This window comes from Sciurus vulgaris, assembly GCF_902686455.1.
Source record: "Sciurus vulgaris genome assembly, chromosome: 13".
Classification (NCBI taxonomy): domain Eukaryota; kingdom Metazoa; phylum Chordata; class Mammalia; order Rodentia; family Sciuridae; genus Sciurus; species Sciurus vulgaris.
This window is the reverse complement of record NC_136474.1, coordinates 75,009,737-75,153,915: the sequence shown is the minus strand read 5'-3', so window position 1 is coordinate 75,153,915 and position 144,179 is coordinate 75,009,737. Positions and strand designations below refer to the sequence as shown.

Sequence of the window (144,179 nt, the reverse complement as noted above, 5' to 3'; positions counted from 1 at the left end):
GCAGGGATCCATCTGTAGTATTTACTAATACATCCCAAATGCCTAGAGTACTCTTGACATATAAGAGACTCTCAATAAATATCTGTGGAGTGAATGAAGACAGTGTTTTGTACTTCTATCTATAAAATTTAGAACTAGGAATAGAGTTGACTGAATACTATTACATTTGGGCAAAAATACTCTATACTTTTAATATTAACAGCATATCAAAATTTTTAATATTTTATACAGTTTAAGTCAGTTAGGAATTTTTATATTAATTATACAACCAAGATGGATTTTTAAACTTAAGAGACTCCATTTTTTTAAAAAAAATTTATAGAGAAATATGATAGACGGATCAATAAAAGACTTTCCAGCCTAAAATATTATACTAAAATACTCAGGGACAAGTGTAATGGAAATATAAGATAAGGACAAAACAGTGATATGAAATTTAAAGAACAGCTTGTTCATGTATTTTTTTTTTAATGGATGATAGATGCACTATGATATTTAGATTCCCTTGGATACACTTAAAGAATGATGTAACAATCTTATTTTTAAATGCCAATACTTAGAATAAGACAGAAATAACAATAGCTTGCCATTATTTAAACTTATGATGAAACATTTTAGATATGACCTTTAAAGGTCCAAGAAGATACACAGTTTTTCACATTTCTTTTTGGAGGAAAGCAAGAAAGAAATGTTGCAGACCACAACCTAAAGCACTGCGAGGGAGCCTCAAACTACCGTCTGTGCTGGGGCTTCTCCAGAGGGAACATCTGGATTCCCATGTGCATCTCTGACCTGGGCAGGCAGAGGTTCAAAGGTTTTATTTTCCTTTGTTTTCCTTAGAGGCTCCACCTCCCAGGAGCAGGAGATTTCCCAGGGTGGGGGTGAATGCCTGGATTTAACCTTTTCATCCCAAGGGTTGAAGAGTTCCCACCTCCAGCACTGCCCAGCTAAGCAGGACTAAAATGAAATATTCTGTGGAAATGGCCTAGCGATTAACAGCTTCAGGCACTCATGATATTTTAGGGTAACACATAATACCGATTAACCTAAACACTTCAAGTTTTTCCCACAGCCCAAAAACAATGTAATAAACTCACCTTCTTTGGCTTGACATGTAGTAGTGATGTTTGAAGGTAACTTTGATGTGCATTTGACCATGGAGCTATTTGTTCTTTTAACTTTAGAGGCCACAGATTTGATGAAGAGAGAACATGGGTGGAGCTAAGTCTCCATTTTAATTTTTATTTCTTTCTGAAAAGCTATACGAGCTGCTGTCCATTGCCAGATCCAGCAGGGGCTGCAACGTCAGCTGTGGACAGAATCCCAAGGGGGAAAAGGGGTGGACCAGGAAGGAAGGAATTAGGTGGGTGGGGAGGGAAAATCCCAGCCCACCTTTGTCCTGCAGCAATCCTCAGTATTCACAGAGGCTGAGAGGCCAGGGACAGTGAGGGATGCTGCAGCTCAACACCCCTGGGTGGACTCAGTGTCTCCATCATGCAATAACAGTGCCTACCGGGTGCCAAGTACTGAGGGATTCAGAGAAAAATCTACTGCAGCATGTGTCCTTAAGCAGCTCCCAGTCTAGTTGGGGAAGAGAGGGATGTTAACAAACATTTCTGGAGCTGGGGCTGGGGCTCAGTGGTAGAGTGCCTGTGTGAGGCGCTGGGTTCAATTCTCAGTAGTACCACGTAAACATAAATGAATAAAATAAATGTCTGTCAACATCTAAAAATAAATTTAAAAAACATTTCTGAAGATGGAGGAGTGGAATACTTCCAGGAAAAAAAAAAAAAAAAAAAAATAGAAGGAATCTGGCCCAAGGTGGTTCGAAAGTCTTCAGAGAAAGTGAAGATCTTGAGGTGAGGTAGGAGTTGGCCAGCAGAAGAGGATGGAGTGGGGACTTTCAAGGCAAAAGGAACAGCCTAGAGATATGAAAGTGGTCGATGTGTTTGAGGGATGATCAAAAAATTTTTTCAACATGTAGCTATGGATGTACTTGCCCTTATATAAAATTAAACTATCTATAAAAAGTTACACATTGTATTATTTGCCAAAACAGATACAGCTCAACTATTTATCAAAAAGGCAACTACTTGAGCCCCCTGTGCACAGTGGCACACACCTGTAATCCTAGCTGCTCAGGAGGCTGAGGCAGGAGGATCTTGAGTTCAAAGCCAGCCTCAGCAAAAACGAGGTGCTAAGCAACTCAGTGAGACCCTGTCTCTAAATAAAATATAAAATAGGGCTGGGGATATGGCTCAGTGGTTGAGTACCCCTGAGTTCAATCCCCAGAAACAAAAAAAGAAAAAGAAAATTAAAAGAGGGGAACTATTTGAATAAATTATGACATATCCATAAACAGAACACTATAACTATTAGATAAAGATGCTCTCTGTTCCTATATGGAAAAGTCTTAAAGGATTACTACCAACTGAAAGAGCAGGGTCAAAGGACAATGTGGATATTATGCTATCTTTGAGTTTAAAAGGAGAAAAAATATTTATTTACAACAACTATACTTGTACAAAGTGGGATAGGAACTGGGCAGATGGGGATAGGATAGGAAGAAATTTTTCACTGTATTGTTTCTTTTTAAGCCATGTAAATGTATTACCTTTTTAAAAAATTGATGGAAACTTGTTCAAACTTGAAATTCAAAGTTCCAATCTGGAACCTAGGCTGTCTGCAATACATATTCTTTTTTTTTTTTTTTTTTTTTTTTTTTTTGGTACTGGGGCTTGAACTCAGGTGCACTTGAACACTGAGCCACATCCCCAGTCCTATTATGTATTTTATTGAGAGATAGAGTCTCACTGAGTTGCTTAGTGCCTCACTGAGCCACACCCTCAGCCCTTTTTATGTTTTATTTTGAGGTCAGGTCTCACTAAGTTGCTTAAGGCCTCACGCAACGCATATTCTTATCCCTCTTTGTTAAGACTCAGAAAGCCTCAGGATTGGCCGATGTTTGAGAGCTGGCTACCTTTCCTCTTGCTCCAGACTCTGGCTCCCTGATGACAGAAGTTCTCCTCCTCCTTCCCCAGGTCCTAACACCAGCCTTGTGTGCATGTCAGACAATGTTTAGCGAATGAATGTGTGGAGCAGAAAGGTGGGAGATGAGGTTAGGAAGTCAGCTTTGGGGGAAGACATGCTGATGAATTGAACTCCACTTGGGCCAGATATGTTTATTTTTAGTTTTACTGAGATGTATTTTACATATTAAAAACTATTTTCAGTATTTTAATGCATTTCAATAAATGAATATGTCATGCAACCACCACCACAATCAAGATTCAGAGCACTTCATCCCCCCAAAATGTCTCTTGTGTCTCTTTGCAGTCAGTGCCAACCCTATCCTCTGATCTTGCTCCCTGTTCCTAAGGTTTGAGTTTTTCTAGGATTTCACAAAAATGGAATCTTACAGTATGCAGTCTCTTGTATCTGGATTCTTTAACTCAACATGTTTTGAGATCCAGAATGTTGTGTATATCAGTAGTTTGTTCCCGCCCCCCATCCTTTTTTTTTTTTTTTGCAGTGCTGGAGATTTGAACCCAGGGCTTTGTGCATGTGAGGCAAGCACTCTACCAACTGAGATATATCCCCAACCCAGTTTGTTCCTTTTTATTGCTCAATAGTACTCCTCTGTATGTGTATACAAACCATAGAAACAGATTCATAGATTGGTGGTTGTCAGGGAATGGGAGTAGAGAAGTGGTCTCTCTCTCTCTCTCTCTCTCTCTCTCTCTCTCTTTCTCCCTCTTCCTTTTCTCTCTCTGTGCTGGGGATTGACCCCAGTGCCTCATACATACTAGACAATTGCTCTGTTACTGATCCACACCACCAGCCCTATGGTCTCTTTTTGGGGTGATGGAAATGTTCTGAAATTAAATAATTCTGAAGGTTATGCAACATTATGAATATACAAAGACACTGACATATATTTTGAAATGGCTAAAATGGTGAATTCTATGATATATAGACTTTATCTTTAAAAATTACTGCATGGTTACTGAGCAAATAATCTTTGGAGGCAGACCAACTTGGTTGGGACCCATATTTCATAAGAACCTGGACAAATAATTCTAAATCTCAGTTTCTTCATCTAGGAAAAGTGATGGTAAAAATAGAGCCCATCTCACAGAGCTGTGGTGAGAACTGAATGAGGGGACGGATGCATGTTACTCATTCCACATGGTACTGACAAGTGCCTAATCGGTGGCAGCTACTCCTTAAAGCCACCTACACCTGCCATATGTCAGGCCCGTCACATGTCTTATTTGATTCAACACGAGGCAGGGACTATTCTCAATCGACAGGTGGTGAAACTGAACCATTAAGAGATTCAAAAGCAACTTGTTTCACATGGGGGGACATTCTATCACTGGCCTATAATTTTCAAAAATGCCGATGCTGTAAAAGACAAAGGCAGACTAAGAAACTGTTCCAGAGTAAAGGAGATTAAATAGATATGACAATTAAACGCCATGTATGATCCTACACTGGGTCTGAGGGAAAACTTTGTTTTTTTTTTTTTTTTTTTTTTTTCTATAAAGAACATTATTGCGACAATTGACAAAACTGAAACATGGACTATAGGTTAAATTATAGCACTGAATGAATTTGATAACTGTGGCATGCAGTGCCAGGGCTGTAGTGAGGCAAGAAAGGTTCCTTGGGTACAGAATCGAAGCACCCCCTAGAGACCTTCCCTGCCTCCTCTGGTTCTGGCCTGGTGGTGTGGTTGTCACAGAATGTCCTGTTCTTAGGAAGTACACACTGAGATTTTGAGTGTAAAGTCATAGCAGTGTATGCCACTAGCTCTCCAATAGTCCGATAATAATATTGATGGAGGTGGAGAGAGAAAATGTTAAGGCATACATGGTGAAATGTTCATCAATGACGAAGCAGGGGAAAGGGTATGCAGAAGCTATTTATATTTTTTTTTTTTTTTTTTTTTCCAGTGCTGGTGATTGAACCAGGGCCTTGTGCTTGCAAGGCAAGCACTCTACCAACTGAGCTATATCCCCAGTACTATTTGTACTATTCTTGCAAGCTTTCTTTAGGCTTCAACTTTTTAAAAAATTTTAGGTCACTTTTTATGGTAATCAAAGCAAGGCCTCCTGCTCAACCCACACTCCGACACTCAGCTACACCCCCAGCCCCAGAGCTGGAATTGAACCCTGCACAGCCCCAGCCTTCTCCACGGTGTGTGTTGTGGTTTTCCCCTGCACCCCAAATAACTATAGCCTGAAGTCAGGGCCCCAGAGGGCCTCCTGACAGGTGCCCCAGAACAGCGTTTCTCCAATTTTAACGTGCACACAAATCACCTGGGAATCTTGTTAAAAGGAGGATTCTGGGGCTGGGGATATAGCTCCATTGGTAGAATGCTTGCCTTGCAAGCACAAGGCCCTGGGTTCAATCCCCAGCAATGAAAAAAAAAAGGCGGGTTCTGATTCAGTGGCTGCGAGGTCATTAAGACTGGAGAGTCTACATTCCTAACAAGCTCCTTGAATGAGGACAATGTTGCTGGTCCCTGGACCGTGTGATTCCAGAGCCAAGGCCCTATAGCTAGACTCGATGGCCTAGGCCTGAGGGGCTTAAAATACAAAATGTATTGGGGAGGGAAATGATGAAAAGAAAAACTGAATGATACAGAGACAGTTCACGCAAGATGCTTTTCCATGATAAGTTGAGCTTTCTTTGTTCTTTGATGTGCTGTGTCATTCAGTAATCATGCAGAGTGAGCCTACCGGGTGCATAATTTAGAATCAGAACCCAATGGTGACAAACATTAGTTGAACCAGCTATTAATTCAGCCAGTCTTTCCCTTCCCCCAGGAGACTCCAAATCAGCCTTCAGGCAGTTTTTAGTCCAACAAGTGAACCTGGCAACTAGCAATCTCAGTGTCACAGGCACAGAGGGAACATTACACGCAGGTAGCGCTGAAATGACAAGTTCATCATAGAAACAACAACACAAAATTTAAAGTTGACAATTGTGCAGCAGAATCACCTTATAATTAAAAGACTCTTCCAATGGGTATTTGTGTTGTATCTGTCGTTTTCAACTTTCAGGGGAAAATATCCTGCCTAAACACTGCAAAATTCTTTTTTTTTCCCCTTTGGCAGCTCTGGGTATTGAACCGAGGGCTGCTCTATCCCTGAGCTAAATCCCTAGCTCCTTTTTAAAAATCATATTTTAAGACAGGTTCTTGCTAAGTTGCTGAGGCTGACCTCTTTCCTTAGCCTCCCAAGAGGCTGGAAATACAGGTATAGGCCACCCCACTAGGCTCTTTTCATATTTTTAAAACATTATTCTTGGAAATCAACCTTGAGAAAAATAATTAACTTTACTTAGGACCAAAATCACAATCACGTTTTCTTAAAGATCTAGGGTTAATCCAGGGTCACACTTCAGGGCAGAAATTGGGCCCAGCAGACAGGCACTAAAGGGAGAAGGACGATGCTGAGCACATCTGAGCAGACTTGTACCTCTCACCTCCTCAGAAGGCACTGTGGGAAGGGTAGGAAGGGTGGTGGGCAGTTCTAAGAGTCCTCTAAGAAACGGAGGCTTACAGAACCCGCCCCCAGGGCACTGACCCCTCTGAGATCGTTCTGTCCCTGTCTCCCCGCAGCTGCTGCCTCTCTGCTTCTGCTTCTTCCCCTTCCACTCCGTGGCTGACTTTCACTTCCCAGGCACTTCTGACCAGCTTCACCCAGCTGCTGCCTTTGAACTAGTCCCCACACTTCCTCCCGTCTGTGCTGCCATCGCCTGCACCATCCAAGGGAGCCAGGTCCGGAGAAGCACTAGGGCATAGGAAAGAAATGAGAACAAAACACCCTCAGCCCCCACACCTCTCCAAGGCCACCAACTGCGGGTGTTTTCCTCTCTTTTTCAGGGAGGCTGATTCCCAGGTCGCCTCCCACCAGGTTCAACAATAACACTGAACCTCTTTAAGAGAGATGCCCTGGTCAAAAGATCCTCTAGGGCCTGGGATGCCTTTCCCAGCACACAGATAATTGGCATCACCAAGGAGTTGTGAAATTGGTCTGACTTAAGAGAGGCTGTATCAGTTAAAATGCAGGGTTGGACTCCAATCTGAACCACAGTCCACAGAGGCTCCTTGGAAAATATTCTTTGTTGGAGGGTTTAACACAAAGATCCGGGAATGTGGACTTAGGAGTCATGCCCCTACAGCCTACTCTCCATCCTCACTGCTCTCTTGAGGGGAAAATCCAGATGGGAATCTTCAGCCAAGGCCAAAATCACAGAGGACAATCACAGGTCCAGGCCAGGGGGGAGGGGAGGATTGCCCTTCCACCCTCCTCCCTCCTCCATCTTTCTGAGTCTCATTCATCCATGAGGCCCAGCTCTCCTCCTACGGATGGCTCCTTCCACTGATCTCATCCCAACCCCCACAAGCCTCCTCTGGCCCTTGATTCTGCACTGCCTTGTCTGTTTGCACTCTACTTCATTAGAAGACAGCAGTGCAGAGGCTATGGTTGTGGATAGGCCTTGACAAAGATTCAAATCCTGGCTCCATTGCTGTGTGCTCCTCGGCAAGTTACCGAACCTCTCTCCGATTCAGTGACTTCATCTATATAAGTGGGTGTCACAACATGAGTTTAGTTTATTTTCCCCAAGAGTTAAATGACATTCCCTACCAAAATGTATTGTGTCTACTGTTTTCCAGGCACTGACTAGATGGGGACAGTGCATATGAGGCAATTGCCTTGCCAGTAAAGAGCTTCCGTTCTAGTGGGCGATACATATGGGAAGCATGTAGCCAAATGAATAATATAAATCAATAGCTATTATTGCCATTTTGAGACCATAGAGTGATTATTATATTTGGAGAAAGAGTGCTATTTAACATAGGACAATCAGGGGAGGTTTTCTGAGGTGATATTTGAGCAAGCACCTGGATAATGTAAAGGAGTGAGCTATGCACAAATCTGGGAAGAGCAGATGGAAAGATCCTGAAGTACAAATAAGCTCACTGTATTCACAAACCAGGAAAAAAGACAACACAGGGCAGGTTGAGAGGGAAGGAGTCGGGGAGGAGTGAGAGCAAAATAGACCTTGAGGTAGAAAACATCATAAGGGAACAAAGAAAACTTTATATACAGTACAGATTATAAACTATATCCATCTAATAACAGAGTTTCAAAGCATATAAAGCACTGATAGAAGAATCTACAAGTGTAATTGTAGAAATTAATAAACTTTAGAAACTAACATCAGTTTTTTTAAAAGTTAAGATAAAATGTTTTTAAAAAAATTTTTTTAGATGTTGATGAACCTTTATTTTATTCATTTATTTATATGCAGTGCTGAGAATTGAACCCAGTGCCTCGCACAGGATAGGAAAGTGCTTTACCACTAAGCCACAACCCCAGCCCACAATAAAATGGTTTTGAATGACTCTTTTTGTAAGTTCAGTCTAATAGTGAGCTTTTGAGGTTTTTTTGTTTTTTTATTTTTTCATCTTGAGAAAATGTAATTTTTTCATTTAAAATACCTATGATTGTTTATTCTTATTAACTATACATAACAGTAGAATGTATTTTGACATAGTATACACATATGGAGTATAACTTCCCATTCTTCTGGTTGTACATGATGTGGAATTACATCGGTCATGTATTCATACATGAAGATAGGAAAGTAATGTCCAATTCATTCTATCGTCTTTCCTATTTCCATTCCCCCACCTTTCCCTTTATTCCCTTTTGTCTAATCCAAAGTACCTCTCTTCTTCCCTATCCCCTTGCCCTTATTATGAGTTAGCATCGCCATATCAGAGAGAACATTTGGCCTTCGGTGTTTTTGGATTGACTCATTTCAGTTACCATGATAGTCTCCAGTTCCACTCACTTACTGGCAAACGTTGTAATTTCATTTCTCTATATGGCTGAGTAATATTCCATTGTGCATATGTACCTCAGTTTCTCTATCCATTCATCTGTTGAAGGGCACCTAGGTTGGTTCCATAGTTTAGCTCTTGTGATTTGAGCTGCTATGAACATAGATGTGGCTGCATCACTGTAGTTGCTGATTTTAAGTCCTTCAAGTGTAAACCGAGTGGGATAGCTGGGTCAAATGGTGGTTCCATTTCAAGTTTTCTGAGGAATCTCCATGCTGCTTTCCACACTAGTTTAAATAAAGAATATTCTTTTCAAGAACGTATGGAATAATCACAAAGATCGGTCATATTTCAGTCATTTACCTCAAAAAAAATCCCAAAGTCTTAATATCATTCAGCCCATATTTTTTTACCACAATGCAATAAATTGGAAAACCGATAGAAAAAAAATACTTTGAATATTTCCCCCTTTTGTTTTGTTTTGAAAAACAATAAACAGGCAACTGTAAAAAGCTTTATTAAAAAATAGCTTAAAATTCAGAAAAGTCTGGAAATGTAAAAAGTATCATTTAATACTGAAATAAGGAAATTGTAATAAATACATTCTTACATTCTTTTTTATTGTATTTTTATTGTAAACAAATGGGATACATCTTGTTTCTCTGTACATGAAGTAGAGGTATACCATTTGTGTAATCATACATTTATGTAGAGTAAAGGTGTTTGATTCATTCTGTCACTCTTACATTCTTACAATGAAATCTTCGTGTGTCAAAGTATGTTTAAGGTTGTATGTAAAGGAGATTTATACATTGCATATGTTTATTTATCAAATAAAAATTTTTCAAGTCAAATGAACCAAGTGTTCAGTACAAAAATCCCAAAGAAGTAAAGAGGAAGTAAATAATAAAGATGGAGGTAAAAATCAATGATATGAGGTAGTGGGGCAGGGGAAAGAAAAGCAATAGAGAAGTACAGCAGGCATGGTAACACAGCCCTGTAATCCCAGCTACTCAGGAGATTGAGGCAGGAAGACCTTGAGTTTGAGCCCACCTGGCAACATAGTGAGACCTCCATCTCCCCCATCTCAAAAATAAATAAATAAAAAGGAATAAGAAAACCAGAAGATGGTTTGTTGAAAGACAACTAAAACTGGCAAGCCTCTCACAAGACAGTTCAAGAAAAAGTAAAAAGATATACAAGTAAACACTGCAAAATAAGGAGGAAACAATTTACAGACAAAATTGTCATTTAAAAAATGTTACAAACTATGCATGCCTGTGTTTTCAAAAACCCAGATGATGGGGATGCATAGCTGAAAAAATAAAAAAAAATACCTAAATGGTATAAGTAGAAACAAATATAGAAGAAAATACTAACCATTAAGTAACTTGAAATGGTACATTAAAAAATAATGGGGCTGGGTTGTGGTTCAGTGGTAGAGCATTTGCCTAGCACGTGTGATGCACTGGGTTCGATCCTCAGCACCACATAAAAATAAATAAATAAAATAAAGATATTGTGTCCATCTACAACTAAAAACATTCTTTAAAAAATGGGAGCTTAAACCATAATTATTTTTTCGATTCTTGTGGAAAGGAATGGGAGAAGAAACTACGGGTCTCTGAATATACCTTGTTTTATAGATTTTACTTTAGAACCATGTAAATATTTTACATACTGATAAATTGAAATTAAATTGTAATTGAAAAGCAATCCCTAAAAAGTGAAAATTATGCATGAGACCTTGAGTTCAATCCCCAGTATAAAAAATAAATAACTAAATAGTGAGAACAAAATGAAGTAAGTGAAAATTCCATATCACATTGGTGATACATAGAGAGGAGTTTTTCCAAATGACTTTAAAAGAAATAATTTGACTCTACATTTCTAGTGAGACATACATATACAGGTGTGTCTCTCATATATGTGTGTGTGTGCATGTACACGTACATATACATATATTTATAAAAAACTATTTTTGATAATATCTTGGTGGAGTATTGTTATTCTAAAACTGTGAGCATGCAGAGAAAGCAATAAATAATTTTATTGGCATTATTGAGAACAATTGGCAGTATATCATATACTTGCTTACGTTAAGACCTCACCCCCAGAAATATGGAGGCAGATGCTTTGACTAAGTTGTATGCCCTGGCAGAGTACCTAGACCTATGGGTATATAGAAAAAGTAAACATAAAAGTGCTAAAGTAGGATGGAACATAGCTTAGGGGACAGGAATGCCTCAAAAACCTCGTGACTTGGTTGGTGACATATGTGTGTTGAATCTTCCAGAGTGATTGTATTGATTATATTGACACTTTGCCAAACAGTAAAGAACATCAGTATGCTTTAACTTTTGTAGGCACAGTTCCTGGCCTTATGCAAGACTTTCCTAGCAAGAGACTAACCAAACTGCTACTATCAAAGGTTTTGAGAAGCTGGGTGTAATGGCGTATGCCTGTCATCCCTGCTACTCAGAAGAGGAAGGCAAGAGGATCACAAGTTTGAGTCCAGCCTGGACAATTTAACCAACGGTTCAATAATCAATGGGGACCAAATTGGGAGGGTCACATCTGTGACCCTGAGTGGGCTAAAGAAAATACCTCAGGCCATTACAGCCAGCCTCTTGGTCTGTCATGCCATTCCATGACAATTTTAGAAATCACTTGTGGATGTGGGCCAGGTCATTGGACAACATGTAAGGCATGCCCCACCACATCAGCCCCCAGCTGCTGCCACTGCGTGGTCATACAGAGATGATGCCACCAGGATTTATCTTGCTGGATGGTGCAGATTGACCTTTACGAGTCCCTACTAAACATTTATTATTTTGTCCCTAGCTGTGACCTTTTGCTATTTTTGACATTTTCTCTGAATACGGTGCTTTAATCAAAACTGAATGTTGTATCCATATCCTTGAGGTCAATGCTAACATCTGCTCTTATGTCACATATAAAAACTCAGAGTAATGTTTATCTGATCTTGCTCCTTCTATAGGTAACATAAGAGGCCTCTTTAATTCCTGGGATTCCTGATGGGAAAAACGGATTGCTATTTTCATTTGTGTAGCCGTTCTTTCTTTTCCTTTTGGTGCCTTTATTGCTGCTGTACTGTGGACTCTACAAACCAGACAAATGGCCTTATGCTGAAACTCCTTGCAGGCTCACGGCACATCACAAAAGAGGAAGCGCATGAGATTGTAAGAGTCAGATACAAGGGAAGGAACATAGGGGTTCAACTTGACCAGCTGCAGCCATCTTGATGCCTAACTGCCATGATGGCCTCTGTGTAACTTTAGTCTGTTTCCCCACAGTTTCCCAGCACACTATAAATAACATACCATTAGAGTGGCATGTGGAGCTTTACAACTGGACCTTGGTACTACCAGGCCAGGAATGTGTCTGACATCTTTGATATGAGCTTGAAATAAACCAAGAACATTCTGACTTGAATGTGCTTTTATCCTGATGACTTCAGAATCCCCTTCTTTTATTTATTTATTTATTTACTTTTTATTTATTTTTATTTTTTATTTTTTCTATGCAGTACTGGAGACTGAAACTAGGGATGCTTTGCTATTGAACTACATACCCAGTTTCTTTTTTTTTTTTTTTTTTTTCCAATAGGGTCTCACTGAGTGCCCAGGCTGGCCTCAAACTTGTGATCCTCCTGCCTCAGTCTCCTGAGTTGCTGGGATTAGAGATGCGTGCCACCACACCCACCCCCTAGAAGCTCCCTCCTTTTAACCTAAGGCATTGGTATTAACTGATCTGGCTGCCACTCAAGACCACACTTCTGTCAGTAAGTCCTCAATAAATTGCACTATGTACAATTCTGGATGTCTGCCTCTCTCTTTGATCTCAGTACCTGGCAACCAGTTCTCATATGCTGGGACTGGGCAGCCCTAAAGCACTTCTTATAAAAAGGACACAGGATGAGTCAGAGTCAGAGAAGGACATGATGTGGTGATGGAAGCAGAAATTGATGTGATGTACTTCAAAGACGGAGGAAGGGGCCACAAGTCAAGGAATATAGCAGCCACTGGAGGCTGAAAAAGACAAAGAAATAAATTCTGCCTCCAAAGAGGAAAGCAACCCTGTTAGAACCTTGACTTTAGCCCTGTGAAACTACTTTTGGATTTCTAACCTCCAGAACAATAAGATAATAAACTCATGTTTTTTAAGTCATGAAGTCTGTTGTAATTTGTGATGATAGCAATAGAAAACTAATATATCTGAGGTTCATTATTACATATAAGCATTTCCATCCCCCTCCCCTATAAATTCTGATTCCATAGGTCTGGGTTGGGAGTCCAGTCATCTGTTTTTTAACCCCAAATTTGCACCACTGTTTTTCTGATAACAGACTCCATCTGCTTTGGCTATAAGTGTGGAACTGTAACCAAGGATTGGCCACCCAGGCACTCCATTGCCCTAGAGCTTGAACCTGGTCAACATATGGACCTATGGCTCACATTGGCTAATCACAAGACTTCTCTGGGAATTTATATCTGGAAGGCAGAAGAGAGGAGTGTTGTTGCTTTGGGCTGGAATTTGGTTGAAGATTCAAAGATGCCACACTAGGACAGAGCATCTGCCTGCTATGCCTGACAGTGATCTTCTCTGACTAGATGGAGGAAGCACATCTGCAGTGGGAAAGAAGATAATAAGCAGAGGGAAGCAGAGTCAAATGTTATAGAGAGAGGGAGAGAAAACCCTAGTCTTTTGAGCCTCTGGATCTGGTTGTAATTGTTACTGATACCATCCCTATTCTTTTGACTTTTAAGAAAATAAGAAACCATGTTATCATTCATATTCATTGAACTGGTTTTCAATTCCTTGAAATATAAAGATTTGGGGCTGGAATGTAGCTCAGTGGCAAAGCATTTACCTTGCATTCCCAAAGTTCTGGGTTTGACCCCCTGTTCAAAAAAAAAAAAAAACTTCTGTGTCCAACATCAATCACTTCATCCTTGACTGTGTCAGTGTACCCGAGTCTTATCAGAATTTATACACTAATTGTGTAGAGAATTTAGTCTTTGGTGTATGCCACTCATTCAACGCCTTTACAGAACAATCTTCCGCCTCCATCACAGAGTTGCCAGCAACTGTATGCTCAGGTTGACTTCTCCTTCACTACCTCCTTCTCCTCCTCCTTTTGTATCACTGAGGATCAAAAGGAGGGCCTTGTGCAAGCTACATCCCCAGTCCCTCTTTCTCCTTATTCCTACTCCCTCCCATCTATTTGATGACAATAAATTCTGGGATGGTGACTCCCAACAAAGACAGATGCTGCAAAACCCATATAATTGCTTTTGTTCGAAGTACTGTTCTACAAAATACCTTCTGTTTTTATATTTTGTGGGGGTTTACAGGCATATTTAGCCTGAAGTGAGTAGTAAAGAGAGGTTGAGTATTAATTAGAAGATTCTGCCTCATTATTCCAGTTACCTCATTGATGATTCTTGTCTGTCTTTCATTTCTAAAGTTTCTCAGCTCTTGAAGATGTAGATAAACACTATTATCTAAAAGATTTGCCTGGTGTGAATTCCCATTTCCAGGAAGATGGGCCTGTAGTAAGTACAAGGTGGGATTTACCACAGACTTTGCTAAAGGTGGTCTTTGCTAAGACCATCATTGGATAGTACTATCAAGTTCTTTCTAGAGTAAAACTTGGTGGAAGCAAATGGTAATTCCTATTATTTCCTTCCACAGATGAAGTGGAAAGGGCACTTGGCTACCAGTCAGGAAATCTGAATATATCAGATTTATCATGATTTATCACAATTTAGTAAATGTAGGCAAGTCAGTTAACACCTCTTGGTTCTAATTTCTTCATCTTTAAAATGGAATTTGTGATATTCCCCTGCCTATTTAACTGACTGACTGGTTGTAAAAATTAAACAAAGTATATAAATGCAAGACATTATTATGTCCTATACAAATGTAAGGTAATATTATAATGCCCTAGCCTTAGATATCTTCTTTTAAGCCTGGGACTGTGGGGTTGTGACTTTTCTACTTTCCAAGATTGAAAAAGTAGAGCCAGGCATGGAGGCACACACCTATAATCCCAACAACTTGGGAGGCTGAGGCAGGAGGATGGCAAGTTCAAAGTCAACCTGAACAAACTTAGTGAGACCCTATCTTAAAATAAAATTTAAAACTGACTGAGGATGTGGCTCAGTAATAAAGTGTCCCTGAATTCAATCCCCTTTAAAAGAAAGAAAGAAAGAGAGAAAGAAAGAAAGAAAGAAAGAAAGAAAGACAGACAGACAGAAAAGACTTTTTATAAACCAGTTAATCAATATCCATACATTATGAGTTAGGAATTGTGCAAGCCTACATATAGAGCAACAGCAAATTTGGAGCATTACTTAAGATACTACTATATGCAAATGGTTGAAGAGTCAAAGTATGGAAGCACATAACAATCTAAATAGATGCTACAAATTTCTGCAAAACATAACTAAAAATGGTCTTCAGCAGATGCTTCAAAACTCTCTCTGAATTACAGCTTTTGAACAAAAGATATATTAAAAAAAACAATGGATTTGAACCACAGATCTCTAAAATTCCCTCCACCCCCACAACTATCTTTACTTATAAATTTAGAGCAGATGGAGAAACCAGCAAACAAGACAATACCTACATCTGCTAATAAATTAATACTGCTGAGCCAAGCAAGTAGAAAAATCTCAAGGGGTCTGAACATGTTAGCACAGCTACATTCCTGCTTTTGAGGAATGTATAATGTGTATAATTTAGACATAATAATGTTTGCTAATACTTATTGAGGTCTTTGCTAATACTTATTGAGGACTTATCAATCCATTTAATCTTCCCAACAACCTGTAAAATAGTAACATTATTCAGTTTATACAGAAAATATTTTCAAAGACATTAAGTGACTTTGTCTTCCGATCATGGCTCATAACAGAGTTGGGATTTCAAAGCCCATGCTCCTAATCATAATGCTACAAAGAAAGAAACAGAGAGATAGGAAGGAACGCAATGTCCTGTGACTTCATTTCCTACTTATTATGTATTCCTTATTGTTTTTTAGAAGTGTAACATACCCCAGTTATAATGCTCTGCAGGTCTGTATCATAGCACTTACGGTGAGCCTTGCACGTGATAGATGCTCAATATTTATCTATTTGATCATGGAGATATTATATTGCATACTTAGGTTACTTTGAATATAAAAATCACCACAAGAACTTACATAAGATGACCAAAGTCATGAGGGATGCACCAGACCTCTGGATTCTGACAAATCCCATGCCCTTTACATGTGTTCGTACTGTACTGTATCGTCATTTTTCCTTCTTAAGGACAAGGGGAATTTCCAGGCCATCACTGCATCTTCAGTGACCTATGCATCATATTTGTGAGGAGTTTTCATTGTGAGTGACAGGGACCCAGCTGGCATTAGGTAAAGCAGAAGGGAATGGATTGAAGAATGCTGTGGGAGCTTGTGGGTTGAAGGAAGAGCAAGACCTGTGGGGAGCAGTGGTGCTCTGGAAATTGGGTTCCTAGCTATGAGGATTCCCTTTCCTTCAGTCCTTCTCTTTCTCTGCCTGGAAAAACAAGTATGCACGCACGCACACACACACACACACACACACACACACACACACACACACTGAATCCTTAATTCTTGGCCTTCTAACTGAATAATATGACACAAATCAAGTGACCCCTTACCCTCCACCTGAGAATGATCCAAAGGAAGTCATGGAATGGCCAAGGGTAGGTCAACAGCTCATCTCTAGCCAAGCATCTTAACTCCAATTGGCCTTGCTTAGAGTGTGTGCCCATCCCTGGGGGTGGGGAGTCTCCTACCAAGTGGGATTAGGGGAAAGGATGACACAGAATGCCAGGATGCCCAAAACAATAACTACCATGTACCAAGTAGGTTCTCAATAATTGGATAATATGGGCTAGAGATGTGAATTATGTCCTTAAGGATCTAGTCCATATTGAAAAATAATAGGGCTTTCATTTAACACATATTCATTTACTCCTGCATTCAACCAGTAGTTTTTGAGTGTCTATCAGAGACCCGGTAGACTTGGTGGGAATTTTGATTTATAGTGAGTGAGATGCAGTATCATTGGAGGATTTTGAGCAGAGTAGTGACATGATTTGAATTATATTTCTCAAGGACCACTCTGACTTCTGGCCTTGAGACAGACTATCTTAAGTAGCACCGTCCAGTTGAAATATAATGTGAGCCACCCATGTAATTGTCAATTTTCTAGTAGCCATATGAAGAACCATAAAAACAGGTGAAATCAATTTTAATAAGGTATTTTTATTTAACCTAATATGTCCAAACTATAATTTTGATACATAATAAATATTTAAAAGTGATTAAACTATCTTACTGTCTTTGAAATACTGTCTCTTAAATCCAGTGATGATTTTCCACTTACAGCACATCTTGGTTTGGACCAGTCATATTTTAAGTGCTCTTTAACACAGATGAAAAGCAATGTGTCCTAGTCCCACCTCCCAGAGCTAAGGACTCCCTACCCCAACCTGGGCTGGTGGAACATTTTGAGGGCAGTTTCCAAAACTCCATGAATTAAAACTCATCTAAGTGATGAAGGAATACTCCAGGCCCCAATTCAAAACTGAATAATGATAATGTCTGATCTGTATGTAGCACTTAAGTGCTTTGTATATATTAAATCATTTGTCATATAATTTATTCATAAAAACATTATTACTATCCCGATTTTACAGATGAAGAAACAAGTATAAGAGAGAGAAATCAATTTTGCAAGGCCACACGACATTCTTATTTCAATCTGTGTTTTCATCTACTACACTAATGGCCCTCATGCTTTTTGTTCATGTGCCCTCTGAAAGAATTTTTAAAATGTGGACCCCCAAGCCATCTTAAAGGTGATGATCCATACTTTTCACCATTGCAAAATATGCAATTTCCTGAATGTTTATTATTGAGGTATAGGAATAAAATTTTTATCTTATTTTTGCAGTACAGAGATTGAACCCAGGATCTTGTGCATATAAAGCAAGCACTCTACCACTGAGCTACATCCCCAGTCATTTTTAATTTTACTTTGAGAGAGGGTCTCTCTAAGTTGCACAGGCTGGCTTTAAACTTGAAATCCTCCTGCCTCAGCCTCCCAAGTAGCTGGATTACAGGCATATGCCATGGTGTCTGAAAAAATGTACTTTCTTAAATCCTGACAGGTTATCTAATTGTTCTTTTGGATTTTCTATGTACATAATCATATTACCTGCAAATGATGAGTTTTATTTCTTCCCTTCCAATTCCCATACATTCCATTCGTTTTTTTCTTGCTTTGTTGCACTGACTGAAACTTTCAAAGAACTATACTACAGAAGTGGAGCTGAGTTAGCATCCCTATCTTTCCTAGCTTTCAGAGGGAAAGATTTCAACATTACTAAGTATAACATTTACTGTATTTTTGCAGATAAATGTCAGAATAAGGTGAAGAAACCCTCTTACTCTTAAGAGTTCTTATTATAAATGAGATGAGATTTATCAAAAAATGTTCTATATCTGTGGAAACCATTGTTTCACTTTCCCCCCATTTTTTGTTAATGCGGTGAATATTGATTTTCAAATTTTAACCTTGCATTCCTAGGATAAACTACTGGAATAAACTTTTTGAAAATGTCTTATTCTTTTTATATTTATGTCACTGGATTCATTTAGCTAATTATTTTCTTTAGGGATTTATGAAAGATTAGTATGTAATTTTTCTTTTTTTAAAAAAAGCAACTGTGTTGCTGGTTTATGTATTTTTTTCTTTCTTATTTTTTTAGATGTTCATGGACATTTATTTTATTCATTTATTTATATGCAGTGCTGAGAATCAAACCCAGTGCCTCACACATGCTAGGCAAGCCCTCTACCACTGAGCCACAACCCCAACTCCAATTTTTTTTTATTTTAATGTCCTCAACTTTTGTCATCAAGGTTATGATGACCTCATGAGTTGGATCATTTTCCCTTTTTTTTTCTACTTCATGGAAGTATCTGTAAAAGGTGTTTTTTTCCCCTTAATTGAATTGCTTACAATGATTTATTAATTGAGGCATGGGGAATTTATTTATTTATTTATGCATGCAATACATGGAATTGAACCCAGGGGCACTGTATGACTGCGCTGCATCCCCAGCCCTTTTTATTTTTTTTATTTTGAGACACAGTCTAAGTTGCCCAGGCTGACCTTGAATTTGTGATCTTCCTGCCTCAGCCTCCCGAGATGCTGGGATTATAGGTGTGTGGCAATATATCTGGCCTTTTTTTTTTTTTTTTTAAAGAAGGTTATTAATTACAAATTCAGTTATTTAGTGGAACATTTTAATACTATTTTTTCTTCTTGTGTCAGTTCTGGCAAATTGTGTTTTTTAACCCAGGCTGGCTTTGAATTCCTGGACTCAAGAAATCCTTCTGCCTCAGCCACCCAAGCTACTGGTATTATAGTTATGTTATTACTGTGCCTAAGTTTTGCTTTTTTGTTTTTTGGGGGGGCGTTGTTTGTTTTTGGTACTGGGGATTGAACCCAGGGGCCCTTAACCACTGAACCACATCCATAGCCCTTTTTTATATTTTATTTAGAAACAGGGTCTTGCTAAATTGCTTAGGGCCTCACTAAGTTGCTGAGTCTTGCTTTGAACTTGTGATCCTCCTGCCTCACTCTCAAGTTGCTGGGATTACAGGTGTGTGCCATCATGCCCAGCTCTGGTATACATATTTTAAAGAAAATACTTTAATAATCTATCAATGAATAAATTGATGCCAACAGATGAATGGATAAATAAAATATAGTATATCCACACAAAAAAACATTATTTGGTCACAAAAAAAGTACTGATACGACATGCATACATCTTGTAAACATTCTAGTAAGTAAAAGAGACCAGTCACAAAGGACCAGCTTGTATGTTGCTCAATCCCATTTACATGAAATGTCCAGAATAGACAAATCTATGGAGACAAAGAGCAGATTAGTGGTTGCCTTGGGCTAGGGGGAGAATGGAGTGACTGCCAATGAGCATGGGATTCTTTGGGGAATAATAAAAACATTCTAAAATTATTAGTGGTGATAGTTGTACAACTCTATGAATGTACAATAAACCATCGAGTTGTACGGTTATGTGAATTATAGCTGAATAAAGTTATTTAAAAAAAAATCTATCATTACGTATTCAATTCCCAGTACCCTCTCCCCCTGCAAAAAATTTAAAAACATCTATCACTGAACAAATTCTTCTATTTTGTTCAAAACAACAAATCAGAAACTAAGTTGCAAGAGAGTTTGTTACCTAATCATTCCATTTTTTTTTTTTTTCCTACCCTGGAACACTGCCTAATAGTATCAGCAAGACACTGACTACACTAGTTCTCAGGCAGATCAATTTTAGGAGATATTTCATATGATAGTATGTCTGTGCATCCTTAGAAAAGTCTTTGCACATCGCTAGAGGCACAAATATGCAAGTTTGAAGATCACTGCCCGAGGCTGCATTGTCCATCAGGATGGCGTATGGGGAGGAAACAGATCATGTTCTAGGCTGTTTGCTGCTTGACAAAGTCACTTAGCGTCAGCACTCGGGTTGCATCCCCAGACCTGGGTACTCCTACAAGGTCAGCTCCAGTCCAAAATATGTGACAGAGATATGGTCAGACAAGCCTATCATCCTTGGAAGCCACAACAATGTAGAAAACAACCTAGACAAGACAATCTCAGTTTCATTTGGTGACACTGAACTAAATGTTGCTTAGCTCTGCCTGAGCTTGTCTGAATTTTCTGGCAGTTAAAGGGGGATTTATACAGCTGAAAACCTCAATCCCTCGCCTTTCTGCTTTTACTTTTCATGGGCGAATTTAAGCTTTGTACCTGCCATGTCTGCTGAATGTATAATTAGCATCCTGACATCTGAGCAGCAGCGTTTCTCAGTGAGCTTTATTTAGGGGTGGAAATATTTTTTACTTTGGATAAACTTAGTAACCCCTCCCCCAACTTCCTTACTGTCCTGAATACAACAGAATTTTAACCCTTGGAATATGCCAAAGACACAAAAGATCTGTGTCACTTGGAGTTATTTTGTCCTTCAGAATGAACATGAGCTGGGCGAGGTTTAAGACCAGGCTTAGCAACTTAGCAAGGCCCCAAGCAACTTAGTGAGACCCTGTTTCAATATAAAAAAAAAAAAAAAAAAAAAAAGGTTGGGGTTGTAGGTCAGTGATAAAGCACCACTGGATTCAAACCCTACTACCAAAAAAACAAAAATGATGTACATGAATTGGCTCAACTCTACCCCCCTTCATTCCATGGGTGATAGAAAGGTCAATGCCCTCTTACTGATTTCCTGAAAATGTCTGGGTTCCTTGGTCACCTCTAGCTCTGGTTCCTGTGAACTGTATTTCTTTAAGAATTATCAACTCTTCTCTCCTGCTGTCTGTGCCCTCAGATCAACTCAGCCATGGAATTCAGAAGTTATTCTCATTTGGTGATGTTCAGGGTTGGGGAGGGGTCCCAAATCAGGTGCCCAGCAGACTTCAGAGAAAGTATGAGGAATGGGGATTTACTTTCCAGCAACAGGGCCAGCATAAAATTGAATTTGTGCAAAGATTCTCCCACACTTCTACTCACATGAGGCTCCAGATTCCTGTGGCCCAGATCTCTCCTCTCCTTACTTACCTTTGCTTTGATATCCCAATTCATAACAAAAGTCAACATCCAACTTCTTAGGCAGAAAAACATTTTCCCAATCTTTCCCTAGCTCTAGGTTTCTGTCTATATATCTTAGAACATCAAGCTAGAGTTTTAAAAAAACTATAAGGATTTGCTCCATAAAGTCACAGGCAACCATTTTCCTCCTCCTCAGTTTTAGTTCAGAGATTAGGGATGTGGATTTTGTTTGTTTTTAATATTAATCAGGAGAAAACCCTAGGTAGTGCACATTAACAGAATAACAGAATGACAAGGAAATTTGAACCAATCAACACCATTTATTGAGTGCCTAATATGTTCCAGGCACTGAGCTAGGCACAAAAGGAAACACAATCAGACACAGTTCTGCTCTTGTGAGAATTACAAAGCTGGTGAGAAAGAGAAACATCAGTCAAATACTCATTGACGCAGGTGCTGTGAGAGTAATATGCTACCTAGTAGAGGGCCTGGCAAGCTTTCTACAAGGCTATGACACAGACTTTTACCGATCTGAAGGCCAAGTAAAAGTCACCTTAGGAAGAAGGGAAAGAGCATTCTGGCTAAGGAAGTAGGTCATGCAAAAGAAAGCCCTGACAAAAGACTAAAAAGGCTCATATGGCTGGGGCTGCAAACATGGGTAGCACAGTGGAGTAAGTTGTAAAGGTGGGTAAGGCAAGACCATTAACAAGTTTCAAGCAGGGGAAAGTGAGGTGGCTCAAATCTGCATTTTGAAAAAAGTCACTCTGGCTGCAGAATGAATGGATTGGAATGTTACAAATGCTTGAGAGGAACCGTCAACTGCCTGGAGCGCCCATATCGAGACAAGCAATGATTATTGATATGATTATTCAGAGCAGCATCTTACATGTGTGTTTTAATGCAATTTTTACAGTAAATGAATATATACAAATAATTCAAACCATCCAATAGCACTAGTACTATAAGCCTTATAAAAAATAGCAGTCCAGCCCTCCTCAAACCCCTTTCTCCTTCATTTTTTTTAATTTATTTTTTTGGTACAGGGGATTCAACCCAGGGGAAGAGTTAACCAATGAGCCATATCCCCAACCCTTTTTATTTTTTGAGACAGAGTCTTGCTAAGTTGCTTAGAGCCTAAGTTGCTGAGGCTGGCCTTGAACTTGCGATCCTCCTGCCTCAGTCTCCAGAGTCACTGGGATTACATGCACTACTGTGCATGGTCTTTCCTTCCTTTAAAAAGCCCTTCTTCTTAAGGGTTAGGGATTTAGCTCAGTGGAGGAGCACTTGCCTTGCAAGGTCCTGAGTTTGGTCCAGGAAAAAGAAAAAAGCCCTCCTCCACTTTCTCTTAACTAGTCATCTGGTAATCTGGCATTCTCTACCCCTTCTCTTGCCTTTTTTTTTTTTTTTGAAGGAGGAGCAGGGGAAGTGCTGGGAATCAAATCCAGGGTCTTGTACAGCCTAAATACATTGCCAGTCCTTCCCCTTGCTTTTTAGAACATAATATGCTTAAAGTGCTATTTGTTTTTCAGTTTCAGACACTATTACTTCCTATGAGGGAAGAAAAGAATTTCACTCTATTACCCCACCCCACCCCAAATCTATTCTTACCTTGTCAAGAAGTAACATTCAAAGCCATGATCAGCACTTCCTTTTTAGCATGTTCACCTTAATAAAAACACTCATTCATTACCTGAAAAATCCATCAATCAGTAAAGATAGACCCAGTGTATTTCACTATAAATTTATATCTTTGTGAGGACAAAAGTACCATCACTGTACATTTTTCATGAATGTTCCTGCAGCAATAAGGATTTTTATCCTTTTATTAAAGTAAAACTACCAAAATCTTGAATTGGCTTAAGAATATTTAAGAAAATCACAATTGAATTATATGTGCTAGTTAAAAGACATAACAAAGTTATTTGTGCTAGGAGGGCAAAAGTAATCTTTGTGGGATAGTCCACGATAAGCCATGTGATCTATCAACAAAGCAGGGAAAGCAGGTGTGTGAATGAGCACGAAAACAAGCAGGTGATTCTTAGGGCCTAAAAACCTAAGCCAGATGTTTTGAACTCACAGAAATCAATTCCAAGGAAGGAAATACTCAGAAATACAAAGATTTATGCATAAGAACATTCATGGTAGTATTATTTATAATCATGGAAAACAATCTTTATGTACCATAATAGAAAAATAGTTAAATGTTACTAGATCTGTAGAATGTAATTCTATAAAATCATTAAATTCATGCTTTCAGAGAATACTTAATACTATGGGAAAATGCTCATGAGAAAAACAAAAGTCAGCCTACATGTAAAAATATGCATGTATACATGTATATAATATACATACATACGCAAACATATGTATAAGCATAAAATATCTAGACACACTCCAACTTAAGGACATAGAAATAAGACAATTTTTTTTCTCCTAGGCCGGTCCACTACCCACATACTTCAGAATCGCCAGAGGGACTTACTAAAAACAGAAATTCTCAGGTTCCATAGGGAACCTATTGACTTAGGCCTTGGAAGCAGAGCTTAAGGATCTCTGTCTACTTACACACCCAACTCACACCTCAGTTTGAGACCCCTGGACCCAAAGCACTAGCTCTGAGCAATGGAATTATGAATAATTGCCTTCCTTTCTTGAATCTTAATAAACAATTCTTAATGGAGCAAACACTGCTTTTATGATGCAAAGTTTATTCAAAGCACATTAATGAGGCATGAGTATTAGCAACAGTTGATTTAGGTTCCATTTGGACAAGTCTAAACAACTTCTGAGAACTAGAAAGTGCATATTTTTTTAACCTAAAATAGGCAGGTATCTATGAACTCCTGGCAATTGAAAGTCAATTTAGGACAAAGAAAGCAGTATACCAAGTACAGATATGGAAATCATTACTTCCATAAATTAAGCTGGTAAAACTTACATAATCATTTTAGAAGTAATAAGGAATAGTATTTCTCAATAACCCAAGATGTTCCTTGGCTAAAAGAGGGTTCAGTGATCAAATAAACTTGGAGGCACAGTGCACATAATTACCCCTCCCCTTCCCTCTTAGTCATATATCACCAGGAGTAGATTACAGGTTCTGAGAAGTCTAACATAAGCTTCATTCTTAATTCTAGCTCCACAAATTCTTAGAACTCTCCTAGCATTAAAAACAAAATCAAGGCCAAAAGAGGATCTAGAAAGAATTCTCACCATGGGGCTCAGTCCACATATATTTATAAAGCCTGAGTCCGAGAGCATGGCTCAAGTCAGCTACCAAGTAAAGCCCAGAAGCAGCAAAACTAAGCACCAGGCTACAAGATGAGAACATCTGAAGGAACTAGATATTTACTTTTGTTTACTTATCTACACTTAGATTATGAGCTCAGGGCCATAAACGTGTCTCTTTTGTACTCATTTATGTACACCCAACACAATAAAACTTGGCACTTGTTCACTACTCAGTGAAAGGGGCACTGCCTACCAGGCAGTTTAAGTTCCTGACAAGTACAGTAACGAGATGACCTAGGCACATAAGTACATTCTGAAGAGAGCACTCTCGAGACATTTCTGAGTGCTTACTGTGGGTAGGCATTTCTAAGAATGTAGAGGTGACCAGGACATAGTCTCTACCCTTAAGGGCTCCATGCATTGGAGGTACTAGTCACAGCCATTCCCTGTGTACAGGTTTGGGCACACAGTGGGTGTCTAATTCATTCTTGTTTAAAATGAGTTTGGAAACAAAGACATACTTTATCTAATCAAATCTGGGCACTTTGGGGACAAAAAGTCTAGTCAGACAGAATCCAGCCATTCTAGAGATGCCTGAGAATTTAAGCACAGCTCTCTTGATCACCACTACTGTGCCATCTCCACAACCATCCAGGAGTCAAATTTTTGACCAAAGAAACTCCAGAACACAAAGAATTTTAAGAGAACACACTCTGACAATGTTTCTAAGTTTGTGTAGTATACAGCTCTCTAGGTTCTTGTGATGTAATAGACAGCATTGAGAAAGGGGTTCAAAAAGACTTGACAGCCCTCTACTGCAGGACTCAATACCTTTACCCAATATGCTCCTGACCTGCACTGTCTCACTTAATTTTCACAACAATCCTATCAAGCAAGCCCCCACCCCCCATCAGCATTTTGGAGATAAACAAGTTTAAGAAGTTAAGAGACAATAAATAATCTGCTCCAGACTACACAGAGGTACTATATAAAGTACAAAATGGGATTCTGAAATCAGGTCTTTCTGGCACCAAACCTGGTTTATACATTCCAAGCAATTCTGTTTTTAATAGGTTGATGGGCACAAGCCCAGTTCCAGAGGGGACATATAGCATAAAGCATTCCCTAAACTGATTTGATTAGGGAGCCCTTTTGAATGAATCAGCATTCTGTATTAATTTTCCACAGAACATAAGCTCATAAGGAAAAGCTATTCTAAAAGAACATTTATTAAGGTTGTGCTCAAAGAATTATTAATGGGAACATGTAAATTAAACCTCAGTAATAAATATGACTTTTTACCTCCAGATTCATAAGCTTCACTTGATGGCTCAGTTCTTTCAAAAAATTTTTTGATACAGCATTCCAATTCTGACATAATCTTCAATCTTCAGGATCTGTTGTTGGATTCAACTTACATAGTAATTCAACTCAATATGTCACTAATTTTGGTAAAGCATATTCAAATTGGAAGTATAAATTGTAACTTGCTGTATAACTCAACAGGTCTGCAATTTGCATTTTGGGGTGAGTTAATTCTGTATTCTACAGGACTAACCCAAACTCTGCAGACATCTAGCATTCCTGACCCCTACGGATTAAATACCAGTACCACTACCACCCCTCAGTCATTGTGACAAGAAAACATTCCCACAATTTCCAAATTCCTAGGACAGTACTCAGATGAGAATTTTGGGCTAAGAGCAAACCAAAAAGTTCAATAAAACACTAACATAATCACTTAGCCTAGTCCTGAATTCAATATTCCAGTAAATCATTGCATGCTATTGTTAATATTGCATGTACAATGTCTCGTGACTCGCTCTTTCTCTTCTGTTAATAATATGAAAAGATTCAATACAAATTGCCAAAATACCATTTCTAGCCAAGAGGGCTGAGTTCAGTGTACCTTGCCAATAACAGCAAGAAAGCTGGGTAGAAGTTAAGTCCAGGACTGCATGGAGTATGGTTTATATCTGTGACAGTAGCCATAAAATGAGAATACCTGAAAAATCTTTTTGTCAAATATGCATTTTAAGAATGATGCTGGGTGGTTTTTACTTCTTTTAAAAATGATTTATTATCAAAAAGCTTGCTCCCTCTCACTAATGAGTTAGTTCAATGATGCAGCTCCATCCTTTTTAGGATTATCAGGGCCAAAATAATTTCAGACCAAAAACAAAAGAAAAAAAAAAAAATCTGGACTGTAGGTTCAGCAACATTCACAGACATGTCAATATGAACACCTGTTTCATTTCTTGATTGGAATGCCAATCACCATAAAATCTTCTGCTAGAGTCACTTCTTGGAGATCTAATACTGATTCTGCTTGCTTTTTCAGTTCTGCAATGCCATCTGTTTCTCCTTCTCTGGCCAAGGCAACTGGTTTGTACCTCTGACTGAAGTGAGTCAGAACCAGCCTCTTTGCCTGGCACAACTTTGCAAATGTTGCTGCCATCTGAGGTGTGCTGTGGCCGTGCTCCTTTGCTTTGTCCATCTGGGTATCATCAAGAGTTGCCTCGTGGATCAACAGGTCTGCTTCAAAGCACAGTTTCACTCCTCCATCTCCTACAACCCCAGAACAGTCACCCAATATGCATATTTTTCTTCCAACAACAGGCTTTTTTAAGACATCTTGGGGAGAAATTGTAACCCCATTTTCCAAAACAACAGAGATTCCATTTTTCAGCTTCCCATAGGCAGGACCTGGTGGAACACCTAGTGATGAAGGCAGACAATGTTACATCATGGATATGGAATTTTTGACTGTTTAAAAGAGTCTATTTTAATAGCATAGCAAATAGAAGATGGAAAAGGCATCCAATTCTTTTCATAATTATTATAAATGTTTTACTACTTGTGGAAACTAGAATATATGTACATTTTAAAAGTTCAGTGTTGACTACTTACACTTAAAACACTTTCCATGCACATGTATCAGATGACTTTTAAGTTCCTAAGTCCCTCTAAGACCTTATTATAGTCAAGATGACAGTTTTGATTCTCTGCCCTGCATATGAGTAATAGCTTTCGAAGGTATTTTATTTAATAAGTTCATCTTTGGGTAAAATTAAAAGAGTACATCTAAATAATAATATAATCAATGCTAGTCAAGACAGATACCTACAAACTAACATAATAAAAATTTGTTAGATAAGACTGTTTGGATCACAAGATCAATGAGCATTTTAGATAACTGCACAAATCTTCTTCATAGGTTGGGAAGTCCTACATTTACCAACCTGGGCTTAAATCTCACATTAATCTAGAATAACACCTGAACATCATTCTGGACAAGTGCTTACAAACAAGTATCAAGATAGCAATAACTAATTCCAACACAGATCATGTTTAAAATTTCCAAAAGTAACTGTTTCCATAGGTTTTCAGATAATAAAATACCTTTGACCTACGTCATTTTTCTCATTATGTAGCATCTTGTATTGATTGGGGAAGAGACTGTATATGTAAAGAGACAAACATAAAAAATATCACCATGCTTTTTATAGGCATGGTCACATCATGCCAAGAAAGGCAGAAATGGAGGCAGAATGCACTGTGTCTCTGCTCTATAAGCGGTACTAAGGATCCCTTCCTGCATGAGGGCTAGCATGGAGGAGGTGTGAAGCCTTCAATGGGCCCTAAGACCATCTTGGTGTGCTTCCTTCCCACTGCGACAAACCCTGGCATGTAAAACTGGTTGAGATGCAATGTGCTAAACACCAAATTAATCAAGGTTGAATGAGCAGACAGAGTAGATTGAGCAGGAAGCCCTGGCAGTACTTTGTTGTAATTTAGGTTGTAAGCTTAAGACCCTAGGAAAAAAATTCTCAGATCAAAGATGTCACTGAAAACAGACTTCAAAAGGAAGCCAGGAGGGTTCGGAGTATAACTCAGTGGTACAGTGCACAGCATTTGCCTACCATATGGGAGGCCCCCAGTGCTACCCTCCCTTCACAAAAAAAAAGCAAAACTGAAGACAAGAGACCTAAAACCATCACCATCACCACCACCACCATGCCACCTAAGACAGTACAAGACAGATGAAGAATGTGGATCCAGTCAGGCATGGTAGGGTATCCCTATAATCCCAGCAACTCAGGAGGCTAAGGCAAGGGGACCACAAGTTGGAACTTAGCAGACCCTGACTCAAAATAAAAAATAAAAGGGACTGGGGATATAGTTCAGTGGTAAAGCAACTCTGGGTTCAATCTTCAGTACCAAAATAAAACAAAAAAACAAAGGAATGTGGATCCAGGAAGTTGAAGAGAGGATTCAAATATACTATATATTTGACTTTTGTTCTGAATAAAATCTTATGGCCCCAAGGATTTTCCTTAATAAATAAACTTTGGGCAAAGGAATTGAATACAGAAAATGTCAAGTTTCAAGTCTTAGATACAGGAAAGAAAGGTAATATGATACTTCTAATGGCTTCAGTTAAAACAGTTCAATTGATAAAGAAAGGGGAAAAAAAAAAAAGCAAAACAAACCACTTACCAAGGTCTTTCAATTTCTGTGCATTGAGTTTACCTGGACGTTTCTTTTCTACAACTGAAAATCCAAAGGAGGGAATTCTGTGAAAGAGGCGAAATGCTTTTACAACAAACTGTTCATCATCAACAAGAAGGTATGAGTTTTCTTCTGAGTCTAATAGGATAGTTCTTCCTTGTCCCTCTTTGAGAGAGGTGGAGCTCTCTGTTGCTTTATCCATATGTGGAGATTCTTTCAGTACTTCTGTAGGACACTGGTCTTCTGTGGGCACCAACTCATGGACCACATAAGGGAACACCAACTCTGTGTGAGAGAGCTCCATGGTTCGCCAGATAAAGTCCCGAAGTCCTACAGGGCCATAGATTTCAATTGGCTGTTTGGTGACCACAGAGCCACTCTGCAGGCTGATTGTGCAGAGGAGCCCGGGAAGGCCAAAGAAATGGTCTCCATGAAGATGTGTGATGAAGATCTTGGTAATTCTCCCTTTTGATTGAGACAAAGAAATATATTTGGAAATAAGACCTGAGACAAAGCTATATGAAACAAACTTACATAAAATCAGGAAGTTAAATTTAGAAGTTTTATTTACCATCATATGCTTATTCCTTTACATCTTGCAACATGATTCCAGAAGTAAGAAAGTCTTTATTTCACTGGATGATTTTTAAGTAAGATAGAACTTGTTTTTCATGAAACATTTTCAAATGACATAAGTTTTACAGTATTTTCCTCTATATAATTTCTCATTTTAGAAAAAATGAAATGTAAATGTGTATCAAAATAATTCACTTAACTAGATGGGTCTAAGTGTCAAAAGCATTTGGCAGTCACATTGCCCCCTACTGCCCCCTCTGGGAACAGAGAATGTGTATTTCCAACAAAACAAAATGTTCCACTGACTCCGAATGGTTGGGCCAGCGCCTGAACCCAAAACTGCCTTTTAAGGACTCTACACTGGACAGGGATTAGCCAACCAAGTCAGAGCCTGCCTATTCGGGTGAGGTTGTAGGCGAAGGAGAAAAGGGACAGGGAGTGAGGAAGCAGGGAGAAGACGGGAGGGGGGGAAAGAAGAAGAGGAACTGGGTGAGAAACAGAGGAAGGAGGTGGGCAACAGATGCCACAATGCAGACTGGAGAACAGATCCCCTGGACCCATATCTTGTACCCATCTCTTGTTTTTTGAGCTAATACATTAGCTTTTTCAGTGAACTACTGGTTAGGTTATAACTTGATTTAGCCAATGGTAAACTGAATTTACTGCTGGTATGTGGCAAGATGCCACATCAGCATTTTCTGAGGTGCACCACAGGCATTTTGAAAGTAAAAATCACAACTAGCACATTTCCAGTATAACAGGCTTTTGGGCCTACCTCAAGACCCACCTATTTTAAACATTTGATACCATAAAAGTACAGGATCTTTTTATTGATACCATAAAAGAACAGGAACTGTTTATTGCAATGTGATTTGTGCTACGACAGCAAATGTTTTCCAAGCCAGTCTTCCCAGAGTGACACCTCCCAACCCAGGCTGCAGTGGCAGAGAACAATGGATTGGGCAGAGGTTGATTTTGGACCCTGAGAATCCCCTGGAGGCACTCTCTCACTAGAGATTTCAATATGCTCTTTTCTCTTTTCTCTTTTTAGTCCTTGTTTTCACTGTTTCTGACTTCAAGAATCCTTTCATTTCCGTCAACGACCTATCTAGGCTGCCAAGCCACCTCCAAGAGTGACCTGAAGATTATACAGACACATGGACGACAGGCAGCTAAACCCAGATCACTCGCTGGCCTCAAAACTGTCAACATCAGATATTCTGGGTCCTCTCCTGATCTACTCCAAAACAAAGCCAGAGTAGAATGCCAAAACAGTCCATAACCCAAAGCAAGCAAGGCAAATTGAGTAAGTGGAAAATTGGTTCCCACGGTTATCACGATTTCAGGGAAGACAAACATTTCATTTTTCAAGAAACTTGATTTTAGAAGGAAAAATAACATCAACCACAATTATCAAAGGTATGAGGAAACTATCAAATGAAGAACACATGCATTCCCTTTCATTTGAGAACAAGGAAGTGATGGAGAAACACTGCCCAGAGAGGGGTGGAATACAGAGCATCCTCAGAAAATAATGATACTAAGCATCCTCTGAAATAATGATTCTTAGGGCAATTAAAGTCACTCATTTTCATAGGAAAAGGTCTGCAACACATTGTACCTGTTGCTCAGCTAAAAAAAAAAAAAAAAAACAGGTTATGCAAAGTACAGTGTGATTCCACTCATGCAAAACTACACACACATATACACAAATATACCCATACCATTACAATATCTCTCTGTATAGAAAATTTATCTATGGGAAAGGGGCTTGGGTTTCTCTTCTTTACACTTTGTTTTATTTAAACTTCTACAATGAGCATATTTATACACTTATAATTGTTTTTAAATGATTTACATAAATCATTTTATTTATTTACTTTCTGGTGCTGGGCATTGAACCCAGGGCCTCACACATGCTAAGCACATATTCCACCATTGAGCTATATCCCCAACCCCTTTTATATTTTTATAATCATGTTAAAAACATGGTTTTGTAATCCTTTTATCCCCCAGTACTGAGGAATTATCTTAGGGGTGCCCTACCACTGAGCTTCAATCCCAACCCTTTTTCCTTCTTTTTTTTTTTTTTTTTTGTGGTGCTGGAGATTGAACCCAGGGCCTTGTGCATGCAAAGCAAGCACTCTACCAACTGAGCCATATCCCCAGTCAAGTTCTTATTTCTTCTTTTGAAACCCAGTCTTGCTAAATTTCTAAGATTGGTCTCAAACTTACAATACTTCTGCCTCAGTCTCTCAAGTTGCTGAGATTATAGGCATGCACCTGTGTGCCCAGCTGTAATACTTTGAATAATAATTTTATGATCATTTTATTTTATTGTTGGTTTTTTGTGCTAGGAATTGAACTAAGAGCCTCCTACATGCTAAGCATGTGCTCTTCCACATTTAGTACCCCCAAAAGTATTTGGACAATACCTCCATTATTCTACTTATTATAATTACATGGTTGATGACTGTATGTCCATTTCTGTCACTAGGCCAAAAGATCCTGGGTCACTAGAAGGCTCTTTCCTTTTGTCATCAAGTACCACGCCTTGTATGAGTTGTGGGAATTACTGCAGTAGCTATTTATCAAGACCTAAAAAATGAGAAGCAGGGTGCTGAATGTCTTACACATTCACAAACTGAACAGATATTTATTGGGCATCTACTAGGTATATAAGTGATTAGTGAACTTAGTTTATCATACAGGGATATAAAGAACACAGAAAAAAACTATTTAAATAACTTAATTCCAGATACTGATGATGCTAAGAAGATAATTAAAAGAGGATGAAATAACAGAATGTGGTGAGGGAGGGACTACTTAACCCAGGAGAATCAGAAAGCCTCTGAGAGCATCTTCCTCCTCTGAACACCTACTGCCCTTTGCATTCTCTCGTGACAACTATCTCCTGGTGGAGACGTATGTCCACTGTTCCCTGCTAGGGCAGTGCCCACCCAATGTCTCATGTAGCCCTCTCATCTTGCACCTCCCAAGCCTACAAAATTCTTGCTCTTGACATTTATACAGTGAATGAAAGGCAAATAAACAAGTTCAAGAAATTCAGTGGGAATGGCAGGGTGCCTGGGGGCCTCCCAAGTCTTGCCAGAGTTCCAGCACTGAAGTAGGACTGCAACCATCAGGGCTGTTTCTGAACAACAGGCCCAATGAGAACTAAAATAATGAAGCAGAACAAAAAATAATCTTAATGAGATACTGACTGCATACTAACCTGCCTTCAGTTGGCTTTTCATAAGCTGTGTCTGTGTCCCCTCTCCACAGTCAAAGAGCCAGCATTCACCCTCACACCGAAAGACCACAGCAGAGGCACCCCGAGTAGGGGATGGATATGCTGCACCGGTCCCAAGAAACGTCACATCCATAGACATCTTCCACCCTGCAACAGAAAAATCACCTTATTATTTCAAACCACTGTACCGAAAATGTATTACTGTGTGATTTACTGTTATTTATTTATTTTGGGTGCTGGGGATTGAATCCAGGGCCTTGCACTTGGTAATGGTGCTCTCTAAGCTACATGCTCAACCCCTATTTGTTTTTTGGTTATAACACTCCCCCGACTCCCCATTCCACTAGTAGTACTGGGGATAGAACCCAGAGCCTCATGCATGCTTGGCAAGCACTCTTATCATTGAGCTACATCCCAAGCCCTGGTTATAAGTCTTAAATGACTAAAATGACAAGTTACCAAACCTTATATTGACTGTCTACATAGCATACATACAAAAATAAACCCAGCTAGACCCAATCAATTAGAAACTATAACTGAGGGACTGGACGTGTAGCCTAGTAGTAGAGTGCTTGCATGCATGAGGCCCTGGGTTCAATCCCCAGCACTGAAAACAATCAAACACCACAGATGAATTTCAACAACATGGCATTTTCAAAGAAAAACTATGCAGACAGTAAAAAGATCAGTGAGCACAGGGGATTTTTAGGACAACAAAACTATCAAAATGTAGTCTGTAAAAATAAAAGATTTTAATAAAAAATAAACAAAAACAAAAAGCTATTTTTGAATGCTACATTACGGACAGACACATTGGTCACTTGTACAAAGAACGTACAACACAGTGAAAAATCAACTTTAGTTAATCATAGAGTGGCAATACTGGCATCAAAGGTAACAAATATGCCATAGTAAAGCAAGGTATTAATACAGGAGAAACTAAGAGGTGAGGTGTGAGGGGGCACACGGGAATTCTGTAATTTCCATTCTTTTTTTTTTTTTTTTTTAAAGTTCTAATAAACGCTAAACAGTAACAAACCAGTTGAGGTTCTGGGTAAGAGATTATATTTAATTATGCTCACAAGCAGTGCCTCTGGTGCCCATGATGATCAGCCCTTCCTCTGAACTATCATGAACAGTAATGTTCTATATTACTCTACAGTAATGCTAATATTTCATTGTAATGCTGAGCAAATGTCTCACTTCCCTAAGTGACTGGTTATGGGTCTCTGATCTTTTAAGTGACTGATAACCTGTTGAATATTTAGATTTCTACCAACTCCTGGCACTATTCCTTTCACTATTTCTGGGCACAACTGCCATCTCAGATATGTTTCTATGATGGGAGATGTGTGTCAAATAGAATAAATAAGTATCAACAGGAACTTTTACATAGCCAATTATAGATTTTGCACATTACTCCATGTTGGTGGTTGGAGAAGAAAACAATATTAAGAAAAATTACTATAATAAGAAAATATGATCAAAAGTATTAATAGCTTTTCTTGGTCCTAGGATTAACCAGATAAAAACAGAAATGGGGGAGGGGGAAATCCTGGTCTTATGTAAACAAAAAACCAAATCATAAAATCATCAGAAATAAAATTAGCAGGAACAGGACCTAAATGATTCAAATAAATGGAGATACACACTATGTAACTGGCTAGGAAGACTTGATATTATGTAAATATTCATCTTTTCAAAATTAATATGGATGTATTTAGTGTGACTTCTATCAGCTTTCCAGTGAGAAGTGCCTTGGGACAAAACAATCCTAAGATCACATGAAAAAGAATAAATCTCTGAGAATGGGCAAGAAAATTGCAAAAAGTAGTGAGTAGTGACTTGCCTTTTCATATAATTACATTTATTATATTAATCAGATACAGTAAGCAGAATACTGTCATATAAATACAGGTGAAAGGAAAGGGAAGTCCAGAAATAAACCAAATAAGTACCAAATTGTCTTTCTGATGTTAACTTATACTAGTGATCGTTGCTAGGATCTATTATTTCATTAGGAGTTGCCAAAAGGTGTTACTCTCTTATTTCCTCTGCAGTCATTAGCTGGTATCCTTCTATAATTCCCTGGTCAATTAACTAGTTATTCGGTAGTGCAATTTGTACACAAAAGGTCTACAAAGAGACAAGATCTTATCTAACTCCTGATGATGCAATATGAAGTATAGTCAGCAACCTCCATAAGGTTTTCTTGCCAAAAAAATAGAACCAAAACCTGAAAAAGCCTGTAGGTCTAAATACGTTTATTAAAGGAACTCACAGGATTGGAAAAGGAACGTGCAGGCTGTTAAGAAACATCACTGGGGGACAAATGACTTGATTTTTTCAACAAGTGAAATACAAGGAAAAAAATAATGAGATTTTAGAGACACCAACCAAACGTAAAGTGTGTAGCTTGTTTGGATCCTGATTTGGACAGATTGGTAAGGGGAGAGGCAGGGAAGATATAATTGGGGAAATGTAAACACTGACTGGATAGTTGATAATATGAAATGCTAATATGACGGATAATGGTTTTATGTTCAGAAATAGTTATCGTGTTTTATAAAAATAGACAAGTATTTAATCAATTAAATAATACATTTCAGATTTGCTTTAAGTAACACAGTGGGGGTAACAGATGAAACGAGATTGATCATGAGTTGGGAATTCAACATAGTATTCTATTTTCATATATGTTTGAAAATTTCCAAAATAAAGTTTAAAAACAAACTAAATAATTGAAACCCTCCCACTAGGTCAGAAAGTAATTAGAAATTCATGTAATCAATGATGCATATTTTGTGACATGCGCCACTCCGGGTACCAGGAATTAAAAAGGAATTAAAAAGCGGCCAAACCAGATTTGGTCCCTGTCTTCTTAGGCCAAAAAAAAAAAAAAAACCAAAAAAAAAAAAACCAGATGTTGGCCTTCTCACGACTGTGATCCACCTTCGACTAAATGTACATTCTGGCGGTGATCACAGTTGTCATTTGGCACTCCGGGCCGCGGTTCCCGGTCCCGGCTGCAGATCACAATCACGGGAGACGATGGGGCCTCACACTGGGAAGGCTTCCCAAGTGAGTCCACTGGCTGCCCAGTTGAGAAACGGCACTCCTCCGTTTCCAGGCGGTCAGTGTCACCCCAGCAATCACCCAGTGGCGTAGGTAGGGCAGACACTGCCGTCCTCCATCTTAAAGCTGAAAGAACCGTGGTTCGGAGGGAGAGTGAGTGGCCAAGCAGAGCCCAGCCAGAGGCCAGGCCTCCGGCCACCAGCGAGCTCAGGCTCCCCTACAAGACCGCGTCAGTTTCGCAAAAGGCGGGCCGGGCGGCGGCAGCAGCGCCAGGCAGCCGAGGCTCTGGCGGGGACAGCGACGAGGTGCGTCCTCGCTCCCGGGGCCCGGCTCCCCGGCACCAGGCTGGGTCGGGCCGAGCCGAGCCGAGCCCGCGAGTCCCGAGGAAGCGCGCCCGCCCTGCTTCTGCGCACCCTGCCCCACTCACCCTCTCCCCGAGGCCCGCGCAGGAGCCGAGGGAGGCGCAGGCCCGTTCCGAGGCCCAGCAATCCGCGGGGCAGCGACGCGTGCGGGCGGAAGTGCGCCGCCGGCAGGGTCCCACGCTGCCGCTCTAGGGCGCGCCGGAGGTCTGCACTCGGTGGCGCCCACCTGGGGCCAGGCTCCTAGAGCTTCCTAGCGCTCCAGGGGTCCGCCGGGAAAATGCCAGCAGGTGCCCGCCTTCTTTCAAGGTCGCTATAAAATGGTGGCCGTGACGCATGATGGCCAGAGCGACTGCACCAAAAATGAAAATGTTTATTCTGGTTTTTGCTTTCTTTTGTTTCCCGTGTCGTGTTTTTCATACAAGAATGTGCTTCCTGATGTTTTGCCCAAGCAAAAATGTGTGTAATTTTGTCTTTGGTTGGGATGAATCTTTTAGCCACTAGGCCTGAAAGCTTAAGCTTGGAAAGCCTTAAGAAAACTCAAGGGCCTTTGAACTAGTTCATTATCAGAATGACCATGTAGTTATTCCAACGTTAATCTAAGCTTAGCATTTGCTTAGAGTCTGAAGCTAGTTGTGGGTCTTTGCCCCAAGCCTTGCAGACATTTCTCTCGGGTAACATGCCAGGTGTGCAATGTATAGAATGGTCACGTAGTGATTACAAGAGAAGACAGTGATAGGCATGAGGTTTTAAAAAGTTGTAGGGCTTTTAAACTACCAGAAGAGAGAGATCAAGAACCCCCATTTCGGGCTGGGGATATAGTTCAGTTGGTAGAGTGCTTGCGAGGCAATTTAGCGAGGCCCTCAGCAACTCAGTGAGACCTTGTCTCTAAATAAAATACAAAAAAAAAAAAAAAAAAAAGGGGGCTGGGGATGTGGCTCAGTGGTTGAGTGCTCCTGGGTTCAATTCCCTTTACCAGTCTACTTTTTGGACTTTTCAAAGACTTATTTATTCACGTATTAATGGAGTTTCAAATCTGTGGTTTGTGTAATTTTTGGTGCTGAGGGAATTTTTAAAATGTCATGGCAACCAACTAACAATATGAGGAACAAATGAAAAGGCAAAGGAGTGGTTAAGATTATAGGAAAGGAAGCATGTGGCAATCCCAGAGACTAGGGAGGCTGAGGCAGGAGGATGGCAAGTTAGAGGCCAGCTACAGCAAGTTAGTGAGATCCTGTCTCAAAGTGTAAAATATAAAAGGCTGGGGATGGAGCTAGGGTTAAATCACCAGAACAGAAGAAAGAAGAAAAGAAGGAGCGAGGGAGGGAGGGAGGGAGAAAAAAGAAAGAAAAGGAAAGGAAAAGAGAAAGAAAGAAAGAAAGAAAGAGAAAGAAAAGAAAGAAAGAAAGAAAGAAAGAAAGAAAGAAAGAAAGAAAGAAAGAAAGAAAGAAAGAAAGAAAGAAAGAGAAAGAAAGAAAGAAAGAAAGAAAGAAAGAAGAGGGAGGGAGGGAAGGAAGAAAGAGAGAGAGGCTATGGGAATGGACTGGGATGTAACTCAGTGGTAGAATACTTGCCTAGTATGTGAGAGATCCTGGATTAAACCCTCATCACCCCCTGAAAAAAAAAAAAAAAAAAAAAAAAAAAAAAAAGGAAGAAAGAAAGAAAAAGAAAAAGGAGATCACTAGCCAGGAAGAGGTGGGACTTGAACTGGGTAGAATAGGAAGAGACAAAGAACCTGGCACACTGGCACACCCCTATAATTCCACCGGCTCAGGAGACTGAGGCAGGTGAATCTCAAGTTCAAGGACAGCCTCAGCAACTTAGAGAGGCCCTAAGCAACTTGGCCAGACCTTCTAAATAAAAATATGGAAAAAAATGACGGGGTGTGGCTTAGTGGTTCAGTGTCCCTGGGTTCAATCCCTGTACCAAGAGGATAAACAAACACAAAAAAGAGAGTACTGACAGTGGTATATTAGGAGGATCAGAAGTAGAGGGAGAAAGGAACATAGGAAAACATATTAAAAAGAAATAATGACTAAAAGGCTTCCCATATTCATTGAAAAGCAATAATTTCTACATTCTTCAGAAGCTCAACAAATTCCAAACAGAATAAACCCAAAGAGACACATAGATATACCATAGTAAAAATACTGAACGTCAAAGACAAGGAGAAAACCTGAAAAGCAGCAAGTGGAAAACCACTCACCACCTAGAGGAGAACCCAAAGACCAACATATTGATGCTCATCAGTGGGAACCAGGAGGCAGGGAGATGACACATTCCAAGTGCCCAAAGGAAAACACCTGTCAATGAGTGGCCTATATCAAGTAAAGCTACCTTTCAAAAATGAAGGCAAAATACTCTCCCAGCCAAGTAAAAACGGAGGAAATCTATTGCTATCAGACCAACTTTACAAGAAATACTAAAGGAAGTTCTTCAACCTAAAAGTGAGCAACCGCAGATGGTAATTAAAACCCACAGTAAAAGAAAACAAACAAACAAACAAAAAACAATAAAGATATATTCGTTGCAGCAATTCTTTTTGGAAGGAAGTTCCAAACAGCACACAACTTTGGCTGGCACAATCCAGTATGAGAAACAAAGGTCTTCCTCATTCCTTATTATAGCTATCTAGTACTTTCTGTGTGGTTGTAAATCATAATTTAGTCAATCAGTCCTTTGAGTTGTTTCCAGTTTCATTTTACTGTCACAGTGGGGTGACAAATGGCCTTGTGCATAAATTATGTTTCTGCAAGTATATCTTTGGCATCATTTCCCAACAATTAGGAATGATGGCTGAAGGGGTAAACACACACACGCACACTCACTCACACATTCACACTCACAGTCAATTCTACCAGGCGTTATTAAAATTCTCTCCATAGGGGCTGTACCATTTTTTTTTTGGTAGTGGAGATTGAACCTAGGGGCACTGTATCACTGAACTACATTCCAGCCCCCCACTTTAATTGGAGATATGGCCTTTACAGAAGTAATTAAGATTATTAAGTCAGGTTACAAGCACAGGGCTCCGATCCTGGATTAATATCCTCACGTGGAGAGGAAGAGAGACCAGAGTATGCTTGCTTTTGTGTACCTGTCCCATTCTCCTCTCCATACATACACATCAAGAGAAGGTCACGTGAGCACACAGTGAGCACACAGCAGACCTCTTATCCAAGGCCTCACTTTCTGTAGTTTTACTTACTCATAGCCAACTGTGATCTGGAAATATGAAATAGAAAATTCCAGAAATAAGCAATTCATAAGTTTTAAACTGCAAGCAATTCTGAGTAGCACAATGAAATCTCACACTGTCTCACTCCATTCCACCTGAGATGTGAATCATCTCTTTGTTCAATGTATCTGTGCTGAATTTGCTGCCTGCCTGTTAGTCACTCAGTTATCAGATTAACTCTCATGATACCTCAGTGCTTGTATTCAAGTAACCCTTACTTTGCTCAGTGATGGCCCCAGAGCACAAGAGAGTGATGTGAAGGAGGCATCAGAGCAAAAACCATGAAAAGACAGAATAGCTCTGGTACCATGGGACAGTACTGAAGGGCATACTGGGGGGAAATATATACATATGTAGATAGATGGTACTATCTGCAGTTTCAGGCATCTGCTGGGGGTCTTGAAATGTATCTTCCAAAGATAAGGGGAGACTATTTTACAAACCAGGAGAACCCTCAGTAGAAGTTTGCTGGCACCTTGATCTCACAGTACTAGCTTCCAGAATGTGAGAAAATAAATTCCTGTGTTTAAACCACCCAGTCTTGGGTAACAGACTAAGACAGTAGCATAGTACGAATGGTTTTGTGTCTACTTGGGTAACAGATTAAGACAATAGTAGCATAGTATGAATGGTTTTGTGTCTATTTGCTTACTGAATGTTTTGCATATATGGCAGAATTTTGTTTGAGCCTTGTTTTCATTAAAACCTAGTAATAAGGTTGTAGGGAGTAGCTAATTCTTGCCTACCTCAAATCTCTTTGGCACTGTCAGTGAGCAGAAAGTACCTATTGTGGGGATATGTGTCCAAATTAGCTTAGATTAATTCACAACATGACCTGGAGTTGGGATGTTACAGGGTGCAACTTAAGAACAGACCGATCACCACTGAGAAGTCCAAATTTGAGTCTTTATTAAGCTGGCTGACTGTCTCACACAGTGGCCCCAAAAATGGCTATTGGGGGCTGCGGAGATAGCTCAGTTGGTAGAGAGCTCGCCTCATGAGCACAAAGCCCTGGGTTCATTCCCCAGCACCACAAAAAAAAAAAAAAAAAAAAAAAAAGGCTATTGGAAGAACAGCCCCGACCACAGGGTTGTAAGGATTCTTATATCAAAAATCATATCAATCATAAGTGTCTGTTGCTATGATTTGAAATTACAAACTAACATCATGAGATCATCAACAGAGGGAGAAGTGGGTCAAAATGACCCTTACCTAGGAACAAACTAAAGAATGGTTACCAACATCCACACAATCACTGTTCACATGGTACGTTGTTTAGGAGCAATAGGAATCAAAAGAGAGCAATTTTTCTTTACATAGGAATTGTCATTTTGTATTGTTAAACATGTCACACTAAGTAACTGATGATGGGCACAGAAGTGGGGTATTCCCATGGGAGAAGCTTATTTCCTATATAACATAGAGTCTCAGAGCAAAATGGAGTCTGTTTAGTCATTTCCCTTAGAGTCTGGCCTAGAACATTCTCATGGAGTCAGATCTGTCAGCCCATCACAGGGACAGTACATCGAGAAAAACAAAACAAAAAAACAGTATCAGGGAATCCAGACAGTCTAATTACCTCACCAACAGCTCTGATAATTTCAGCGTTTCTACTTTGCAGGCTTACATCCTGAATAACCTGCTGTGCTAGTCTGGGTCTCCCCAGAAGCAGACAACAAGGTAAGATTAAACATGCAAATAATTTGTTAGAGGAAATGACTGTGAGAGTCAGGAGGCAACCAGGAAGCTGTGAGAGCCTCAGAAGGTGATGGGGTTGGATTCAGAGTGAAGGAGAGAGGGAAGGAAGACACGTCGGGTAAAAATGCACCTTGGATTGAAGTACAGTTCTGAGTCACAAGGCCAGAGGGAGGCCTTGAGCTAGTATGACCCTGCAGAAGAATCCCCTGGATTCCAGGAATGGGCCTGTGACACTATGCCTGCTGCCCTACTTGTTGGCTGGGTCACAGCAGACATGGCTTCCATGTGAATGCGATGATGGATTTCAGAGCACAGTACTTGGGGCTGGTAGTAAGTTACACTCCTAAGAGTCAGAGATCAGAGAGGTGTACTCATGGATGCGTACTTCGCAGTGCCCGAAGTGTTATTTTAACTGTGTGTGTGTGTTGCTGAGGATTGAAGCCAGGGGCATTGTATCACTGAACTACAATTCCAGCCCTTTTTATTTTTTTAAGACAGGGTCTCACTAAGTTGCTGAAGCCTGGAACTTATGATACTCCCGCCTCAGTCTTCTGAGTCTTTGGGACTACAGGAATGTGCCACCACATCTGGTCTTTACGTATAATTTTTAGACCAGCTTGAGAAAGACATTTATTTGTGTTGAAAGTTGCCTTTCATTCAGTTTAGACCTAGAGCAGATGGTACTTAAGATTCACATTGCTTAGTGCTCATGAACGGAGCCACCACTCTTACTGATGTTTCTGAGTGTTAGTACTTTGGCAGGCAATGAAGACTTTTATTGGTTTGTCTACCTATTTCAGCACTGATGAACATTGGGATCTGTATTTCATTCACCGTGCCAATCCTTCTAATGGAGAATTGCAATGGACCTTAAAAATGATGTTGTTTAGTTGTTCATAACCTATCTTGGGCAATTAAAGAGCCCTTAGAAAATTTGAAAAGATCATTGAGCCTCACCCTACAAAAGGCACAATCACAGTATCATGTATTATTTCAGGAATTTCATGAATTCAGGTTCATAAATTTCTGGATGAACAATGTGTTCTTTCAACAGATAATGAGCTGAGCATTATTGTAGGTGCTGGGGATACAAAAATAAAGTGGGTATGATATTGTGAAATATGTATTTGAACTTCTTCCCCACTTCCGGGCAAATAGCTCCTAAAATCCTTGGCATCTTCAAAGTGATGCATCTTTTTGTACACTAATGAGTTAACTGATGCTATAACCCCAAGGTATCTTAAGGATGGAGGCTGCTCACAGGAAACACCAAGGCAGGATTAGAGGGTTAGGACATTGAGTTCACCCCTCAAGCATTGGAGATGGGAGAGCTGAAGGCTGAGTTTATCACCACAATGGGTATCTATTACTTATTGCAGTAGAGGAGGATACAGGCCATGGGGAAAATGTAGGGCATCTTTGTAAGTGGGTATTAAGAAAATATCTTTTGTAAGATTTGGGTTTGTTTGGTTCAGTGATTTTGCAGAGGGGCTGTGGAAGTTGGTGTGTACTTTGGAATGGGCTAGTGGGTGAGCAGAGACAATTCTATGATTGATAATCTCAATAAATGATAGGGAGTACAAACCAGAGTGAGGCTAGAACTATAATTGGAAAAATCAGTAGTCAATCACACTAGTCATACTAGTCAGGATTTGGGGGAGGTTGTTCACTTTTGTGGTTTGGATAACGTTCATATTTTATCTATGTACAGACATGGTTACAGAGTGGCCGTTTTTATCTGGTCAGAATGGCCTGTCTGATGTTGGTGTTCTGAGATAGTTCACTTTCAGCAGGACACCCAGGCCCAGCTAAGGTCCAAGCTGGCTCTTACCACCAGCTCAGCTAGCAGGTGCTGTCTGGGGTTGCAGCCTTTCACTCTCTCCAAGCACCTGGGCTGCTGGCGGGTAGGAGAACCTGGGTTCTCTTCTGATGACTCTATTTTTCTCAGAAATTGGAAACAAGGCATCTGCTGAGCTTGAGGTTGCAGGAAATTTGACAGTAAAGGTTTCAAAGATTCACCTGAGAGGGAAATGCCAGGAAACAAATAGAGTAGGAAGTTGAACATAAAGAAATATAGAGAAAAGATAAGAAGCACAAGTAATATTTCATGTCTGCATTTAAGTCTAATAATAAACTCCCAGGGGGTCAAGTATTATGGAGTATGTGAATTTGATCTAAGGGGATAATGCCAAGTTTTTAAAAAAGTCCTTTACATAGCAGCCTTTAAAAAACAAGATCATCAAGCATTTTTTATGCATAGGAAAATTTTACTAAGAAAATATAAGAGCATATATCTCATTACAAGTAATATATCACAAAAAGAGAAAAATAATCCACATAACTATGAGGTTTTTAAGACTTGATTCTTGGAACCATCTGTAAGAAAATCTGGTATAATGTGCCTACATGAGGCAGTCCCTTAAAGTACTATTCCCTTAAACAATTACCACAAGACTGGTTGTTACAGCATTTTATCTTAAACACAAAAGTAAGAAAGGCTAAGCAATGAGTTGCAAAGTGTGGCTTCCTTGAAGTCAATGATTAATGCTTGCAATGTTATTTTAATATGGTTTTAATTTCAGTTAATTTTAAAGTTTATTGAAGACAATAAAATATTGGGTAGAAATTTTGTCAAATATTTAGCTAAAATAGGTTGTTAGAAGTTCCTTATTCCACACACATATTTACTATTAGTACTTTCTAACTGTTCTCACCTTTTTAACGGAAATTGTATATGCGTATAGCACAACAGATATCATTTAGAATACATCTTACAATACAAATGCACATCGATGTGTAGATTAACAAACTGAATAGTACAATATGTAAGTGCATTTCAAATTGATTTGCACAGAAGTTATAGCAGCTGGTAGTTCTATGAATATTACTAAATCAAAAGGTGTTAGTGAACTACTAAAATCTTTAGGGATATTTATCACATTCAAAACCAAATCCTTATACATCCAATACTTAAAGATTAACAAATAAGTAGTTTACATTGTATTTGAATTATAAATGGGAACAAAGAAAAATCAAGTGAAGTGGTAAAATGCACTTGAGGACTTAATAATTTTTACCTGAAACTTTTTTTTTCTTCCCCCTTTTTGGTACCAGAGATTGAACCCAGGGGCATTTAACCTCTAAGACACATCCCCAGCTCTTCTTATTTTTTATTTTAAGACAGGGTCTCACTAAGTTGCTGAGGGCCTCTCCAAGGTGCTGAGACTGGTCTTGATTTCCCAATCCTCCTGCGCCGCTGGGATCCTAGGAGTGAACCACCACATCTGGCTAAACTGAAACAATTCTTGAAAATTGAGATAAAATCACCACTATAGGCCTTTCTTCCCTGAGGTGGGTATGAGCTAAGAGTCCCAGCTCCGCCACTCACCCTGATATATTTTGCAAGTCATTTAACCTCTCTGTGCCTCTGTCCTTGTCTATAAAAAAGGGACAGGTTTATTGTGGATTAAATATGCAAGATGCTTGGAACACCTGAACTCCTGAACAATGTAGCCACTACTTATACAATCTAGTTTGTTATTACTTGGCAATTATGTATGTCAAATCTGTTGGTGATAATTCAACAACTATGTAGGAATCAATGATTTGCTAGAACATATACTTCACAGTAGAAAAGGGAAAATAATTTTTCTAGACCATAAAAGGAAATTCTGAAAACTGAGGAATATATAACCACAGATTTTCCTTACTCGTTTGATACTGGGGATTGAACCCAGGGGCACTTTAACTGAGCTACATCCCCAGCTCTTTTTGAGCCAGGGTCTTGCTAAATCACAGAGGGTCTCACCACGTTGTTGAGGCTGGCCTCAAACTCATCATCCTGCCTCAGCTTTCCAAGTTGTTGGTAGCAGGTGTGTGCCACCATGCCTGGTTTTCTTCCTTAGTCTTAAAACTTACAGTACACTGAACGTAGGAATAAATTCCCAAGTAGCAAAGTCATAAAATTTTACTTGGGAAAAAAAAAAAAAAACAAGACTTTTAACAGTCATCATGTGAAAATGCTGTTTACTCAAAGACACAATACATTCAAGTCATTTGCGTGTATTTTATGTAACTGAACTATGAATGCATTTCCATATTTACTTTTCTCTTTGAGGGGCACAATTTTCCTTATTTAAGAAAGAAAAATAATTAGTGTTTCAAAATCTAGCACTACTTTTAAGTAACTCTTAAGAGTCATGTCCTATTTTAACCTGCCGGAATTTGCTGAATTTGAAAATAAAGGATTGGGTTTTTTCTTTTCTGCTTACATTAAAAAACAAAAACAAAAACAAAACAAAAAAACCCCCAAAACTCTTGATTTCAGATGAGGAAGTTTTCTATAGCTAAAACTATCCTGAATATTTAAAATATTAAATCTTACTTTAATTCATCTGCAACTTCACATTTACATGCACAAACTGTAAATCACAAATCAACAGAATCAAATACCACAAAGCTGCCACGTTCTATAATGAGCAACATGCCTGCAGCTGTACCCACATGGCCTTGTCTTGGAAATATGGTATTGGGGCTATTTCATTCTTTAGGACTTCCTTTAAATGGAATCCCAGTAGAGAGTTTTGAGACTTGTATTAATGCTCAAGTATTATATATACCCAATAAAGCTGATTTCATTTTGGTGAATTCAATAGAACATTGAAGTATTTGTGAAAAAGTTAGCCTTGGGAGACTGAATGGGCTGGAGGAAAAAAATCTTACATGTGTTTGACATAGTGGCACATGCCTACAATTTCAGCTGCCTTGGGAGGCAGAGGCAGGAGAATCACAAGTTCAAGGCCAGCTTGGGCAACTGAACTTAGTAAGACCCTGTCTGAAAATAAAAGGGCTGGGAATGTTGCTCAGTGGTAGAGAGTTTGCCTAATATGTGCAAGGCCCTGTATTTAATCTCCACTACTGGGGAAAAAAAAGAGCTACGGGAGAACTTGGATGCCACCCCTGTCCTTGGCCCCACCGTTTGGGCCTTCTGTTATTTGGGAACAATGACTAATGCTTCATGCTTTTATCATTGTATTTCAGTCTTAATTCATTCATCACTTTTGTAAAAAGTGGAAATACTATTTCTCTATAGGCTGATAATTTATAGGAAAAGTATAAGGTAAAGTCTGTCCTTAGAGAATGAATATCAAATTTAAAAATCTCACATGTCCATTTGCTAGCTAATCTTTTACAAATGAAATCTGGAGGCTAAGTTTCTCTTAAGTATACTATAAATCTAGAATTTAGAATCAAACAGTATTCTAGTTTTTTAATGTATTCTCAGGAAAAAAAATGTTTAAAAAGTTCTACATTAATTTTTCTTATAAAAACTCCAAAAACTAACAAAACTAGATGAAAGTTACTCTAAGAGTCCCAGTTGATCTCTTTCATATAAACAGAAGCACATAGTATATAAGCACTAGACTGAAACAGCACACCACATGTAGTATTCTGGAGCAACACCTCTGAGCGTGTTTGCTGTATCAGCAACACAGCTAGAAGCTCATCAGAAATACAGACTCTCAGGCCCCAACCAGAGCACTGCATCAGCATCAGCATCAGCATCAGCATCAGCATCAGCACTGGTCAGCTCTCCAGATGACTCTGTAGTCTGCCTTAAGGCAGTGATTGTGAGGGCAAGTACATGTGTGTGTCAGAACCACTCAAGAACCTGCTCAAACTACAGTCACCAGGGATCTGCCCCTAATGGTCTGGGGCAGAGGGCAGGATTGGAGGGAGGCGGAGCAGAAGCTTCTCTAATTTTATTGTTTAGCACTGTGGACTGAAGCCAGAAGCAGTCTACCACTGAGCTACACCCCGAGGTCCCCCTCTTTTTTCTAATTGTATGAGACAAGGTTACTATTCTAGAATGAGCATTTCGAAGTTTTGTTTCTTGCAGCACACAAGGCATACCTCAAGATGCCATACCTCAAGATGCTTCTGGATCTTCATTTAAAATCTTTAATATGCAAGAAACTGGTTGCGTTAGTCAATTATTATCCATTTTACTGGGATTAAAATTGGCATCTCCTGGTCTGAACACCTACCTTATTCATCCCTACTTAGCTCTAAAAAGTATTGAATTCACCTTTAATAGAGAAAGAGTTGTCACTACTAACAATGTTCAAAGGAATGCATTATAGGAGAATCCCGAAACTATTTCAAGTAATAAAGAGCCTCAGTTGGAAGAGGGTATAGTTTCTCCAGTTAAATACAACTCATTCAGATGTGATCCACAACTGATTTATTTTCAAAAGTTACATGAGGTTAGTTGTAATGTATGCTTTAGGCATCTTATACCCGCTCAATAGAAATTAAAAAAATGAAACAGTGTGTTTTCATAGTAAGCAAACCTACATTTCTAGCTGGGCAATAAGGTAGTATAACTGAAGCAATTAAATTTAAGACATTACTTTATTAAATAAAAGTGATTTTAATACACTGTTGCAAAAGACTGCTTTGTCTAAAGGCAGGAGTAGTTTCCATAATTCTCTCCTAAAGTTATAATTAAGCCTTGATTAGTTCCAGAAAATAAGAAAAAGGGACTTTTTTTTTTCCATATTTCTTTTGGTCTGTCTAGTATAAAAGAATTTCAGAGCATGAAGGTAAAATGGAGCAGATAAAGTTTTAGATACTGACAATTTTTCATTGAAATTTGTTTAATATTGGGCTGCTTCTCAAAATTTGGTATTCATATCCACAGATAAAACTTTCTATTTTTGTAGAATTAAAGAACTGGATGATGTTAGATTGCTACCTATAACAGTAAATAACAAATACCTTGGCAAGCAGGACCAAAAGTACAAGACACCCACAAACACATTTTAAACATCTCTTGAGTGTGGTATGGCTACAAATGAGGACGTTAAGCATTATGGTTGATTGCAGGGTATTGGTGGGCCTTAATACAGTTAACACATTCACCCCCAACAGACATGGAGATACATGGGATAAGTCAAGTAAAGTAGTCGGGGAAGAAAAAAAAAAAAAAAAACAAAACCAGAAACACCATAAATCTGATAACATCTCTTTCTGTCTCAAAAAAGGGGTCCCTGAAGCATGGGAAATATTTATTGGTGTGAGTGCTTCTATTCTGTTATCTGGGGAGGTCTTGACGCAGATTCTGGCCACTCATACATATCTGGCAGCAAGGAATCATATTCACTTCGCCATATTCTTTCTTTAATATACTTGGTCTTGTCTTCAGGTTCTGGGTATCGGAAAGCCATTTTATTAGCATATAGGTACTCTGTAACCTGAAAAATAAATAAGATTATTGTGTAGGCTCTCAGAGAAAATATTACAACATGGTAAATGAATTTAGAAGAATGGTATTTTTCTCTTTAAAAATAAAAAATTAACATTACTTTGACTTACTTCAAAATGTTCAGAAACTATTCAAATTTTGGGGGGGGGCACCAGGGATTGAACTCAGGGGTACTCAACCACTGAGTCACATTTCCAGCCCCATTTTGTATTTTATTTAGAGACAGGGTCTCACTGAGTTGCTTAGGACCTCGCCATTGCCAAGGCTGGCTTTGAACTCTTGATCCTTCTGCCTCAGCCTCCAGAACTGCTGGGATTACAGCGTGCACCACTGCCCTGGGCTCAAAGTTTAAAAGATAAAATAAATCAGGTGTGGTGGTGCACTTATAATTCCAGCAATTCTAGAGTCTGGACAGGAGGATCATAAGTTCAAGTCCAGCCCCAGCAACTTAACACTAACCAACTTAGTGAGACCCTTTCTCAAAGTAAAAAAATTAAAAGGGCTGGGGGTGTGGTGCAGTGGTAAAGTGTCCCTGGGTTCAATCCTCAGTGCCAAAATAAATGAATTAATAAGTAAAATAAAAAAAAAAGGCTTTTCACCTTATAATATATTTAATGTATTTTAGTCACTACCACTGACCAAGAATTATTAGCACTTCCCTAATAGTTCAGTCCAAAAATAAAAAATAAATAAACTTTAAGTTCTACCAACTATCAGTTCAGTAGACACACCTGAGTGATCTGCCCAGCTTGTCAATCCCTGTGGCCCTGCTATAAGCTGAGTTGACAGGGGTACAGTGGTGAAAACCCAACACAAAGTGAGCCAGATGGCTTTGTTTTAGAATATGAATTGAGTCACAGAAATTATTATAACTCAGGTGTCCAACACCAGAAATACAAGTGCAGTGAATGCATTTCTGATCTCTGAAACCAAGCCATGTGCCATAAGTGGTAAGGATAAACCCTCTGAGCCTTCATCTGATATAAAATGAGGAATATAAAAAGCTTCCTCACAGGGAGCTTGCCATCCAGCTAAATTCTCAAGTTAATGGTTTTCCTTCAAATTTTAAAAAGCATTGTGACACATGATAAAATAAGTCCAAACAGTTTTAACTTCCTTCTCCTCCTCTAATTCCCATTCCAAATTATGACCACTATTCACATTTCTTATATCAGTTTTTCTAAAAGAAAGATTTAAGAAAATGGTCAATAAAAAATAATCTATGGAGTCAGGTATGATGGTGCACACCTATAATTCCAGCAACCCAGGAGGCTGAAACAGAAAAATCTTGAGTTTGAGGCTAGACTTAGTAAGACCCTGTCTCAAAATAAAAAATAAAATAATGAAAGAATTGGTAATATAGTGCAGTAGTAAAGTGCCTGTGGGTTCAACCCCCAATACAAAGAAAAAAAAAAAATCTTTTGGTTACAAGAGTTCAATCTCTAATGTTATATATTATGTAATGGAAAATGTGTTGTGTCTGTTGCCCAAATTGCCCTCAGTTTTTGTAAAAACAGGAAAAAAGTGTTCTTCTAGGAGGAGAAAACAAACATGCCTTTCCCCTATTCCTTCCACAAAGTACAACCAAGAATGCTGGACACTGTACATGAAACAACCATAAGACAACTCTAAAAGGAGAAGAGAAAAGGCAGGCCAGCAAGGAGCCTAGAGACATGAAGAACAACATGGTAGTCAATTCTTTGGGGTTTCTTTTGGATTCCTGTACCTCAGATTTGGAGATGAAAAAGCTAGCAACCCTCATAAACCAAGAGATGCAGACAAAAGCCTCAACAAATGACTGCTTTCTCTAGCTAAAGCACAGGAAGGCCAGTGTAACAAGACAGAAAACTTTCAGTCAATAATTATTCACAACCACAGAAAAAACTGTGGTCCACCCTACCTCTGCTAACAAAAGCTGAGTGAGGAGCTCAGATTTCATCAAAGCTATAATGAGAAACCACAGTAGACCTACCAGGGTAGTGTCGGAGAAGGCCAAGTAGGGATCCAGGACTTTCATCCCTACTGGTCAGCAAGTAGGGAACCTTGTCTCCCCGCCACCCAGCTGCCCACACCCAGCTGCCCACAAGGACCATGTGGGAAACAAAGACTTCCATCCTTAACCAGTCACCCCTCCAGTGCCAGGGCACTGGATGGTATCAGAGAAGGACGACAGAACACTTGGGACCTTGTACGGAAAGCCATCCACGACTGGTATGAGAGCCGGGGAAGTTCAAGCCATTAACCAGGAACGCCTGGTCTCAGGAACTCACAGTTAGGTATCCACTGTTCGAGAACGCCTGAGTCATGTGGTATCCTGCATTAGTTCACCACTCAGGTTCGAGTACAAGCACTGGAGATGGGAGTGATCCACTAGAGTCAAATGGCCTGCTTACCCCCACCGCTATCTTGCTTTTCTTCAAGAGGCTTCTACAGGTCTGTACCGATAAAAATAAAGTAAGCAGGGGCTTCTTCCTTTGTTAGAGCCAGACCCTTCTGGAAGACTCAACCAGTCATGCCTCTTCTCCTAAGATATTCTTGCCTTTTGTCTTTAATTCTGATATATAAATTTCATAGCTTTTACTTGGCAGCTAGCCCATCCCTCTGATAAGAACCCTTTTTCCCTGGTCAATGTGAGCACGAACCTTGCTCACTGTCCTGCTGTAATGAGGCCACCAAAGTGCAGTGTCAGGACAGAGTAATATTGATGTGGAGGCTCCCTTCTCAGGTGTCAACAGAGAAGTAGGAAACCCGCAGTGACAAGGCAGCATATACCCACTCCCCTTGCCAAAGCAGTTTCAGAGAAAGTCATTTAAAAAGATCTAATTAAGATTTAGAATCTCTAGGTCTCAATTAAAAGAAAATAAAAACTAAAAACTACTTATCATACCAAGAATCAGGAACATATAAAGCTGTAGGAAAAAGATTCAGTAGATGTTAAAACCAGGATGGCAGAGATGTTAAAATCATCTGACAAAGATTTTAAAGTGGCTATGATAAAAATGCCTCAAAAAGCAATTATATACATGCTTGATACAAATGAAATTAGACAGCTCAGCAAGCAAAATAGAAACTTGCAGTAAATTAAAAAGAGATACAAGGAGTCATATGGAAATTTTAGTTGCAAAAAAATGTGAATAATTGAAATAGAAAACTTGATGGATTAGATTCACAGGTGAATGGGGGAACAGAGGAAAGAATCAGTGAACTAGAAGACAGAAAACCAGAAATAACTCAATCTGAAAAACGGGGAAAACAAACTTGGAAAAAAAGAAACCCCAAAAAGCAAAAGAGCATGTCACAGACCGATGTAACAAAAGATCTAATATTCATTATCATCACAGTTCGGGAGGAAAGAGAGGAGGGGAAGGGCACTGCTGTAAGTATTCAAGTAATTACTGAAACCTCCCAAATTTGGCAAAAAGTTTAACTACAAATTCAAAAAGCAAACTCCGAATAAGATATACCAAAGGAATCCACACTAAGAAACATCATGATTGAACCAGGGACTGAATCTGGGGGCACTTAACAACTGAGCTGCACCCCTAGTCCTTTACATTTTGAGACAGGTGCTCACCAAGTTGCTTAAGACCTCATTCGATTGCTGAGCCTGGCTGACAAAAATTCTTGAAGGCAATGATACCTTACCTAGAGAAAAAAAATTAGAATGACAGTGGGTTTCTCAACAGAGACCATAATGGCAGAGGGAAGTAGTGAATTTTTCAAGTGCTAAAATAAAAGAACTGTCAATCCAAATCCTAAACCTAGCAAAAAGACCTTCTAGGAATGACAGGGAAATCAAGACATTCTCAGAAGGAGGAAAACTAAGTGTTTACCCTAAGTGTTTACTAAGCAGGTTTACCCTAAAAAACGACTAAAAGAATTTCTCTAGTTAGGTGTGGTGGTGCACACCTATAATCCCAGTGGCTTGGAAGGCTGAGGCAGAGGGATTGCAAGTTCAAAGCCAACCTTAGCACTCTGGGTTGCAGATGTGACTCAATAGTTTAAGAGCTCAATGGGTTCCAAAACAGAATTTCTCTAAACACAAAGGGCATGATGGGAGAAGGAACACTTTGAAACACCAAGAAGAAACCATGGTGAACAAAAATAAGGGTAAATTCAGCCTGGTAAAATGACAATAACAGTAGATTGTAATTGTGTATATGTAATACCTGGAGTAACCACCATGAAGCTATACAAAGAGATAGGCTAAAAAAATTCTATAGTGGGTTTGGGGATGGTGCTCAGTGGTACAGCATTTCCTTAGCATGTGTGATGCTTTGGGTATGATCCCTAGCATCAAAAGGGGGAAGAAAAAAAGATAATAGTAACGCTAAGTGTGTATGCACTCAGTAAGAGTTGCACAATATGTGAAACAGGAAGGAAAAAAAAAATAGAACTAGAGAAATAAACCCACAACTATAATTGGGAGCAAAACATCTCTCTTTCAATGATTTTTAGAACCACTAAAGAGAAAATCAAAGATACAGAAGAACTCAATATCATCATCAACAAGTAAGGTCTAACTGAAATTTGTAGGCTATGCCATCCAATAATAGTAAAATACATATATACCAATCTTAGATGTGTAGGCACTAAACAAAAAAATACTAGAACCAAAGAAGAAATACACCAATCCAGAACTATAGCTAGTCAGAGCCATGCTATCTTAAAATATGTTGTCTGACCACCCTTAAGTGGCTTCCCACAGCCCTCAGAATGAATTGCAGCTTTCTTGATATGATTACCAAGATTTCCACCAACCTTGCCTCCTCTTTTTCATTTCAAACCTCCCTCCTTTTTTGTGTCCATTTTCTAGACACATAATGCTTTCTCCTGGATCACATAATTACCACATTCTTTTTTTGCCTTTGAATCTTTGTACATACAAGTCCCTCTTCTTGAAGCCTCTTGTTTCCTAATCTAGGTAATTCCTCAGTTCTATGATATATGAGACACTAATGGCAATCAGTTTGTTAGCTCCCAGTTAACTCAAAGTAGAATAAAGATCTCCATGGCATTGGTTCCTGGACCAGAAGCATCAGCATTACCAAGAAACTTGCTGGAAATGCAAATTCTTAGACTCCATCCCAGACCTATGGCACCTCTGTATCCCAGACCTTTCAAAGTCTGTTACTACCAGAAACTGATATTAAGGTCCTGGACTCTGAGCAAGTTCTCCAAAGTCAGGCACAGTAGTGTATGCCTGCAATCTCAGCTACTGGGGAGGCTGAGGCAGGAGGATTCTGAGTTGGAGGCAGCCTTGGCAATTTAGCAAGACCCTGTCTCAATAAAAAATAAAAAGGGCTGGGGATGTAGCTCAGTGGTAGAGTCCCTATGGGTCCAATCCCCAGTGTTTCTCATACTGGGGGTGGGGGGGAGTTTTCTAGGTAATTCTGACATTTTCCAGTTTGAGAAACATTATTCCATGTGACAAACTCTGTTCTCCTGCATGCCAATCACCTATTCTACTCTTTTAGTGCCATTCACTTAAATACAAAGGGACAGCAGTTTTCACTTCCATTTAAAACATGGAATCTGCAAAGAACATCAATATCATTAAAACAAGAACTGAATAATCTAACAACTCTTTTTAAAAAAATTTTTATAGTTATAGATGGACTGCATGCCTTAATTTTGTTTTTATTTTTTTAAAGGATTGAACCAAGTGCGTCACATGTGCTAGGTGAGTGCTCTGCCACTAAGCTACAGTCCCAGTCCCCTAACAACTTTTAAATTTTCTTACACTCAGAGAGCTAAGAATGCAAGATAATCAGTGACTTTAATACCAAAAAGAGACAAGACTCTCCAAGGAAAAGTGGAATATACAAACTGTTGCCTCTGGCAGAATATAAGAGGGAGGATGAAGCACTGGCCGTCATAAATGTAGGTAAGTAGTTAACAATTTTAAGAGTAAATGTGAACAGTATTTTTATTTAAAATAGCCAAGAGCTCCAGACACGAGAAGGACTGTTTGTACCCCTTGATAATCTTTCCCACAGGCCTCCAGAGGTACCCACAAAAAGGGTTAAGGGCAAGGCATGAGCTCAAAGAGAACATCATGAAAGCTTGCAGGAGGTAACTAGTAGCTATAGGAGGAGCACACAAAAAGCCTTGTTGCTAAGGCTAAACTCTCCTGCCCATAGGGCTAAAAGGAGGTGATGGTTACTGCAGTTCAGAGTGGGGACAGATGCAAAGCCCGGTGTATTCTCCTGACCCCCCTTTGTTCCTAAAAAGGAAAGTCAATGCCACTGAAGAAGCAGCAAACTTTCTACTCAGCCCCCCAGGGAAGAGGGAGGTGACAATCCTGTATCTATAATACTATTCTAATTCCAAACAGGTAACTTTCTATAACCTCATGTATTATCTTTCATTTGGACATATCGCTAATTGCTTAACTGACTGATAAACTTCCAAAATCTGCTCCATCTGTAATATCATTCTATAAATTCTAAATTTGAACTCTTATCATACTAATTCTGGGCTCTAAGATCTTCAAGTGTTTTTCAGCAGTCAGGTTCTTAGACTCCTTATTCTGTCTTTTGTGCATATGTCTTTTGTGTATATGTATAAGCTGATTTTAATTATTTTATTTTTTGGTACTAAAGGATTTAACCCGGGGGGTGCTTTACCACTGAGCTATATTCCCAGCCCTTTTTATTTTGAGACACAGTCTCACAAATTTGCCCAGGCTGGCCTCAAACTTGTGATCCACTTGCCTCAGGCTCCAGAAGTCGCTCAGATTACAGGTGTGTGTCACCACACCTGGCTACAAGTTGACTTTAAACTTTCAGATCTTCTCTTACACCATTTTCCTACCTGTACCTTAGACACCAGCTCAACAGCACTGGCTATTATTTCCTAAAAATAACATCCATTACCAATTCCCAGTCTGTGCTAAGGCCACGAGAATCAAAATAGTGCAACAATAATATTGAAAATCAAAAGGGTATAAACTTATGATTGTCTATTGCAATCTGAATATGTGGCTGGAAAATTCCTCATCTAATCTTGATGTTTAAGAAAATTTTAGTAAACTAGAAGAGAAACCTACTTCTTTGGCTATGCATATTAAAAAATAAAAATATACTTGAAGATGACTTAAAACTCAGAAGTTTCAAAAGAACCGAGAAATAATTAAAATAAAAAATTAAAATAATTAAAGTAATTAAGGTTGTTCAAACCTTAATTATTCAATGTTCAAACTGGTTATCAAGCAAATCCAAGTATTAATTCTTTTTCTCTACAGAAGAAATGATCAGTGAGAAAAATACGTATGAAAAAAATTTTATATAGAATAATATTTAGGAAAAGAATAATATGCAGATGAAGAAAATATACTGAAAAGTTTTTAAAAAAGAACTTAAGTAGAGATTGATTGAGAATGATTTAATAATGAAAGACTCAGTGTCAGCAATCTAATTTATAAATGTAATAGTTTCCTACCAATTACAGGCAGATTTTTTAAAAAAATTTTTTTAGTTGTAAATGGACACAATAACTTTATTTATTTATTTTTATGTGGTGCTTAGGATCAAACCCAGTGCCTCACACGTACTAACTAGGCGAGCATTCTACCACTGAGCCACAACCCCAGCCCTAGGCATTTTTTAAAAATTAGAAAAGGGATACAAATATTTGTCCCAAAGTATGAACAGTTTAGAACATAAAAGAAAATAACTAAAGGAGGGAAACAGCACCAAATGTTGATATATATCATATACACTATAATAATTAAAATATTGCCAAATAACAAATAAAAATGGTTATGACAGATTATCTCAATAACGGAATCAATTCCCAATCAACTGGAAGCAACAGGTACATTAGTTAATAAATGTTTCTGGGGCAACTGACTGACTACTCAGGAAAAAAATGTTCTGGTTTCACATCATACATTAAAATATTTTTTTAAAATGTAAGTATGGCCAGGCATGGTGGTGCACACCTATAATCCTAGCTATTCCAGAGGTTGAGCTAGGAGGATCACAAGTTTGAGGCTAGCATGGGCAACTTTGTGAAGACTGTCTCATATAAAAAGGGTGGGGATGTAGCTCACTGATACAGTACCCTGGGTTGAATTCTCAGTACTGCCCTCCTCCCGCCCAAAAAAACCAAAAATCCAAGTGTGCTTTTGATTTTGGAGTAAGGGAAAAGGTTAATATTTACAAAAGAGGAAAGAATCCACAAAATAAAAAAAAGCAATTAAAGATACACTCCTATCTAATGGTTCAATGTAAATCAGTACTTCTTCCTCTGAAGAAACATTTGACAATGGGAATCAGAAACCTTAAGCATGTTAATACCTTTTATTCTTAAGATTAGAAATCAGGGGCTGGGGTTGCGGCTCAGTGGTAGAGTGCTTGCCAAGCATGTGTGAGGCACTGGATTCGATCCTCAGTACTACATTAAAAATAAATAAACAAAATAAAGGCATGTGTCCATCTACACCTAAATTAAAAAAAAAAAAAGAAAAGAAAAGAAAAAAGAAAAAAAAGAATTCATCCTAAAGCCATCATGGGATGGGGATATGGCTAAATGGTAGAGTGCTTGCCTAGCATGCATGAGGCCTTGGGTTTGATTCTCAGCACCACAAAGAAAAAAAAAAAAATCCTGAATGCACATAAAGATTTATCTATAATGATGTTCAGAACAGCATTATTGCTAACAGTAAGAAACTAAAAATGCTTAAATATTCAAAAATAAAGATGATTAAACATTACAATACAAAAACAAGAGGATATCATGCAGTATTAATGACTATACATAAGACTTTATTGACTTACATGGAAAAGTCTTAAAATTTATTAAATGGGAAAAGCACAGAAAGAAATCAATTATAAAAAGAGATACAGGTGGTTACATGCATGTGCGTATGAATGTGTGTGCTTACAAAGAAAGAAAGATTGGAAGGCAAAAAAAAAAAAAAAAAAAAACCCTAAAGTAATAATGTGCATTGTATTTTGGTAGTAAGAATATAGGTGACCTAAAATTTCTTTGCACCTTTCTCCGTGTTTTGAATTATCTCTAACAAACTTATATTACTTGTATAAGAAAATGGCATTAGAATATATGAAGAGGTATAAATTACTTACTTTAATAGCAATGTTAATAGAAACTTCCTGAATATTAGCAAGTGGTGGGTAAAGTCTTCCCTGAGCTAACTCTTCATCTGTCAATTGACTTGTCAGTGCCTAAAGAGAAAAACAGCATTTTACTTTTGTTAGTTTAAATAACAGAAAGGTCTAGCAAAATGGAAAAATCAATGGAGAAAGAGAAAAACATAGGTATTTCTTGAAGGATTACATAAACCTCTACAGAAATTAAAACTGTTTACCACTAAACAATAAAGAAATAAAACAGATTTAAATACTTATTGATGCATTCTACCCAAAGCATACAGAGCCTGGCAAAATTACAACATTTACTAAGAAAACAGACATCAATATTTGTATTAATGTGATTTCTTCAGAATTTCTATTGCAAAGTCTGGAGCTCCAGCAGCCAGACTCCAAATAATATCTCCATTAAAAATATGGAAGGAGGGCTGGGGATATAGCTCAGTTGGTAGAGTGCTTGCCTCGCAAACACAAGGCCCTGGGTTCAATCCCCAGCACTGCAAAAAAAAAATGGAAGGAGTTATATTCTATCTACTTTGTCATTTTACTTTCATATACACACACACATATATATGCAGATGTTTTTTTTTATCACATAACTTTCTATTTATTTATAATTGACATTTTTCCATTTAAAATAATGTGAAAAGCAAAAGTAAGGTGCCATACTATGCAAATAATATATAACAACTTAGCAAAATTGTATAACATTAAATAGACAACAGAGTATTCTAAACCCTGGCCAATATTCCTAATACATTTATAAATTGAAGACTGGTTTTTATATCAGCATACAATGCAACACTAAAATAACCAGTTGGCTCTTTTTATTGGCAAATATTCTTCTGTATAAGAAAGAAACTATATTTTTTTTTTTTTTTTTTTTTTATGGGTGGATTCAGAGATATATTTGCCATACTTGAAGAAGAAAAGTAACTGATGAATAACCAAAAGAAACCACAGGCTGTAGTCATTCACTACAAATTAGGTGAGGTCATTATTAATATTACTTGGGTAATGTTGGCATTTTTAAATGGCTTATTTCTCTTTTTTTTTTTTATTGTAAACAAATGGGATACATGTTGTTTCTCTGTACATGGCGTAAAGGCATACCATTTAGCAGGTTACAAGATCAATGCCCATAAATCCAACGCATTTTTATACATAAGTGATGAATCTTCAGAAAGAGAAATTAGGAAAACTACCCCATCAAAATAGCCTCGAAAAAAATAAAATACTTGGGAATCAATCTCACAAAAGAGGTGAAAGACCTCTACAATGAGAACTATACAACACTAAAGAAAGAAATTAAAGAACACCTTAGAAGATGGAAAGATCTTCCATGTTCTTGGATAGGAAGAATTAATATTGTCAAAATGGCCATACTACCTAAAGTGCTATATAAATTCAATGCAATTCCAATTAAAATCCCAATGACGTACCTTACAGAAAGAGAGCAAGCAATTATGAAATTCATCTGGAAGAATAAGAAACCCAGAATAGCTAAAGCAATCCTTAGCAGGAAGAGTGAAACAGGGGGTATCGCAATACCAGATCTTCAACTCTACTACAAAGCAATAGTAACAAAAACGGCATGGTATTGGTATCAAAATAGAAAGGTAGATCAATGGTACAGAATAGAGGACACGGACACAAACCCAAATAAATACAATTTTCTCATACTAGACAAAGGTGCCAAAAATATGCAATGGAGAAAAGATAGCCTCTTCAACAAATGGTGCTGGGAGAATTGGAAATCCATATGCAACAGAATGAAACTAAACCCATATCTCTCACCATGCACGAAACTAAACTCAAAATGGATTAAGGACCTCGGAATCAGACCAGAGACCCTGCACATTATAGAAGAAAAAGCAGGTCCAAATCTTCACCTTGTTGGTCTAGGATCAGACTTCCTTAACAGGACTCCCACAGCACAAGAAATAAAAGCTAGAATCAACCACTGGGATAGATTCAAACTAAAAAGCTTTCTCTCAGCAAAGGAAACTATCAGCAATGCGAATAAAGAGCCTACAGAGTGGGAGAATATCTTTGCCAATCATACTTCAGATAGAGCACTAATCTCCAGAATCTATAAAGAACTCAAAAAACTCTACTCCAAGAATTCAAATAATCCAGTCGACAAATGGGCTAAGGAAATGAATAGACACTTCACAGAAGAAGATCTACAAGCAATCAACAAACATATGGAAAAATGCTCAACATCTCTAGTAATAAGAGAAATGCAAATCAAAACCACCCTAACATTCCATCTCACCCCAATTAGAATGGCGATTATCAAGAATACGAGCAACAACAGGTGTTGGTGAGGATGTGGGGAGAAAGGTACACTCATACATTGCTGGTGGGGCTGCAAATTAGTGCAGCCACTCTGGAAAGCAGTGTGGAGATTCCTTAGAAAACTTGGAATGGACCCTCCATTTGACCCAGCTATCCCACTCCTTGGCCTATACCCAAAGGACTTAAAATCAGCATACTACAGAGATACAGCCACATCAATGTTCATAGCTGCTCAATTCACAATAGCCAGACTGTGGAACCAACCTAGATGCCCTTCAATTGATGAGTGGATAAAGAAACTGTGGTATATATACACAATGGAATATTACTCAGCCATAAAGAATGATAAAATTATGGCATTTGCAGGCAAATGGATGAAATTGGAGAATATCATGCTAAGTGAGATAAGCCAATCTCAAAAAGCCAAAGGACGAATGATATCGCTAATAAGTGGAGGATGACACATAATGGGGGGGAGGGAAGGGTTAGTGTTAGGGTTAGAGTTAGGGTTAGGGAGGGGGGCAAGTATGGAGGAAGGAAGTACTGTATAGAGGGTAAAGAGGGGTGGGAGGGGTGGGGGGAAAGGAAAAAATAACAGAATGAATCAAACAACATTACTCTATGTAAATTTATGCAGATGTTTTAAGTGTCATAAATATGAAAGGATTCATGGAGTTATATTTTATTTATGTTGTCATGTTACCTTCTTATACACACATGCACACATAAGCAGATATGTTCTATATGTTTAAGTGTCATAAATATGAAAAAATTCACAGCTTATAAGCAATGTTTAAAAGCAGACAGGCAAATCAAAAACATCATGGGTGGGTAACTTCCTTTTCATTAATAGTGCAGAGTTAACCCATTCCCTCTTTTAAGATTCATTCGTCTTTATAATTCACCCTTTATAAAATAAATATTTAAAACATTTACCTTTGCAGCTTCTAGGAAAACATTATCACTGATATGTCGAGTTTGACAAAGGATAACAGCTAAAGCAACACCTAGAAGACATTTTGATTAGTTTAGTAAGGTCACTTTTAAATTATGAAAGCACATACATGGTAATTTACTCCCAGCCCAAATAAACCCCAAAAGGAAACAAAAATCTGAGTTAAAATTAAATCAAAAGATCTTTGTCAACTTATAATTATTTTTTAATTTTTTATTTAATTTTTTTTGGATTCATTGTACACAAATGGAGTACAACTTTTCATTTCTCTGGTTGTACATGAAGTAGAGTCACACTGTATAATCATACATGTGCATAGGGTAATGATGTTTGTTTCATTCCATTCTCTTTTCTTCAACTTATAATTTTTTCTAAAGATATATTTTAGAAATAAGTGGCTTCTCAATTTAATTTTTAAGTTCATCACAATTACAAATGCATAAATTCATCAATACTCATTACAAAAAACACCAATTTCCAGCCCACCTCTATCCCTTGATTTTTTTGCTCAAAAGAAGCAACTACTTTCAATTCTTTTAACTGTTAATTTTAATATTTCTCTTACTCTTAAATAATTTGCTTATATCTCTTCTGATGTGGGGGTTTTAGACATTATTGACTCCTTATAGGAAGCAAGTATCTCACTCTCCCCATATTTCCAGTCTTTTCCCTTCTTCCCAACATAATAAGCACAAGCTTCGTTGAATCAACACTCAAAGTTTATGTCATTATGACTTCAAAGACACTCTTCACATCCAAATACTATATCATGATTACTTTTGCTCTTCTGCAGAAAATTTTTTTGTTTCCCCTGAAGTTAATTATTGTCCTGTATTCCCCTCTATTTTTGACTTAAAATTTTATCCTGGAACTCTCCCTGAATTGAATCAATCTATTTTGATTCCCTCATGTATTCTCTAATATCATACTCTAGCATAAACATTTGCTGAAGCTTTAGTCTGGTCAGGTTGTTTTCCATCCAGATGTGGAATTGTCATCCTGGAAGTCCTGGTATCAGCATGGGGATTTCTCTGTGCTTTTGGGTCCATTTCCTAAATCCCACTTCTTCCTAGTTTTTTTTTTTTTTTTTTTTTTTAAACTCTCTTTCATGGTGTACTCTCTAAGGGTTTTCCAAAAAACAATACATAAGAGATATTTTTTGAAACTTGCATTTCTGAAAATGTGCTTGTTTGTCTACTTCTTTCCATTTACTTGAAAGTCTGTCTAGGTTTGGAATTTTGTTTAGAAATAATTTTCCCCAAGAATTGTGAGGTACCACACCAATTTCTCCTGACTTCCTGTGTTGGTGACAAGTCAGTGTCAATATGATTCTAGACTTTGTCTGGATGATTCTTGTTGGGTCATCTCTGGAAGCATGTAGGATCTTTGTTTCTGTACCTCAGTTCTGCAATTCCATAACATTGCCTTGAGGTACGTTTTTGCCCACCATGGTGCTAAGCCCTTTGTACCTGAAAACCTGAGTCTTTCTGTTTGAGGAAATGTTCATGAAGCTTTTGATGAAGCCCCTTCCTAATTTTTCTGTTCTCTTATCCTAGAGTTTCTCATGACCTCCTGGACTAACCTTTAATCATCTTTACTTCCCATGTCCTGTCCTTTGATCTATTTTGAGGTGACTTCCTTGACATCTTCTCTTTCTGTTCACATAATTTTTTAAGAGCTTTTTTTTATTTCCTAATTAAAAAACAACAACAACAAATTGTCTTGTTTTGGAACATAGTCTTTTTGTCTCTTATGACCATATTGATTGTTTTGTAAAAGAAATTTTCCATCTCTTATCACAGTCCTTCTGCTTGTCTGTTCTGATCTTTTTTTTATGTAATTAATCTTTCTTATAAGAGACTTTCCTTCAATGACTAGTAATCTGAACGTTTCTCATATTTAAAGTGGTACTTATGAGCACAACAGTGGGATTCACCCTCTCTGAGCACAGTTGTAGAATGACCTGGCTTTCAATCTTCCTATTGAAGAATTGAAGATTGACACCTCGGCTACATCTGGTGCCTCCCATTTTTGACACTGTTTTATTTATTCAAAGAATATGTCATCATCATTGCAGAGACGGGAAGTGTTCATTCAACTACCAAGGGATAAGAAAAGGATCACAATTATCAGTTGCCTTATTTTAAAGGAGTCTATCACACATGCATATGTAGGTACATATAGTTTTAAAGTAGAGCAAATGAACCATATAGATATTTAAATGTTTGGGAGTAAATCTACATTCCTCTTGTATTTGCTTTGTCCAGTCTATATTCCTTTTTCTGACTTTTTGGGTTTTTTAATATCATTTTATCCCCTAATGTTCCCTCACCATAAATTTTAAGTTTTTTTCTAGTGTTCTAATGGTTATCCTAAAATTTATAGTGTGTCCATAAGTAATCAAAATTCCATATTAATTTGAATTTATCTTTCTGCCAGACAATGCAAGTCTCTCAAAATAGTTCAATTCTATTTAAACTAAAAGCATTCCTGTGTATTTTATCTCCATGGATTTTTCAAACTATCATGTTGTTAGTGTTTAGCTCTCTGTAAACAACACTGGTTTTGTTTTTCCCACATATTCACAACTTTAGCTCTTCATTCTTTCCTTCATCTCTGAGCTTCTATTTGGGATTATTTTACTATTGCCTAAGGAACAAGATTTTCTCTCCTTTCGTACAAGTCTGTAGGTGGTGAATTTTGTTTTCTGAAATATCTTCATTTTGCCTTAATTCTTGGAAGATTTTCACTGTGATGATTCTAGGTTGGCAAGTATTTCCTGTAAGTAAAATAAACATACCATCCTACTGCCTTTTGGCATATTGTTGAGGAGTCAGATGTTAGCCTAACAGTTGTTCCTTTGAAAGAAATATTTTTTATCTGGCTGCTTTCACATTTTCTCCTTGATGAATTTCCTGAAGCCTCACAATGAGGTTCCTGGGTGGATTTTTTTTAAAAAAATATTTTCAGTTGTAGATGGACACCATATCTTTATTTATTTATTTTTATGTGCTGCTGAGAATTGAACCCAGTGCCTTACACGTACTAGGCAAGTGCTCTACCACTGAGCCAACCCCAGCCCCTTGGGTGGATTTTTAAAATCAATCCTGCGTAGGTTTCAATGAGCTTCGTGACTGTTGACTGTCATTCATCAGTTCCAAGAAATTATTGGCCATGAGGCCTGCAAATGTTGCCTCTGCTTTATTCTCACGTCCTTCTAGAACTTCAGTTAAAAATTTATCAAAGATATAACACGTACCTATTTTTTCATATTTTGCTTTCTACCTTTGTGTTTTGTTCTGTATTGTTTCTTCTCAGATAGCTTCTGAGTTGACCAATCTCTTTGGTCTGTTCTGCTATAAGCCTCAGGTACAACTCAGTTCTTGACTTAGATTATTGCTATTTTTCAATTTCAGAATTCAGTAGTTTTTCGTTGAGGTTTCTGAGCTTGGCTTTATCTTATAAACATAATAAGCATGTTTGTTTCTTAGCACTTGTCTTACATGTAGTTTTAGCAGATCTGTTTTTCTTGTGGGTTTTGCTGGCTTTGGCTCGTGTTGTCATGTCTCTTATTATCTTTATAATCTGAAGATTAGAATAGTATTATGCAGAGCAGGTTTGTTTGCTTCTGTTGGGTCCTTGTTGGCACTGGCAGTCCAGAACAAAGGCTTGAGGTTTTCTAGATCACCTACTGCCACTGCAAACCATAACCCCATTCCAAAGTATGCCCTTTTAGGGATTCAGATGGCGGGGGGAGGGAAGGGAGGACAGTTCTCTACTGATTCTTAATCTGGAATTCCACAATGTTTTATTAGAGTCAATGTCTGATTAGCCTTTTGACCCTTTAAAGACTGTCTTGTTTTTAAAATTTCATTCAGTTGTTACAGTGGGTAGACTACTAATTCCAACACAATCAGAATCTTAAGTTTTTGATTTTTCCTGTTTGAAGGTCTGTTTTCATCTGTACTGCCAGGTCATTTTTCACGTTTACATTTATGGTGCTAATAATTTTTATTAATAAAGTCAGAACTTTAAAATGTTGTATAATAGCCAAATATAACATTAAAAATGGCTTTGTTAAAATAAGCAGAGATGTGTTCCTTTCCAATTTTTCATGCCTTTATGCCACAGAAATACTACTGAAAAGAAGTTCTACAAAGAGATCATCAATGATGGGAGTTTCTATTACAGATGCTAGGTCTCAAGAGACAACCACAACTACAATGGGTTTAAGAGTGTTCTCTATAAACCACTGGCACACTCACAAGCTAAATACTGCCCTTACTTTGACAACAACAACATGCTTGCCTAAGGTGTCCGATATGTGCTTTGCATCTACTTATATCTTAATGGGAGCCTGCTGTCAGCTGCTCAGGGAAAGGCCCACAAGGGAAGGAAGAAACAAGTGCAAAGGAATTCATACCAAATCTGACTTCTTAAAAAGAAACTGACAATTAAGGATCATCATAAATGTATGGGGTGGGGAATAGCACAAAGGAAAAAATATTGTAAGAAAGAGATGAAAGAATTCTACAACTTTTTTTTTTTTAAAGGAACTTATAAACCATGTCTCTGATCCCCTTTAAAAAGACTTAAAACAGGGGCTGGGGTTGTGGCTCAGTGGTAGAGAACTTGCCTGGCATGTGAGAGGCTCTGGGTTTGATCCTCAGCACTGCATATAAACAAACAAATGAATAAATAAAATAAAAGTCCACTGACAACTACAAAAAAGAAAAAAAAAAAAAAAGACTTAAAACACACTAGATGTGCCAAAAAAACTTAACAGGCATTGATAAATGAGGAAATATCACAGAAATCTTTCACATTATGGGATAAAAAAGGCAGAGACAAAGAGGGATTATACCATCATAGTCTAATGTAAGTTATAGAAGGAAAGAAATGGAAGAAAACAAAAAGTTAAATGGAAATAAACCCAACCTAGATCATTCCAATAAACTTTCAGAAATATAATGAAAAAATTAGGAAGACTGCGAGAAAAAAGCTACTACGCATAAAGGGATGTGATTACTTTTACTGGATTTCTTATCAGCAGCACTAACCTTAAAGAAACGTGAATGAAGGAAAGTCTTCAAAGGTCTGATAACAAAGACTTTGACTTTACCCAGCCAAATCATCAAGTGAGAGGACAAAATAAAGACAATTTCAGATCTGTAAAAACTCAGGAAGATTTCATATGTTCTTTAGGAAAAAAAAAAGAGAAAGAAAAAACCCTTAAAGATGTATCCACAAACACAAGACAGAGGCAGAGAATGGAAAAGAAGACGGGATAGAATAATTTAGAGTCAGATCAAGAAGAAATGAAGAAAGCTTGCAAGAAATGAAAGGGGGATTCATTACACTTGATACTGGAAAGATTCTGAACATCAAAATTTAGTGATATAAAACTATCTTCTAATGTATTTATCAAACCACACTATAGCTGGTGAATAACATTTACATAATCATGGTTTTTTGTTTTTATAATTGTAGTTTTTGAATATTCACAATCAATATAGACTAAGCATGGAAAACAACAGAATACAATGTATGTATCAAAAAATTCTCTACAGTGTAGAAATAGGTACAAACCAAAACTGAAAGGTGGAATAAGAAAGTTAAACTAAGTTTTTTTCATTTAGCAAGTTAATAAAAACTCAAAGTTCTAACAAAAGCTTGAAAAATTCTTTAAGTATGCTACCTAAAGATAAAGATGACTACTTAGGAGAACAAAAAGTAGTAAGACAAATTGAGTGGTGGATGAGGAAAGGTATCGGAAGGCATGTGTGCTGTGACAAATGTACAGCTGAGTTACAAGAAATGTGACAAAGGGAGATGAGTGGGCCTGATGGTGACTGCCAGCAAAAGTCAGAACCAATCAATGATGATAGTTTTATCTGAGAAGTGTGATTAAGGAACATACAGAGGGCTAAACAATTTTCTACCAGTTTGTTCCTTTGCATTTTATGAATCATATACTATATTATTTCCATGATAAAAGCAAGTTTAATTAATAATATAAATAAACAATTTCAGGGGAAAGAGCAAATTGTAAGTTAATGAATTCCTTGAGTTTTCCTATACATTTATAACAAATTTCTGTAAACACCATCATTCATTTCAAAGAATTTCAGGAAGTAATTTTATGTAATTACTTATTGCTTTGTAACATAAATAATGTATTACTTTGTAACATAAATAATGGTGGCATTTACCTGGAAAAATATACACATTGTTTCCTTGACCTGGTGTAAAGACTCGCCCATCTTGTAGTTTCACTGGCCCAAATGGACTACCACTGGCAAACAAACACCTTCCCTGTAAATGAAATGAAATAATCTCAACTTTGTTCCTCTACATGGATGAGAAAACTGAGGTGAATCCACATAAAGTGAGGTCTTGTAGTAAACCAGACTAATACACTACCTGGAAACAAGGCATCATTTACTGTATAATACATCTTTTTATTAGGATGAGGATTGTTTCATGCATAGTATTATATTCAAATAAACCTGAAAAATGTCCATTAGTAAACTTAAAAATTCTGACACTTCTATTTCCTTTATAAAAATAAAAATGTAAATGACCCACAAATATCATCCCAATTAATAAAGATGGATGTAAGCTATGAATGAAAGAGGAAAGTCAAAATTAATTTACTACCATTAACTGTACATCTCCCATTTTGGGTTCTGTACCAAGTGTTTTATTATATGTTAATTCAGTTAACTTAGCCCTCAAGAAAACCTTATGAGATTATCATCATCTTCATTTCACTGATTACAAAGAAAAACCTTGATAAAGTTCTTTGTAAAAAGAGACACATCAAATTTGCAGCAGTTAAACTTGACTCTAAATTTTTTATAAAAGCTCATAGTCTATTATGCTATAATATTCCCTAGTAGGCAATTTGTAAAATAGCACTGTACAATCACACTGAGTCCAGAAAAAAACCAGCATGTTATCTTGTTAAAAATACTTTGCTAAAAACAAGATATTGAAAATACTGAGTAGGTACAGTGGTACACACCTGTTAGCCCAGTGGCTTGGGAGGCTAAGGCAGGAGGATCACAAGTTCAAAGCCAGCCTCAGCAACCTGGAGAGGCCCTAAGCAATTAGTGAGACCCTGTCTCTAAAAATAAAACGTATAAAGGGCTGGGGATGTGGTTCAGTGGTTTAAGCACCTCTGGGCTCAATCCCTGGTACAAAAAACAAAACAAAACAAGAGAGAGTTCCATAATGGCATATAATAAATGTTACTGGCACCTTCATTACTTTTAAAAGAATTAGAAAAGTACTAGAGATTTAATTCATAAAACAAAATCCTTTACCTATCATTCCTCATTCCCACTTTCTTCCCTCTCCCCTAAAAAACAAGAAAACAATAGTGCTCAAATAGGATAATGTATCTTGGAATATTCAAGGAATAACTAAAATAAGCCACAGGGTCATTGGGTCAAGAGATGATTTATAGAAAACTGAAATATCTCTACAGAGTAGGATGGACAAATTGCCACAACACCTGAATATTCAACAGTTATAGAAAGTGTTTGGACACTGTTTTATCTTCTTTTTCTCAGATTTGAAAATGTATATTTTATCAAGAACAATGATTATTCTTTAGAACAGATCCTGGAAATAGTGAATTTAACATTCAAGAAACTCTGGGCAATTTGTCCACAAATTTATGTTCAATATTGTGCAAGGCTGAATTTTCAATTTCAAAATGATACAAAGTTTAAGTGTGGAAGCACGTTCACTATGCTAATGGTGGCCCAGTTGACTATCTTGGATTTACAACTCCATATGCTATAATTTTCTACTTACTCTATAGATAGTTATTATAATTCTCTACTTGTTTTAAACATAGCTCTACCTATGGCAAAAAGTTTTATTTCTTTGACAATTAATGTCAGTGTATGTCTAAGGTCACATGTTACAACTCTAACATAAAATAAAACAGATTATTTTTGTGGCACCATTAATTTTAGTACTCTTATTAAGTAGATGATACAATATAGCACTTTATAGGAGAAGTGTTATGCCCTCATGATATCAGTCAGTTTGGAGATTTAGAAAGATCTCAGAAATCTCTTAAATGGCAAAACCCTATAGCTCTATCTTCTCCAGGCTACCTTTATCTCCCTTCCTCTCCCCATAATCAATATGGAGCTTAAACATGGCCAGATCTTAATGATAACAGCATTCTCATTCTAAAGTCCAACCTGGCAATCTGAACAAATGGACAAAACATGAAGACATTCTTTTTTTTTTAAAGTATTTTTCTCACTGAGCAGCAGAGGGTGTTAGAGTAACACCAAGACATCTCTCCACTGAAAACAGGACACCAAGAGTTGACTGCAACCATATAGAAAATTCTGTCATTATTTCGTGTAGCAATAAGAATTCACATAAAGTTAAACTATAAGTCAATGCCTTCCTATTTTTTTGGTAAGAGATAGTATGACTTCAAAGTTATAAAAATTGTAAAAAATTCTGCATTTTCAAGTTGCTGAAATGCCTTATATCAAACTCGTCTCCTTGGGGAATTTTAAAATTCATACCAATAATGTACACTTACATCAATAAAATTTATTCAAAAATACTTTTTTAAAAAAATATTTTATTTGTTGTTGATGAACCTTTATTCATCTATTTATTTGTACATGGTGCTGAGAATTGAATCCAGGCTAGGCAAGTGCTCTACCACTGAGCCACAACCCCAGCCCCTTCAAAAATTCTTAAATGTTACAGTACTACTGCTCAAAACATTCAAGATGTTTTATATTCTGGAAATGCCAAAGCCCACGATGCACCAAATGTACATGTACCGAATAGTCAATGTGTAAGATTAAGGTTTAATTTGGGGGACAAAAGCCATCATTTTATGTAAAGCCTGGGGGATAGGACAGGCAATCAATCTAAGAATAATACTATACTTTGGTAAAAAGATCAGACAATACACTAAAGACACTGATTCTAAAAACTATATTGATTTTGAAATTGATTTGTTTTTTTTTGAGATGAGGCCTCATTCTGTTGTCCAGTCTGGTCTCAAGAGATCCTCACACCTTGGCCTCTGAGTTGCTGGGATTACAGGTGCATGCCACTGTGCTGAACGTAATTGATTTTAAAATAGGAGGAATTTTGCCAGGTGCAGTGGGGCACACTGTAATTCCAGCTACTTGGAAGGCTGAGGCCGAAGGACGGCAAGTTTGAGGACAAACTGGGCAATTTAGCAAGCCTCTGTCTCAATATAAAATTTAAAAAGGGCTAGGGACGTTGCTCAGTAGTACACTGCTTGCTCATGCAGAAGATTTTAGGTTCAATTCCTAGCACTGACCAAAAAAAAAAAAAATTCAATTATTATATTTATTGGAAGTCAACAGTTAATTTATTTTTACAAACAGCATGGTGATACTGAATCAAAAGGAACTGAAAGAATATGTCAACATAAGACCTTTCACAATAAGAAACAGGTAAAGATATAAAGGCATGAACATTATGTCCAGAAAGTCCTGAGGAAGTTCTGCTTTGACAATAATCTTCTAAGATTGCTTCATATCAACTTTCTCTATGGTTACAATGAAAAATATCAGATTAAGGGGAAAAAAAAAATCCATCCATCCATCCATCCATCCATCCATCCATCCATCCATCTTCCTGGACTAGGGATAAGACCCAGGGGTGCTCTACCACTGGACTACATTCCCAACCCCTTTCTATTTTCTATCCTTCCCAAGTAGCCAGGATTACAGGTATGCATCACTATACTTGGTTAAAGTAAATGTATTTTTTAAAATGTTATTTTTTTTAACATTTAAAAAGTGTTCTTAAAAAAACAAAGCAGCAGCAGCAGACATGGCCCATACCTGTAATCCCAGGAGCTCGGGAGGCTGAGGCAGGAGGATCTTGAGTTCAAAGTCAGCCTCAGCAACAAGGCAACTCTGTGAGACCCTGTCTCATTAGAATATAAAATAGGGCTAGGGATGGCCCAGTGGTCAAGTGCCCCAGAATTCAATCCAGTACTTTAAAAAAAAAAAAAAAAAAAGAAGCAGTGTCATCAAGATAGTGAGAATGTGGTGGTGTTGGGGACGGAAGTGGAATGGTTGCCAACACCCAATAGAGGAAGGCAAGACACAAAGCCAAGCTGGGCACACCTGTAATTGCAGTGACTCTGGATGCTGAGATAGGAGGCCAGCCTTAGCAACTTAGTGAAACTCTGTCTCAAAATAAAAAATAAAAAGGGCTTAGGATGTAGTTCAGTGGTAAAGTACCCTTGGTTAAATCCCCAGTACAAAAAGAGGAAAAGAAAAAGACTTAAGGCCAGCAATTAAATCTTTTCCCCTCAAGGTAACTGGTGATTTCAAAGGCAAAAACTGTGACTTTTACCTGTACAGCAAAAAATATCAGGAATTTCATGATGACACAGAAAAACTCAAGTTCAGGGACCAGTAAGAATGAAGGTTGCTAGTAAATAGGCTCAAGGCTCTGGATCCATACCCAAAGGGGTGCACATCCAGAGAAGAAGAAACTGGAAATAGACTAGGTCTCACCTGGACTATATCCTGCTTGCATTATGATGATGTACCCCAATCTAATAGTCACCAGAGGAAAAGTGAAGCCCCTCTGGAGGAAGAGAATGTCATCCAGAGCCTCAAATGATTGTTATAGTTCTTCACCCATACTATCCAGCACTTAATTAAAAAACAAAAAAACAAAAACTAGGCTTACAAAATGACAAGAACTATTTACCAAAAGGAAAAAAAAAAAAAAAAGACATAAAAGTGGAATTACAGAAAGTGAGATATTTGCTATAATCAGAAATGTCAATTATAATTCAGAGCATGAGGCCTTGAGTTTAGTCCCCAGTAACCACCAAAAAAAGAAAAAAAAAATCCTGTAATTGTGATTCATATATATTCAAGAAATTGCCTCATCCAACTTCATCAGATTTATTACTTTATTCTCAAGGGTATAACCTAACAATCATAACTGCTGAATAATCACTTCCCAGGTGGTTGGAGGGATAGATCAGTGTAGAATATTTGCCTAGCACAAGCAAGATCCTCACCACAACCACCACCAAAAAAAAAAAAAAAAAAAAAAAAAAAAAGGAAATCACTTTCTAGACCCACTTAAAGATCACCTATAAGAATGAAGGAAGTGATTACACAATGAAGATTTCATAGAACACTAGGGAGAGGAAAACAAACTGTCATAATGATATATAAGCAGGTGTTTATAATTGAGACAGAATCTTGCAACAGTGTCAAAGAATTCAAAGTACTAAATCTCAAACAATTTTAAATAAAAATTCATTACAGATATCAGTTAACTCAAAAAAGTGGTCTAGTAAACATTGATGGTGAAGTGAGTAAAAATAATTGTTTCATAAAATTTGGAGCAGGAAAACAATTTATAAACTGATAATTTCTATATGCAACTTTTTTTAGTCTGTCATTAATCAATTATAAAAGAATCAAATAGGAAGTCTACAAATGAAAATAATACAATAATTTTTATTAAGAACCTAAAAACAGATTAGTACAGCTGGAAAGAAAATCTGCAAAGTGGAAGACAGTCCAAAGAAATCATCAGACTCAAACACAGAGCAAAAAGGATGGTATATACAGAAAACAGTGTAAGAGATATTGGAGATACAGTGAAAAGTCTGACTGTACAACTGGAGTTCCATAAGAGGAGAGAGAGATTAGGGTCAGAGCATAGAAAACAGAAAAACAAAACAAAATCAGACATCAAGCCACACATTTAGGAGCCCTATAATCTCCAAGTGGAATAAATAAAAAGAAACCATCTCTAGGTATATTATTATAAAACTGCTAAAAACCCCAGATGATGAATCAAAAGAAAAAGAGAAGTCAGAGAAGAATAAATATCTTCAAAGTGATGAAATAATGTATCTACCAACTGTCACTTCTATGCAGAACAAAAATGTCCTTCTGTTACCAAGGAAAACTCTAAATTAACCCTCTAGATCAACTTGCTGTTAGCTGACTTAAAAAATGACTCATTTGGAGGTCACATGGCTGGGCAATGTATCATGAGTCGTCCACTAGCTTTCCTATAAGTAACACCTCTGACATGTGGGTTATGATAATGGTTGTCTACATTACTTTTCATGGACTTAAGATCACTTTTGCTAACAATACTGACTCTTCTCTTGGGCCAAAAGATATGTGATAGGTGACTAGTATGGATGAAAAGGCTCAGCACCTCTGTCTTCATACTGCATCTGTCTGCTTTGTTGCCCTTACCTTTAGGTCAGATTGTTAATCATGTGGGAAATGCTTTGTCCAAAATTATAATATAGGGTTGATTTGGCCTAGACTTGCCCAGTTTCTCTCTCCTCCCCACTTCAAGGTTAAAGAGACCTACAAGTCCTCATGACTGGAAACACCAGACCGTGAAAGGACTGAAAAGAGGTGGTACCTGAGTTCCTGTAAAATCTCTACCTAATCCTAGAAAAGACTTGAATGTTCCTCCCTTTTATTGGTCTCAAACTACATTATTATCTTCTATCCACAATCTCTCAACCCCCTGTAGTTGAGAATCTGATTTGTGAGCATAGGTTTCCACTTTTCTATTCTTTGGTCATCAAATAAAGCCTTTCTTCTCCCCCAACAGTCGTCTCTCAGACATTGGTTTTGCTATGGGATGAGCTTCCAAACCTGGGTTTGGTACAAGTCAAAATGAAGGTAAAAAATTATCAAGAAAATTCAGCAGACCCACACATAAGCAAAGGAGTTCTGCTGGTAGGATAAAATAATCCTCAATAGAAGCACAGACATGCAGGAAGGAAGGAATGGTGACAGAGAAAAATTAAAGTATAGGTCAAATTCAAATGAAAAATTAATATATAAAAATAATGTCATTGGGGCTTAAAATATACAGAGAAAAACAATAGTGCAGACAATGTAAGGGCATTAAAATGGGAGTTATATAACTGTTTTCCAGAATTGATATAAGCTATTTATAGCACTCTGATGACCCATGGATGCATATTATAATCTTCAGTGAAACTGTTAAAAGAAGCATGCAAGAATATGTAACTAGTAAGTTAACGGAGAGAGAAAACTAAACATAACTAATTCATATGATTATTATTAATACCTCTGTAAGTGTATATGCTTCTTCAGGGGTGCACTCAGCCTTTGTTGTAGGATTGCTTAATGCAAATATTATAGGCCTTTCATTGATACGGGCCATGGCTTTGATTACAGCAGGAGTAAAAAGTCGGCCAGCACCAGCAACTCCTGAAATAAATAAGGGGGAAAAGTAACTTCAGCAGAGATATAATAAAATATTCTTACCAAAAGCATCTCCACAATAGGTTAACCATAACAAAACCATAGATAATCTCATTATAAAGATACATTTTTGCATTGCTAAGAGAATACTATGAGAACACAATCTTAAATCTGAAAAGAAAAACAATGAAATGCTGAAAATTCTCATTTATTATCTACTGCATACATAGCAAATTATAGGAAATTAAAGGGAAAAAAAAGGTATAAGATTATCTACAGCAGCCAGGTACAGAGGTGCATGCCTGTAATCCCAGGGGTTAGGGCAGTCAAGGTAGAAGGATCACAACTTCAAAACCAGCCTCAGCAACTTAGCAAGGTCCTAAGGAACTTAGCAAGACCCTGTCTCAAAACAAAAAATAAAAAGGGCTGGGAATGTGGCTCAGTAGTTAAGTGTCCCTGGGTCTAATACCTAGAAGCCCCTCCCCCCAAAAAAAGATTATTTACCACACTCTAAGATAAAGCTTGCTACAACATGAATGAACCTTAAGCTAAATAAAATGTTCTAGTGACAAAAAGACCAATATTTCATGATTTAAAAGACAAATATTTCCAGGAACCTAGAGCACAGAAAGTAAAATGCAGTTGCCACGAGCTGGGGGAATAGGAATTACCATTTGATGGGTATTGAGTTTCAGTTTCACAAGAGGAAAGAATATGGGAATATACTTAAAAATGGTTTGGGAAGGTAAATTTTGTGAATATTTTACCAGGTTTGAGAAGTTAAAAGAGGATAAAACTTACCTCAATTGTTAAATTGTTAAAGATTGTGTGGTACTAATTACAAAATAGGAGTTCAGAAGAGATATAAGATCATTTTGGCTAAAGCAATCCATTTTTTGATACATTTGAGTTGAGCTACCTTTTATTAAGCCCCTTCAATGTCCTTGACACAGAATCAGGACATTAAAATATAAAAATGAGTATAATGCAGGCAGGTTATAGTTGAGGAAACAACAACAACAAGACAAACAGAAAACCAAAAACTTTTCAATAGTTGCTAAGGTAGAAGTATGTAAGGTGGCAGAAGCACACACTTAGGTCATGGTAGGAATTGGAGACAACTAAAAATGCATCAGCTGAGGTCTTAGTCCTTCAGAGATTTTCTTTTTGCTTCCTGGACTCTCTGGAAGTAGACAGACAGTGGATACATTCTGAGGTTTCCATATGGAGTCTTGTGAGGAATGAAAATTAGAGAATCTAAGATTTCTTCTTACCATAAAAAATTAAAAGAGGTGTTGCTGGGCACAGTGATACAAGCCTATAATCCCAGCAACTCAAGAGACTGAGATAGGAGAATTACAAGTTTAACCTGGGCAATTTAGCAAGACCTTGCCTACATAAATACATACATAAATAGGGCTGGGCAAATATATACTTTTCCTGACACAGGAACTTACTGTTTGTGACTGTATTTTACTATTAGCATTCAACAGAGCTGCTACATGAAAGTGATAAACTACAAGCAAGATTGTACATACATTCTTACAGCTAAACATGAAATCAAATAGATCCAATTTCATTTATTTACTTATTTAGGGCCTTGGGCATGATAGGCAAGGGCTCTACCACTGAGCTACATTCTCAGCTACCACCACCCCAGCCACTTATTAAAAAAATTTGAGACAGGGTCTTGCTGAGTTGCTCAGGCTGTCCTGGGACTTTTCATCCTCCTGTCTCAGCCTCTCCAATAGCTGGGTTTACAGGTATGCACCACCTTGCTCTGCCCAATAGCTCCTCTTTAAAAGACTAACATTTCTCTGCTGAGAATTCAGTGCTATGTTGGCAGCTGATGTCAGCTACACAATGCCTGAAACACTAAAAGGTTAACCTTTTTGCTAACAAAATGCTCATTCTGCATTGGGTTTTCCTGGTACAGTGTGTCAAATGACCTGGATCTTTTTAAGTTTTGAGCATGACCATTCTAACTACAAAAACAAAGCACCATACAGAGCAGGGTGGACATGCACACACATGCCTATAATCTAGCTACCAAGGAGGTTGAGACAGGAGGATCATTTGAGCCTAGGAGATTTAAGACTAGCCTGCACAACACAGTGAGACCTTTGTGGTGTTTCAAACCCACCCCCCCAAAACAGCAATTCCTTGGGAGAGGAGGTGAAGGAGAGGATACAAGCAAAGTATAATCAACTGCAGAGCACAGAGCACTTAGAAGTTTAAGAAACATCTTTTAACTAAATGCTCAAGCATCATGACCAAATAGCTATCTTAGAAAACATGAATCAACTCTGTATTTGTGGGGTTCTGCGTATATGAATTCAACCAACTGCAAACAGAAGACACTTGAAAAAAACTGTGTCTGTATTAACATGTACAGACTTTTCCTTGTCATTATTGCAAAAACAATACAGTATAATAACCATTTACAATGAATTAGGTATTATAAGTAATCTGGAGATACTTTAAAGTATATAGGACAATATGCATAGGTTATATGCAAACACCACACATTTTACTATAAGAGACTTAAGTATCAGACTTTGGTATCCATGGGGATCCTGGAATCAATCCCCGCCAGATGCCAGTTAACTGTAAATGTTAAAAACTAGGCAGAAATATGTTAATTCATTCTTAGTAATCTTATGGTGTAGTTATGACTAGCAACAGTTAAGTAATAGAATTATTTATCAACAACTTCACTTACCAATTATAGTTGAAGGCTTGAGTATATTTACTGCATCTTCAAAAGTATCAGGTATGCTTTCTGGGGCTGGGTGAGCAAATGGTTCCTGATTACTATCTATTTTAGCACTCCGTCCCTAAATTTTTTGATAAAATACAGTATTTTTTTAGTGAGTGCATAATGAAGATTAAGTGAAAAGACAATATTTTATGAGTTACATACATATTATTTCTACAATAGAAATGTCTTTTCATTTACCTTTCTCCTTAATCCATTTATTTCATTTCTAACTGCAGTGTCCAAAAATATAAAATATATATCAAGTCCCATTACACTCAGATTTTCTAGCTTCTTTCAAAAACTCATTTATTCTATGAAAGTCCGCCAAAGTTCAATATGGTACAAAGGTCTACAACTCCTTTCTCTGAGCAAGATGAGTTTTGGAATGAATTTTTTTTTTATGTTTTAGAATGTAACTCGGTAATTTAACAAGTATTGTGAATATTCCCTGACAAATGGGTACTCTACAACTGAACGAACTTAAACATTCACATCAGGTAAAAAGGTTTATTTCTTTATCTATTTTTTAAAATTATTGTTTGATTCATTGTACACAAATGGGGTACAACTTTTCATTTCTCTGGTTGTACATGAAGTAGAGTCATACCATTTGTGTAATCATACATGTACATAGGATAATGATGTTTTTCTCATTCCATTATCTTTCCTTCCCCCTCCTCTCTCTATCCCTCATTTCCTTCGATACAATCCATCCTTCCTCCATTCTTCCTTTACCCACGTCCCCCTGATATGTATCATCATCCACTTATCAGAGAAAACATTTGGCCTTTGGTTATTTGGGAATGGCTTATTTCACTTAGCATGATATTCTCCAACTCCATCTATTTACCTGCAATTGCCATAATTTTATTCTTCTTTATGGCTAAGTAATATTCCATTGTATATATAATATTACAGTTTCTTTATTCATCTATTGAAGGACAACTAGGCTGGTTCCACAATCTAGTTATTGTGAATGAACTGCTATAAACACTGACATGGCAGCATCACTGTGGTATGCTGATTTTTAAGTCCTTTGGGTATAGGTCAAGGAGTAGAATAGCTGGGTCAAATGGGGTTCCATTCCAAGTTTTCTAAGGTCTCTATTTACTTTTTGCAGTCCTGGGGATCAAATCCAGGACCTTGCATGGTTGACGCAAGCAATCTACCAATGAGCTATATGTCCTTATATCCACCTATACTCCTGCTACTCTTTTTGTGAAGAAGAAAGTTTAAGACTACAAATAGCCTCTCATAAGTTCAGGTCAGGTTTTGCTACCAGATTAAGTTCAGGTCAATTAAATTTGTCACCAAAATGAATTTCAGAAAAAAGCTTTGAGATTTCAGAGTTTTAAGATTTCAGAATTGCAGACAGACACCATGGGCCTTTACTACCAAGAGTTCAAAAACAAGAGGAACAGGGAATTCTGATTCAAGATGGCTGAACAAAGGAACATACTTTCTTTTCTAAATCCCAGGTGTTAGGAAAAAAAAAAAAAAAAAAGTTAAATACTCAGTACTGCCATAAAGCTGAAAAAGTAACACTGACAGACTACAACAATGAATTTCTCAAAGATTTAAAGCACAAGCTGATGACGCATGCTTGTAATCCCAGCAGCTTGGGAGGCTGAGACAGAAGGATTGTAAATTCAAAGCCAGCCTCAGCAATGGCAAGGCGCTAAGCAACTCAATGAGACCCTGTCTCTAAATAAAACACAAAATAGGGCTGGGGATGTGGCTCAGTTGGTCAAGTGCCCCTGAGTTCAATCCCTGGTACCCCCAAAATAAAAAATACTTAAAAAATATTATTTAAAGCACAAAAAAAACATACTGAGTACAAAACCAACAAGCCAAGAAACCTGCATCTTTATTTTGGTGGAAGAGAAGTCACCTCCCCACAAAAGCAAAATTTTTTCAACACAACTCCAGAATAACCAGGTAAGAACCAGGAGTGACTGGAAAAGAAGTGGGCCATCACAAGTTGGCCAAGCAGTTAATTAAAGCAGTAATTAAAATACAACCTTAATGGTCTGGTTCTCAGTATTGTTGATCCCAGAATTTCCAAAGCTGTCCAGTTTGGGGTTTAACAGAAAATTCTCAAAAGGGACTACAGTGTTTGGGGTCACCAGAAGAGACTGGAAGCTTAAAGCCCACAGTTTAAGCTACTAGCACATCCTAAAATAAATACTCTGAACCTGAACAGGAATTTTCACTTGCTGCTACCAACACTATATTCCTCTGACCTATTACCATTATCACAAAACATTTGATGAAAACCAACATTACAAAATAAAGCACCAAATTATGTACCAGTAGAAAAATGGAATCTCCTTCTGTAACTCTCACGTCTTATAAGCCGTGCACTTTACATACTAGCAAATATGGTAGTTATGGACTCTGAGGGAACAGCACTGTTTACTGATTCAGAGGACGGGCTTTACGATCGGGCTTCTTAGGGTTAAATTATACCTCCATCACTGATAAACTCATGACTTTGAAAAAGTTCCTAACCATTTTAAAATTCAGTTTCCTCAATTATAAAGAACTTCACAGAAGAAACAAAACAAAAAACCAATCACAGGATTTTTGAAAGTATTAAAGATAATAAACTCTAACTACGAATGTCTGGTATACCTCAAATTACTGTTATTTTATTTTAAATTATGTATAATTTAAGCCTCAAGGTTATTCATTCATATGTTCTAATTTTCCATTTTATTTTTTGTTTTAATAGAATGCTGATATTAATTAAGAAGAGGTGTTAAGAAGAGGAGAATTAGAGGAAAGTACATTGAGATGGGTTGTACTATAGATGTAAATAGCAAGTAACTGCTTTGCTATTATAATATGATGTGCACATAGGAAAATAAAGTAGTAGTTAGGCATGGCGGTGCAAACCTATAATAGCAGGAACCTGGGAGGCTGAGGCAGGAGGATCACAAGTTCAAGACCAGCCTCAGCAACTTAGCAAGGCCCTAAGGAACTTAGCAAAATCCTGTCTCAAAATAAAAAATAAAAAGGGGTGGGGATGGAGCTCAGTGGTAAAGCACCTCTGGTTTCAATTCCCAGTAGTAATCTCCTACCCAAACACAGCCTGTATACTAGATAGCTTCAACCATGGAACAATTTACAGGTACTGATGTTATATAGTGTGAAATCTATGACATTCTTAATAAAAATAGTAACCAATTTACATAATACAGGAAGGCAGGCAGTCCAAAGGGTACTAAAATAACCTGGCAGAGCTCTTTATTATCCATGAACTGGTTTTAGAAACATGTTCTTTTAAATTGGCATGGGGGATTATGATGTCCAAAGGATTAAAGAATTTCTGCTCAAAATTACATGTACTGCTAATAATTTAATTAAGATGTTCTGAGTTCTCATTAAAAACTTTTAAATTCTAAGGCTGGGGGCAGCTCAGTGGTAGAGTGCTTGCCTAGTATGCATAGGCTCTGGATTCCATCCCAGCAGTACCATACAGAAGAATCTAGTTTTATCAGGGTCAAATATGATCATACATGATGTCTATTTGATTTGTTGCCCAGAGAGCAAAGCAAGAAAGGGTAAGTTTGGTGCCAACAAAGAAATTATGATTTAAGTACAAAGCAACAGTATTTATAAAAGACAACGACATAGGAGGATCTCTGTTGACAATACAGAAGGTTCACAGTTGGTATGATTTGGATAGTCTAGTGAGATACAAAATTTTAAAAATTAAATTTAAAAAATCCAACTAAAAAATAAAAACACTCTTTTGCTTCTCCAAGTTTTAAATACCTTACCTTAACTAATAAACCAAACTTGTCAAACATCCAGATTTTCTTTTGTGCCTCTTCTTCTGAAAGGCCATTTTCTACCATAGACATAACTATAAGATTTGCAATCCCAAGAGCAGCCTGTTTAACAAAACACAGATTTTAAAAATGAGGACTAGAGTATGATGCAATGATCATGTTGTTTTATAAAAGAAGACTGTTATGAGAAATACTTAGTTTATTCTTCCTTTCAAATTACACAAAATCTATTTTTTGTGATAATCTCTATAAACATATTTTATGTATTTTACAATAGGAGTTGTGGATTTATACCCTGTGTATTTCAATAAATTATAAGCTCATTATGCTCGTTTATGAACACCATCATTGTGTCCTACTTTCCAATTCTAAAGGAGTGTTGGTTTTTAAATTCTAAAAAGCTTAACAAAAACTTACCTCTCCTGCTCCAAGAAACAGAATCTTGTGTTCTGAGATTGGTTTACTAATAACTTTTTGGGCTGCAAGAAGACCTGCTAGAGCTACTGAAGCTGTTCCTATAAGAAAAACAAAGATTTTTAAAATTAAAAAAGGGCACATTATAGATGTTTAAAAAATAGAAATCAAAAACCTAAAGTTCCCTTTTCACTTTACCTTGAATATCATCATTGAAGGTACAATATTTTTCTCGGTATTTTCTCAAGAACCTAAAAGCATTATGATTTCCAAAGTCTTCAAATTGAATAAGGGTGTTCCGGCCATATCTAAAACCAGCAAAAACCACAATGGTTGTGTTAAAAATAACATTATTAAACAGTTTTCCTGTTTAACACTTCTTATGACAGCATTTAAAAACAATGTATTCTATTAGTTCGAGGCCATCTAAAAGTTTTCAGAGTCTATGAAAGACTAGACTCAAAATGTAGAAATCTACTACTTAAAAATAAAAATGTGCTGCATGTCTGTAACCCTAGCAAAGGGGGAGGATGAAGCAGGAGGATCGTTAAACACAGGAAATTAATAAACATATGAAAAAGTGTTCAACATCTCTAGTAATTAGAGAAATGCAAATTAAAACAACTCTAAGATTTCATCTTACTTCAAGTAGATGGCTTTTATCAAGAACACAAACAAAAATAGATGTTGCCATGGATGTAGGGGAAGAGGCACACTTTTACATTACTGGTGGAGTTGCAAATTGGTGCAGCCACTCTGGAAAGCAGTATGGAGAATCTTAAGAAAATCTGGAATGGACCCACCTTTTGACCTAGTTATCCCACTCCTCGGTTTATACCCAAAGGACCTAAAATCAGCAAACTACAGTAACACAGCCACATCAATGTTTATAGCAGCTGAGTTCACAATAGCTAGATTGTGGAACCAACCTAGATGCCCTTCAACAGATGAATGAATAAAGAAACTGGTATATATACACAATGGAACACTATTCAGCCATAAAGAAGAATAATATTGTGCCATTTGCAAATAAATGGATGGAATTGGAGAATATCATGCTAAGTGAAATAAGCCAAGCCCCAAAAACCAAAGGCCTAATGTTTTCCCTGGTAAGTGAAGAATGATAAATATGGGGGTGGGGGTGGGGAATGAGAGAATGGGGGAACTTTAGAATATGTAGAAGGAAATGAGTGGGAGGGGAGTATGAAAAATGGTGGAATGAGACAGACATCATTACCCTATGTACATGTGTGATTACACGAATGGTATGAATCTACATTGTGTACAACCATAGAAACGAAATTATGTACCCTATTTGTGTACAATGAATCAAAATGCAGTCTATAAAAAGTTAAAAGCTAAATAAAAAGAATAATAATAAAAAATTTAAGGTCTGCTACAGCAACTTAGTAAGACCTTATCTCAAAAATAAAAAAAGGGTTGAGGATGTAGTTCAGTGGTAAAGTCTCCCTGGGTTCAACCCCCAGCACCAAAACAACAATAACAAAACCTATGGAGAGTCTGAAAAGAATGTGGAAGCATAATGGGCTCATGGATATCAATCTGTGAAAACTATTTCTAAGAGTTTAGGAAGGTGCCCAGCACATAAGCAACTAAGTAACTTCCTAAAAAGGAAGAGTCTGTCTAAGTCTCAAAAAGTATGTATTTGACATATATTATCATTACTTTAACAATTAAATAGTAAAATGAGAAAGTATATTAAACAAGTAATTAAATAATTGATATGTAGACAGCATGGTAGTAATGCATATAATTAAAGCAACTCAGGGGGCTAAGACAGGAGGATTTCAAGTTCAAGGCCAGACTGAGCAATTTAGTGAGGCCCTCAGCAACACAGCAAGACCCTGTTTCAAAATAAAAAGGGCTGGGAATATGGTTCAGTAGTAAGTGCCCCTGTCCTGCTATCAAAGTTAAAAAAAAAAAAAAAAAAAAAAATTGCTATGTGAGTGTACCAACATTTGGAGAGAGATGTTAGTCATCTAGGTAAGTAGTAGTAGTAAGAAGGGAAGGCTTTAAAAGGAGGTAGGAGTTCATCTGGGAAAGAAGAATAAAAAGCAAAAAGGTTAGAAAAAAAAAAAGCAAGGTTTTGGTGACCCTGCAATTTTCTGCAATATGTCAGGAGTCAAGCTGGGTATAGGTATAGGGACCTGTAATCCCAGTCACTTGGGAGGCTGAAGCAGGAGGATCACAAGTTCAAGCCCAGCCTTGGCAACTAAGTGAGGCCCTCAGCAACACAGAAAGACCCTATTTCAAAATAAATACAAAAAGGGTTGGGGATGTGGCTCAGTGGTAAAGTACCCCTGGGTTCAATCCCAAGTACCAAAAAAATAAAAAATAAATTAGGGTTTACATTAAAGAATAGAGAGAAGATGGTTAAGGTAGGCTGGGGCCAAAGGAGGGAGACTCTTGAATGACAAAATAGAGAAAAGGGACTTGCTTTTGTGCCTCATCATCAATCACTGAGAGAAGGGAAGAATTCACATAAATCTGTCAGCAAAGATAACTTGCCACTGATACATGTAGCACGTGATACGTGGTGTCGGGGAGAGATGAAAAGCAAAGGAGAAGCAGCTAGGAGGCTGCTATGATGTGAGAGATTTGAAGCACACGGCAAAGAAAACAGAAGGAACAATCATACAATGAAGACATCAGAACAAACAAACTGGTGATGAGGACCAGCTGGAAAGTGAGGGAGAAGTTGTTACAATGCCAAGACAAGAGCAATGCCTAAGAAGATACAATGTGGGGGTGACAAAATCTGGGAAGATAAAAAGTTCAGCTTTGGATTTGTTAGCTTTGTCTCTGAAAAGGAAATAATTTTTGAGTTTTTCCAGGTGTCAGTAATTTAAAAGGTAGGACAACTAGATCCTAAGGGTAAAGCGTTTGGGTTTTATCTTGTGGCAATAGAAAATTATTCGGATTTCAAGCAAAAGAATAAAGTACACATTTAAAAAGATTAATCTGATCTTTTTAAATTTTTTTTTTGTTTTATTTTTCAATGGATCTTTTATTTTATTTATTTATATGTGGTGCTGAGAATTGAACCCAGGGTCTCATGCATTCTACCACTGAGCCACAACTCCAGCTCCCTAATCTGGTCTTAAAGTGAACATGAAATGGAGAAAAACTGGAGGAAGGTTTAGAGGAATTCAGAGGATAAAGCAAAGCTGTGGTAATGAAAGAGACACATTTATGAGGCATTTAAGTGGCAATGCCAACCGGATATTGAGGAACATCTGACTGTATGCACAGATGGCTGATGGAGAAGAAGAATTAAAGATAACACCAGAACAAAGGTTTGTTAATAGGGTGAACGATATTGCCATTGATGGTGGGAAGATAAAAAGCTGTTTAGAAAGAAAAAGAGTTCAGTTAGATATGAATCTGAAGAATCAACAGAATATCGCAATGGGGGATGCTAGGGGCTAGAAACACAAGACTACTGGGATGGGTTTCCATGGGTCATGGTGTACGGCTCAAAGACTACATAGGCAACCACATTTAACACAAGAGAATAAGAACCAGCGAAAACGACAGAAGAGAAAGGTAGAAGAAAGAGCAAGTTAGGAGTCTTCTACTAGCCAAGAGAAGAGAAAGTTTCAAGACTGCAGGAGTAGGAAAACCAGGTCACAGTGAGAGACAGAAAAGGAAGAGGACCAAATGTCTGAGAAGTTAAAACATGAAAGCTGCAGGAGAGCCGAGCAGTGAGAGTGTCATAGGAGAGTAAGTGCAGACTTCCCTCCAGATGTCAGGTAGGGCAGGGATGCCACCTCATCAGCACATCTCATCACATAGGAAAGAACAAAGTTCCCCAAATTTATTATCTTCCTGCCTATCTTCACCAGAGATAAAGAAAAATAAAACAGAACTACAGCATCTCAGACCCCCAATTAAAGGTGTTTTTATCTTTCACATACTTAAACTTCTTACCTGTCAGTAATTGCTTTCATAAACTCATCAATCAGATCATCATAAAGTTGTGAACGATCTCGTTTCTGATACAAGCCCATGTAAAATGGATCCTTTAAGAGTGCCTATAAAAGAAACCAAATGTAAGAATAAAATCTTTCATTACATTACTTCTAAAGATATAAAACAAAATTGCAATGTTTCACGAAACTTAATTTACTATTATTTGTATACATATTAAAAGTGAAGCTTAAAAAAAAGATTAACATCTAATCACAAGATTTTCTTTTCTTAAATCTTCTTCAAAAGATGAACAATTAAAAGCAAATACAGGAGAAACAAAGGGGGAAATAGTGTTACTCACTTGATTATCAGTTCCCACATCAATACACACAGGCAGACATCGATCAGGCCGTATTCCTGCACAAGCTGTGTACAAGCAAAGTTTTCCTACTGGAATTCCCATTCCATAGACGCCCAAATCTCCAAGACCCAGAATTCTCTCCCCATCAGTCACCACAACAGCCTTAATTAGAAAACAAAGGAAAAAAAGAAAATTAAAAAATAGGGCACTAAAGAAACACATTTAAAACAAGATTCTCCTCAGATATTTTCACTTTCACTTTTAAAAATAAAATTGCTTTTTGACTAACTTGTACTCCAAGCATACTTAATATAGGATTTCTACTAAATGCCTCCATCTGAAAGACCAATTCAAGTATTTTCAGAAAGATTAAATACAGGAGAAGTGAACAAAATTCTGATGAAGACATTACCATTAAGAAAAAACAAGAGTTTAGAAATAAACAACATGCTACTCCAACACAACAATGCAGGGCCAATAAGAAAAACCTTAGCAATTAGCAAAGGAGAAAACTTCTAGAATAAAAAAAATATACATACCTATATGTAAGATTTTAAAACAATACTGTGAGTTTAGTTACCACATCAAATTTTTTCTAGATTACCTGAACTAATGATTATTCATCAATGCTTATTTTGATAAGGAAGATATATGTAATAGAGGCAAGATTACTGCCTGCATCAAACAAAAGCCTATCAAAAGATTTTGATGTTATTGCATTTCATTTCGTGAAAGACAGCCACATTGACAGAGGTTTATATTTGCTAAATTTAAAACTCTTTTAAGAACTTTCTATTTGTTAAGGATCTAAATCTCAGATTTAAAAGAAAAAAGACAGGCAAAAACAATCTTCTCCAACACCCTCCAGAGTAAGTTTTTATGGCATTTGAATGATTTCTTCTACCTAGAATAACTATTAGTGACAGTGAGAGGGTTCACCTTGCACTAGCTCCAATTTCTTTTTCAAACTCTATACCAGTAACCCATTCTAGAACAATTACTATTATCATAGTAATTGTTAGACACAAAGCACTAAAATCTGTATGTATATAAATGCAAAATAAATCACAGCAACAATGAAAAACCATTCATGGCAATTTAGAGAAAATTTGCAAGGCAAAAGAAAACATTTGCAAAAAGGAGGGTTGTGCTATTAGTACCTTAACATGATTTTCTGGCCAGTTATCCACAATTGATCTAACATGACCTCTGTCTGAGATTGAAATAAATAATCCCCTGCAACAGAACAAAAACACCTTTGCATTTCATGACAGTTTTTAGCTTGTTTCTAAGTTTTGTCCACAATTCAAATACTTAGATTTTAATAAACACCAAGATGGAGTATAATTTCCAATCAGATTTAGCTTAGTCACATAGGTTTATTTTCAATTATTTCAAACTGTAATTACATTGTTCACATAACAACTGCAACAAAGATTACTGTTAAATGAAATGATCATTTTTCTCAAGAAGAAATGTATCTGCATGGCATGTTCAAATACACTCAGTACTTCTCCAGTAAAAAAACAACATAAAGACAAACCACCAATACAGGGAAGAATAACAAATTCAAATAAACTAGTTAAAATTCAGTACAACTAAAAATTTGAAGGAACAGGAAGGAAAGGAAGAAAATTACAGCAAATTCATATAAAAAATGACATACTTGAAGCATTAGGAAAAAGTGAACTTATTTTTATTTAAATATATTACTTTTTAAACTGACAAAAACTATCATGTACAACATGGAGTTCTAAAATATGTATGAACAATGGAATAACTAATGAAAAGCTAACCATGATATGCTGTTATCTAATTGAGATAAATTTTTCAAAAACGAAGAGGAGAGAAATAGGAAAAAAAGTATCTTATGTCCCAGAAAAAAAGTTCAGGCATAGGTTGTCCTCTGTGCCTTTGAACTATTCTTTTCTTTTCTTTTTTTTTAGTTGTAAATGGACACAACACCTTTATTTTGTTTGCTGATTTTCATGTGGTGCTGAGGGTAGAACCCAGTGCCTCATGTGTGTGAGGAAGCACTCTACCTGTAGCTATAAGCCTAGCCCCTTTAAACTTATTCTTAACATTCAACTTTTTCACTTGATTCTGAGCTCTGGCATTACTATTGTATATCAAATTAGTGCAGTTCAGTAGTTTTTTTAATCATGGCTATGTAATCAACTGATGAGCTTTTTAAAATGCCAGATCCCACTTCCAGAGATTCTCACTTGAGGCTTAGAGTTTAGATCAACCAACCAATCAAGATTTACTGACCTCCTTCTAAGTACCAAACAAAACAAACCATTACCTATGTAGTATATTATGCAATAATGATATACAGTTATTGACCCTCACTCCAAACCATGCTCTTGTGTCTCATGTCAGTTCTCATCTCTGCATGCACATGAGAATGATAATAGGGGCTTTTATGAGACACCCACACTTGAGTCTGAGCCTAAATGAATCAGAATCCCTGGCAGCGGGGCCAGCCAGCCGTGTTTTTGTTTTCTTCTATTACTTAGTCTGGATTGAGAACTACAAATCTTATAAGAAACTATAAACATGGTGATCAGCTGGATTATATCACAGAATGTTTTAGATACATTAATCAATAGCAGTATTGTTCCTCAGTATCCCACAGGAAATACCTGCAGCACAATCACAGAGGGTGTTCACTAAACTCCAGACTGCCAGAGCTTTTTTTCCATCAGAATCTTGGGGATGGGAAGGAGAGAGGTAAACTGGCAGGATTCAATTACTTTTAGTAAGTCCAACAGGTGCTTCTTATGCACATTAAAATTCGAGAGCCATAATATCAGATGAAGGGAGACTGAAGAAAAATGCTATCATATCTTGCCCAAATTTCTACATTTACATCAATATGTTAGATGGACATGGGCAAATATAAAAGGACTGAGGAAAGTAACAGGTAGAGGAGCAAGACAAATTCAAATACATTTAAAACAGCATATATGTAATGCTTGTAAGTTGATAAAGAAAAATCATATCAGTTTCTTCTCAACAGCTTTTTAACAGGTACTTTTATCCCTGTTTAATATATGAGAAAACATTCTGAGAGATTACTTAGTTCATTCAAGGATTTGAGTCAAGGGCCCATTCCAGTACTCATTCCACCTAAAATGTCTGGAAATACAAGAACAATTTGAAGTTAAATTTCATGAAAGCTGATTTTAAAAAGAGAGAGAGAGAGAGAGAAAGAGAGAGAGAGAGAGAACAAACAAAAATTAAAGCAGAAAAATGAGATAGAATCAATCCCTTAACTTGGGCAGATTACTAAAAACTACTGATAATTATGGAGAATCTGCCACCAGGATTAAGTCCATTTTTGCAGGGAGGGGAAAGAATTAAAAAGTATACAATTCCTCAAACAATCATGTTTGAAGGTTAGAAACTAGTTACACTATTTCTACAAAAGTAAAAGAACATGTTGATTTTTTTATTGATATCTTTTAATTCAAATTAAGCTTTTCTGGAATGGGAAACATGGTTGGGATAAGACTAACATAAATCTAATAGGTGTTACGGAATGATTTTTTTTTCCTTATACAACAATCATCTATATATATTTTTAAAAAGTAAGCCTTACTTTGGTCTTCTAAAGATGTGTCCATACTGAGAACAGGCGAGACCAACTGTTGGTGTATATACAATTGGCATTAGACTTTCAATATCATCTTGTAGTATTCTATAAAACAGTTTCTCATTTCTTTCTTGTATTCCCATTATATAGATGTACCTGAAATTAAGCATAGTAAGCACTTTCTGACTCATACTGTGTCACAATAAGTTTTAGCTTTTGAAAGTTAAACCTAAATGTCTAAAATTGGGCCCTCCCCACCTCTATACCCTCTTTAAAAAAAAACTATCAAAATCCTAAACTATTACTATTCAACACCCAGGACTAAAAACTAGCAAAAACACAAATGTACTTAAGAGGTAGACAATAATGAAGAAAATAACAGAATAACCTTAGTGCCCAAGGTTACTAAGTCCTTACTATGAGTCAGGTTTTATACAGAGCACTGAAAATGTAAAGATCGTCAGAAGGCGCTACCCTTAAGGAATTAATCTTCCAGGAGATTGACATATAAATAAGGAAGCAAAATGAAGTGGTTTTCATTCAAATGTTTACTAAACACTAACTGTGCCAGGCACTATTCTGAATTCCAGGGACACATGTGGTGACTCCTGCCAAGGACTTTATAATCCAGTAAGGTTTTTAAGTATTAATACACAGAAAAGCACAAAGAAGGCAATGGTCTATTCATGGGGATAAATAAATAACTTCCTATAAAGAATTAAGTTTATAGAACAGGAAAATACTGGCTTGGAAATGAGAAATCATCTGGTCTAAGAGACTCACATCTTCCCCCAAACTTGTTTCTTCCCTGCTATCACCTAATTAAATGAGAAACCCAGAGTCTGTTCTTGATTGTTTCTCCTCTCCTCTCCTATCCTCCCCCACCCAATCAAGTAAATCACCAAGTCCCACAGAGTCTACCTGCCAAAAACACTTCAAATATATCCATTGGCTCCTTCCACCTGCAGCTGGTTCAAACCACCACCATTTCTCTCTTGGCCTTCTAACTTGACTTTATACATATAATCTTCCTACCCTGCTCCAATCCATTCTTATTTTTAAAAATATTAACTATGGTCATTTTATTCTTCTTAAGTGGCTTCCAGATGCCAGTAAAATAAGGTTCAAGCTCCTTAAACAGTTAACAAGACCTCTGCCTACTTTCCAGCCTCATCTCCATACTCATCTACTTCTCCATTTCCTCACATGCAAAACTCTTACCTTGGAGGTGTTGCATCTAATGTCCCTTCTGCTTGATTACCTAAACCAGGCATAGTCCTATACTTATGTCTTTTAATGCAGCTCAGGGGGCTCAACTGTTTGGGGCCCTTTTCAGTCAACTCCCCATTTTCAAGTCCCACCATACCCTACTACCTCTTCTGCATTCAATTTTCCATCACCTTTATACAGTCTTAAAGTAAAAAAGTCCTATGTTGAACCATCATAAGTGTGGACTAGCTGTAAATGGGAGAATGTACATAGGTTATATGCAAGTATTATGCCATTTTATACAAGAGGCTGAGCACAGTTATTTGTGTCCACAGGAGGGGAGGGCTGTACAGAACCAAATTCCTATGGATACTGAGAGATAACTATACTTCAGACTTTAAATCTCGATATATTCCTGTGACAATGTAGGAAAATATTCTCATGATTGTGGACAGTTGAGCCAGTCACAGCTCCCAACCAGCCATGTTATCAAGAAGGTCAATGGCTGATGCTCTCTACAAGTACACTGTGTTGTGAAGCTATGATGTGTGGTAGGCTGGGTATATTAAATGCATTTCAACTTACTTTTTTCAATTTATGATGGGTTTATTGGGATGGAACTGCATCATAAGCTGAGGTACATCCGTACTTGCCTATTTCCAGAAGCTAGCAAAGTATATAGTATCCAAGTTGTATGCAAGTACTTGGTGAATAAATAAGAAGAGAACCATTTAGATAGTTAATTATATTTTCTATAGAACTCCTGGGACAGAAATGACATCAAAAGGTAGAAAGTACAGGGAGGCAGATTTCTCCTCACTATAGGAAAATAACTGAACAATTGGACTATTAAGATGAAAAAGATGGGCTGGGGTTGTGGCTCAGTGGTAGAGTGCTTGCCTAGCACAGGTGAGGCACTGGGTTCAATCCTCAGCACCACATAAAAATAAGTAAATAAAATAAAGGTTAAAAAAAGGATGGAAAGGCAATTTTGTGAGAGATAGCAGGAATAATATGGAAAGAAGAGCTGGCCTCTGAGGCATGTGACAAAGAGAGGTGTGCAATTCCTGAAGCTCCCTATATTGTTGTCACCGTCACCTTCATTTCACTTTAGCCACTCTGTATACCTCACAGTGATCTTGTTGATCTCACCTAGAACTGTTAAAGCTCAGAACTGGCAAATGCCCTTATTCCACTCTTGGATCACAATCCTATGCACCATTTTGACCGTACCATGACTTGCTTCATCATTCTGAGGGACCTCAAGCTTCTCAACTGCTTCATTTCCTCCCATTCTGTCCGCTCCCTCTGGCTCCTCTTCGTTCCCTACTCTGGATCCCAGGATGCTCTCACTCCATGCACATCTGCCACCACTCGGACCATCTAAGAACTTTCATATCTTTACCTCTGCACCATCCTTCCACAACGTCTACCTTCTCCACCTGTGAACACCACAAAGGAAAGGTGGGTTTTTTCCTCCAATTTTTATAGTAGAGTGTAGTATAGGAGATTAGAACAATGCCTGGCACATAATAGCCCAGAACGGACAACAGAGGAATGTTTCTTTCTTTCTTATTTTGGTACCAGGGATTGAACCTGAACCTAGGGACACTCAACTACTAAGCCACATCCCCAGTCCTTATTATTTTTTATATTTTGAGACAGGGTCTCCCTTAGGGCCTCACTAAGTTGTCAAGGCTGGCTTTGAACTCATGATCCTCCTGCCGCAGCCTTACCAGTAGCTGGGATTCAGGCATGCTTCACTATATCCAACTAGATGAATGTTTCAATGAAGCACCTGGGGTCAGCCCAGCAAACTCAAAACCTGAATTAATGTTACATTTCTCCTTCTCTGTGGAAAAATAACCTTGCTATGTAGGATAAGCAAGATTTAGACCATGATGCCATTAGGGCCTGTTTCATCCTTTTAACTTGTTCAACCATGTTCAGTCTTACCTCATGACCAAATCACTCTTCCTAATATTTATCACTCCCCTCAACAATTCTATTCAACCTTGGCCCTTCTAATCGTAGCTGTGACTTTCACATTCTGTTATAAAGAAAATCAAGGTCATGAGGCATGATGAGATTTCACGACCTCTGCTCCACTGCCAGCACACAGAACCTCACATACCTATATTTATCTTCTACCTCTACACTTGCCCCTGTGCCTTCTTCCTTTCATGGGACCTTGCTGTAGGTGCTCTAGCAATTATCCTATCTCCTGGGCTCTTTCCTCACAACTATAAACATGTTCAACTTCTCGCAATCCAGAACTTAAACCAAAGTGCCATTTTATTATGGTTCAATATCTTTCTTCCCCCTTACTTGGACTTCGTGGCAGAGGAGTTTACATATTCCCCCCTCCCATTCATTCTTCAGTCTGCTCCAGTTTTCCTTTGGACCCATCACATCAAAGAAACAACTCTCACCAGTCACCAGTAATGTCCTATACTTAATAATACCAATAGATACAGTCAGCTCTGTATTCAGACTGTGTCCTCTCCCCAGAATACCTTGTCCTTGTTTCTCAGTTTGACAGCTACCATCAACATACTACTTAAACTTCAAATCAAGCACCACTTTCTTCAAGTTGGGAGAGGTGCCCTCTTCATGCTTCCAGAATACACCCTGCATGCACCTTTTTCTCATTGTACTTGACACTGTAGAATAGAGTGAAGTGACTGTCATAGTATAACCATCTGTTGAGAAGTTCCTTGAAGGCAGGGCTATGTGTTACTGGGTTGGTCACTGCTGTGGTTCAAGAATGTCTCCCAAATTTCATGTCAGAAACTCAATCCCCAAAGTAATATGTTAATGGTATTTGGAGATGAGATCGAAGAAACTGGGTCATGGTGGCTATTAAGCTAGAACAACTCTATGAAGTAATCCGCAGGAACATTAAAGAAAAAGCCCATGACTTATTAGGCAAGTGACAGAGAAACACTGTACAATTTATTCTTCATAGACTAATGGGTCATTGAGGGAGTTATCAGGAGAGTGGGTGTTTCGCCATCTCGTCAGCCCCCTTCACTACATGATGCCCTGTGCAGCCTCCACACTGCAGAGTCCCCACTGGCAAGAAGGCCCTTGCCAGATGCAGTCCCTCATCCTTGGACTTAGCCTCCAGAACTACCACCCACTTTATATCCCCAGAAGTGGTTAGTAGAGTATCACACCAAGTACGTGAAGATCTAAATTTGTTAAGCAAAACAGGTGTGAAGTAGATGGTATCTCTTGCTTCTAAAGTTGTATTCACACATGAAATGCACTGATCTTCAGCATAAAAACTGATTCTGTCAAGTTTTACAATAGTGAACATGCCTAAAGTACTCACTGAAGGAAACAATCATAAAAGTAATATTTAACAAATAAAACCACAAACTTCACCATGAAACTGTATATTTCTCATTCCATAACAATCATAATACTCCCAATTTCTCTAATCATACTATCAATAAAAACTAAATATCTAATCGATTCTTACTTTTCCAAAGGGCTATTCATTTTTTTCAAGTTTTTATGGAATCGTAAGGCTTGAATATCTTGTGTCTCTATTTTAGGAGGTAAAAGTCCTTGAAGACCAAGCATTTGTCGTTCCTGTAATGTAAATGCCATTCCCTAAAGATAAGAAATAAAAGGATTAAAATTTACTTACTGAGGGTAGCAATGGCATCATCCTTTAAATACAAACTTTAAAAATCAACAAAATATATTTGCCCAGACTTTCAAAATTTTGTAAGATTGACAACATCCCGTATTGGTAAGGATGTAGGAGGAGTTACTCCCACAGACTTCCACTGGGAATGTCAACTCGTTTAGGCTTTCAGAATGCAATTTTAAAGTACTAAAAAAATGCTTTTCTTTGGTGGTATGGGAATGGAACCCAAGGCCTTAGCCACACTAAGCAAGAGCTCTGCCACTGAGCTCCATTCCTGACCCTTTTTATTTTCTGACAGGATCTCACTCAGTCGTCCAGGCTGGCCTTATACTCGAGTCTTAAAATTTTTTAATGCTCATATTCTTCATTCAAGCAATATAACTTCCAAATAGTCATCCCAGAGAAATATTCAGACACGAAGTAGAGAGGTAAGTACAAAGAGGTTAGCTATAACACTTAACAAATCTTAAATTTGTTTTTCAGTTGTGGGTGTATCAAAATAATAATCAGCAAAAATACTAGAGTATAGACTTCTGAGAATTCTTTTCTTCCATAAAAGCAACGAGACTAACTGCTATGTATAATCATAAAATTCTAATTAAAAAAATAGAATTCAAGTCAGCATATTGTAGCAATACATGAGTACCCATATTTATAGCTGCACAATTCACAATAGCCAAATCATGGAACCAGACTAGATGTCCATCAATGGATGAATGGCTAAGAAAATGTGGTATATGACATTTTATTTAGCCATAAAGAAGAATGAAAGAAAATGGATGGAACCTGAGAACATTATGTTAGCAAGTAAGCCAAACTCAGAAAGATAAGGGTCATATATTTTCTCCCATATGTGGAAGTTAGCTAGGAAAAAGGACAATAAAAACGGGGAAGAAGGGGTATCAAGAAAATCAAATGAAGATCAGTAGAGAGAGGAAAGGGACCAGGGGAGGGAGGAAATACTGGGGAATGATTCTGACTACATTAAATTATTACATCCTGTGCATGTACAAATGGGTAACAATGAATCTCACCATTATGCATAATTATAATGTGATAATAAAAAAAAAGAAAAAAAAAAAAAAAAAAAAAAAAAGGCAACAAGAACACTGACCAAATGATCAGAATCAACTTTTCAGGATTCTGGAAATTAATCAAAAACTTGCAACTGGTGTTGGGGTTGTAGCTTAGTGTTAGAAGTGCTTGCCTAGTGTGTGTGAGGCCCTGGGTTCAATCCTCAGCACCACATGAAAATAAATAAATAAAATAAAGGTATGTGTCTATCTACTACTAAAAAGGTTTGAATTAAAAAAAAAAAAGATTTGCAACTATCAGGAAGTACTAATTAAAGAAAAAACATGGATTGCAGTAAGCAGCAAGCTTACTAGTCCTATTCTCATCTCCCCTCTCTAACTACAGTGGCCTTGAAAACCAAAAGCTAGAATCACTGTGCAACCTAGCAGCCAGGAAGCTACTAGAGGGGGAAGAAGGGGCTGGAGATTGTTCTTGAGCCCTAATCCCAGGAAAAAGTCATTATAAGACCTATTCAGTGGTTCTCTCAAGAACCCACCTGCAAGGCTGTCGTTATTTCACCTGTCTCAGAGCTCACCCAGTACTAACAGCCATCCCTCCAGAAGTTTGTTGAAAGCACTCAGAGGTAATTATTTATCTGGGAAACTGCCTGAAACATTGGGTAACCACTGACGTAAACAGACTAACCAAAAGGCTGAAAAAGAAAAGATAAAGAGCTGGGTGTGGTGGCACATGCCTATAACCTCAGCTACTTGGGAGGATCATCAAGTTTGAGGCCAGTCTTCGCAGTTTAGTGAGACCCTCTCTCAAAAAATAAAAAGGAGGTTGGGGATATAGCTCAGTTGGTAGAGTGCTTGCCTTGCAAGCACTAAGGCCCTGGGTTCAATCCCTAGCACCGCAAAAAAAAAAAAATCTATCTATCTATCTATCTATCTATCTATCCAACTAATAAATAAATAAAAAAGGCTGAGGATGTGTCTCAGTGATAGAGCACTCCTAGGTCCAATCCCTAGTACTAGGGGAGGAGGGGTATTAGGGTGGGAGAAAAAAAGGAACGAGATGGCCATGTACTCTGGGGGAATCTAGAAGGTATGAGCTGTGGATATGTCCAGGAAAGACCTGAGATGGCCCTAAGCTCTCACCTGTGAGTAACCTTCAGGCTCTGTGCAAGCAGGAAGTGAATGAAGGTAGGCAGATGTTTAGTTGTCAGCTGCCTGCCTGAGTGTTAGAGGTGTGCCCCAACATGCACACAGACCCCATGGCAAAGAGTGGAAGACTTACTGGTTCTGGCTCCAGATATTTAAGTCTCCGCTAATCATTAGCTGACCACCAAACTAACCAAAAAGAGAATTTGGTAGGCATACACAACAAGAACACAAAATAATTAGTTCAGAAATGCCACCATGGTGCCTGGGAATGTAGCTCAGTGGTGGAACAGGTACTTAGCATATCCAAAACCTTGATGCTGGTTTTGCAGGCATTAAAAATGCAGAAGTTATAAGATCATGGAGACTTCTACTGAGATTTCAGAGGAAAGGTTGGGAGGCCAGGCATCATGTGGCAGATTCCAAGTCCCCAGAAGCAGGACCTAACAGGACTATGCATGGAGCAGGGAGAGTGAAACTACAGTGGAGAACCAAGGAAAACAGACGTCAGGAGCGAAAAATGTCTGCTCAGGGGTGCAGCAGACAGCAATGCAAAGCCAGCCCATGAGTGGCCATGTGGGCTGCAACCATGAAAGCCATAGGGGTGAAGCTGCTCAAGCACTGGTACATGGTAGCCCATATGATGCCACAGTGTGCACTGGGTGCCAGACAAGCAGATGTAGGATTTAAGGTTTACTTTCCTAAGTTTTGGTCTTGCTTTGGTCCAATTCCTCCCTTCTGAAATAGGAATATTTAACCTTTGCCATTTTATCTTAAAGCATGTGAATTTCTACTTTATTTTTATAGGGGCTCACAGCTGTGTTTGCTTGGAAACTTAGAGGAGACTTTGGACTTGGATTTCTGAGTAATACTAAAATAATTAAGAATTTAGGAACTCTTGGAGATGAACTGAATGCATCCTGCACTGTGAGATGAACAGGAGTCTTTTGGAGTCAGAGTAGAATACAGTTTGGATCTTAAATGTTCTCCAAAGGTCCGCATGTTAAAGGCTTGTTCCCCAGAGTGGCACTATGGAAGTGGTAGTACAGTTAAAAGGTGGAGCTCAGAGGGAGGTCTCCAGGTCACTGGGAACATGCCCTCAAAATAGTTTGTGGGGCTGGGTGTGGCAGTGCATGTCTATTATTTCAACAACTTGGGGGACTGAGGCAGGAGGATTACAAATTGGAGGCCAGTATCATCAACTTATCAAGACTATCTCAAAATTAAACAAATTAAAAGGGCTGGGGATGTGACTCAGTGGAAAAGCACCCCTGGATTCAAATCCCAATTAAAAAAAAAAAAAAAAAAAAAAAAGATCACGGGACAACTGGTCTCTTCCTTTCCCATAATGGATCTGCTCTACTCTGTGTGATTAGATCACTTGAGGCACTAGTTATGCTAATGGAAAGCTAACATATCCACGTACATCAATATTGATTAAAAAATTCCTTAACCAGATTCTTAAACACACTGGTAAACATGCTAGGAGCAAAGAAGGAACTTCTCCTAAGTTTCCTGTAAGAAATTCTTTCCAGAATTATATTTACTTACTATTTAAGACATGTATTTGTAACTAGTTTTATTTTATTTATTTTTGCTGCTGGGTATTGAACCAAAGGCCTTGAGTGTGCTACTGCTGAACTCCACAGCCATCCATTATTTATGCATTGTTTTGTGTTGGGGGCGGGTACAACAGATTGAACCCAGGGATGCTTTATCACTGAGCTACACCCCCAACCCTTTTTATTTTTTTGAGATGGGGGTCTTACCAAGTTATTTAGGGCCTCACTGAAGCCTCGAAAACTGTGAACCAAAGAACCTTTTTTCTTTACACATTGATTATCTCAGGGCCTCACGTAGCTGCTGAGGCTGACCTTAAACTCACAAACCTCCTGCCCCAGTCTCCCCAGTTGCTGGGATTACAGGCGGGTGCCAGCATACCCCGCTTATTTATGTATTTCTTAATCACATACCAAACACTGTGCTAAGTAGATCAAAAGTTTTATTTCATTCAATATGCAAAAGTATCATGAAGTAGAAAAATAAATGAAGTGTCATTATTTTTGACATTTTTCAGATGACTTCAGATGAGTTGCTTAGAGCTTTGTCAGATGCTCAGAGTGACCCAGTAAGGAGCAGAGCTGGAATTGAAATCCAGACTGTAAAAATGCATTCAGGTCCTCTAAACTATTATGTTTACTATTTAATATTGCCACTCAAAAATAAAGGACTTTGCCTACAAAATCCAGTTTAGCTAAAGAAGAAAGTCATGACCAGATCTCAATACTGCCCATCACTTCTGTTCTAATAATGATAATATAAAAATCAGGGGTCTCTTTCCTTTGAAGCATTACCCTAACTAATGGGAAAAATTCTTAGAATGCAATGATTTGTGTCCAAAAAGCCTTATGGACGTGGGGTGGGTTGGATTTTAAATGAAGGTTTGTTTCCAAGTTTTGACCTCACTCTCCAAAGGCCTAAGTGATTGGTCTATCTCTGAGCTGGGTCAATCTATCCCACATCTGGCCCAAAAGTCCTTTTTAGAGAGTTATTCAGAGATTATTTCTTTTTTTCCCTTTTTCTTTTTAGCTAGAAAGTAAGAATCAAGTCTTTTCAGGTGGTAAAAGTTGTGAATAGTGAAACTCTAAAAGTAAAGCAGTTATGATTTTTTGCCATATGAAGAATGAAAAGTTCATGTAGAGAAAGCAAATGTGTCTGAGAAGTCTTAGTATAAAGTTATTGAATATAAAATTTTCTTAACAGTCTAAAATATCAAATCTTTATCAGGAAGAGAGAAAACTGACATTGCCATGCACATTACTAACCTTGTTTGTTCTTGGATTCAACATGAGTGGCTTGCCTTTCTCTTTCCTGTGCAAATGACGACATGCCACCGAACAAGGAGTGGCAACTGCTCTTAACCGGGAAAACATCTTTTCTTTCACCTGTGAAAAAAGAAGCAAATAAACTACTGATGAAAAAAATATTGTAGAGGGCCGGGGAGATAGCTCAGCTGGTAGAGTGCTTGCCTCGCAAGCACAAGGCTCTGAGTTTGATCCCTGGTACCGCAAAAAAAAAAAAAAAAAAAAAAAAAAAAAAAAAAAAAAAAAAAAAAAAAAATTGTAGAACTGCTCGTACATAACATTATCAGCTTTCAAAAGCAGATTTAGAATCTTTCCACATGTGAAAATACTCTTCAAAATGCGTTTACTTTTCCTCAAGTTCTAACAGTTGAAAAAGGGCAGTCATATTCTGTAGGTGAAGACTTAACTTTCCTGATAGCACTCTTAATTTCTTAATTTTCTTAATTCTTAATATCAATGCTACCATATGCCAGACCCCATACTGAACACTTAACCTCCTTCTAATCCACACAAATGTGACAAGGTACGTGTCTCCTATTCTGAGAGAAACAAATTGAGAGGTTAATAAATAAGGGAACACCTAGTACACAGCAAAGTGAGTTCCAGTTAGAGCCTGGGAGTCAACTGAAGGTGGAAAGGTAAGTACAGGGAAGCTGGAGTATTCACATTGATCAGATGAGAAACTACACAAATTCTTAACCTAGAGCTAAAATTCTAATGTACTATATACAGTGTTTAAATTTAATGTACTAGTTTGCCTTAAGAAACCTGTTATTTAATATAAAAATCATGTAAATTGGCTAAAAAACATATGAAGCAAATGTCCTTTCAGACCTGTCATAAACATATGGAAACTACACATTAAACCTTAAATATTTAGTGGAGATAAAAATAATAGATTCTTCTGCTTATAAATTCTCCTACTAAGAACTAGAATTTGCAATATCCATTTAGTTCTTTAAACTTTACAATCATGGCAATTATCACACAGCAAGTTTTTAAATTTTTGGAAGCAAATTTTTTAATGGAATTTCTAGTTGATGAGAAATCCATACGGTGGGCAGTAAAATCATTTACATAAGGATGTTTAAAAAATTAATTTCTGAGATGAAACTCCCATAAAAGTATCAAATTCATTTTATCTATCTATCTATCTATCTATCTATCTATCTATCTATCTATCTATCTATCTATCTACTTATTTATTTTTTATTTGCCTTTTTGGTACCAGAGACTGAACTCAGAGGCACTAACCATTGAGCCACATCCTCAGTCCTTTTTATTTTTTATTTTGAGACAGGGTTTCCATAAGTTGGTCAGAGTCTCACTAAATTGCTCAGGCTGGTCTCAAACTTGCAATCCTTCTATTTCAGCCTCTCAAGTTGCTGGAACAACAGATGTGTGTGACAGTAACTATCTTAAGTGAACAATTTCAGAGGTCTTTAGAAATTCAACATTTCACCACCTTCATCTAGTTCCAAAATATTCATCCCCCATAAGGAAACCCATACCCATTAAGCAGTTATTCCCTCTGCCCTCCCTCTCACCACTAATCTTCTTTCTGTCTTTATGGATTTACCTCTTCTGGATACTTCATATAAATATTGTGTCTAAATACGACCACAAAGTGAAGAAATCTACATGCTTATTTGCCCTATCAAGAATCAAGAGAAGAATACTACAAAATAACTGATCTGTTTTCTTCAAAAACGTTAATGTCATGAAAGCAAAAACCAAGAACTATTGGAACCTAAACAAAACTAAACTGATAATAACTAAATGTAAAACGTGATTATGGACTGGGTACATACTGGAAAAAAATGCTTCATATAAAGGACATTATTGAGATAACTGACAAAACTAAAGATACACTGTAGATGACAAAATATTATATATCTTTACATTTTCTGAATTTGATTACCATATATAAGATATTCTGACTGAATATACACTGCAGTATAAAGGGGCAAAGGGATGTGATCTTTGCAACCTATTTTCTGGAATTTCTTAAAGCAATTTACACAGATTTATACAGTAGCTTCAAGTGTACTAACAAATGGTAGAGTAGTGATCAAAATGCATGATAAAACTTCAATGAAGACTGAAATAGCATTAAATTTTAGATGTAAATTTTAGCAATGTAACTATCACTGTTAGAAAAGGCTTTTGGCTTTATTTTTCATTTCAAACTTCCTAGCAAAGAGGAACAGCCTCTGATAAGCAGAAATTCAAAGCCACAAAAGGATTGCTAAAAAGTTCTCATTAAAGGCAAAATGAGTATACTGTTAGGCTGTATTTGTTAATAAAAACAACAAAAACAAAAACAAAAACAAAAAAATAGCTTGCCTAAAAGAAATTCCAGAAGAGCTATCTTCTAAAACAAGATTTTTTAAAATGCTTTTATTTTCCAGTAATTTTAGATTTTAAGAAGCTGTAGACAGTACAAGAGCTCCCATATATACTCAGTTTTCTCCTGATGCTTCAAACAGATGTTGAAGCAATGAGATTTTTCTAGGGAAGAAAAATGCCCCACCACAGTTTAAATCTCATCATCAGAAAGCCCATGGCCTTAAAGAGTCTCAAGACTGAATGGTTTTAAGGGCAAAACAAGATTGTGTTATAATAGCACAGTTTGGCACTCAAAGACAGGCATGCTTTTGTAAAAAGCGACAAGCTGTGACCTGTTTTGGTTTGGTCCTTGACCTAACGATGGTTTTTACATTTTCATAAGGTTGCAAAAGAAAAAATGTACATGACAGAGATGCATACAGTTCATAAAGCCTAAATATTTACTCATGGTTCTTTATAAAAAACTTTGCTCCCCTATTATAAAAGCTACAAATCCCTGTGATCTCAAAGGCAAGAATGTAAAATCTCCTGTGTTTTACAGACACACGCACGAAGTTTTCAGTGGTGGCAGCATTTTTTCTTCTTCATTCATGTTTTTTTTTTTTTTTTTTTTAATTGACAGCATTATTTGTGGATTGGTTCTATAGATATTTCAATCCAGAGGTCAGCATGGACTTCAAATAGGGGTTGTTTTAAAAGTGTTACTGATCATTTATTCCAGGATACCTGAAAACTCCAGTATGCAATAACTATGTTGATTGAAGTTGTTTTCTGCCATCCACCAACCTCAGAAGCAAGGTGTGATGTACTTGATGTTCCAAAAGCACTGCATAAGATTTAGTGTGTCACCAACACATGCAGCTGTGGATGATGATCTTGATATTAAGATATCAAGCTGTGTTGGAAATCCCTTAACATTGTCAAGAATTTTTCACTCATTTTAAAAAGTCATGGATACAATTAAGCGTCAAATAGTCAAAGCATGTAGGGAATACAATGAAAAGAATGCATAAATGATTTGAAAGATTTCCTGCTTTTTGAAAAAAGTGGACCTGGAAGGCTAAGGCAGGAGATCACATTTAAGGACAGCCTTAGCAACTTACCTAGATCCTACGCAGCTGAGTGAGACCCTGTCTCTCAACTGAAGGGGAAAAAAAAAAAAAAAAAAAAAGGATGAAAGAAAGAAAGAAAGAAGGAAAAATTGGAAAGCACTGTAAGGTAGCCAGGTCAAAACAGGAAAGATGGTCTCATTCATAACTTCAAGGAAAAAATTTAAGAATTGTGGGCCTTAAAGAAAATCGGACACAGAATATGAAATATGGGAAGAGCAAAAGGATAGTGACTAAAAGGAAAAGCTGGCAGTAAGAAATCTTCATAATATACTGCTAAAAAATAATTCAAGAGCTGGGCATGGTGGCTCATACCTGTAGTTCCAGCTACTTCAGGGGCTGAGGCAGGAGAAACCCTTGAGCCAGCCTGGGCAACAGAGTGAGACCCACAACCTTTAAGACAAACAAACAAAAACAAAAGAAAACGTACAAAAAGTGGGGGGGCTAGGGGCCTACATCTCAGTGGCAGATTGTGTTTTTTTGTGTTCAATCTCCGCCACCCAAAGTAGAGAAGCTAAAACATCTGTACAATGAAAGATACCATAAACAAAATCAAATAAATGACAGAACAAGAGAAAGTATCTGCTTCATAGCTAAAGGATTTTATGTAGAATAAATGAAGAGTCCCTACAAATTTAAAAGACAAACCCAATAGAAAAACCAGCAAAGAAACAAGAATAAATAACACAGACAATAAACAATTTAGAATGATTAACCTCAGTAGTAGCTATGGAAATGTAAATCTTCAACAAAATTTTAGTTTTCACCCAAATGGCCAAAAAAATTTCAAAGTTAATATGAGGTACTGGTGAAAGTACAAAAAACAAGAATATAAGAATAAGCTGGATGCAGTGGTACACACTATTATCCCAGCTACTCAGGAGGCTGAGGCAGAAGGATCAAGTTTGAGGCCAGCCTCAGGTATTAACAAGGTCCTGTCTCAAAAAATAAAAAGGGCTTGGGATGTAGCTCATTGGTAGAGAATCTTTTGGTTCAATCCCCAGAATACTGTGAAAGAAAAAAAAATTCATAGTCTTCTGGATGGAAATTTGGCCATGTCTATAAATTTTGATAATAAATCCTTCATTCTAATAATTCCAATTATAGAGTATGCTAGAAAAATGCTCACAGAAGTACATAAAAAAACTAGATGAAGATGTTCAAACTAGCATTAACAAAAAAAAACTGGCATCAATAGTACTCACAAATAAGAAAGGTTAAATAAAGTATAATATTCATATTATAGAATACCATGTAACAAGTTAAAGAGGGTAAGAACTGCACAGGCTTTCATAAATACTATTTTAAATTAATTTACTTCTTATGCCCTCATAGAACCATTTATGAGTCAATTCTAATCAGAGATTAAAACATTAGATGCAACTCTAACTTCTTTTGAGAAAGAAAAAATGAGAACGGTCTCTAGATATCGACACTATAAGTGTTCACTGTTTAGTGAAAGGAGCAAAATCCATATGGCATGAAAAACTTATGCTTAAAAAAATTATGTTTTGAAAATTAAATACATTTACAACTTTATACATAAATGAATAAAGATCTGGAAAGACAGAGAAGGATAAAGAGAAAGGACATTATATGAAATGTGATTTTAAACTTTGACTTAATTTATATTACTTCCTTCCCCCAGCTACCCACTCCCTTTCTCTGAAAGCAAGTATTATAACCAATTTCTTGCCCTAGACTTATTTTAAATGTTTATGGAAACATGAAATTTAGGGGGGGGGGGAGTGTGGTAAATGGATCTACTGCCTATAGATAAAATAAATGAATAAAATCTTCTATTCATAGGAAACATTGTTCTTCACTCTACCCACACGACATTTCAGACACTGATTCCGTGAAGATGCACTGCTTCTCTTCCTATACTCTCCACACTGCTTACTTCTGTGACCAGGTGTATATGGGGCTTTCTCTACACATTAAATAGCAGATACCAACTGGATGTCCTATAATTCAACTCAATTCTGATACCACTTGAAGATAGTGTCAGATGTCACAGATTAAGCATTCGGTCCCACAAGACTGCCCTCACTTCAGATGCCAATTCTAAGTAGTAAGTTGTCAACTGTACTTCTAACTAACCAGCGTACACAATGGGGTTCCCACTACATCCTCCTTACGGGTTTGATAATTTAACTAGAATGATTCACAGATCTCAGGGAAAAACTTTACTTATATTTATATATATATATTTATATTTATATATTTACTATAAAGGATATACAAAAGATACAGATAAAGAGCCAGATAAAGAGGCTTATAGGGTAAGGAACCAGCGTGAGGAGAGCTCCCAACACCTTAGGTATTGGGCAACCTAAGAACCTCATAAAATCTTGTTCAAGAGCTTACTGTCCAGCACTGCCCTTGCTAGAGGTCATGGGTAGGGCTGAAAGTTACAATTCTCCACTCACTAGGTCTTTCTAGTGACCAGCCTCATCCTGGAGCTCCCTAAGGGCCCCACTCTAAGTCACCTCAGAAACATTTAGAGGTAATCAAAAGGGCTCATCATAAATAACAAAACACACTCCTATCAGGAAATTTCAAGAGTTTCAGCAGCTTTGTGTCAGGAACAGCGACAAAAACCAAATACATCTTGTATAACACTATGCTATTTTAATACGTAATTATGACTCTGATATCTACAGTTTGCTTCCTAAAGTAGAAGAGTACGATATATCAATTTATCTATAACGTATGTGCATGCATGTGTGTGTGTGTGTGCACATATTTACTGGACGATAAACTCTATAAAAACTCTTAAACAAGATTTCATGAGATTCTTGGGTTCCCAATATCTTAGGGTGCTGGGAGCTCTTCCCTCTCATGTATCTTGCCCTATATGTCTTTTCATTGGTATCTTTTGTATATCTCTTACATAAATGAGTAAATGCAGGTAAGATTTTTTCCTGTTTAATTTAAGTATATAAACCTAAGCTAAACTGCTTTATTCTAATTAGTGGATTTACATACTTAAAACAGTTTTTCTGTGAATAACAATATTATTATTATTATAAGTATTCTATATCAGCTCACTTAAACCTCTTATTTTAAATGAATAAAAAAAAACCCTAAAGCTCAAAGATACAATTTCTCCACCTCATATCTCTTTAGTTATCAATTTCAGATATGCCATTTTTTCACTTAATTATTTTATGTATACATTTCAGTTTGGACCTTTTATTATATTCATCTCTTCATGTTTCAAACTTAAAAAATCTTGGTTTCATTAAATGCTTGTTCTAAAGACCTTTTTAAGACCCTTCCAAGATTATGCTAACGTTTTTAATGCTTAGATAAAAATTTTTAGTCTTCTTCATAATTTTATCTATAAGTTCATTATTTTGAAAATATCCACCTTTGACTGCAGTCCTCTACATGTTGTGTGCTGTAGAAAGCAACATTTGGAGGCAGTTTAAAGTTTGCTTTATAAAACCCAGAGGGTTTATAGGCTCAACCTAGTTCTTCAGTTAGTTTCTGTACTAAATTGTAACACACCTCAAGGGAAGAATTCCAAACCCAAATCAAGAGTAAAAGGTCAGGACTCTGCTTTGGTATGGAGTGAGTGGCATGACTCTCACCTCCATGCCAGGGAAGACACAGATTTCCCAGTCCTCCCTGAGGGAGAGGGCAGTGCTTTCTCATAAAGTGCAACTAATGTGGGGTCCTAAATGTCATACAGACTTGGGAAATCAGTTTCCCTCTTCTGGTGAGCATACTACTACTTCAGACCCTTTGTAGTATTTATTGCCCCTGTCTACCCATGGGACATTTCTCCACAACTCCAGCTCACTGCTGGAGGTTGTCCTTCATTTCTGCATGTGGAGATTTCGCTTTCCTGCTTTCAATCCTGGCTGTTTCTATTCCAGTTACCATTACTGTGTTTTTAGAGCAAGAAAGGGAGATTCCAAAATGTGACTAATTGACCACCTTAAAGTGGAAGTTGATACAGTTATCATTTTGAACCTATGTTATAATTACTAAGTCATCTATTGTGTCCCTACCTCAAAACAGGGCCAGAATGAGACCAAAAATTAGTGCTGCTCCCATATTCCTACTTAAATCTACAGCAATCCATGTCTTTTTACCTCTTATGAAACTTAAATTCAATAGAAATTTATTTAATCACCACCATGTACTACTCTCTTAATGTTCTATCAGTATCTATAGCTCTCCTTTGTAAAAAAAAAAAAAAAAAAAAAAAAGCCAGGAGCAGAGGCACATGCCTATAATCCTAGGGATTCAGGAGGCTGAGGTAGGAGGACAGCAAGCTCAAAGCCAGCCTCAGCAACTAAGCGAGGCATTAAGCAATTTAGCAAAACCCTGTCTCAAAATAAAAAATAAAAAGGGCTGGGGATGTGGCTCGGTGGTTGAGTGCCGCTGAGTTCAATTCCCAGTACCAAAAAACAAAAACAGAATTATGAACAGTGGCAAAAAACAAGAAAAATACCTCATTTTATCCTTTTCTTGCTGGTTTTTAAATTCAAAACTATAGGCTTTCCCCAATAATTAGGTATCTATTGAAAATGTACATTGCAGAAGAGTAAACAGGAGCCAGATGTGGTGGCATACACCTGTAATCCCGGTGGCTTGGGAGCCTGAGGCAGGAGGATCAAGTTTAAAGTTCAAAGCCAGCCTCAGCAAAAGCGAGGTGCTAAGCAACTCAGTGAGACCCTGTCTCTAAATAAAATGCAACATAGGGCTAAGGATGTGGCTCAGTGATTAAGTACCCCTGGAGTTCAATCCCTGGTACAAAAAAAAAAAAAAAAAAAACCCTAGTTTGAGAAAACTTCATTGATTTTATATTTAAGAAAAATAATCTGCTTTATAAAAGATTCTTTACTCAATTTTTTAAATTAGCAAGATCTTAAAGTCTACTTTTAAATATCAAATGATTCAAATCTGACTTCAAGTCGTTCAGGGTTATGTTGCATATAAGGTCCATGCCACTTTACATCCATTAATATACTGTAGAAAGCACTAGCAGCTGACTCTAAAGCAGGGATTCTGTACACACCAAGTTTCTATGATCCTTTACATAATCAGCCAAACAATATCATATTGTTAGTAATATTAAATATAGAAACAGTGGCAGGCAAACACATACCCAGTAGTTTCCCTCCACCACATTAGTATTAACAAAAGAGGACACCCATGCAAGAGGGGGAGAAAACCTAAATTTTGGCTCTGTTATTTAAAAAAAAAAAAAAAAGTCTTGAAAGAAGAACATGAAGAACATGATCACATGTTCATGTGATTCTTTCAGGGGAAACATCATTATTTACCATAATGAAAACTTTGGTACCAAAAGACTACAATATACTGGGGCAAGGTAAGCAAATTTAAAAGTAGCATGGAATATTTTATTTTAAATTAAAGGCAATCTCAAAAAAATACATTTTGCAATCAGAAGTTAAGACCAGCATTCTGATATATGAAATCTATTTTCAGCTCTAATTTTGTTCCTATCAAATACTGAATTTAGCCTGTATAATAAAGGTAACACCACCTGTCAAATCCATCTTATAGATAATTATAATAGAATATATGTAAGAGTATTATAATTTGTTAGTGTTATGTCATTATTCAAATTATTAAAAAACTTAATTTTACTAAGTGACAGTAAAATAAACTATAAAAGTAATTTTAAAAGTGTTTTTAAAACAAGTAAGTAAAAGTAAAAAATAGATAAACAAGGAAAAAACCCAATCTTTACCAAAATTAGTTACAAAGAGAAACTGAAAGGCGATTATTACCAGCTGGAAACACAATAAAGTGAAGAAAACCACACCTAACTCCTTATGTTTTATAGATAGCACAGAAGAATAAAAGAAGTAAAAACAGGAAACAAGCTTGGGTGTGGTAGCACACACTAGTAATCCCTGTAATCCCAGTGAGAGGCTGAGGCAGGAGGATCCAAACTGAAGGCTACCCAGCAATTTAGCAAAAATCTGTCTCAAAATAAAGATGAGGGTAGGCAGAGGGTTGAGTATGTAGCTTAGTGGTAAAGTGCCCTGGTTTCAATCTCCAGTGCGGGGTGGGGGAAAGGAAAGAAAGAAAAGAAAAGAAATCCAGGAAAATAAAAGAAGGCAGAGATTCCAATTTTAAATAAATACATTAAATCAAGCTGCTTACTCCAGTTTCTTGGATACTACTAAGACATGCCTCATTTTTACCCTGGTGTGTCCCTGTCATTCAACCCTGCCTGGTCCTTTCCAGGAGTAAGTTTGTTAAAGGAGGGGTTCTTGAACTGGCAGGCCGTGGAACTCCCTCTCCACAGTGTTTATAAACTGGCCTGGGACTGAAACTATTAGGCCATTGGCTGCTGGAGGCCACCCTCCCTGAGCCTTCTCCCTGGAGACAGAGAAGAGATGGTTAACACTTGGGAAGACTGTTCATGAGAGACACTAGACACTGTTCACCAGAGAGAAGCCATGACTTGATGTAAGGAGCACAAGCTTTGTAGACACACTTGAATTTGGACTTGGATAATTACCAATTTAAAATCTGCTGTCACCCATTGTTCCCAAATGATCTCCAAATTGGTCTGTGACCAAATAAGAATTTAAGACAATGTAATATATTCATATTACTAAACATATTTTTTGTTTTTATGTTATAATTAAGAGCTTTCTACCTTTTGGGTGGTAAAAATATTCTTTCTTTTAGGAAAGGACAGGTATAGTAGATTGTAGTTTTTAAGAAGTTCCTTAATCCTGACCGAATTAAAAGTTGGCAGTTTTACCTCTGGTCAGAAATGCTCCACCCTTAAAAATATACTTTTAAAAAACTTGTCCATAAAGTCCAATTTGGGAACCACTCAATCAGAAGTATCATTTTTTTTCATCAATAAGATGGGAAAAGGGAAATTTCTTCTGCAGAACTGTGTATAGCAATGATGATATATGTAAAGTACTAAAACCTCAAAGTTTTATAATCATAATTGTCATAATCTTGAGTTTGACTGACTTGAAGGTTTATCCAGTAACACCTATACCTAGGCAGTCTGGCCAAGAGGTCAAAGAGCAATCTCCAGAGTCAAACTGCCTGCATTTTAAATCCTGGCTTTGCCATTTGCTACTCCCTGAATTGCAATTCTTTCATCACTCAAATGGGGATAAGCAAGAAGAGCTATTAAATAAGGCTGTTTTAAGATTTCAATTAGATAATCCATTTAAGATGCTTATCACAGTGCTCTGAGTGCTTTGATTATCTAAGTGCATTGATTATCAAAGTCATTCTTGCTATAGACCAAGGTGGTCAGAAGTTGCCTGCTAATGTCACCATCAATATATTCTAAAGATGAAATCCACATTAAGAGGCTATGAAGAGAATCATGATTAACATTCATTTAAAACATTTCAATTTAAAACTCTCAATCAAGAATGAGAATTTGGCACAGATCCAGAAAACATCAAACATCCCTAGGGAGTTGCTTCATTACTTTTGAAATCTGTGTACGTTCATCAAAATAAGTGTAACATGCAGCCATATAAGCAAAATGACTTTCAAATAAACTAGCTAATCTTTAATAAAATAGTTCAATTTTTATAAAATCAAATGTAATTTTTATTTAGTGTGAATTTTACCCTCTAAGATCAATACTTAGTAAACAAATATAGATTTCAGCATTGTGTCTTAAAATATGGCTAGTTTGTCTGAAATTCACCAACATACATTAAAAATTTAGTTTAATTATGTAAAATTTAATATGAATTACAATAGCTATTTATGTAAAATTAAGTGCAAATTAGACATGAAAAACATTATGAGTTTTACTAAAAAAAAAAAAAAAAAGAAAAAAGAAAAAAAAAAACCCAAACCCTAAAAATGGTAAATGAGCTTTTCCTTTATAATTCTTAAATGTGCTTTCATAGGCACATTAAAAAACAAAAACATGGGCTGAGTGCTTGTCTAGCACGTGTGAGGCACTGGGTTCCATCCTTAGCAACACATAAACAAAATAAAGGCATGCTGTTCATCTACAACTTAAAAACAAATTAAAAAACAAAAACAAAAACATATACATACACATACACAAACACCTTAGAAGGGTGAAACACATAAGTAGCTCTTTTTCAGTAACAACTATTAAGCATGAGTCTGTTATTCTCAGGAGAATGAAGAACTTCAACAAAAGCATTACCCAATATTTTCTATTAATGCCAGATAAAGGTTATGTTTTATCGTATTACCTCTATGGCCTCTGTATCAAACTTTCAAGGCTTTCTAACTATCTTAAAAGAGTCAGGTACAAGTTACAAATCAGTGCCAAAAGTTGATTAAAAGCCCAATTTAATTAAACCTTTTTTCTGTATTTCTGCAAACTGCGTAACACAACAATATATAATCAACTAATTATAGTACTTACACAAAAGATACATTTATTTGTTTTGGGAAAACGACCTCTCTAACTTACAGAATATTTCGAAACTAAAGATGAACATTTATGATATTACTTTGCAATTAGTTTAACAACAGGAGCAATGCTTTAAGGAACACACACGTTAAGAGCGGGGAGTGGAGCTATGAAGTTAGACTGCTGGAGTTTGAATCCAGGTTCTCAAAAACTGTGGTCTTGGGCAAGTTCCTTAACATTCCTAAGCCTCAGCTTCTTCGCTTGTATACTGGGAGATAATAACAGTCTGAGATAATGCATTGAGAGAAGCGCCCAGACCATCACGATCAACAAAGCTTCTAGTGTTACCACAATTACAACACTAAAAAGAAACAATAATGCTATTAACTGCTTTGCTTAGAAGCGATTGTCACAAGCCTCAGGATGGCAAATCCACAGGTATGAGATGACACAACGTTTTGTAAAGAAGCACCTCTGCCGAGGTTATTTTTTTCTCGCTTCTCACAAGTAACATTGATTTTCTAGAATAATCTTCAGAACCAAAAAAAAGAAAGTCAAATCTAAGGTCACAACGCAACACCACAGGCGAGCGTCAAAGAAACACCTGCCAATCCTGGTGGACAGATGCTATTTCAAATGAATGGACTGAACCACTCCGATCTTGGAACTTTCTAGCCTGCAGCAACTCTTTTAAAACCAGGAACACAAACACTGCCACTTCCTCATCCCGGCAGAGAAAAAGATCCTGTCTAAAGGGTTTCCAGCCACAAAAATCAGTCTTCACCGGAGCGGGAGGAAGAAAAACAGAGATGCCGGGCCCCCGGCGGTGGGGTGGAAGCCCCGGCACCAGCGAGCGAGGAAAACGGGAAAACACGCCCCAAAAGCGTGCGCCGGAGGTCGCGCCGGACCCGACCGGCCCCACACCCTCAGCGCCGGCTGCGCGGGCTGCGCGGGCCGCTTCCCTTCATCCCGCCGCGCAGCCGCCGGGCGCGGGCCACACGCGTGGAGGCCGCGCTCCGCTTCCCGGGCCGGTCCCGAGAAGGCCGGCGGCCGCTCCCCGCCCAGCCCCGCGGCGCCAGGCCGTCCTCAACTGCGCGCCATGCCAAGTCTCACCACACGTTTCACCCGGCGACAGGTGGTGCTCCGGGCGGTGAGGCCGCGGCCCTGCAGCCCGCTCCGCGATGCTCAGTCCCGGCGCCGCCCGGCCCTCCTCCGCTCCGACTTTCCGAAGCCTGCACCACCTCTGGCTTGCACTGGCGTGGGCGGCCCCACACGTTCCGAGGTAGCCAGGAAAGCGGCGCCGGCCCATGGGCGGACGGGCGGGCGCGCGGACCAATGAGGGGCAAGGAGCCGGCCGCGGGGCGGGGCTCCGCCTGGGGCCTCGCCGCCCGGACGCCTGGGTTCCGCGCGCAGCACCTTCTTCAGCCTGAACCCACGAGGTTAACTGTTTTGAGGCCGCGCACGCTTGTGCGGTCGCGATCCCGAGGATGGGAGAAGGACCGCGCAGAGTAGGAGGAACTCGGAGGTGCGCCTCCGTGAAAGAGCCGAGGCAAGCTTACGGCGGCCCACGCCGGGGTCTGCCGGAGTGCGGGGGTCAGAGCCGAGTGTTCGCGCGAGAAGAGGCTCTGCGCAGGCGCGGGCCGGGGTATCCGCGGGTACCAGTCTCCGAGTCCTGGGAGGAGAGAAGAAGCTGAGGTCTGCGTCCCTCCGGCTTGATCCGCAGAGGACTGGGGTAGGAATGGAGGAGAGATTTAAGAGCTGCATACAAGGCAGGAGATGGACGGGAGAAGTGGGAGTGTCCACGAAACACAAGGCTTCCGCACTTTAGGAACTCTTTGTGTTTCGGAGGAAGGACTGGCTCGTCCTTAAAATTCTGTGCTATTCTCCACCGCTGGTGACACGGTTATTGATCCGCAGGGATTTACTAATCATCCCCACCGCCACATCACCATAAATAGATATTCAGTGTTCTCGGAAAAGCACTGGTGCACTAAATTTTCATGCCCTTGAAAGAGGCAGGGACCACGCCTTCCCACATCTGAACACACCCACGATTATGGTTTTGGAGGATATTTGTTCACTCTTAATTAGAAAATGTTACCACCAGAAATTCCTTACAGCAATCGAATTTTTATACTCTTAAAACAAGGGATGGTAATGACAATTTAAGAAATAAGAGGCAAGGCAGATGGAATAAGAAAATTAAAAGGGATGGCAATGTAGGATAGAGAATATTGAGGAGAACCAGAGAAAAATGAATTGTTCCCTTCCAAAGTCTGACATTATGTAAATTCTGGAGCAAACCTGCCACTCTGAACATTGACGGGTGGGGCAAGTGAGGGAACACTGCAGTTAGATTATAAATGATAGGTATGGCTGCTATAGTAATCACCGCAGTAAAAAGGGCTATAAATAAGCATGACCTAAAATAACCCTGCTTGCCAGAAACTTTGAAGATGCAGCAAGTTGAATGAAGGAAACTTTGAAACTTCACCTGTCTATAGATGCTTCATCAGTAGAGGTGAAATTCTTTTGTCTTTGAAGGAGTTTGTCCTATACTAGAATAATTCCAGGAGAAAGGGTAATAGAGAGTTAACAAGGATGGGACTTATTTTGGTTTAATAGAGGTCAGTTCATCCTTATTAAATATCTGCTTACGTTGAGAAGGCAGACACCTGTTTGGCTGGTTGACTACAATCCACAGATTTTTTTTTTCTTCTTAGACACTTCCAGTGAATAATAAACTACTTTCTCATGCAAAAGTAGTTTATTATTAGAAAAACAGGTGTTTCTGTTACCACATGCACCCTCCTCACTGTTATAAAGGATGTTACAAAGTTTATAGATGAACAACCAGGTGGAAAACATGCATGGGGCAAGGTAAGTGAGGAGTATATGGAAACTCCATGCCCTTGCCACACTCCAGGCAACTACACATTCAGTAATCAGAACATTCTCATACCCTGTCCTTTTTGGGATTTATGGAGGTTACATTACATAGGCACGGCTAATTATATCTTTAACCACTGATGATCAACTTAACCTTCAAGTGGAGGTGAGTGGTGGGTCTGAAAGTTCTAACTCTAATCACATGGTTGGTTCCCCTGGCAACAGCCTCCTTAGTCCTGAGGCTATCTTGTAACCTATCCAATATTCCCTCATTAGAGCAAAAGATGCTCTTATCACCCAGGAAATTCCCAGAAATTTAATATCTGTGTCAGATGTTATCACTTACAGTTAGAAAAGTCTTAACTCTGCATCATGAGGTAGGGATAGAGACCAAATATCAGTACAAAAGATACTCATAGTGACCCATCTGCAAGGATTTTAGGAGTTTTGTCTCAGGAACCAGGGCAGAGACCAAGTAGATGTTTCTTGTTATATCACCATATCACAGCTTTTTATCCAAAATGGTGATATGGCTATGGAACACTTGAAAGGTGGCTAGTTTTAAAGGGAGATGCATACTGGATTTGAAGTCATTTTAAAAATGTAAAATATAGCAATTTAAGAATGTCAATCACATGCCAAAGCAATAATTTGGATATTTCAGGTTAAATGAAATACATTAAAATTAATTTCATCTTTTTTCACTTTTTTAAAAATACTTTTTTAAGTATTCCTAAGTTCTAGGAATTGAACCCAGGGCCTCACACATGCTAGGCAAGTATTTCACCACTTAGCTATATCCCCTGCTCCCCTTTTTTCTTTTTATGTGCTGCAGAACATGTAATATTACATTTTGGGGTGGCTGAGGAGTGCAGTTTAGTAGTAGAATATATACCTAGCATGAACAGTGCTCTGGGATTGATCCCTAGCACAAGAAAAAGAAAGAGTACATATGTAGCTCTTATTTGTGGCTTATATTTTATTTCTATTGGATAGTGCTGGTCTAACAGGACCATGTTAGACCCACAGTGGAAGCTTCTGGGTGGAGCTTCTGGGAGGGCTTAGAGAATAGCATGTACCTTAGTTTTCGTTTCCTTCCTTCCTTTCTTTTCTTTTTTTCCCCTCCATCCCAGATCTTCTTGCCAGAAATGTTTGGAGGCATGGTGTCCATTGTTGGGCCATACAATGACAAGCCAGAACACGAAGGCCCGAACTCTAAGGATTTTGGAAGATGGAAGAGCTCAAGTTTCTCTCCTCTAATGCACACACGTGTGTACTGGAAAAATTAATATTGCGACCTATTGTGTTCCTTTATGTAACAGGTACTTGATGACATATTACATATATTAGGGATCTAAACAATGAAAGGTTAGAAAAAAAGACATGTAACTGGAAAATATGAGTAATCTTTAATGGTAACATGATGCCTAAAACCCTCTCTGCTAGTTACTATAGACAAGAATTACGCTAAAATTACACTCTCAGGACTTATATCCTTTAAAGGCCTTTAAAGTATATCTCCTGTATCCTTTAAGGTGTCCTTTAACGTAAAGTGGATGATGCTTTTTTCTTAATGATTGAAAACAGATGTGTGGAAAGTGAGTCATACTTGAAACAATAGTCATCTTAAACTTTGAGAACTCTCATGCTTTTTTGAATTTATTATTTAGCCTTTTATCTGTTCAGTATTGCTGGAACTGAGCTATTTCATCTCTTAGTGGTACTATTTTGATCAGTAATAGTTATAGTGAGACACTAAGATGTCTCACTGGTTAATGTTTTTTAAAATATTCTTTTAGTTGTCAATGGACCTTTACTTCATTTGTTTATATGTGATGCTGAGAATCGAACCCAGTGCCTCCACATGCTAGGCAAGCACTGTGCCACTGAGCTACAACTCCAGCCCCCTCACTGGGTAATAGTTAAGAGACCAAAAGGAATCATGTACCTCTAGATCTCTAGAAATAATGCAAGTATGTAGATATTTTTTAAGTCTAGAAATTCTTAAAAATGATTTTAAAAGTCTTACATCTACTAAATTAAGTCAGGAGCACACAGAACCACAACAGTATTATTTTTATTATTGCTACTACTAGATCTGACAGCCTTAGTTTAACCTAATGGGAGTTATGAGCTAAAGAAAGAAGTATATATTAAAATATTATGATAGGAACAAGACTTTTGTACATTTCAACAGTAACTGTTAGAAATGAGTTTTAGCTACAGACAATAAAAAACCCTATTAGAATCAGTTTATCCAAATAGAGGCTTATTTTTCAGAATAAGAACTAAAGGTGTAGGGCCTGGTGCAGTGGTGCATGCCTGTAATCCCAGCAACTTGGGAGGCTGAAACAGGAGCATCATGAGTTCAAAGCCAGCCTCAGCCTTAGGCCCTAAGGAACTTGGGGAGACCCAGTCTCAAAATAAAAAATAAAAAGGGCTGGGGATGTTGTCTAGTGGTTAAGCACCCCTGGGTTCAATCCCCAGTACCAAAAAAGAAAAAAAGAAAAGTAGTGTAGGAGTAGGATCCAAGGCTGACCAGGCCTCAGTCACATTCTGAATGTTCCTTGAGGGAGTGAGAAAGGCAGGTCTCCCAGTGAGTGAGAGATCCTGACAGCCCTTGACTCAGCTAAAGGAGAATGCAGATGACCCATTTATGGATGATCTGGGAGTGACAGAAGGAAGGTCTTTGGGGTTCCCATGAGTATGAACGTGGGCTGTGGTTGCAGATTTTCTGAACAAATGCCTCAATTCTTAATTTTTTACTTTTTTTTTTTTTTTTTTAATGTTCACTTGTTTACATTGAAGGAAAGAGTACACTTTGGGCATTTGGAATACTCAAATTCTAGAGCTCTCTCTCACACATCTTTTCCCCCCTCACATTCTTTTAGTGAGGCATAGGGCATCTTTTTCTTCTGTCAGTGGACAGAATTAAAATTTTCCTACCTGTCTCAAAAAGCATCAAAAGGAGATGAGATGAAAAATATGCAAGGGTTTTATAAAGTTAAAAGGATAAAATGCAAACAGTTCTCATTCAGGCTGCCTGCCTGGCATGTAACTGATGTAATAACCATTCATTAAGCAGTTAATATTTGCTAAGCATTGTTCTAAAGCTCCTCCCATATATATACAAATAACAATGAAGAAGTGTAATTATTATCCCATTTTAAATGTGGAAAAATTGAGGACTTAGAGGTTCATTTGTACAAGGGTGCTACCAATAAGTAAGCAGTACACAAACTATATTATACAAACTATTTTAAATATTTTTATGTATAGTCCAATTTTTGTAAAGATTAGAAAAAAACCTGTGGAGCACTGTGTCACCCCTGCCCTCTCCCTCTTTGTCTTCTCTACCTGGGATCCCCACCATTGTAAGCTGTCAGTGAAAACCCCCTTCAAAACTCAAGGACAAATGCTGAACCCACCTCTTCAGTGACCTCTGGTATAAAAGTATGTAAGTGCACACTGGAATCACTGGAGAACTTTAAAAAAAACTGTTATCTAGCCTATACCAATTAAATAAGAATCTTCTTGTTTTATATATACATATTTTTTATAGTATTAGGGATTGAACCCAGGGATGCCTTACTACTGAGCTACATCCCCAGCTCCTTTTATTTTTAATTTTGAGACAGGGTCTTGCTCTGTAGCTGAGGCTGGCCTCATATTTGCAATCCTTCTGCCTTAACCTCCTGAGTAGCTGAATCTACAGGTGTGTGCCACCACACCTGGCTATTTTATGTAAATCTTATATGGTATATTATAAATTCCATAAAAGTAGGGATTTATAAAAATTACTTCTTGTATTTTTCTCAAGTCCTCACAATTAGTGCTTGATTATATTACAAGAACATGTGCTTTATTTGGGCAGGAGAATCACCATCAATATCTAGTGTAGGAATTCATCATCATAACCACCAGGGAACGTTGAGAAGTGCAAAATCTAACACGTACAAACACACCACCATCACCACCACCACCCCACCACTGAAACAAACTTAAGGCTGAGACCCAGTAATGTTTGTTCTTTGCTCTGCTGGGGACAGAACCCAGAACCTTTTACCTACTCACTTTACTACTGAACAGTCTTTGTTTTAACAAGTTCTCTAGGTGATTGAGATGCAAGCTTAAGTTTAAGAGCCACTGTTTTCTTTTCTCTTTTTTTTATGGTACTGGGGATTGAACCCAGGGGTGCTTAACCACTGAGCCATATCTGTGTCTCTTTTTATTTTTTATTTTGAGACAGGGTCTTGCTAAATTGCTTAGGAATTTGCTAATTTCCTGAGGCTGTCCTTAAACTTGGAATCCTTCAGTCTCGGCCTCCCAAGTCGCTGAGATTACAGGCATTTGCCAACTGTGTCTGGTTGAACCACCGGTCTTAAAATAGAGTACTACTCAGCCATAAAGAAGAATGAAATTATGGCGTTTGCTGGTAAATGGATGGAACTGAAGATTATCATGCTAAGTGAAACAAGCCAGACTCAGAAAGCCAGAGGTTGAATGTTTTTTCTGATATGTGGAAGCTAGTCCAAAATAATGTGGTGGTGGGGAGAGAGGAGGGGACTATCCATCAATAAAGAGGAAAGATGGGTAAGCTAGATGAAGGGGACTAGGGAAAGGAGAGAGGACAGGATAAGGGAAGAACAAGGGAATTAATCTGGCCTAACTTTCCTGTGTACATGTGTGAATATTAGCATCAGGTATCTCCACAAGACTATTAAAAAAAAAAGTAAATAGAAATATCAGTAAAGAGAAAGGAACAAAAGGAAGGGAGGGAAAGGGGAAAGTACTGGGGACTGAATTTGAGCAAATTATATTTATGCCTTTAAAATTATGAATTCTAATGTTATATATAACTAAAAAGAACTATCGTCTGTTACCTTGTATTGATTAAGCAATCCTCAGGGCATAATTAATTCTTTCATGTGTGAAATTTCCTGCTGAGAAGAGCTAATTGGGAAGTAGGAATGAAAAAAGATGCAGAACTTGCCCGTCAAGGAGGAGTTTTATGTCATAAAATGGAGACAAAGCATTTATTCCTGGAAATAAAAAGCAATGTGTTATTAAATATTTGCAAGTGAAATGTGAGTGATGTCTTGCATTCACTCTAGGGGAAAATGGGAATAGTTTCTATTTTTGTGTTTAAATAGATGTTATAAAAAGATGTTTTTAGGGCAATATTTGAACAATAAGCTCAGAGTGCTGTAGTAGTTTAAATGAAGTGGTTCCTTCTTAAACTTGGTTTAATGACCCCAGAAAGCTTTGTGGAGGACATGACTTCAGGTAAGCTTTGACTTCAGTAGGAAAATTCCTTAAATAATAGACTATCTACTACAGTTCCACAAACTGTTATCTATGATTCCAAAATCCATACTTTTTAAAAAATTTTTGTGGTGACAAAAATTTGTCACAAGGCTATGTTCATCTATTTCTCTTCAGAAGTATGAATGTTTATGAGGCATTGCCCCAGATCCCACTGTGGGTATTAATTACACCCAGTATATGCTGCTTATAATGTTTTCCTGAATCCAAAAGTATCTAAATTCTGAACTCAGCTGACTCCCAGGGCTATTTTTATAATCAAAAGTTTCAGTCTTTCTTCTGGGGCTAGAAAATGCTATGTGTAGGTCTTAATTTCAGTTTTTCTGGGAATAAGCAGATAATTTGTTATTTAAATTCTGCTTATTTCTTAAAAGGTTAAACTTCCTGTGAATGAGAAACCACCATTATGACATTTTACATGTTGCTTTGTGCCCAGAAATGACTAACTTGATGAGGTATAATAATTTAGCCTTTAAGAAAATGTTTGTGGTGACAGAAGTCACTAAAGTGGTTACCATTAAGCTGACTGAAAAAGACAAAACTGCCGAGAGGTGAAACCTATGTCTCAGTCTGGGTCACAGCCACACAGATGTGGATCTATGCAGAGATTCATCTCCAGCTTGAAATGTATGTATTGTGCACTCTTCACCGTGGAAATTTTATATCCACCCAATAATTACATAAAATAACAACATATTCTTGTTTCTTCTTGAGTAAATGCCTCTTGAAACTCTGTTGTGGATTCAATGTCTTCCTATAGGCTCCCTTCTTTGAGTCCTTTGTTGGATCCTGTAGGAAAAAGCAGGCAACATTCTTGACACATTCTGGGCTGTCCAGGATGTAGTTCATCTGGCCTCGACAGAGTTCTCCAAATGGCCTTGTAGACAATGCACACAATGCTGAGTCCAGAAAGAAGATACAAGCTCTTCCTGTAAAAGGATGGATTACAAAACAGCAGATTAGTTAAAAAACAAGATACAAGGCCCAGATCCAGGGGAAACCGGGAGGAGGAAATAGATGTCAGTCTTGTTCTCTGAACAAAGAAAGTTTTTGGTGTGTTTTGGTTCATATGAGTTCTATACAGTGGGAAGTTGAGGCTGCTGTGTTTTAAGCCTGTTCACCTGTAAAGTGGGAGGAGCCTTAAAGGAACAGGCTGCTGATACATACCTGGCCATGTGGCTTCCCTGTAAAAACTCTTCAGTTGGCAGAGTTTAAACTGGTGTGTGGCAGTTTTCTCAAGATGGGTACATCTTCATCAACCTTTCTCAAAATTAGAGGAAAACCTTTTTATTTGATCACCATGAAAACTGAGCAGCTTTATTTCATCCATCCAAATACCACAAATGTTCCTTAAGGAACATTCACATCCTTGAGGTTTCAGAGGATTATGGAAGGTCGTTCTCTTTGTAAGGAGAATGTACATGAGTAAGATCATTGGTTTTAGTTTCACATATTATCTATCTGCAGCAAAAGCAGATAGATTGTGCTACCACATCTTTAGATTTACACAACTCTATTTGCTTTAGAATAGAAAACATTAATAATGAATGCTGCCTGTACCACTGAGAATTATCTTCTAATAAATCAGGATCATTAAAAATGCAAACTCTTTAAAAATAGAAGAGAAAGTAAACAGTGTATCTAAAGGCATTTGTGCTAGACACTCTGCAAAACAACCTCTGTCAGCCTAGTCTAGAAATGAGACAAAAACATTCCATGTAGGTAGGTGCCATCATTAAGAAACAAAAGTGTTTTTCCAAAATACAATGAAGTGCTAATGGTGGTAATTACCTCCAAAAAAGTGGTAACGATTCTCTATATAATTAAAATAAATATAACTTTTCAGGCTGCCTAAAGAGTAAACTAATGCCATAATAAGCAGTGTCTTTATTACTAAAATACTTTAAGGAAAGTTCTAGAAATTTCTTTGAAGAACAAAAGAGTTAACATCATAGACTTCTTTTGCTTTTCTTTCTTTCTTGCTTTTGCTTTTGCTTTTGCTTTGGTGCTAGAGATTGACTCTGGGGCCATGCTCATGCTAAACACACACTGTACCACAGAGCTATACCCCTAACCCCTATAGGTTTATTAGCAATAGAAGAACCTTTCTTCCTTAAGGAAAAATAGCACTTCGATGTTAATGGATAATATACTGCGCTTGGTTTTTTTCTAGGACTTAGGTAAACTGGAGGGAGAAAAGCAGAAATTGACTATCATCATGGCGTCATAGAAATATCCTCTTTCTTCTATGAAAGTGATTCGATCTTGCTGAGATTGCACCTAAAATCTGCCTGAGCTGTAGGCTATTTGGTGTTACTTGCTCTAAAACCCCAGTCCTGTCTCTATCATTATCTATACATCCTTTATAGAAAATTCTGAAAGCAGCAACCCAAACATCACCAGGGAGCTTGTCAGAAAAACCCACCCCAACTCACCACATCAGTCCTGTAACGTCAAGCCCAGGAGTTCTATGCACATTGAAAGGTATGAAGGACTTCTGATGTTCCAGACTCTGGGAGCTCACGCAGCTGTGATTAGATTTTTGTTTGCTTGTTTTTGTTTTATTTATTCTTATTAATTTTTAAATTTTGTTCTTATTAGTTTTACATAACAATACATTTATGCATTTTGATAAATCATACAAAAATGGAGTATAATTTCTCATTTTTCTTATTTCTATATATAGGATGATAAGAAGCCCATGATACTTTCTTCACCTTCAATAAGTTCCTGTGTGCAAAAGCAAACACACAGTTGTTCTTTTTCCTTCCATCACTGAGAATGTTAATGATTAAACCATTAGCAATTCGGTCTTACTGTTTATTCACTAGATGTGTAGTAATGAATGAGGCACAGGGGAGAAAATTTGCACCAAAATGGATGTAAAATCTCTGGTTGATGTCTGGGAAAAAAGTTCAGGATATCAAATAGTGTTCTGGTGTCCTGAAGAGAACTCTGTGTAAGTGTCTTCAACAAACCCTATGTATGTCAGCGTTCTCGGAGGACACTGAGTGTGAAATTTTACCTCTGAGATCCTATCTCTTGGGGGCAGTACAGGGACATTTTTCTATAAAGTGGTCAAGATTCCACTAGCCAAGAAACTTACTATAACAGATGTAGTTTTTTTGTTTTATTCTTTTTGTAGTGCTAGGGATTGAACCCAGGGCTAGTTAAGTGCTCAAATACTGAGTTACATCCCTAGCCCAGATGTAGTAATTGAAAGACACCATAAAGAGTAAATTGGGTTTGACTGGCCAATATATTTTCCTGCTAGGCAACAAAGGGCAGATCCTTTGGGCAGAACCCTAAGACAGCTTTGACATTGTTATGTTAAATACTTCATATATTAACAAGACATTTTATCACAAAAGAAACCTCCTAGGTGTGACTTCTTTCCCAGTGTTTTTGATTTTAGACTTACTAGCATTCTGAAGTATTTTCCAAAACAAATTGCCTCCCATACCAAGCTACAGTCCTGGGCTAGGAATTCTTTCAGATGTTCTTCCTATAAGTGGTTTTCTCAGGAATGCCTGGAAAGCCCTAGAATCTCCTTAGCACTTTGGCATAATTATAGGGGTTCACATTAGGACTTGATCATTGTGGGGTCTTTATTATCAGGGAACATTCTGGATTCACAGGCCTTCAAAGGGAAGTGGAATATCCTTCCTTTTTTGCACTTGAACCAAAATTATATTGCACAGAAGATAAACAAAGTGATTATTTCTAAATAATATTACTTTGCAAAAAGGGTAATTAGATTCCAAAATATTAAGGTCCCAAAATGGTTCAAATAGAATCTGTTGTTCTTATCTTTGAACCAGAATCTAAAAGTGAGGGACCATAAGCTTTATTCAAAAACTACACAACAAGTATTCTTAACTTTTTTTTTTCCTTTGAGTTAGGGTCTTGCTACGTTCCTGAGCCTGGCCTCCAACTTGTGATCCTCCTGACTCAGACTCCCCAATCATGAGGATTACAGGCATACACCAAGATGCCAGAATGGTTTTTTAAATATACAAAGCAAAATGCATGGAATAACTGCAGAATCCAATTACAATGAAATAAAATTACCAATTTTTTTTTTTTTTTTTTTTTTTTTTTTTTGCGGTGCTGGGGATTGAACCCCGGGCCTTGGGCTTACAAGGCAAGCACTTTACCAACTGAGCTATATCCCCAGCCCCTATAAAATTACCAAATTTTTAAATCCCAAATTTACAGTATAATATATATGCTATCTTATAATACATTAGATAAAAATTAATAGAAATAATAACTGGCAATAAAGATGTTTCAAAGTGTTGCAACTGTAAAGTTATTGAAAAACCTGTAATTTCTGTTTATTCTAGTAGTTAGCTGCCTACATTCATAATAGAAGAAAATGTTAAATTCCAGTTAGAAATTAGTGAAAACAAATATATTTTTCTAAGTCTAAATTCATACACACTTGTGATTGAGAATCCTGTGCTGGGTTCAGTTTTTATCTAAGTTCAGCTGTTTTGCCTGTCAGCAGTTTCTGAATTCAATTGTGATATGAGAAAAGTTTCTGGTAGCATTTTCCTAGTCAGATCCCCAATGTCAAGGTTATGTGGAGACATTCAGGAAACTGTTTCAATTTGTTGATCTTTGTTTGGGGCATTGTTACCTGGGCTTTCCAGTTACCAGGACCAACATTATGGCACAGATGGTTTAACTGATTAACCTTTCAGAGGTTGCTTTCAAGTTGAAAACTGGCCAACTTCCCAGCCTCCAAAGTTAAGAAACCTGTCTTGCTTATCTTACTTTTCCTTGTTAAGAGGAATTTGTTCACATCTCTTCCATGCCAGAGGCACATATTGTTAGTCATGTCAAGAAAGTAATTTATGACTGGTAATTGCTGTAGAACATGTTTTTGAAAACCTACCACAGAGGATCTTTATATAAACATTTTAAAATTTTTTCTTGGTAGAAAAAAGTATAGTTTACCTTCTTTGGTGAAGAAAAAAATGACTTGTCTGAACTTTGACAATTTTATTACTCCATTTACATTCTTTGAAGAGACCTGAGTAACAACAGGAATATTTGTGTAAGGTTGGGGAAGGAAGAGAATTTTATTTCATGCCAGCTATGAAAACAATATTTTAAGAGCATTATGCCAAATAATGAGTGAGAAAAGTGAAACTGTACTATTCTCTGATCACAGAACTTACGACTCTTGGCCCATTCTGTACTTAATAGGGCAAAAAGAGGAAGTGAAAAGAAGAACGTTCTAGAACTTATTCTACTCCATACAAATGGGGGAGCTTGGCTCACCTCCATATTGCCATATTTCCACAAACAGCCTGTGTGCCCTTCTGTGAAATCAGAACCTCCTGCATCTCACACAATCTGGCTACTGTCTCCACAACTTCATTAAAACTGTTTCCTTCTTGGGTGGAATTCAAACCCTTTCCCTATTCCTTCTTCAAAAATTGACCCAAAGAAACAATCACTTTGGCTTCTGTGGCCCAGTACTCTGCTGAACCGCCTGCCTTACCTTTGCTAACAACAAACCTACACTTACCCCTTCCTTGGAGGGGCTCTCAGATGGTGGAGGGGGAGAAGAGAAGAAAAGCAGACACAGCTACAGAACCAGTGCACTAATAGAAAGCCTTATTGAAAGCAAAAACAACCGAAACAGAAACAGACCTCAATGGATCAACAATGCCTTTTAGTATCAAGCAGCAGAGGAAAGCAGCAGAGGGGCACATTTTCAGGAAAGAAAATGGCAACTGGTTACAAGATTTTTATAGGGTTCAAGTGAGACATAGCCATCATAGCCGAATATGTAGAGAGACTTAATCATATACTCTTAATCACAGCAAAATGTGTGGTTGGGCATTCTGTAAATAGTTACAGAATGGGAAATCGTCAAAGTCTAGAGCCCATTGTTTTCCCTCTCTCCCTGGGACCCATTGTTCTCCTTTTCCCTGGGGGTTGTTGTTCCTCTTTTATCCTGGGGGTGGTCGTTTTCCACATCCTTCAATTATCATTGTTTTAATGAGACCACGGAGAAAAGACACCTGGATGTGGCAACTCATTAATTTTAATTCAACAAGCATTAATTAACATCAATTCCACATCAATTCGATAAACAGTAGTGAGGACCTACTGTGGGCCAGTCATCAAATCAGGCACTCACACCCCAAGAGTGAACAAGATAGACCTGGTCCTGCCTCCATGGAGCTTGCTGTGTGCAAAGCAAAGAAACAGTCTACCAAGTGATGGTCCATGCCAGTTTATAATCGTAGTAAGTGCTTCAAAGAGATGAGCACAAGGTGCCCGAGAGTGTTTAACAGGGAGACCTAACCTGGCCTAGAAATAAAGGAAATGACATTTAAACTGAGGCCTGAAGAAATTAGGCACAGAGAGGAAAGGCTGGTCAGGGGTGTACAATGACTAAGCGTGTTGAATTACAAAGAACTCTTTGATTGGTACTAAGATAATGAAGCGGGAGAACAGGCAGAGGGTGACTTGCAGGACTTTGTAGTTAAGTAATTTATTCTTTATATTAAAAAAAAAAAAAAAAAAAAGTCAAGCATCCCAGTTTTTAAACCTAGCCTATATCCATCCCTCACTGCTTCTCAGTGACTTGAGTATCCTTTATCTGAGTGTTGAGGGAGACTTTCTGGGGGTGCCTGACTTGAACTTTAAAGAATGACTAAAGGTAGCACAAAGCAGGTTTAGAGGAGGAAACCCTTTCTAGTCAGAGGGAACAGATGTGAGAAACAGTTTAGCCCAAGCAATTCAAAATTGCTGGAGTAGGGGACAGGGTAGGGAGGTGAGAGCGTGGGAAGGACAGGAGGATAGGGAGCTATTGAAGGGTATTTTTTTTTAACTTTTATTTGCATTTATTGTAAGCTCAGGGCACAAACTCAGACAGAAAGCAGTCGAAGAAAGCTTTATTGGAATTTGGCTCTTGGGCAAAATTCTGCCCCCCCCCCCCCCCAAACTCCCATCCAGGTCAGGGTAGGGAGCCAGAGAAAATCGCACATGGCCTGGCTGCCCAGGGTCCTTATAGGCTGGAATGGGCGAGGGTCCTGCTGAGTGATAGGTGGAGGTAAGGGTCAGTGGAGTTTTCCTGCCCGTTTGATTGGTCACTGTTTGGCACACTGTCCTCTGCCTCAGTTGTTCCGCTCTCCCTCATATAGTTGCTCAAATTCTGACCTAACATTTATTTTATGCTAAATTATTCCCATGCCATGAGGGATTTTCCCCCTCCCTCAGGGATATCTGTCTTTTCTGTGCAACCTCCTCTCTGGTTGAAGAGCAATTGATTCCTTTCAGTGAGGATCATCCCAACCTAGTGGCAGTGGGGATTAGGGGCTGGGAGTGTGTGGTTCATGCATGAAGCAAATTCAGAAGTATATTATGGGTGCTTTTTCCACCTGGATATGCTCAGTGGCAAGAGAATCTACATCCGAACACTTAAGTTCAGCATTTTTCTCTGCATTTTTAGGGAGCAAAAATCCAGCACCCCTCCTAACTGCACCATTGTAGCACCAGAATGGCATGCATTGTTTCCTCTCTTTTTGGCAGGGGATGGGGGGAGGTACCAGGAATTGAACCCAGGGGAGTCACATTCCCAACCCTTTTTTATTTTTTGAGACAGAGTCTCACTAAGTTGCTTAAGGCTTCACTAAGTTGCTGAGGCTGACTTTGAACCTGCAATCCACACATTACTTCTTTAAAGTGACATTTTCAGATACTTCATGACTTGGAAATGCACACCCTTGATGGCCTGGGAAGTTTCACCAGAGTTCTTACAGTGAATATGAAGATATGAAACTTTTGATTTGCATGACTTTGTGGAGTTTTCTGGGTCAAGAGAGTAGCAAACCATTTTCACAGATCATCTCAGACTGCTTACAGTAAGAGCTAGAAAGATCTTAAGCAAGGGAGCAATATGGTCATTTTGGATTTCAAAGCAATCACTTGGGCAACTGTGGGAGTTTAAGAGGAGCAAGAAGAGTTCAGCAAAACTTTGGGAGGTGTGGGAACCCCTAGCCCACAGGAAACCAAAGGAGCTGAACTGAGGCAGTGGTGCCCTGGTGAAGTGGGGGCGATCACTGGGGAGGAACTTGGGAGGTAAAGGAGCCAGGCAAGTTGAAGAAGATTCCCAGGCTATGGATAGTTAAGTGGCATTGATGGTGCCACCAGCTAACACAGAGAACAGAGCAGTAGAAACAGGTTGAGGAAGGAAGATGACAAATTCTGTTGGTAGCCTATTTCATTGGAGGAAGATTAGGATGGAGATTCCAAGCAGGCAACTGGGGGGGGGGGGGGGGGGGATGCATCTGAGTTTCAGAAATGTGTCTGAAGTTCAGTAGAGGGGTTTGTATCGGACAGGTGGGTTTGGATATCATTGGCACATGGACAGTGGCTATAACTATGAGGGTTTACTCCTAGAAAGCAGAGACCATGCTTAGAAAGTGTGTTTAGTGAGAAGAGAAGTGGACCCAAGATAGCCCCAGCTGATGCATTGTCTCTGGGCTCCATTTCCATCCCTTTAGGCTTAGCTCCCTGAGGCTCTGGATGAGATTTACAAACTGTTCTTCCCAGTGTCTCTTGCCAGCTTGATTTCTGCTGGGATCTGCCATTGAGAACAACTATCAGGATATGATAAGGCACAGAAAGCATAGAATGGACTTTCTTCTTGCTTCTAACTGCAGGCATTATCGCTCCATAGCAGTCAGCCACAGCTCCAGTGTGAAACTTATATGACAGGACAGCCAAGGTACTTCCCCCAGAATTACCAGCATCAGCCAGCTGAACCCATGGTTGAAGGTGATAGTTAACTTCAGGTGTCAACTTGACTGGGCTATGATTCCTGGATAGTTGTTAAGACATCATTTCTGAGTGTGTCTGTGAAGTTGTTTCAAAAGAGATTGGAATTTGAATCAACAAATTGATCAAAGAAGACTTGCTCTCACCAATGTGGGTGGACATGGTTCAGTCCTTAAGCACCGCTCCCGTGGAACAAAAAGGTAGAAGAAGGGCGGTTCTGCTCTTTCTCCTCGAGTTGGGGCATCCGTCTTCTCCTGCCCGTGGAGACCCCTCTTCTGCCCTCCAACATCAGAACTCTTGGTTTTGGGCCTTTAGACTCTGGAACTCAGACTAGCACTCACTAGTTCCCTTCTCAGTCTTTTATCTTGGAACAGATTACACAACTGTTTTCCAGCTTGTGGACTATACATTTGTGGCTTCTTGACCTCCATAAATCTCAGCCAATAAACACTCCCTTATCTCTCTCGCTCTCTGTCTTTATTGATTCTATTTCCCTGACACAGGGATCTAAGCACCCACTGAGCCATGAGGGGGAGGGCCCTCTGAGAACTTCTCGACACCTCTTGGAAGGGGGGGCAGGGGTGAGACTCACTTCTTTGATCCCCAGCCCTATGGGTGGGAGTGGTCTCCTGCAGCTATTGATCTGGGCTACTTCAACACTGCCCTGCATATTCTTTCAACTTTTCAATGTCTCTAGAATCGATTCCCTATATTGAACACCTTCTCTCTTTAAGGTAGCTTCTGTTTTTCTGATTGAACCCTGACTGGCATAGACCCCTAGGGCAGGTAGAGGGAAAGCCTGTGGAGGGGATGGAGAAGGAAGGATTAGAAGGGTAGTCAGAACGAGGACCCAGTGGAGACTGAGTGGCAGAGTTTCAGAAAGCTGGAAATGATGGGCTTCCAGAAATGGAATAAAGCTGCTGGTCCAGCAATACCTCTTCTGGGTAGACATCCAAAAGAATTGAAAGCAGCGTCTTAAAGAAATATTTGTACACCCATGTTCATAGTAGCATTATTCCCAAAAACCAATATGTCGAAGCAACCCAAATATCCATCAGTAGATGAATGAATAAACGAAACATAATCTATCCATACAGTGGAATATTCTTTAGCCTTAGAAAGGAAGGGAATTCTGATACGTACCACAACATTGATGAACTTTTGAAGGCATTATGTTAAGTGAAATAAGTCAGCCACGAAAAGACAAATGCTGTATGAATTCACTTGGATGAGGTACCTGGAGTGGTCAGATTCTTGGAGACAGTAGAAGGGTGGTGGGTGGCTAGGAGGAGGGTAACTGAAGGTTTATTTAATGCGTACAGAATCTCAGTTTTGCAAGATGGTGGCACAACAATGGGAGTATAGTTAACACTACTGAACCTCACATTTAAAAACAGTTATGATAGTAAATTTCTCGTTACGTGTATTTTACTATAGTTAAGAATAAAAAAATGTAAAGGAGAAAGAAGTCCAGGAAGATAAAGTTGGATTTATTAATTAGGGCACTTAAGACCTTAGACTGCAATTTCTGAAGTGATCTGGAGGTGAAAGACTGCAGGATGTCGAGAAGTAAGTGAGAGGTGAGGAGGTTGAGGTGGGCTTTCCTGAGAGTCTGGAGAAGCAGGGGAGAAGCTGGGCAAGGGCTAAGTGGACCATGGGCCCACAGAGATCAAGGGGACGGTTCACGTGTGTTTAGAAGCTGAAAGAGAGAAGGGAGGCGTGAAGGAGCAGAGTCCTGAGAGAGGAAGAGGACGACAGGGCCTGGCCTTGGGCAGAAGGGGTGGCTGCTGTCTGCCGTGGGAGGGGAAGGAAGGGCGGGCGTGGATGCTGCTACATAACTAGGCAGGAGGGTGGTGGGACAGCGTGCACGAAGATCTCAGGGCTTTCTCCATGACGTGGAAGACAATGAGAGAGACCCTGGGCAGGGAAAGAACCAAGCGGAACTGAGGGCCCACTGGAGGCTGAGGTCATGGATTTGTAAGCATTATCTGATAAGACTCAGAAACTTTTCTCCAGCAGCTAAGTAATTATGAAGGCAGATTATAACACGGAGTCAGGCTTAGGGTGTTGTGAGATTTTATGGATGGGGTGTGTACAGGGGAATCAAAGGTAAGAGCAGGATTGGACAGTGGGCTAAGGAGTCTGGGGTCACTTGGGGAGCTGGAGGGGCTTGCAGGAACTAATGAAAGGGAGGGTTTGGGGACATAAGTCTAAAAGTCCATGCCTGGCATGAGCAAGCCTGAGTTCAAGCCCCACACCACATGCACACGCACACAGACACACACAAGCAAAACAAAAACCAAACCAACCAACCAACCAATCAAACAAACCAAACAAAAACTCCCATAAGACTAGGAAACAATAAAAAAAGATCAAGGGGTCGATGTTTCCAAAAAGTTAAAAGAATTTGTAATGGGAATGAGAGAACTAGAAACCTGGAAGATTGTAAAATTTAGACAAAGTGAGGTTTTGGGTGGAGCAGTGACCTGATATGACAGGAGCCAGTGACTGGGGGTGAGGGGGGCAGGTGGTGAAAGTCCCTGGCTTTGATACATGCCAGGATGGGAAGCAAGACTGTGAGCTGAATTGAAGGTCCCATCTCAGCTCACATCACATGTCCCAAATAAAACCCACCATATTTCCCTCTGAACTGCGCCATTTTTGAAAATGTATAAATGCCACTTATTTAGGTCCATAATGTCATGGAGACAACATGAGACTGGGAGTCAGGACACTTGGAAACAAATCCTGTTCTGCCATCTACTAGCTGTAGACCATGACAATTCTCTCAACATCTGCCATAAAGTTTAGAGATCTCTGCAGGGTTTTTCGGAAGAACAAATTAGATGGGCATGTAAAAGAACCTAAGGATAGAACTAGAAATATAAGAAGTCTCAATAGACATCAATAGAATCGGAAAATGATTTTTTCTTCGCCCCCTAGAATGCACTTATCACCAAGACCTACTTCCTGGTCTTTACGTTGCATTTCCCAGGCCTCATTCATTGCTGCACCTTCTAACTGGTCGGAATCTTCCCCCTTCCAAAGCTTGTCCACCTTGCATATCGCTGCCTAACTTATCTTTCAAAAACAACACTCATTCGGTCATGCCCCCATGGCAGGTTAGTGGAAAGAGGAACTCAACTTCAAATCAGAAACAAAACAAACCTTATTTCTCTCATTTCAGATTCTTCATCTTTCTGGAGTCTGGGGAGGTGCATTTCAAAACCAGTATAAATGAGCAGAACTGAGAAAAGCCAGTGCAAATTATTGCCGGTCCACAGGGGGCCTTGGAATTAATCCCCTCTCAAGATATGTAGGTGGAACCTTATCATTGAATGGCCTGAAATATTGCCTTCATCAGTTGGATTGAATCTCCTTGCTGTCCCCATACTTGACATAATCCTTAGCCTACAGTGGGACTTAGGTGAGATGAGGAAGGTTTTGTTGTAAGTCTGAAGTTCATTGTTTCTCCTCCTTTCACCCACCCTTTTCCCTGCCCTGCTGTCTCCATGGGTCATATTTCACAGCCTGACTCTCTGACTCTCTATGAGTGGCCCCCTTTTATTTCCACCCCTTTCTGTTCTCCCACTTTCAGTGTGCTAGTTTCTGCAATTGTGCTTATATCCCAGCAAGGCAGCAAAGGCAGTCACTTAGAATATTCTCCTACTGGGAGAATGCCTCCAGACCACAGCTGCAAAGCTGGAGCGGGCCTTATTGTTCTCTAAGTCCTACGTTCTTCATTCTCTGAAGATGAGGCTGAGGCCTGGGCAGGTGAGTGCCTGAGTCCCCTCAGTACCCCTGGGAGCAAGGACCCAACTCACCTTTCTCACCTGCCCCGATGACAGGGCAATCACCTGTCTACAAAGCACTTCAGTGTCATGGTGGGATGTCAGTCAAGTCTCATTGTTTATTTACTATCACACCTTGGTGGATGGCTTACCAACTACTCTGAGAACCAGCACTCGGGGGATCTCAGCACAAACCTTTCTCTCAGCCTGTAATCTAATCTATACCTTCATTTGCTGGGACCTTGAATGTGTTCCTTATCCTTCCTCCCCCAATTCCCAAGGAATACAAAAGTATCAGTTCATATATGAAGTGCCAAGTTGGTACTACCCAGTTATCTTGAATATAATTCACTTGGGTTTATAATTAAAGCTCATCAGTGGATAGATTAACCTCTGGACTGAAAGTATGATTTTATAAGAAATTATTAACATAGTTTCTTGACCAATTGTACCCAAATTCAAAAATTTGAAGTTGAAGTTATTGAAACATAAACTAAAATTGTTGACCCCCAGAAGTTCACCCCCAGAAGATTAATGGATTTAACAAATACTTTTATTAAGAAAGTTTTCAGTGGCTCGGGAGGCTAAGGCAAGAGGATCACAAATTCAAAGCCAGTCGCAGCAAAAGTGAGGTGCTAAGCAACTCAGTGAGACCCTGTCTCTAAATAAAATACAAAATAGGACTGGGGATATGGCTTAGTGGCCCAGTGCCCCTGAGTTCAATCCCTGGTACCCCACCTCCCAAAAAGAGAAAATTTACGTAAGAGAATGTGCTAGGCTTTAATAAGGATATAAAATTCAATTCCTTGTTGGGCAGGTGGCTCACACCTGTAATCCCAGCTGCTTGAGAGGTTGAGGCAGGAGGTTTGCAAGTTGGAGGTCAGCCTTGGCAATTTAACAAGACCCTGTTCCAAAATAAAAAATGGAAGAGGCTGGGGATGTAGCTTAGTAGTAGAGTATCCCTGCTCTTGGCCCTGGGCTCATCTTTTGTACTGAGAAGAAGGAGGAGGAGGAAGAGGAGGAGGAGGAGGAGGAGGAGGAGGTGGAGGAGGAGGAGGCAACTAGTTTTTTTTTTTTTTTTTAAAGAAAGATGTGAGAAAATGGAAAGTGGTCATTCTTTGGCCAGGCAGAATCCCAGAATTGGGAGATTCTTAGAAATGCAAACAGTCTGCTTGGGCAAGGGCAGCTTAAGGGCTCTGCAAGCCTTGCACTGTCCTGGGGCTGAGGGTCAGGCCAGAGGAAGGTGGCGATGGGCCTTTGGTGAGCTTCCTCTGGGAAACAGAAGGTAGAAACTCTTTGACTCTGACCTTTGACACTTGGTCAACTACCAGTTTGTGTGAAGTTCAGCACCTTTTCCCATGCCCTGGAAGTAGCTGTAAAACACTTCTTAGAAAAAAGGATGGTGACTGATTTCACTTTGGCTTTGGCTATAACCTTGTGTGAGGTAGGGAATTCTGGCTTTATCCCTGGGCTTACACACAGATGGGAGGATCCTCTGGAGCTGAGCAGGCCCAGGAAAGAAAGAGGTTTCAGACTGGGAAGTACAAAGGCCTGTGAGGCTTCCTGACCTGGAAATTGTGCTCTTCAAGCGTGAACAACCAGGAAGAAAGCATCCTTGGCATGTGGAAGAGTTCTATGTTGGACAAGTTGAAGTTGAAGTGCTGGCTCCATGAAGCCAGACAGGGAGCCAGATTTGGATTGATGGGGCTTATTGATTTAAAAGAAAATGTGTTTCAAATGAAAATAAGATCTAATCTTGAATCCAATCAGAGAAAGAGGGTTCTGTCCAAGGCCCCTACTGACTCAGGCCAAGTTTCTTGGGTTAACACAGTGTCCTGTTAGAGACAAACAGGCTGCCATCAATAGCATTGGCCTACATTTCCTTAAAGAAGAAATCATTAGGCTGAACACCATGTTCCAGTGACTTAGTGGTAGGAATAGATCTGCTCATTGGTGACCAGGGGGAGTTTCTAACCAAGTGGCTTGATGGTGCTCATATAGATGGTGCTTGTCATTCCAGGGAAGGAACTGGCCTGGCTTCCTTGAGTTAACCCTGCTGGCTCTGACTTCTTTAAAGGTGGCAGTTGGCAAGTAAACCCACCCGACGAGTGGACTTAAAAAGCAGCAGGTGAAAGAAGAAGGAAAGCTCAGGCCACCAGGACAAGCTTCACCCTTCTAGACAATATGTTCCCAGGCCCCTCTGCTCTCTGTATCTACTCCTGGTTGTTTTAGACAAAATCTCCTTCCTTACTCAGTGGACTTTGAACCCCGCTCACTTCTTCTACCCCCTCACTTTGGGCCTTTCCCCTTTTTTCCTTCTTCTCTTGCTTCAGTTCTTTCTCAATTTACTGGGAATCCTCCTGTTGGATACTCCGCTGAATGCATCTTTGAACATGATGTCCAAAGACGTAGCTCCTGATGCCAAGGACTTTACAAACTAGAGAAGCAACTAAGGTTTTTAAATATCTCACCATAGCACAAAGGTGGAAGAAACTAGAAAGTGACGTAACAGAGGGTCAAATAATACTGAGGGAGTTCAAAATAGACCAGATTGCTTCTGATCGAAGACAGGGGGAAGGCTTCCAGGGGAGGAAGCATTGGCACTAAGCAAAATGAAGATGGCCGTGGGTATAGCTCAGTGGTAGGGTGTGCGCTTTGCATGTGTGAGGCCCTAGGGTCCATTTCCAGCAGTGGAGAGAGAGAGACAGAGAGAGACAGAGAATGGATTTAAATGTGCAGATATGAGGGGTTTTGGGAGAGGGGTACTGGGAATTGAACTCAGGGTCATTGGGCCACTGAGCCATATCCCCAGTCCTATTTGGTATTTTTTATTTAGAGACAAGGTCTCACTGAGTTGCTTAGCACCTTGCTTTTGCTGAGGCTGGCTTTGAACTCACGATCCTCCTGCCTCAGCCTCAGGAGCTGAGGGATTACAGGCGTGTGCCACCATGCCTGGCCAGATATGAGATATTTTAACCACATTATATTGAACGTATATACTTACCCATGCTCATGTTTCTCAGCCCATTTCAGAGTGTATAAGTTACCAATGTGAAGTGTGGGAATGGGAAGCCTGTGGTAAGGAAGCATTTCCAAACATCGCTGGCTGTTATCATTCTTTCCCCCACCTTCTGAGATGGAGACCTGCTCAATGACCGACAGGTTTGCTGACCATCCAGTGGTAGTGAAGTAGAAAGAATGCAGGCATGTTACTCAGGGGCGGATGGACACATTTACCGTTCCTTTACTCAACATATTTCCCAATGCTGAAGTTTTAGATTTTATTTTTTTTTTTTACTCCAAAATATAAATTTATTTTAATATAAAAAGTCCCCAAATCTTCAAGAAAAAAATCAACTATTTAACTGCTTTGCATGGCCCCAGGAAAAAATGTGGTCCAAGTAATCAGGCACAAAAGCTTCTCCTAGACAAAGCAGTTTATCACATGTCATTTTACAGGTTAGAGAGACTTTAGAAACTTACTAGGTAAAATGACTTTGTTTTGAGATAACAAAAATGTAATTTAGGGCTGGGGTTGTGGCTCAGTGGTAGAGCACTTGCCTAGCATGTGTGAGGCGCTGGATTCGATTCTCAGCACCACAAAACAAAATAAATAAAGATATTGTGTCTGTCTACAGCTAAGAATATTTTTTAAAAGTAATTCAAAAATGGCTTCCTTTTCAAATGGTGATTAATGAATGATTGAAGTGCCAGCAATCCACTCTTCACAGACACATTTAAATGGTATCAGATCAACTGCTAACATGGATTTTTTTTTTTTTTTTTTGTACCAGGGATTGAACCCAGGGTGCTTAACCACTGTGCTACAGCCCCAACCCTTTTAATTTTTTATTTTGAGACAGAGCCTCACTAAGTTGCTAAGGCTGGCTTTGAACTTGTGATCCTCCTGCCTCAGCCTCCCAAGCCACTGGAATTATAGGTGTGCACCACCTTGCCTGGCTAACATGAATTTTTAAATGTAGTGAGGAAAATAGGCATGAAATAAAGTAATAAACAGGTACTAAATCAAATTAATGAAATTCAGAGGAAAATGTTAACTCACAAAACTAACAAATGAATTTCAAGATCCTGTGATTCTGAAGGCAATTTTTAGTATCTTGTATTTTTTGTAAGTCTAACCTTAGCTTTTCACCTAAACTTTCTAAAAAGAAGTAGGAAATTATGAACAGATATCTAAATGAGAAAATATCAAAATCTCAGATAAGATAATCTCTATTGAAAAACATGCAGCATAAAAATCTGGAAGCACTCCTCAGATACAAACCATTGTTCTGACAAATAAGATTTATAACAATTTTTTCACAATTTACAGCTTGCCATAGATTGAGTACATTCACAAAGTGGTAAACTTTCTCTCTCTCTCTCTCTCTCTCTCTTTTTGGTACTGGGGATTGAACCCAGGGGTGCTTAACTACTGAGCCCTTTTTTTTTTTTTTAAATATGTATTTTATTTAGAGACAGGATCTCACTGAGTTACTTAGGGCCTAGCACCGTACTTGGTTCACAGCATATTTAAATATAGAATCACATTCAAATTTTCAGTAAAACATTTCTAATAAAATGTTCAACACGTACTCACAATAAACTTTCCTTTCATGTGAAATAAGTATTTTATAAGATTGTATGCATATACTTTTTTGATTTTTAAAAAAATTTTATTAGTTGTTGTTGAACCTCTATTTATTTATTTATTTGTGTGCAGTGCGGATAATTGAATCCAGTGCCTCACACATGCTAGGCAAGCACTCTACCACTGAGCCACAACCCCAGACATGCATATACTCCTGATCAAGATGTAAAACAAATGAGGAAAGGAACAGCACAACCAGGTGACAACCTTGTTGAGGTTGTTGCAGCTCAAAATAAGGAAAGATTTGGGGGTGAGTGCTACCGGGAATAGAACCCAAAGGTATTGAACCACTGAGCCACATCCCCAGCCTTTTAAAAATATTTTATTTAGAGACAGGGTCTTTCTGAGTTGCTTAGGGCCTTACTAAATTGCTGAGGCTTTCAACTTGCGATCCTCCTGCCTCGGCCTCCCAAACCACTGGGATTACAGGCACACTGTGCCTGGCTAAATAAGGAAAGATTTTAAAGTTTCCTCTAGCTACCAACTTCATCAAAGGAAAGGCCCCCAAGATTGTGGAACTGCTTTTAAGTTGAAGCAGTAAATACACTCCTCCAAAAGAGCAAACTTTCACACACATGATGTACAAATTCACCCATAAAAGTACATTCTTAATAATACATGAGAATCAGGAACAAAATGAGTTTTTATTACAGTCTTAACTCTCTAAACAGAAGAATCTTTTGTTCTTGAATTTTCTTCATCTACAGTGGAATTGCCACTACTTATCAACTGGCTGATTTCATGAAAAATGTTTTTGCACTCAACTGATTTATCCAGTGATACTCATTTTACAATTACTGTTGCTGCGGATGGAATCTGTTCCTGGACATACTTTTGGAAGTTAGGCCTTTTTTTAAGACACAGGTTAAAAGGGAAGTTTGCAGTGACTTGATGCTACTTTCTCTCAAGAGAATCCACTCTTGGACAACTGCTTCTATATGTCTGTGGTAGCTTGAAAAAGCACCTAGTCCTTTACTAGTTTCCAAAATATGTTTGAACACTGCAAATGGTGATTTTAATTTTCTGAATGATAGGAATATATGCTCCGCTGGCTGGTGTTGTTCATTACCGACCACAGAAGGTGGTACCATCAGATCTTTGGCTGTTCTCTGGCCAAGTCATCACTTCTGTGAGCCCCAGTGCTGCTGCCTCCATGGTCTCCTGTTGAAGTTTTAGATTTTATATTTGTGGCTGATAAACTGATGAATTGATGAGGAAGTTGGATTTTTTTAAATTTTATTTTTATTTTTTATTTTTTTGGCACTGGGAATTGAACCCAGGGGGTGCTTAACCACTGAGCCCCAGTCTTTTTTATGTTTGACTGGAGACAGGGTCTCACTGAGTTACTTAGGGCCTTGCTGAGGCTGGTTTTGAATGGTGATCCTCCTGACTCAGCCTCGGGAGCTGCTGAGATTACAGGTGTGTGCCTCCATGCCTGGCTGGGAAGCTGGATTTAATACATCTTAGGCTGCAAAGAGGGAAACAAAGTGTCAAGTCAGAGGGACAACAGATACCAACTCATGACAATGTATTCACTAGATACCAACTCATAACAATGTATTCACTAGTCCGTGAGGAAAGGAGAAAAATAAAGATTGAGTTTTCCCATCAATTTAAATATACTAAACACAAGGATTATCTTTTATTCAGAGATTAAAATTTTGGTCTTAAAATGACATGATAGTAATTGTTGGTAGGATGGTGGTACTAAAAATAACAAACTTCTTTGTAAAATAAAAGACTTCTGATCTTTTGAGGATTCCACAGGAAAAACTGTAGGAGAAGGATCTTTCCTGGCATATGAAGTTTTAAAACAAATGCCCAGGGCTGGGGCTGTAGTTCAGTGGTACATTCTTTGCCTAGCACCTGTGAAGTACTGGGTTCGATTCTCAGCGCCACATAAAAATAAATAAATAAATAAATAAATAAATAAATAAATAAATAAATAAAATAAAGGCATTGTGTCCATCTACAATTAAAAAACAAACAAACAAACAAACAAACAAAAAACCAAATGCCCTTGTTGATTTAAGATACTTTTTTGCATACAGAACCAAATGATGGAAACTGAAGGAAACAAATTATCTGGTTTATGCAAACTTCTCATTTTAAGGGAGGAATCTGAAACCCAAAAGTGTTAAGTGACTTGCCCAAAGTCACTTGTCCTTTATTTTTATGCTTTCAAATGATCCTATGTATAGTGATTGTGGTTTGTAAGTGTATCTAAAGAAATATAAAACAAAATCTTGCCATTCAAATTATGTATAATAAACTTTAAGAATTTTCTGGCATCACTTCCTCTTAGTCTGCTATTATTTATGAGTACTCATGAAATGATTGGGTTTCATTATACTGCATCTAAGAAAGATCTCAAGGATTCACCAGATCATGCACAGCACTGGCCTGTCAAAATGTCCTTCCTGTGCTTTCTACCGCCACAAAAGTAAAACATTCACACTGCCCATTAACCATTCCTCCTGAGTAATTATAGTCCAATGGGTGACATGACCTTGGGCTTTGAGGTCTGTTAGCTCATTTGGTTGGAATTTACTCACTGCCAACTGTGTTATACATGATGTATACAATAGAGGGTCAGCAAGATTAGTCTTGCCCCCCAGAAGGTGAAAGTCTCCAGGAGGAAGGTCAGTGAGGAAAGGCCTTGACAGCCTGGTAGTGACCATAGACTGATGTAGAGGTGTCAGCAAGCTGCCCTTCAGGGTTTGAGCTGAGGAATGGGTCAATGAAGATGGTTTCCCAGGCATATCTGGCAAAGATGTGCTGGGTAAGTGGGATGGAGAGGAGGAGTCCAGAGTAAGATGCTATGATCAGTGTGTGGTCACCAAGGATGGAAGAAAAAAGGCCAGGAGACTTTTCAAGGAAATAATGCCTAGACATTAAAGACTAATGGGATAAGGGGGGCAAGCAAAACGAATGAGTTGAATATGTTTTGCAATTGTAAACTTAGGTGATTAAGAAGCTGGTGACTGCATTTGACAAAAATGGGGGTTGGGAAGGAAATCTGAATCCTAAATGGAGGGAAGCAACTGGGTTGGAGTACTTCTCCCTTTACTTTGTTGATATGAATCTGTCCTGTGCTTTCTGGATTCTGCTTTTCAGTGGGTTCATCTGAAAATCAATTAATATTGTTAATGGTGGTGTGACAGCTAATGCCACACATCAACTTGATGGAGGCATTATATTCCTGCACATCTGTGGAGGGCATTTCTGGAAAAGATTAGCATTTGAATTAGGGGACTGATTAAAACAAATGACCCTCCCCGTTGTGATTGGACATCCAATCCTTTGGGAACCTGAATAGAACAAAAAGGAGGAAGAAGGCTGGAGTCACCCTTGCCTGTTTGCTTGAGCTGGAACATCTATCTGCTGCCCTTAGTGCCCTGGTTCTCATGGCTTCAGACTGGACTGAAATCTAGACCATCAGCTCTCGGACTTGGAGGCCTTCAGATGACACCATCAGCTTTCCTGGGTCTCTAGGGACCTCTCAGCCTTGTAACCAGGTAAGCCATACCTTGTTTTATATAGATAGATGATAGATAGATAGATAGATAGATAGATAGATAGATAGATAGATAGACAGACAGAAAGGACAATAGGAGAGATAGATGAATCTCCTATAGGCTCCCTTTCTCTGAAGAATCCTAATTAATACAGGTAGTGTCTTATTTTATTATTAATAGATAATTATACCACAGAGAAGCAAAAAAAAAAAAAAAAAATCAACTTGTAATAGGATTGGGTTGTTCTTTACAGTTGCCAATGTAACAAGGTTTGTGCTTCTGTTTTGGGAGTCAGGAGTGGTATACAAACTGGGCAGAGGTGTGTACCTTTGTAGTATCTGTATATTTTTCTAGAAGAAGGCTAGTGCATATCTCTGGTTCTATTCTTGGATCCAAAGAGGAGGAAATCTGGGTGTAGGCTGGCAAGTCGAGCCAGAAGGGTACCAATGGAACAGGATCATAACTTTGACGGGGTCCTGACTTTTGATTCAAGGAATATCAGACCTGTTTCCATATTCTGGAAAATTCCTCATACCACAAAGCAAAGCCAAAGTCTGGCTATAGAACTTTCTCACCAGGAGGTATTTGACTGTGGTAATTGGGTTATATTCAGCCTCCAAACCATAGGGCATTCTGAGTTTACTATATAATTCTGCAACCCTGTAATGTTAGGGTTGTGATATAAAGAGAGGACAGACAGTCCAGAACTGCTTTTATCACAAGGCAGAATGTATTATTTCTAACTTTCAAGGTCTTTAAATTCAGTAAACTGAGTTCCACTAAAAATGTTAACTTGTTGAAAGGTGCTTGTTCTTACTTATACTAAACCATCTATCCCGATATACCAAACTGTGACCAGTGATCTTAACTCCAGTAACTTTCATCTCCTACAAGTTTTTTCTTTTTGTAATGAGAAACCCCAACACCCAAGAATAACTTTGTTTTGTTTAAACCATAATACGCTGTGTGGACATCTTTAAACTGCATAGTGACGTTGCTTAAAAACTACCAGCTAAAAGTTTGAGGGTATCTGCTGAGTACTGTGCTTGAAGTCACTTCAGTAACTAAGTAATTAAAATCAAAAGTAACCAGTAGGGATACAATAACTAGAACGGAAATCTTCCCTTGCTATTTTTAAATCCCAAAGCTATATAACCCATTCCATAATTTCTCTTGTCACTTTATATTGTCCTTTTAAGTAAAGTAAATAAAAACAATTGGTTTGTCTCTTCCAAGTGGAGATAATGTTGAAATATTTCTGAACAATTAATATCATGAGTCTTTCCTGACACTAGTGTTACGTGCTAACTTTTAGGTACATGGGTGAAAATTTCTATTCAAATAGCTCTTTATGAGCTATGAAGTACATATGCCCAAGGGGTACTAAATAGAACGTGTGTGGAATTATAAAGTGCTCAGAACTAGTGCAGAGCAGAAGATCTCTAGCTGTACAGTCAGCAGAGAGCAAATCTACAGGATAGGCCATGGAAGGAATCACACCTTTTAATTATTGTTTCAAATACACAGCTGGCAAAATTCCTGAGGATAATAAATTCTTATCTTGAAACTTAAAAAAAAAAAAAAAAAAAAAGTACAACCAAGTAAATGACTTCTAGCAGTATCTTAAATTATAGCCTGTAGGAAACCATGTGATTTTCCTCAGCTGGAGGCTAGCTGTTTAGTCTTGGACTAATCTTCCATTATAAACAGAGCTAGAGATCTTCCTTCTTCAATATTAAAAATACTGAATTGTACATTAAATGAATGAATTGAATGGAAAGTGATACGGGCTGAAACATGTTCTCCCAGAATTCACCTGGTTAAAGCCCTAACGCTCAATATCTCAGAATGTAGCTTTATTTGGAGACAGGGCCTTTTTTTTTTTTTTTAAATCCTTTTGGCACTGAGAATCAAATCCAGGGGTGCTTTAACATTGAACTGTATCCCCAGTGCTTTTTATTTTTTATTTTCAGATAAGGTCTTGCTAAGTTACTGAGGCTGGCCTTGAACTTGCAATCTTCCTGCCTAAATCTGAGTCCCTAGGATTACACATGAGCCATCACACCTGACTTGGAGACAGGGTCTTTAAAGGGGTAATTGAGCCACAGTGAGGTATGAGGTTAGATTCTAATTACATATGACTGCTACTCTTATAAAAGGAGGAAATTTGGACACAGACACAGAGGAAAGACCATGTGAAGACATGGGGAGAAGATGGCCATCGATTAGCTGAGGAGAAAGGCATCAGAGGAAACAAATCCTGTTGACACATTGATTTGGGATGTTTAAACTTCAGAAATTCAAGAAAACAAAATTCTGTTGTTTAAGCAGCCCAGTCTGGGGCACTTTGTTAAGGTAGTCTGTGCTGGCTAATTTTATGGATCTACTTGACTGGGCTAAGTGTCAACATATTTAGTCAAACATTATTCTGAATGTTTCTGAGTGTACATGAGTATGTTTTTTGATTTTTTGTCTTTTGTTTGGAAGAGATGAATTTTTAATCAGTGGACTTTGAGTGTAGCATGACCCTCCACAATGTGGGTGGGCCTCATCCAATTAGTTGAAGTGCTGAGTAGAATAAAGACTGACTTCTCCTGAGCAAGAAGAAGTTTGGCATACTGACTTCGAACTTGGACTGCAGCTCTTCCCTGGGTGTCCAACCTGCCAGTCCACCCTGCAGATTCTGTATTTGCATGTCCACAATCATGTGAGCCATTTCCTTCAAATCAATCTCTCTCTCCTATGAATATGGTTTGTACTCTCCAAAACTCATGTTGAAACTTAATCTCCATCATGAAGTTTTAGGAGGGTGGAATAGTCATCTGAACACAGGGTTTACAAATGGGGCCTTTGGGAGATCATTAGGATTAGATAAGGTCATCAGAGAAGAGTCCCATGATTGAGTGTGGGGGCTTTATAAGAAGAGAAGAATGGGCTGGGGTTATGGCTCAGGGGTAGAGCTCTTGCCTAGCACACATGAGGCACTGGGTTCAATCCTCAGCACCACAGAAAAATAAATAAATAAAATAAAGGTATTGTGTCCATCTACAATTCAAATTTTTTTTTTTTTAAAGAAGAGAGAAGGATGTCACACAAATATGCACATGCACATATTCACACTCAAGCTCTCAGCCTCTCACCATGTGGTCTCTGTGCCCCTAAGAACCCTGCCAGCAAGAGGCCATCATTAGTAGCCCCTTGATCGTCTTCTTCTTGTTTTCCACATTTTAATTAGTGCATTACACTTGTACATAATGATGAAATTTGTTGTTAACTATCCAAAATGCACACAAGAGAACGATATAATTTGGCTAGTATCACTCCCCCGCACGCCCCCTCTCCACCCCCCACCGATCCTTCTTCTCTACCAATCTCCCTTTGATTTTCATGAGACCCCCTACCACACTTTTTCTTCTCTAGCTTCCACATGAGTGAAAACATGACCCTTATCTTCTGAGTTTGACTTATTTTACTTAATATAATGATCTCTAGTTCCGTTCGTATTCTTGCAAATGACATAATTTCATTTTTCCTTATGGCTGAATAAAATATACCACATTTTCTTTATCCATTCATCCACTGATGGACACCTGGGCTGGTTCCATAGTTCGGCTATTTTGTATTGTGCTGCTATAAACATGTATATGCATGTATTGCTGTGGTGTGAGGACTTTAGGATAAATACTGCATAGTGGTTATAACTTGGTCATATGGTGACAGTGGTCCCTTGATCTTGGACCAGAACTGTGACCTTTTTTATTCTACTTGCCTAGTCTGTGGTATTGCATTCTTAGCAACAGAAAAGAGACTAACACACTATCTGTAGGCATATGCCTCCTGTTGATGTTTCTCTGAATAATTCTGACCAATACCACTAAACAACTAATATAGTATGTGGATTACTTCTCAGTGGGGATGTTTTCTTTTAAAAGTCAATATACAACATGTTAACATTAATTATTTGATAATAGAATTTGTTTAGGTCTATTTTTAGCTTAGCTTATCTGTACTCCTGGTTTTGTGACCATGTGTTCTTTGTGTAATGATGATTGATTGATTGATTGATTATTTGTTACTGGAGATTGAACTCAGGGTTGCTTTGCCATGAAGCCACATCCCAGGCCTTTACATTTTTGATTTTTTTTTTTTTTTTTTTTTTTTTTTTTGATGCTGG

At 38.2% G+C, this 144,179-nt stretch overlaps 2 protein-coding genes and 1 long non-coding RNA gene across 10 annotated transcripts; 1 reads left to right on the top strand and 2 right to left on the bottom strand.

Annotated features, from left to right (window-relative positions):
* Nucleotides 1-25,138: 25,138 nt before the first annotated feature.
* ELAC1 (elaC ribonuclease Z 1) lies at nucleotides 25,139-37,000 on the bottom strand. The gene is made up of 4 exons (XM_079109017.1): nucleotides 36,645-37,000; nucleotides 33,125-33,289; nucleotides 29,302-29,778; nucleotides 25,139-27,519 (listed from the first exon to the last, which is right to left on the bottom strand). Exons 2-4 carry the CDS (start codon nucleotides 33,279-33,281, stop codon nucleotides 27,053-27,055), a joined length of 1,101 nt encoding a protein of 366 aa, XP_078965143.1. The 5' UTR covers nucleotides 33,282-33,289; nucleotides 36,645-37,000; the 3' UTR covers nucleotides 25,139-27,052.
* A 10,741-nt stretch (nucleotides 37,001-47,741) lies between these two features.
* ME2 (malic enzyme 2) lies at nucleotides 47,742-112,713 on the bottom strand. 7 transcript variants are annotated; one of them, XM_079109013.1, is made up of 18 exons: nucleotides 112,143-112,284; nucleotides 108,806-109,024; nucleotides 103,516-103,587; nucleotides 99,156-99,277; nucleotides 93,980-94,113; nucleotides 89,290-89,439; nucleotides 86,846-86,921; nucleotides 85,686-85,847; nucleotides 85,343-85,446; nucleotides 81,590-81,699; nucleotides 81,395-81,492; nucleotides 80,966-81,079; nucleotides 77,142-77,256; nucleotides 74,283-74,425; nucleotides 67,364-67,466; nucleotides 61,133-61,203; nucleotides 57,872-57,970; nucleotides 47,742-48,768 (listed from the first exon to the last, which is right to left on the bottom strand). In XM_079109013.1, the coding sequence occupies exons 4-18, from the start codon at nucleotides 99,261-99,263 to the stop codon at nucleotides 48,601-48,603; spliced, it is 1,755 nt and encodes a 584-aa protein (XP_078965139.1). In that variant the 5' UTR covers nucleotides 99,264-99,277; nucleotides 103,516-103,587; nucleotides 108,806-109,024; nucleotides 112,143-112,284; the 3' UTR covers nucleotides 47,742-48,600. The 7 variants fall into 7 exon arrangements, with proteins under 7 accessions (XP_078965139.1, XP_078965137.1, XP_078965136.1 ...); XM_079109011.1 differs by lacking the exon at nucleotides 108,806-109,024 and having other exon boundaries at nucleotides 112,143-112,291; XM_079109010.1 differs by lacking the exon at nucleotides 103,516-103,587 and having other exon boundaries at nucleotides 99,156-99,275; nucleotides 112,143-112,285.
* On the top strand, nucleotides 112,630-122,054 carry LOC306643075. 2 transcript variants are annotated; one of them, XR_013758815.1, is made up of 4 exons: nucleotides 112,630-112,761; nucleotides 115,052-115,187; nucleotides 121,613-121,727; nucleotides 121,930-122,054. It is a non-coding gene; the product is annotated as an uncharacterized lncRNA (long non-coding RNA). The 2 variants fall into 2 exon arrangements; XR_013758816.1 differs by having other exon boundaries at nucleotides 115,052-115,240.
* Nucleotides 122,055-144,179: the final 22,125 nt, after the last annotated feature.

Excerpts from the sequence above, each read along its gene's own strand:
- ELAC1 (XM_079109017.1), bottom strand. The coding sequence starts at position 33,281 with ATGTCTATGGATGTGACGTTTCTTGGGACCGGTGCAGCATATCCATCC. Across the intron at positions 29,779-33,124 it reads GAAAAGCCAACTGAAGGCAG|GGAGAATTACCAAGATCTTC; the intron begins GTTAGTATGCAG and ends CTCAATCAAAAG. Across the intron at positions 27,520-29,301 it reads ACAGAAATTGAAAGACCTTG|GTGTTCCACCAGGTCCTGCC; the intron begins GTAAGTGGTTTG and ends CTTCATCACTAG.
- ME2 (XM_079109010.1), bottom strand. The coding sequence starts at position 108,865 with ATGACAGGGACACACCAGGGTAAAAATGAGGCATGTCTTAGTAGTATC. Across the intron at positions 86,922-89,289 it reads CACATCTTTAGAAGACCAAA|GGGATTATTTATTTCAATCT; the intron begins GTAAGGCTTACT and ends GTTCTGTTGCAG. Across the intron at positions 67,467-74,282 it reads AAGCATATACACTTACAGAG|GGAAGGTGTTTGTTTGCCAG; the intron begins GTATTAATAATA and ends TTTCATTTACAG.